We start from the raw sequence: 116,162 nt of genomic DNA on the forward strand, positions 1-116,162 counted from the left end.
AACAGGCTGCGCTCCCCCGGCGTCCCCCTCCCATCCAGCCCAATGTATGCCTCTGCCCATCACACCCCTTATATAGTCAAATGCAGTCAAATGGTCGGCTGCAGCGAATAGAAGGAGCCAGCCTTAAAAAAAAGTCAGCACTAGGAGAGAAAGGCAAGGCTCCCAAAAAAGTATTGGGTGTCCTAAGGAATTTCTCTGCCCCCCCCCCCTCACCCTTCCCTGGTACATATTTCTGAGACTGGGACAGCTGAGAGTTTGCACTCCAGCCCAGGGCTCAGACTAAGAAGGACTGAACCTCTCTCTGCATCCTCTGTTCCCTGGCCCGTTTCTCTGTCTGACTAACCCCCCACACAAACACCAGCCATGGACGCCATCAAGAAGAAGATGCAGATGCTCAAGCTCGACAAGGAAAATGCCTTGGACAGAGCAGAACAGGCTGAAGCTGACAAGAAGGGAGCAGAGGACAAGAGCAAACAGGTCTGCTTGGGAAATCCCTACTGCTCAAGAGCCATATGCCCTGTCTATAGCAATGCCAATGGAGGACATCTCATGCCACCTTGGTTCTGCCTTTAATACAAAAGCATCTATAATTCAGTGATAATCATGGGTACACGTTTACTATAGTCCTGGAGAGTACATCACTGTATAACCTGTTTTGGTTGTCACATAGTGGATTATACTCAAATGTGATACATTTGCACCATGATTAGATAGATAGATAGATAGATAGATAGATAGATAGATAGATAGATAGATAGATAGATAGATAGATAGATAGATAGATAGATAGATAGATAGATAGATAGTGATTATTTGAGACATGAAAGAAAGTGAAAAAGTTTTTCTCTGCGAGTTGCTGAAGCTGGCAATATCCCAGCATGTCTAGAAAGACCTAGTTAACTGTTTCACTCACACAGAGAAGCTCAGCACTGTATTACAGTGGATGAAAAGCTTTTTTTCAGTACAGCTTTGAGAAGAAAGTCTAGGAACACAATGACTGAAGTCACATAGTTATATGTATTGGGATAGATTTATAATGTTACTCTTTGTTTTGTACTGAATGTTTAATTGAAAGACTGGTTTACAGAGTTGAATTTGCATAAGGAGAATATCCTGTTCTACTAATGATTTTAATGTTTCTAATGCTGCATTTCATCTCCCAGTTTGGTTTCTTTTAGTTAATCTCTGTGAATGAGCCTTTAATAATTAATAGATTCAACCCACTTGCTTCTTCAATATATTGCACATGGTCATAAATGTCATATAAACTAGGTATATAGGCTTTTATACATACATATATATATATATATATATATATATATATATATGGATACATATATATCTTTTATTTTCATCTTAACTATTATGAAACCCATTAGTTAGAGGAAGAGATTGCCCAAATGGAAAAGCAGCTGCGGGTGACAGAGGATTTGAGAGATAAGATTTTGGATGACCTTCATCAGGCTGAGGAGAGCCTCCTAACTTCAGAGGAGAAGGCCACAAAGGTATATGGCTGTACCAATGATATCTGTCTAACTATCTTCTCTCTCTCTTTCTCTCTCTCTCCCTCCTCGTGGTTCCTGTCCTGTCCTGTCTCTCTGCACCTCTGTTGCCTGCTGCACCACCTTATTGCCCCCTCGTCACTACCCTCGCCCATCCACCCACTACCCCCTATGGCACCTGTACGACCCTGTCTCAGCTGGAGGATGAACTTGTAGCACTGCAGAAGAAACTAAAAGGTACTGAGGATGAGTTGGACAAATATTCAGAAGCTCTGAAAGATGCCCAAGAGAAGTTGGAACTTGCTGAGAAGAAAGCCACTGATGTAAGTTGAGGTTAATCAAAGTCCCTGACCATTGCACATTCCCTGATTAATTTTTTTGCTATATTTTTGCACTTGCTCCATTCAGATATTCTTCCTTATAGAGCACTGCATGTGTCACACTGGAGCATGGAACATTCAGCACAGTATTTGTTTGTAGATCAGTTCAATCTATGTAAATGTCATAGCTTCATACTTCATACTGAAACATAAAGATAGATTGGAGAAAGTAGTTCTTACCAATATAACAAACTAACACAACATGAGAAGAGATCATTTTAATTAATCTGTTTCCCCTTTACTAGCCCAGGTTGTAGAGTTATTGGAACAATATGGGTTAACTCACAAATACAGTACAGTAGAACACTATTGTGTGGTGTGGTGTGATTAATACGCAACTCATGTTACTAAGGCCCATATATACTTTATGCAGTCCACAGTGTCCGTGTTCTATGTGTGTATGCACAAACATACACAAATATTTTTAGACCCACTCCTATTAGGAACACTGACAATGCTATGTACAATGAGCCTATGTAAATTATCCCAGAATTCAGTGTAGATTTTCTGACAAGGTAATTGGAGTGATATAAGAAATATATTCTATATCCCAACTGAAGAAAGTATTGCTATAGGGAAGGAAATTAGTATTAAATGAACAGCTACTGTACTGGAAAAGACAAAGCTATTTGCTGTAATTGTAACACAATTAAAACCTTGTCATACATGACCTTATCTTATGGGTTCAAAGCAAGTTTCAAGGCTGTACAGAAAGGAACAACTTCTACACACCCTGCCCACCACAACCAGGATGGTATCCTATCCAGTATCAGTATAGATTCCATATTATTGTACTTTCTATTTAAGGAGATTTTTTTATTTTTTACATTTGATTTATATAATATTATTAAAACATGTCTGAATCAACATACAAATAAATATATTCATTTTATTAGCTTGTATGTTGGGTTTCTGACTATTTCTATTAGCCCTAGTGAGTCCCAATATCAGCAATCTATTGGCCATTAAACAGTCAAATTGTATTATACAATTGCAGATTAATCATGTAATTTCTAGGTATGGCTGATAAAAATATAGTGTAAACCTCAGTAATGCTTAATATTACCTGCAGTAGTACAATTGTGTGTCTACTGTAGAATGAAAATAACAAACCATTTAACTTTCCAATATATAGAAACATTATTTCACAAATGTCATGCAGAATAACCATTTTGGTTTTAAATGTGGTTAACTATTTTCTGTGTATTGAACAGTAGTTTCTATGGCTGTGGATGAGCCTTGTTTGGTAGAAGTGTTTTTTTATTTTACAAGTTGTGTTACAGCTAGGAGAAATATGGCAAAATAATGAGAGATTTGAATGGTTATATCTTGGTGATGTCCTTCTATTGTTAGCTGATGAGGTCACGGAGACTAGAGTCTTGGTAGATGACAGTAGCCATTTAAATTTTGCACTGACCTCTTTCTTCAGTGATGCCAAGGAGAAACCTAGCCCTTACAGTAAAGTAAGGAGGAAGATGATACTTGCTGGCCCTGCAGAGTGCAGAGATAGGAACACACTTGGTTTATATATAACTCCAAGCTTTATATGGTATACACTCAAGACTCACTGCCTCAGCTGTCTGCTCTCTGTCAAATGTTAAATAACTTTGTTCTGGGGTGGATCCTGCAATATATAATTCCTACACGATGAGACTCTCTGTACATTACCTGGCACTTTTCCATTCGCCAAACAGCTTAGACTTTCTCATTTTACACGTATACATAACAATATGCAATAGGAAAAATAATTACTTAAAATTAAGTTTACATCAAATTATTTTTCTTTCTTTTTTTTAACTAAAAAAAACAAACACTTTTCAGAATTGATATACTTATTTTAGGTTTAATTCCATAGACTGATAACAAGATGCTTTATAATATATCATTCCACAAAAAACAAACAAAAAAACCCTAATCTTTAGGAAAGAGTGTTAAAATAATATTGACTCTTTAAGGCCAGCTGAGTCCAGATGTAATGTGAGCAGTGCATAGGGATGGAGCTTGTAGGCTATGATACAATGGAACATTCTGTATTGTGGAGTGAATGAGGCTGCATATGGATTCCAGACAGATATTCCTTATAAGGAAAAGTATGTTGACTATTTAGAAATCGCTCTCCGTGAAGAATCCAGACAAGGAGAGCGGATTTCATTTGGAAATTTAGGCACAGTTATTGGTGTTTGTTTAATGTTAGAAGCAAGAAGAAACTTGTCCTAATGAATTGGTTAATTATAGGAATGCCGAAGGCAAGGCAATGTAACAAATGGAATAAAACATTTCATATATGTTATTTTCCGCCAGAATATTACCTGTAAGGGAAGTTTTGAATAATTAGTACTTAAGATTTGGCTCTGTTGCAGTACTAATGATCATTACAGCAGCACTGTGTATAATGGAAAACTTTTCAACATTCACTTATGAGTTAAAAAGCTATTTTGGGGTATTCCTTAGAGGCCTCAGTGGAATCCATTATGAGATATACCAGAATGAAAAGCAGTCTTTCTCTGTAATGATACACAATATTAAACACATCAGTGTATACACATCCACCCATACAAATGTATTTTAATTAAAGTCCACATGGTGTGTGTGTGTATGTATGTATGTATGTATGTATGTATGTATGTATGTATGTATGTGTGTGTGTGTGTGTGTGTATCTACAGTATATCTATCTATATAGAGATAGATAGATAGATAGATAGATAGATAGATAGATAGATAGATAGATAGATAGATAGATAGATAGATAGATAGATAGAGATATACTGGAATTAAGCGCTCCTTCTGAAAAAGGTTGTCTTTTTTGCATTTTTTTAAAAAAATCCACAAAAATCCATTAAGGCATAATTAAAATGACCCCATCCTGTCTCACACTGCTTCATGCACTCCCTTCCCCTATTAAATTGCACATACTTAGTGTGTGTGTGTGTGTGTGTGTGTGTGTGTGTGTGTGTGTGTGTGTGTATGTATGTATATAAAAAAACTATACATATGTGTGTGTGTGTGTGTGTGTGTGTGTGTGTGTGTGTGTGTATATATATATATATATATATATTTATTTTGAGGCAGTACGGATGGTGTAATGGTTAGCATTACTGCCAATCACAGCACTGAGGTCATGGGTTTGATTCCCACCATGGCCCTAACTGTGGGGAGTTTGTATATTCTCCCCATACTTGCGTGGGTTTCCTCCGGGTACTCCGGTTTTCTCCCACAATCCAAAAATATACTGGTAGGTTAATTGGCTCCCAACAAAATTAACCCTAGCATGAATGTGTGTGCATGTGATAGGGAATATAGGGGTGGTCTTCTGGTTACCGGCAGCCGGACTCCCGGCGACCACCATACCGGTGCCGGAATCCCGACTGCCGGCATACCGACATCTTTTCTCTCTCTTGGGGGTCCAGAATAGATAGCGTGTAAGCTCCACTGGGGCAGGTACTGATGTGAATGAGCAAATATTCTCTGTAAAGCGCTGCGGAATATGTGTGTGCTATATAAATAACTGGTACTACTAATAATAATAATAAATATATATATTTACACATAAATACATAAACACACATTAACATTGGCTTAGGATCCAGGACCCATGCAGTGAATATAAAGTGCTCATGCATACGTTGCACTAGTAATACAGTAATTTAGTTAAAACCACCACACCAAATTTGCTACAGTGAAACTGCAACTGCTATAAATATATACAACTGACCAGAAATTTGCGGGATTTAATGTTTTACTTTTCATATTATTAATTTTACTAGTTGAAACTATTATTTTCTACAGTACACCATGGGGTAGATGTATGAAAGTGCGTTATGGGGGAAAGTGGTACCAGCGCATGTTATGTGGGCTGATACCGCTTTCCTCCCATGTATTACTCTAGCGCTGTCATTATTAGTGCTGCTGTCTTTTAGATAGCACACCAATATACAGGGCCGACACCTGCGGCTATCAATTTCAACAGCTGCAGGTGTCGTTGCCCTATCTATACAGCAGGGACAGTGTTGTCCGTGGCTATGGCGGCTGCCAGCACCGAGCTGCATGTGAGATCTCGCAAGAGTAGCGAGATCTCGTACATGCGCACTGGAGCCGGCCATGCAAGACAGACACAGCGCATGAGCACTAAGCTGATGCGCTGTATGCTCTGACGGGGATCGATGGAGGGGGGAGTTTTCATCTGTCGATGTTCTTTCCTTCTTAGCCTCAGTAATGAAGAAAATCAGGAAGTGTTATACATGCCGCTATATCACATCTCATCCCATATCACATACTTTCAAAAATTGACTGAACTGAGATACAGTACTGGATCTCACAACCTGACCTAGCAATATAGTTTATTCAAAGAATAATAGGCTGTGAGCTGGAATATCTGTGTTGGATTGCTCTCACCATAGGCCAGAGCTTCCCAAACTCTGCTATTACAGTCCAGGTTTTAAGGATATTCATGATTAAGCATGGATATCCTTAAAATCTGGACTGTTCCCCCTCAGAACTGTTGCAGGCAGGACTAATTGGATGATATGAGTGTTAGCATTGCCAAACACAAGGACCATGGCATTAAAAGGTTTTCTGTTACAATTAGGGACGATAAAATATAAATGGTGTCAATATACCATTTATATTATACTTTATTATCCCTGAGTGACACCTGTTGCATCTATTGAACAGTTTTGCCAGGTTTTGGTAATTGCCTTACAAATTTATATTGTTCACATGTTTATACTGTTTATACCTGGCAACTGCTATCACATCAGTGTCAAATTGAAAATATCTGTGTGTGTATACGTATATATATATATATATATATACACACACACACACACACACACACACACACGGTAATTCAAAAGTCACAGTACAGGTACACCCTTTTGCTTCAAAAACTGTGCTGGAAACTGGAAAACTGACTTAGATTCAAGATGGCCGATTTCAAGATGGCGCCCATGTTCGGTACATACCCTAAAAGATAGCCTACCTCACCCATACCTTACTGGAGTATTCAGTTTTCCCATTTCCTGCAGTTTTTGAAACAAAAGTGTGTACCGCAACTTTTGAATCACCCTGTATACATATATATATATATATATATATACACACACACACATACACATGTGCATATTTTTTTATATATATATATATATATATATATATATATGTGCAAATAGCTGGTGCGGCACTCCAGGCGACGAAAGAACTCAGAGCCAGTACATCACGTTTAAAGACAACAAAGTTTCAATGCCTTTATTACGGCATTTCCACCTGATGAAAATGCCGTAATAAAGGCATTGAAACGTTGTTGTCTTTAAACGTGATGTACTGGCTCTGAGTTCTTTCGTCGCCTAGAGTGCCGCACCAGCTATTTGCACATATCTCTTACTCTGTGGAGGCACCCGGCGCAGTACCGCTAATACTGGGAGAGACGGACCTGCCGTTGGTTATATATATATATATATATATATATATATATATATATGTAAGTCTATAGACCGGCACTCACTCCATAAACAACATCGTGCCCTGGTGCCCTCCAATGGATTAATGCAGAGAAAACACAATAGCAGGCGGCACTCGAAGGGTCTGAACAACCTAAATGAAGACACTGCGGACACAGTGTATGGTCTAACGTTTCGGAATTTTTATTCCTTTTTCAAAGAACCTTTGAAAAAGGAATTAAAATTCCGAAACGTTAGACCATACACTGTGTCCGCAGTGTCTTCATTTAGGTTGTTCAGACCCTTCGAGTGCCGCCTGCTATTGTGTTTTCTCTCTCTCTCTCTCTCTCTCTCTCTATATATATATATATATAATACAACAGTAATATACAGTAGCTATTTATTGGTTAATTTAGTGTGTGAAATTAATTAGGCATTTATTTGCCACTGCGCTGAAAATAAGGGTTAGCTGAATGCCTGTTCAGAGTGTGGTTGAAGGGCAAGCAAAATATTAAGAGTTGTTTCTTAATTATTTCTTCCCAAAAGAGCTCTTGTCATGATATGCAGAATCCAGGGTGATATAAACTTTTAAGCATTCTCTTTTACTAAAACAGTAAATAGTGCCCTCTGTTGGAACTAAGCAATAATACTCTCTGTAGATATGTGCTTTGTATTCTGTTATAACCCCAGTGGAGGCAGTTTTGTGAAGTGGTAAAGAACATGATGTATCCAGTCAGATCAAAACTAGCATGGAAGCAAACCTCTTATACCCCTTTCAGACCGCCAGCTAAGAACACAGGTTATTGGCACATGAGCGCGCATATCCCGTGTTCATGTGTGACCTGAAAGGTGACAGGGGAAAAATATCAGTTCAAGCAACCCGGTATTTCAACCCTGGTCACGAGCAGGGTTGAACTCGTGTTCAACCCGGCTCGACGTGCAGTGTGAACTGGAGCCGGCTCGATGCGACCCGTTTCCCGCTCACTGTGTGTGTACGGGTGGCGTTTGGAGATCATGTGATCTCCAAGTGCCAACCCCGCCGCGTCACCGCTGACATCACTAACTCTGCAATATGCCGGGTTGCAGACCACCTGAAGCAGGTTGCACCCTGGAAGCTCCCGTGTCAGGCTCCTGGGTGCGGCCCGCCTCAGGCGGTGTGTAAGGGAATAAAAATAATGCTTTCTATTTAACCAGTTTTTCTAAATATGTGACAGTTGCTTGTAGGGCCATCTTAACAGCATTGTAAGGCCCTGGGTAAAACAATGCACTTGGGCCCCTACACACACATTCTTGGGAACCAGTTTTAAAAAAAATCTAATTATGACAGTTGATGGCTGTCAGCACTCTGACTGGTGGATAGCTCCAGCCATCCACCAATCAGCATGCTGGCAGCTAATCACTGTCTGGCTACAGGCTGGGAGATAGGTAGAGAATGCTGCCTTGCCGCTCTGATTGTGTGGCTACCAACAACCCCTGCTCGAAGGCCCCTTGAAATGTAGTGCCCTGGGCAACTGCCCAGTGTGCCTGTATGTTAAGATGGCCCTGATTGCTTGTGTTAGCATATTAAATGTAATTGGAACAGGAGTAAATGAACTAGCTTAAATTTTGTAATATTAACAATGTTATCTATATTACTATTTAAGGACAGCATTGATGTTTTAAAAGTTTGTTTTAAACTTAGCATTCAAATATCAGTTATAGGGATATAATATTTAAGGGAATATTCATTGAGGTGAACCGGTCCAGTACACCAATGTGACTGCCGTAAATTAATCAAGTTCCGAAAACTGATTGCGTTAGCTTGCTGAGCCCCATTTATTCCTATTAGAAAGAGATTTGGAGTGTGAAGTGGGATCCATTCGCACCGTTCCATCTCTTCCTGCCCTCGCTGTACGCATGCATAAACTTGTTATAATGCCCATCAGTATAAACTTTCAGCGCAGTTAGTGTCGAAAGTAGCAGTGATAGGCAGGGCCGGTGCAAGGTTTCTCGGCACCCTAGGCAAAACTTCTGCCTACTGCCCCTTCCCCCTACCCACCCTTCAGATGAAAGGCATTCTGCGGCTCTCCCCCACCCCCAGTTTGTTGCATGGCTGCTCTCTTCTCCCCATCTCCCCAGTCTGTGTGGGTGCCTGCTACTCTCAACCCTCCCCCCCCCCCACTCTGTTAAAAGTCTGCTGTCCTATCCCCCCCACCATCTGTATGCATGCTGCTGTTCATCCCCCCCAAACTGTGTGCATGCCTGCTGCTCATCTCCCCCCCCCCCCCCCTTAGTGGACTCAAATGCAGAGAGTACACTGTGCAGCCACTACCTGCAGGCTGCGATGCAGAGTTGGGACTGAGTAGTCTGTGAAAGAGCCTGGAATGAAGAGCAGTGCTGCATGTCACCCCCAGCCAGGACTCCAGGAGCTGTCACAGTTACTGCCTGTGCCTTGTGGAGGTGGAGCTGGAGGCTGCAATACAGGAGCTTAGCAGTCACGGCTACTGTAAGATACGAGTCCTGGGAGGATTGCAGCGGCTGTGAAAGATAGGACCACGCTACCTTTTTCAGGCAGCTGTAGCAGGCCGCCCCCTCAGGTCCCGGCGCCCCTAGGCAGCTGCCTAAAGCTGCCTAGTGGAAGCTCCGGCCCTGGTGATAGGGCTCATAGGACAGTTACTTTTTGGAGCAACTATCCTGGCACCGGAGCATTACTGAATACTGAGCTGGATACATAATCTACACAGGGCCAGCAGATGCTAATAATGAATAGGCCCCATACAGGTCATATATATCTAGATAGACAGACAAACAGGTCGCGCTATGCAGTCAACAATGTTTCAGTTTAATTATAAGCTTTCGTCAGTTTATCAAGTTTGATCAAGTCCTGTGAGTGCCGCCGAGTTAGTTGCTGTTTGTTGCTGCAGAGTCTTGTATATGGGGGGTAATTCCAAGTTGATCGCAGCAGGAAATTTTTTAGCAGTTGGGCAAAGCCATGTGCACTGCAGGGGGGGGGGCAGATATAACATGTGCAGAGAGAGACAGATTTGGGTGTGGTGAGTTCAATCTGCAATCTAAATTGCAGTGTAAAAATAAAGCAACCAGTATTTACCCTGCACAGAAACAATATAACCCACACAAATCTAACTCTATCTGCAAATGTTATATCTGCCCCCCCCTGCAGTGCACATGGTTTTGCCCAACTGCTAAAAAATTTCCTGCTGCGATCAACTTGGAATTACCCCCATGGTTCGTTATAAAGAGTCCAATTCATATTAGCTAAATTGCTGAGAAAGACAAAGAACCACCTTTGTATGAGAAATAAAATAAATGTATGTCAATATAGATTTCTTTCTTCACTGAGTGCATTATCCTTACTACACAACTGCATTTTGCCTGTGTGCACATCTACATATCACACAAATATATTTAGAGAGGAATCAAATGTTATATATAGGTAGGCTTACCATACTGTCCCTTTACACTGGGATTACACAGGTTCTGTGGCTGATTAAAACCAGGGAAAATGCAGACTTTCACCTAGCCACAGAACCTGTGTAATTCATTAGTGTCCCGATTTCAAGGGATAGTATGGTAAGTCAATACAAAGGGCCTGAGCTCTACACCAGTAGCATGTCTTATGTGATATTCCTCTGCGTATGCCTGGAAACCATATATGGCTAAATGTAATAGCATCTGAGTTCAGGGGTGCAGGAATTTTGTGTGAGTCTGCCCATTTTTTTTAAAGCAGCAATCATTTACAAGGCAAGGCAAAACCAACCTGGTTTTGCCTTACACCTCTGGAACTTGGAGGCTTTTAAATTTAGGTGCTTGGATTTGTAGACTTGTGTGAGTCTTGCTCTTATGACCAGTGGTGGGAAGGGGCATTCTAGCCTACACTTATGGTAAAGATGTGATCACATAATTGCTAGTACACGCAGAGCAGCATACAGTCACATATATCAGACCCTCCAACATGACCCGCCCCACTAGGTACAAAATGCTCTGTTTCTGGACTTCCCTCTTAATTTATGATTTCCATCACCTGCGTTGAACTAGTTAAATGATAAGAAAGCTGTTTCTTCACAGGTGATGGCAATAATAAATTAAGAGGGAATTCCAGAAACAGAGCATTTTGTACCTAGTGGGGCGGGTCATGTTGGAGGGTATGATATATGTCTGAGATTATTTGCAGGTGGCCTGGGGCAGGGGCAAATGCAATGTAAGGATGACAGAGGTTGCTAGGACTAAAGAACTGGGGCGGGATGTAATGGAGTCTGAGTTCGCTTGATGTGCAGGACTCCAGCCAAGTCGGACATTTTCATAGTTGCCTACCCTCCCGCATTCTGCAGGAGACTCTCTTGGAAATAGCAGCAATCTCCCTGACTCCCTGAATAGACGGGATGTAGTTATGTGAGCGGCGGTCAGGAGACCGCCAGTCACATTACCTCCCCCCTACATCCCGCACCCTCACAATCCCAGCGGTTGGCATGCGGACCAACACGGACTATTCCCACTCGTGGGTGTCCATGACACCCATAGATCTAATTCTCTCTGCAAATGTTATATCTGCCCGACCTGCAGTGCACATGGGGGGTAATTCAGAGTTGATCGCAGAAGCAAATGTGTTAGCAGTTGGGCAAAACCATGTGCACTGCAGGGGGGCAGATGTAACATGTGCAGAGAGAGTTAGATTTGGGTGGGGTGTGTTCAAACTGAAATCTAAATTGCAGTGTAAAAATAAAGCAGCCAGTATTTACCCTGCACAGAAACAATATAACCCACCCAAATCTAACTCTCTCTGCAAATGTTATACCTGCCACACCTGCAGTGCACATGGTTTTGCCAAATATTTGCTGCTGCGATCATCTCTGAATTACCCCCATGGTTTTGTCCATTAGCTAACAAATTTGCTGCTGCGATCAGGTCTGAATTAGGCCCTAAATGGGGGTTCACATGGAGAGATCCGTGCTTAAAATCTAAGCAATCTGACTAGATTGCTTAGATTTTAAGCATGGATCTGTCGTGTGTATGCCCCCCAGCGATAGCGATGCGCGGGGCTATCACCTGTGCTAGATTGAGCCTGCATGCAGGCTCAATCTAGCGGGTCGCTCACTTCAGCACTGTGTGAAGTGAGTGGCCCCCCATCCCCCCCTCGCTCAGCACACATCACGCTGTGCTGAGCGGGGGGAGAGATGTGTGCTGAGCGGTCTGTGTTAAGATCGCTCAGCACACATCTCTCCCGTCAGTACTGGCCTTTAGTGCATTGTGTCACTGTTTTGTACTTTTAATCATAGATTTTCATGGGAATTTATATATTAATAATCACAACATTGCCGCAATTTTTATTAGTAGCCCATATCGCCACAGTTTTTATTTTTTACTAAACTACCCCTGCTATGTACTAAAATGAACGCGCAGGGACAGTGGTTGTGAGAATCACTGTCCCTGCAAGTTAAATCTTGGGCACATTGGAGGAGTCTTTCACGTTTTTGAGCGACCCCTCCTAATATTCTGACATTGCGCATGTGCACAGTTTCAGTTACCAGAGTTGGTTGGGGGAATTGGAAGATTGCTCTCCTGCGAGAAAGCCTCCAAAGGTATAACGCAGATATTGCTAACTGAGGATGGCATCAAGTCAACCAACAGAACCAAACTCCTCTGAAAAGCTACGCTTTTTGTTTGGTACATAGGGGTAAGACCATAGATCCCAATGAGAATAATGGTGACTGTAGCCTGCAGCACTGTCCTGCATTTAGGTATCAGTACATAACGAGGATACATAAAATTATGCAGAAATTGTAATTACTGCATAATTTTATTAAAATTGGGCTTGATAAATATGCCCTTTAATAATTCCCTATTCCTATTTGTGTACCTATTACCTATTCCTATTGCGTTTCCCTAAATTCATTCTTTAGTTTTTCTTCCTGTAGCTAGTTTTTAGCTTGTTGCTTTATTTATTTTTTGCCAGGGCTATTCTAGAGGATTTTTTGCTGTTAAAGCAGCAACATAGTAACCCATGACTGAGGGTCATGGGTTATTTCATGTTTTCACAATGCACTTTGGGGCTCATTCTGAGTTGGAAGCAAAGCAAAAAATATCAAGTAACTGCACCTTCGGAAACATACAGCACTACAGGTTGGTGAGTTGTAACATGTGCAGAGATTTACATATGAGAGGGGTATGTCCAAACTCAACTCTAAATAGCAATGTAAAAATACAGCTGTCCAGCATTTCTGGGTTACCATCTGTTTCTCACAAAGCAGAAACTTAAGGGCCCTACACATTAGGCGATAACACTGAACGATATGAACGTTCTCAATCATTAATAAACGAGAACTCGTTCATATCGTACAGTGTGTAGGTACCAACGATGAACGATGTGCGACAATCTCATCCATATTAGCATGCAGTGCTATGGAGCCGGGTGATGGGGGAGTGAAGGAACTTCACACACACACACCCTCCCCCCGCTGCCGGGTCGCCTGTATCAGTGGCACAACGCCGAGTGTGTAGGGGGCATAATATGCACATAACTGTACAGCAGCCCAAGTTCCATACAGTGAACAGTAACAGGGAACATCTAATACTATGCCTGCCCTATACTGTGTAAATACAGTATGACAACTTGAATCACCCAGTGTCAGTTTGGTGCATGATAATCTCACGGATAAATCCAGTCACAAAACGGCATTTATGTAACGTAAAATACTGCAACCAGAATTACATTTGCTATTAAAGTTACCTCATAATTCTTTTGTATACTATAGATTATTGGATGTTTAGAGAATAATATACAGTGTGTTATAGAAGTATATGTAATCGTAATTATATGAGCAATAAAGAAAAAAAGGTTTGTACTCCAGTCAGCCATAAAACATATATGGAAGGGGGATTCAATTGTGCCCAAAACATGTTTAGGCAAAAAAAAAAAAAAGATTCTACTGCGACTTTTTTGCCCAATATTTTTTTCAGGCAATTCAATTGTTGCCTGTCTCTCCCCCTTCCTAAAAACACCAAGTTTTCAGACGAACACACATAGGATCCGGGAGAAGTTCCCTGATCCGTGTGTTTCATGCAGTGATCGAGAAAACAAGTCATTTTTCACCAGCCTCCGAGCAGGTGAAAAAAATCCCCCAATAGTGTTGGCTTTCGGGGCTAATTGGATAGTTCCCTGCCGAACAGGTAGCCGTGTAAATTACCAGGGCTAATTATATCCCCTCTATGGCCTCTCAATTTGGGTCAGTGCATGACAAGGTTCACAGTTACTTTTATATTCAATTACAGTGTTAGCTTTGTTTACATACTAGGGTCTATTTACTAAGCCTTGGCTGGAGGTAAATTGGATGGAGATAAAGTACCAGCGAATCAGCTCCTAACTGTCATTTTTAAATCACAGACTGTAAAATGAGAGAAGCTGATTGGGTAGTGCTTCATATCTCTCACCATGCTTTGATAAATACCCCTAAAGTTGATATTGATATTCTTATTGGTATCGCTGATGTTAGATTCTTGTGAATCCAAATAGATATAACATTTACAGACCCTCCAACATGACCCGCCCCACTAGGTACAAAATGCTCTGTTCCTGGACTTCCCTCTTAATTTATGATTTCCATCACCTGTGTTGAACTAGTTTAAATGATAAGAAAGCTGTTTCTTCACAGGTGATTGCAATAATAAATTGAGAGGGAAGTCCAGAAACAGAGCATTTTGTACCTAGTGGGGCGGTCATGTTGGAGGGTATGCATTTACCCGTGTTTTTTGCTAGTGGAAACGGCTCCCTCTGAAAAAACCCAGGTCAAGAGATCCGGGAATCCTACTCGGTTAGCTACCTGGGTAGGAAACGGGAATGACCCGGGTAAGGTGTAGTGTAAACGGGTTACCCGTATCAGCTGACACAGGACCTGTTTACAGCATGTGAAGATCCCATACCTCCCTGACCGCAGGGTCTCACGGGAGGTTGGGGGGGACAGCGCTGCTGTCTCTCCTGCTATGCAGACAGCAGCGCTGGCCGGGAAAGCGTTTGCCGGAGGCTGGTGGCATCCCAGCAGCTTCCAGAGTGCTGGGCTTGCCCCCAGCACTCTGGAAGGTGAGCAGCATGGAATTGGGGGCATGGCCTAACAGGACCGAGGCCATGCCCCGGGGATCCCGATCTGCCAGTTTTCCCCGGCGCTTGGAGATTACGTCTTCTCCAAGCGCCGTGCAGAAGACAATGCATCCGGGTGCAGTGTAAATGGCGCCTACATGGAATATCCCCGGGTCGGCGCCGTAGTGGAAAAGGGGTCTGTCTCGGGTCTGACCTGGCTTGGATCCGTGTTCCAAATCCCGGGTCAGTCCCAAGACTTCTAGTGGAAAAGGGGTATCAGCAATACAATGGGGGAGATTCAAATGTTTGAAAAGTCAGATGGGTGTCTGCGTTTTCCTATCTAATAGGAAAAAACAGACACCCAATCAACTTTTCAAACTTTTGAATTCCCCCCCAATGTGTTTCAGAAATTCCAGAATTGTTATACCCCCTGATAGAAACAAAATCAACGTTCGCTCCTCAGGATAACACTCCTCTCTGCCTGGACTGTATAATGTTATGCAGTAATGTGCCATTAGGTGGCAGCAGAGTCCCTCCTTTACCTGGGCAGACAAGGAGGAATCTTTAGTAATGTCGTGTGGTTCGGTGTGCCCATGTGTAAGCTGGGGTTTATTGCACTGATAGTAGCCCGAGCACCCCTCACCCAGCAGCCAGGCCAGGGCACACACTGACCCGTGGGCCGCCGGCAGCAGCAGCAACACGTCCCGGCTCTGGGCACGGCTGCCGGCCTCTGATGAGAGGGTTAATTGTAGGGGTTGGAGCCTATGTAAGGAGGAGACTTCCTGTACGTGGATTGAGCGAGTCAGAGTGAGAGGTATTTGGCCACAGAGGGGCGAATCCCGCTCCGGCACACAGGCAGGGTGTAGCTAGGAGGAGTGTGAGTAAAAGTAACCGGAAGTAAGAACTGTCTCCGCCGCCGCCGCTGTGCAGAGAGAGCAGACATGGCCGGCATGACTTCCCTGGAGGCCGTGAAGAGGAAAATCAAGTGCCTGCAAGACCAGGCGGACGAGGCAGAGGAGAGGGCGGAGAAGCTTCAGAGGGAGCTGGACTCGGAGAAGAAGCTGAGAGAGGCAGTAAGAATAACCCCTATCTACCCCCTGTGCACCTCTGCCTGCCCAAACTCCTTACTACTGTGCCACTAGCTGCCACTGCCTGTGCTGCCCACTCTCCTTACCACTGTGCCACTAGCTCCCACTGCCTGTGCTGCCCACACTCCTTACCACAGTGCCATTAGCTCCGATTGCCTGTGCTGCCCACACTCCTTACCACTGTGCCACTAGCTTCCACTGCCTATGCTGCCCACACCCTTTACCACTGTGCCACTATATCCCACTGCCTGTGCTGCCCACACCCTTTACCACTGAGCCTCTAGCTCCCACTGCCTGTGTTGCCCACACCTTTTACCACTGTGCCACAAGCACTGCCTGTGTTGCCCACACTCCTTACCACAGTGCCACTAGCTCCCACTGCCTGTGTTGCCCACACCCTTTACCACTGTGCCGCTAGCTCCCACACTCCTTACCACTGTGCCAACAACTCCCACTGCCTGTGCTCCCCACTGGTAGTATAGTGTGACAGTGGGAACTGGAACACAATACTCCTAGTAGTAATGAGTGTTGTGAGTACAGAGGTGAAAGTGGGAGCTGGTACACTATACACCTAGAAATGGTAGATGTGGTCAGTACAGACAGAGGTGACAGTGGGATCTTTACCTGCTCACCGTGCTCATTACCACTGTGCCAGCAGCTTCCACCCTTGCATGAACTGCTCACACTCATTACTATTGGGAGTATAGTGTGAAAGCTCCCACTGTCTGATTAGCCTGTACTCACAGCCACAGCACTCCTTACTACAGGGAGTACAGGGTGAGCTCGCTGTCGCCTCTGCTGGGCTATCCCAATCCTTTTACTGCACTTTGTGACTTTTGCTAGACCCAATCTCTGCTGTGCCCCCTTTCACTGTATCTGGTAACTTTGCACATTTCTGTCATGGACTTGTCCCCTTGATGTGTTTACCTGTTTGTTTTAACCCTCTTTGGCTCACCAGAAGCATTGACTATATGTTAATGTCCAAGGCAGAATACTGTTGTTGTTTTTTTATTAGGCTTAATGAGACAGAACTTTTTTTTTTTGTGACAAAAAATAAATACTTAAGCCCTTGCAGTGTTTAATTTTCTATTTCACCAAGAGCCATCCATAAACCTTGCGCATATGACCTACTGTTCATGTTTATACTTCTGATCATTTTCTGGTGAATGGGTTGTCTGTCCTAAGGAGCCTGTGTGGTATGTTTTGGATATCTCCCTTCCAGTACAGTCTGTTTCCAAGCACTGAGGGAGGGGATTTTGGGGCTTGCCTATGTAAAGGAGAATTTCAGGCATGCAACAGGGCTCATCTGGACAGCAGAGTTAGCAGCTTCTCTTCATTTACCTGGAGTGGGGTGCTTTGTGTGTGCATATGTTGTGCTAGTATTCATGTATGGGTTGTGGATAATGGTACTTGCAGCATTCAATATCATGCATGCTCTCTGTAGGAATTCCTACATCTGGTAAGGATGCCAGAGGCAAATTGTAACTGCCACAACATTGGGGTGTGTAGGTGTACTATTTTTAATTTTTGTCTTGAGGCTTTTCCTTCCTCTTTAATTTCTAATTCCAAGTGACCTGGTCTGCGGTGTATGTGCCCCCCATGTTTAATAATATAGCTTTAAGCGACCAGCATGCCAATTACAAATGGCCCAACATGACCCATTTTGCCTGTGTTCAGTTCATGTGTTTCCATGCTTAGTTTACAATGGCAATAACACGTGTGATTAACCGATCATAAAACTATATTTTAAGCTTGATTATGTCTTCAAGGTCAATGTGTAAAACAGGAGCTTCAGCCTACGATCTGCATTGCAGATAGATATATATATATATATATATATATATATATATATATATATATATATATATATATATATATATACTCACTCACTCACTCACTCACTCTGAGGTGTCTATTCACATCATAAAGCCCCAAGGTTTGCTAAAGCCAGGTACTTTATGTGAATGGACAGTAGATACTGTGTCGTGGATTGTAAGTGGGAGTTGCTTTATGACTTTCCTTGCCTTATAAGGCCACAAGACCAGCTTTGTCAGGTTTTAAGTATATAGAATTGTCCTTCCCTCTAGAGGCCACAAATTCTCTAGTGACACAACAGGAAGCACTTGCAGTACATTCTTGTAAGGCAGCTTTTACTGGGGCACAAATTCCTAATAACTTTGCGGCATTTTTCTTATCTGCTGTTAATGTGCCTTTAAGTTGCTATCTAACACTTGGAAGATTTTATTAAGAATAGGATTAATGCTTCCTACAAGTATCGTAGACTGTATTGCAAAAAGCGCATAGAAATCACATCAGATGCATAGCGCAAATGTCAGTTGTCACATGTAACACGGTTACTATTGTAGTTTCTGGGGATTTTTTTTGCTTTTTAAATAACTTGTGTTGAAATATTAGCACATAAATTGCACTCTAGCTGACAGACCCCCGCCTGCTGCAAGGCAGTTCTTATCAAGTATCTACATTCCTGTACTCAAATGGTTAACACTTGATGGGGACCATACAGTCCTCCCTTTTAAATAGCATGCAAATATTTAGCTGTATAGTGGCATTCTTTTTAACTCTTCAATGCACACTTACCCTGTAGTGTCAACTACTGTCTATATAGCATTCATGTGTGGTAATACCGTGTTTCCTGTTCTGCTACTACACAACTTAATAAGTTTTTTGTTTCATCTTAAGGAAACGCATGCATGGGTGGAAACTTTCTTTCGGTAGTACATTTTTCCGCTCTATATTTCGACTTGTCTTGCATATCCATCATTTTACAGTTTCTCGTGAACTACTTCTGTTTATCCCAGCACCCCTATAACCTCTTATATCACGATCACTGTTAAACAGGTAGAGCGTACTTTTTTTGGGATGGGCCACAGTAGTGTAAAGTGCAACTGCTGCAGCTTCCGGCACTGGAGAAACTATATAATGCCAGTGGTCTGGTCTGGGTCTGAAAGTAATCTATAGTGTACAGTAGGTGTATTTTTTTTTTCTTAGAATAAGTAGTCAATTCCTGCTCAGAGTTTTGTTTACACAGTTCTTAATATCACGTCAGGTAAAAACGTGTACTGTGCTGTGTTTACATATGTATCAAAAAATGTCCTATGAATACATAATAGCTTTAGGTAATGGCTTATGTCTAGTTCTGTAGGACAGCCGCTTCCCCCATGCACAGCCAACACTTGAGTTATGGTTAAACATGGATGTTTTACTGTATATGTCATACTATAAGACAGGCCATTGTAACTTTTTATGTCACACTTGTACTGTATGATGAAAACTAGCATGTTATTTATATGTGGCTAGACTTGATAAATGTATTACTCTCTCTACATTAATGTAATATCCTAAGGGAAGCCGGGAGTCAGGATTCCAGTGTCTGTCTCCTGACCGCTGGGATCCTAGCAGCCGGCAACTTGAATGAGTCCCATCCTGAGGCCTCGTGTATCTTTTTAGCAGTTAGGAACAGCAGATCTATCCATGTTCACTTTCAAGAAAGAGGAAGTAAATGTTTATTTCTGGAAACAGAGATGTGTAACCACATCCTACATTATGTTTGAGACTACTCGCATGGTCCGTGCACACAATAATTGTACTAAACAGGTTCAGACTAACAGATAACACTACTGTACCCCATCTAGTTTCTACTGAAGCAGTAGTTAACTGGCAATTAAATAGTATTATTTTTAAGATCCCCCCCCCCCCCCCCCTTCCAGTTTATTTACATCCCCTTATAAAACCTCATGACATGGTCTATAAAAGAATGCTGTTGCATGTTTCAGTGCGCATTATCTATTGGTTAGTTAGGTCTGGGATAATTCTTGTAGGTATGCTCTCATATTACATTCAGGAGTGGGACAAGCACTTCAGATGAAAAACAAAACATTGTGTTTGGCAGACATTGGGGCAGATTCAAATGTTGTTTTTTGCGGCCACCACTAGAGGGCGCCCAACAGCAGCAATTCAGTTTTTCTGCCGCTTGGGCAGCCGCGGAGGATACATTTTTTTTCTTGCAACCTCCTGAGGTGCAAGAAACAATGGGGTCAATTCTATTCAGTGACTGTTGAATAGCGCCGGGAATTAGCTCCCGACGCTATTCAATTCAGCTCCAGTTAAGTCGGCGATGGCCCGTTCTCGCCGACTAAACAGGTTGAATTGTCGGGAGAATGGGCATTCTCCGACTTAACTCCCCGGCGCGAGGCTGATTCCCGACAGAATCAGCTTTGCGTCGGCCGCGCGGCAGCACTTTTGTCGGGTTTCTTCTCTCATCCCCCGGGGATGAGATGAATTCCCGACAATTGAGGGTCACTCGTCGCTATATTGAATAGCGCCGGGAGCAAACTCCCGGCGTTATTCAACTTTCGCTGAATAGAATTGACCCCAATGTGTCCAAACTGGCACTTTGGGTGTCCAAAGAGCATTTGGACACCCAAAGCAGGAGTTTAGACTGGTTTAGCCATTTTACGTGTCTGTTTGGGCGCAATGTGCCATGCGCCAAAAACAACAAATGAATAGTGACAAATGTTTGGGCGTCTAAACAGTCCACCCAAAACAATTTAATTCCCCCCATTAAATATATTGGGGGGGAAGGGGTCTGGACTACTCACCCTGGCTATTTATAATGGGATGTGCTACCTAGCTGGGGCAGAGGCCCAGATTTATCAAGCCTGCATAATTGCACGGTGATAAAGTACCAGCCAATCAGCTCCTAACTGCTATGTTACAGGCTGTATTAGAAAAATTACAGATAGGAGCTGATTAGTTGGTACTTTATCACCATGCAATTTATCACTCTCCTAGGTTTCATAAATGTGGGCCTTAGTACTACAGCATACAAACAAGAAAGCAGGTGCTCCATACAACCACTGGAATTATAATATACTGAACCATACATCATATCCGAGGTTCTTGGCATAAAATTGGGCAATATTATGAGTCTGCCCACCAATCGTCAAGGTGACCTCATCAGACTGGTCCCTAACCTTATAGGCTAAAAAGCTCAAGGCACCACACAAAGGATAGCAGTGAAAAGTCAGTGTTCGGTATGTGAAAGTAGCTGCTGAGTGTTAGATAGTGGATAGCAGAAAAGTATCTGTGTTAAAAAGGTGAGGTTAGCGGTTCAAAAAGTGATTAGATGTGTGAAAATGTTACATAAAAATATATATATATATATATATATATATATATATATATATATATATATATATATATATATATATATATGTGTTAAAAATAAATGTGAGATGGTGATGCACCAAAGAGGCCCAGCCAGAGCAATCCAAGGAGCCCCACGCCCCAAAAGTTTTGCAGAATCCAGCTCGGTCTTGTATAATTTTGTCTGCAGCCCCATTTGCAGGGAGAGCTGGCCGCGACGGATGAGAGATGCAGTGCCGTTGCCGGCATTTCAGCACGCTGCAACGGCTACTCACATCCTTCAACTGCAATTGGATTCATACACACCGATTAGGAAAAACTTTCTATACATGCCTGACCAACAAGTAGAAGTCTTTAATCCACCTTCATAAGTTTTGTAACGTGGGTGACTTGTACATGGTTTCCGTGTGTGGTAATGTTCTAACTGGTAACTGTATGGTACAGTTGCCTTGTTCTGTAGTAGCTAAAAAGCATTATGTTTAGTGACCACTCACCTCATCATTCTGTTGGCAACAGTTGTGTGAACCTGACAGCATTTTCTTTCTCGTGACCACCTAGGCTGAAGCAGATGTAGCCTCATTGAACAGGCGCATCCAGCTGGTAGAGGAGGAGTTGGATCGTGCTCAGGAACGTTTGGCCACAGCGCTTCAGAAACTGGAGGAAGCTGAGAAGGCTGCAGATGAGAGCGAGAGGTGAGTCTGACCTCCGAAATAATTGTTGGTGGGGTTTTGGGTTTTTTTTTTTTTTTTAAAGGTAAGGGTTCTTCACCTCACTTGCCTGTAGTGTTTTAATTATGGGCTTTGTACTAAAGGCTCTTTAACAGTGCAATGCAGAGTTGATTTTAATGACCTAATTAGATACAGATTTGTCCTTCCTGGTCTAGCCTCGTACGTTATGAGTCGCAGCACACAGGGTGCATGAGAGCCGGTCAACTCGGACAGCGCCTGGCATCTTCCTCCCTGTTTTTGTCTGTTTTCCACTGACACTGTAACATAGCATTACGTATACAGATACAGCTGCAGTAGCACACAGAATATACACATGCCGCATATCATGTTAATCCGTGTAGTCTGTTTGTGCATCTTATTTGCATAACGGTGTGAGGAAGATGCATTTTCAGGGAGAAAGAAGTTTAATGCAAGAAAACTTGCTTGAGACTAGGCGCGACTAGAAGGCGTTTAACGTGACTTTAGCAACATCGACAGAGGACCCATCCGTTTAGTTCACAAGAATTCTCATGAATGCTGTTTAGAGTGCCTCTTGAACTTTCTGTAAAAGCGGTCCTATAGAATAGACTGTATAGAACTACTTTCAATATTGGAAACCACAAACACTGTTTCCATAGGGAGCCATACATTTCAAATGATGTCTTTCACAACCATTGCCACCTACTAATGTGGACAGCTTTATTGGTAGCTGCAGAACTGTACTAGAATATATTATTTAGAAACTAACAAAAATGTTATTAAATTAAGTACAGCTTTGTTCACTGATGTATAGAAGTATTATTTCTTATGTTGGCAATAAGAATCGCTATGTATTGTTCCCGCTAGATGTGGGCAGGACACCGAGGTGCAGAGACATGTTCCACAATGGGGCATGGCCGGGGAGGGGGGTGCGGCTCTGTTGTCACTGTTGGAGGTGTGCCCAGCACTTACAGACATACTGGCCTGCTCTCAAGCCTTCTCCTCACTGTGAATAGATGCCGTGCGCATGCGCACAGCATCTATTTCCCCGGCGATGATCAACAACAGGGAAGGCTGTTTTAGCAGAGCACCGCTAAAAGTGCATTGCACAATTTGACGCTTCTTAATCGGGCGCCCTGCTAAAATAGCCTAGCGTTAACACTACTATGTAACAAGTCACATGCAGGGACAAGAACTCCCATAGGAGCCCATCACTGCAATGTGTTGGCAGTAAAGTGATCACTTATACAGTTACTTTATATCCTGGTTCGGGGGACCTACTGCGCATGCTTAGTCATTGCTGGGGAGGAATTCTATGGATCTCATTCCTGGTAAACTTTGCACTCTGTAGCACATAGGCAACAATGACTAACGCTATCTGAAGTGGCCAAGCAGAGCTAAGTAAATTCAGGGTTTTGTCAGCCAGTGGGGGCTGTTTTTGCAAGTTAAAATGAGGAATTGCAGCAGCTATCTCTGAGTGGTACTTAATATTTTCAAGTACACCAATGAAAATAGGTGTTTTTGGGGGATATACCGCAAATATTTTTTTTATAACTGCATTTTGTACAAATATCCCACAATAAATTCAGACACGTAAAATCATTGTATTTGACTCCAGATTGTTGAATGTATAAATGTTGAGGTTAAAGGGCAGGAGACTATTATAGTCCATTATGTAATCAAAGGGGAAGGGCTGGTAAGTGGTAACCAGTGGAGTACCTCAGGAATTTGGTCTAGGTGCTACTTTGATTAGTGTATTTGTGTTTTTTCTTTTGGTCTATATGGGAAGGTCTAATTCTTGCATGGGATACAATAGTTTAAAATAAGGATGCAAACCAAGAATGGGTAAAATATAACTAGTGGGCCTTCCTACCTCTGTTTGTCTGTCATTACCCAGTTTGTCTTATCACTGTTTCCGATTGTAAAGCGCAACAGAATATGCCTCACTATATAAGAAACTGCAAACAAATAATATCAAATAGTGATTTATGGAAAATATAGGAATTAACTATGTGTGGATACTTAAATTGAATATCTGATAGTTTAACACATAATAAATGGTTAAAGGCACCTTGAAGTTTAGTTTCAGATGAAAGCAAGTAAGTAAATGGAGGAGCCAGTAGAATACATTGTTGTATGAGAAAAGGGGTTGTTCATATCTATGGCTCACTAGTAAAACCTCCATTTATGTACCATGTGCAATCCTGGAGGCTCTATCTCTATATACTTCATGGGGCAGGGTCTACATGGCAAAACTTATCAGGAAAGACTTCAAGAGCTGAACATGGAAAGATGGGTTATAGGTAATATGATAGACCAGATGTTCTCAAATGCGGTCATCAAGGCATCCCAATGGTCCAGGTTTGAAGTTTATTCATGCTTGGACACAGGTGACTAAATTAGCGCCTCAGTCAATTTGATTTAACCATCTGTTCTGAGCCATTGACATACCTAAAACTGGACCGTTGGTGTGCCTTGAGGACCATGTTTAAGAACCTCTGTGATAGACACATTCCAATATATATGAAAATATAGAGCGAAGAACACAAAAGATAAATTTAAAAAAAACACAAAACCAGACCTGTGCTTTCTTTTCTGCCATCCACTTCTGTGGTGGTGGCTACCGTTGCTGTGTAATGTTTGTCCACTGATGGCTTTTGTGTCATGTTAAATCTCAGAGGCATGAAGGTCATTGAAAACAGAGCCCTGAAGGATGAAGAGAAAATGGAGCTGCAAGAGATCCAGCTGAAGGAAGCCAAGCACATTGCTGAGGAGGCTGACCGCAAATATGAAGAGGTGAGGAGACTAAAATTCCTTGTGTATGGCTAGAGAAGCAATACCTATAGAGGTTCAAGACTCCCATCATTAAAGATCATATAAAGAAAATTCTTCAGAAATGACTTTTGAGGCAACTTTCACCATGTGTTATATCCCTGTTCGCAGGTCTGCATTTGTTACCTTGTGACTTGGAACTTGTGTTTTAAAGACTCCCTCTCCTCTGTGTAATAGGTTGCCCGTAAGTTGGTGATCATTGAGGGTGACCTGGAACGTGCAGAGGAGCGTGCTGAGCTGTCAGAGAGGTGAGTTGTCTGTTCCTGCACAGCGCATGTTGTCTCTGACACCCACATCCACTTGCACTGCACGCCTTAACATCATCAGTGGATATTTCCATAGTAGTTTTATGCATGTTACTACAGAAACCTCAAGACCCTTCAAAGTTGGTGTTATCTGTTGTGAAAAAAGTGGGTTGGTAAATGTATGTTTGTGTTTTTGTTTGTTTTTTTTTTGTTTGTTTTTTGCAGGTCATCTAACTTGCTATACAAACATTAAGGGTGGAATTCAATTGTTTGAAAAGTCAATTGGGTGTCTGATTTTTCCTGTCTAGTAGATAGGAAAACAGACTCCCAACTGACTTTTCAAAAAAATTGAATACCCCTCTGTGTCCATGTCAAGAAACTGTGCTCTGACCGCTTACATTTCACATGGTGAAAATATCTTTAGAATTAATTGAATTTTCCAGTTGAATTAATTTTTTTTGTATTTGAGAAATACATATTGTTTTAAAACAATAGAGAAGTACAGCTTGCTTTAACACACTAGAGCCTAATATATAACCATTTACCCTCTTAGCTGTGTCCTTTATACTGAACAGAGTAATAGTCAGTTGTTCCTGATACATTTTCGGCTTCTATTGCCTTTTTAGCAACTTTTTATGCTGTTACTTTTAAAGAGTTTGGAAGACTTTTTATCTCTCAAAATATGTCCTGTAACTGATGATGCTACAATCTTAGATTAAGCTATTCATGAATCACACTTCAGAACTGATAACCCAGTTTCTGCAATCCACACAAGTATAGCTAGCATTAACAGTTGTGTTTTGTGCTCTGTATAATCTACCACATTTAATGTTGTGTTTTGTTTTTTTTGCATGCCCCACACATTGTGAATGGCTTATTTGCTCCTTCCTTTCCTGCACTAATTAATAGTCGCTACCGGGAGCTGGATGATCAGCTGAGAATAATGGACCAAACATTGAAAACACTAGTAGCCTCAGAGGGGAAGGTACTGCTGCCAATCTGGGCCCTTTATTTTTTATCCTCGGCTGCTGGGCTTCAGATCTCCTCCTCCTGATTCAGTCCCGAGTAGTAGTCTTCTGTGCTTTCCTCTTGCTACAGTGTGTCCTCGTGGCCTATTATTTCACGTTTTGTTTTTGATAGTATGTATCTCTTAATCTGAGAAAAAAGCTGTACGGTCCACATGCAAAAGATGTCTTGGGTGTTTTTCAGTTTCTGTGTGTAATTAACAAAAGTGTTAATTACAAAGCTGGTTTAAATTAAAACTTTTTGTTGCATTGGCGTGAACACTACAATAGTATCAAATCGCGATCTTTGTCGGTTTAGACTAGCAGCCTTTTTTATTTTTTTCTAATTTCACTTGATTGTATCTGGATATTATTCCAGTTAATTACCCTGCATATCTTTTAGATTGTGGCCCAGCTTTTTTTATATTGGCTCTGTAATTTTCCTCATTCCGGTTTGGTTTTTCATTCTTCTCTCCTCTTTCAATCTGTTTTTTTCCTGTTTACTCCTGCCACCTCTGCCTCTTACCCCACCCCATCCAAATAGCAAATGTGCCGAGCTTGAGGAAGAGTTGAAAACTGTTACCAACAACCTGAAATCTCTGGAGGCCCAGGCAGAGAAGGTAGGATGGTGAAATCTGCACTGAACCATGTAGGAAGAACGATTTCTGCGTCGTAGAGAAACTAAATGGCATGTTTCATAGGTCTATACCAAGAGGGATCTCCACATCTCTGTGCAAGAGCAAACACTTTTGTTGTCTGTTGGGCACATGGGTCATTGCAGTGCATGAACCCTCTATCCTGGCCATGTCTCAGCCATAATCCCTTAGTGTAAGATCGTATAATATGCTATGCCTGGAAGTATCAGAAGATTGCTAATGAAGTGGTTAATAAGGACTGTTACATGTTAACTCCTCCTCTTTCCTAGTTCTTGCCAGTGAAAACAACATTGTTTGGGTATGCAAATGATTAAACAAAACTCTTGCTGACAGACAAATATGTAAAAAGTACATATTGTGGGGTTTATCTCCAGTATACCAGTTTAAAACTGAATCAATCAGATTACTTCCATTAAACTTGAAGTTTATATATTTCGGATTTGAACTCCCCTCTAGCTATAACTTTTTCATGATCTGCCCATGTGATGTACCAGAGGAAAATCGTATCAGAACGTAGTTAGGCCCTTCAAAGTCCAGAAAACACTGTGGATTTCTTATGGTGAAGGCTTATTTAACTCTATCCCCTCCCCCCTCTTGTTTATGTACGTCTTTATTTTAAGATTCCATGCAATCCCTCTGGCGTTTGCCTTAGTGATGTTTACCTCTGCATTACCTTTGGGACTCTCACTGCAGTTTTACCCTGTGTGCACCCGCAGTGTTACATGTATTGATAGGCTAAGAATTTGCGTAGGATAGTTACTCTGCTGTATTTCTAGATGACTTTTCATTAGTTAACATAGCTTGTATGTTTCTACATAAAAAAGATCAAAATATTTGTTCTTTTTTACTGTATGACAACACCTGGGATATTGCGCTGAGAATAAATATCACTAAGGGCAGACCTTGTAATAGTATATGGCTGTCCTGGCCACAGGCTTTTACACATTGGCTGCGACGTGTCTCTGTTAAAAGGTTGTCCAGTACACTGAGACTTGTTGTTTTTCTGTTCACAGTACTCCCAGAAGGAGGACAAATATGAGGAGGAAATCAAGGTTCTTACAGATAAACTGAAGGAGGCAAGTTCTTTAACAATGTGCTCTTCATCTAACTATTGGGGGAAATAATTTATCCACGGTAAATTACTGCGGGTGGAAATGTCTTTAATACCTGGGGCTATTTAGTTGGGCTCACAATTTCCTAGTAGCCTTGTTAATTCCTGTTAAAGTACAGTGTTAATGAGCATTAATGCACAGTATCCGTGAAAAGGTCGCTGATTAGTGCGTTTAACACGCTCATAGCATCTGTTAACTCCTGAGTTACCTGAGATTTTTTTTTTTGACCCACTGAGGCAGGTGGGGAATAAAAATCCCTGGTGACGGCTGGCTTTGGGGCTTATTGGGTAGCACCAGGGGATCAATTAGCCCACAGTAATCTACCATGGCTAATTGAATTACCCCCCTTAGAGTCATATGCACCTAGTAGGATGACTTGCTAAGTAGAGACTCATTCTGTCTATTGTCCTTCAGGCCGAGACACGTGCTGAGTTTGCAGAGAGGACAGTAGCCAAGTTGGAAAAGACCATTGATGATTTAGAAGGTATGAGTTTTTTATTTCTTTAAATGGCTACAAAGGTTTTGTTTTAATTGTGGTTTTTGAGACATTGCTATTTTACATTATAAACTAAATACATAAAATTTCCAAATTAGGGTAATAGTATTATGACTGTACAGTAAAGACAACACTCTGAAACGGTGTGTACTTTTGTAAGGTTCCATTGTGAATTACTTAGAACACCATTTTCTGGAATGTAGTGATATCAGGAACAATATATAATGAAAATGGGCCATTTTTAGGTCTGATTTGTTATTTGAAGAAATATCCTATTTTTCTTGGCATACAATAATTTCCCTGGCAGTTGATGATGTTTGCTTTTCTACTGCTAATCTGTCTCTCCCTTCTCTCTCTCTATTTTTTTTATTTTATTTATATACAATTTGTTTTCATGACGGGCTCTTCACTGCTTCACCACGCTGTCTGCTTCTTCATACTGTCCATGGATGATGGTTTCGAACACTGGACTCCTTTCCACCTTTTTCATTATCTGTGTGCCCCCTTGCCATATCCTATTTTTTTTATTTTCTCTCCCATTTCTTGTTTCCGTCATTGTCTGTCTACTTTTTGTCTATCCCTTCAATCTCTTTCCCACTTCACTCTGAGCAGATGAACTGTATGCCCAGAAACTGAAGTACAAAGCCATCAGTGAAGAACTGGATCACGCTCTCAATGACATGACTTCAATGTAAATTCCCCTTTCTATGTTTTCGCTTATGTTCGTACCCTCTCTGCTCGCTTAATAAAACTCACGTCCTACCCTCACACCTTCAATTTTATTTGCTCACTTCTGGCTTTCTATTTCTTACTGACATTTTACTTCTGTTTAGACAACTGGCATCTTCTGTTGAGGTTTCATTTGAATAATCTGAGTGAAATGCATCAGTCTTTATTGATTTGCTGCTAAATTAATGAAGCTCGAGATAGTCACATGGTATTGTGGGCCCTCCAGTGCAGTTAAATAAAGGTAGCGAAGGCTTGTCCCAATACTTACATGTGGACTGCTGAGACTCTCTATTGGATCCAAATTTGTTGTAAAGCCAGTATGTTAAACAGATGTAATACCTGCTTTTTACTGTTTTGTGCTTTTCTCTATATAAACACCTCATCCCTCTCATTGCGCACTAATGTACAACAAGGCACAGCTGTGGAAATGAATGCAATTCCAGGCATCAATGGCTCCTCCCAATGACTAATTCATTATGGTTATTTATAATGGCAGTCTGGTGTGTTTGTGTGTATAAATTGCATACATTAGATACAGATATTGTAGAGATATCTATCCTCATAGTCAGTGTAGTCTCTTCATAGGTTAGGCTGTATATACTGTACAGCCAAACAGTTAAATGGTCGTGTGTTGTTTGGCAACTAAAGACACTTACCGCTACTGACTTAGAAAGGAGATATCGCCACAGTTTCAGGCTCTTTAAGAGCATAATTGGGTCATATATTTGGCTGGTCCAAGATGTTTACAATATGTTTCAGGAGTATGTAAAAAAAACAAATAAATGTAAAACTATGCTTGTGCCACATCTTTGGTAATTGAGAACAAAAATGAGTCCTAGTAACACCCTTTTTTATAGCTGTTCTGAATAAAAACTACTTTAATGTACATAATCCTCATTATTCAGACCACATATCAATTTAGTTGTACTGTAGTTACTGCTCTCCATGGGGCAGTTTAACTAGCGGCCATGAGGGTCCTGTTATAACCGTTTTTCTGGTACCTCGCCATTGCAGATGTTCTTTCGCACCCTATAGTGGTACGCTGGAAAGTCTGTAATATTAGGGTAGCATAATGTGTGTAGATGCACATTACCAGTAATTGAATTGCTCTATCCTGCCCTGTATATGTCGGACACTTCACAGTAGCATTCTATTATTAAAGGTAGTTTTAATCAGAGCCCAAAAATGTTTCATGTAGAGAAGTAAAACTTCATTTTCAGTATGGACACAAGTTCTATTATGTTCAGTAATAAATGTAAATACAAGCTGAGTTTTCCTTTTAAAAACTGCCTTAATAGATTGGGTGGAGCCATTGCATGTGTGATCTATGCTTTTCTTCCAGGAAAACTAATTACTTACCTGTAATATATACACTTGCCTATTCACTTAAATGCCATTGAATCATACCTTAATATGCTATCAATAGTTGGCGGATTTTTTTCTTTTTTAATTTATGTTCATTCACTGGCAAAATAGCCATTCTTAAAGGCTCTCTAATTTTCATATTTGTATTTGTAACGTTTATATGTAGAGAGAGACTGCATCACATAGAACTTTATTTTGTATGACCATATTGCCAAGGGTTTGTACAATTTTAGGTCTTACTAAACAGTGATAAAAGTGGAGAAGTTAGCCAGTGGAGAAGTTGCCCATGGCAACCAATCGGCATTGACGTAACATTTATAATTTGCATACTATAAAAGTATACAGAGCAGCTGATTGGTTGCGATCGGCATCTTCTCCACTGTCTCACTTCTCCACATTTATCACGGCTTAGTACATTTTCCCCTTAGTCACCCGTTGTTTGGTGTCTGATGCTGAGGTCATCTCACCTCTGCTGTGTACTCCCCTTCTGGTGAATGCAGGCATCGTTCTATGGTTGGCTCTACAAATGCTTTGAATACTTACAATACATACAGTTGGTCAGCAATGGTGAGCAGTGAAAGCAGACTAATGGGTCTATTTACTAAGCTTTGGATAGAGATAAATCCGACGGAGATAAAGTTTCAGCCAATTGGCTCCTAAATGCCATGTTACAGGCTGGGTTTGAAAAATGAGTTAGGAGCCGATTGGCTGGGACTTTATCTCCGTCGGATTTATCTCCATCCAAGGCTTAGTAAATGGACCGCTAAGGGCTGGATTCAATTAGCTGTGGTAATTACCACATATGGATAAGTGCTAGTCTCCTTGAACTTTTACGCCTGGAGCTATCCAATAAGCCATTTTCTCACTCTGTAAACCCGCAGCGAATGCGTATTCACCCATAGATTCCAGGATAAGTGCCTGGTGCTATGGATTAACATGTTCATGGCAGCCGCAATAAGGGCATAAAGCCCTACTTATGCAAAGTGCTGTTCGAGCCCCTCTCTTAGGAGAATCAACCCTAATTTAGCCTTTTTCTTTGTCCTATAATTCTCAGTATTTTAGGGCAGGGGTGGCTAGACTTTTGGAGTTGGTCTACTTTGAAAGCTGAAAAGCTTTCGTGCTTTACCTGGGTGGGACATTTGCGCACTCCCAAAAAAGGGTGTTTGGTTAACAAAAAAGGGGGCGTGACCTAGCTGTACAGAGTGTAGGGACTGAAATAACACATTGGCCCCCACGGTAATAAACACATTGCCCCACACAGAAGTAAATGTATAACATACACACACAACCTACAAACAAATGTGTAACACCACACACTGTTCCCGCAAGGATCAGATGCAGGCAGGGCGCAGGGGCTGTGGGGTCACTCCGTGTGCAGACACGAAAAGGGGGGAGTAGCTAGCCGGAGAGGGGGCCTCGCCGACTGCACTATTGGGGGCTGTCCAGCCCCATGCCCGAGCCGTCTGTCACTAATGGGGACATGTGCAGCACCTACGGAGGTGCTGGAGTTCCCCCCAAGCACTCTCTTTCAAGTGACTGGATGTACGCACTTCATCTATTCATGAGGTGGCAGCACAGCAGGCTGTTTGAGCAGGGTACTGCTAAAGGGCAGGGCACATTTTGCCCTTTAAAAATTAGGCATGGTGCGGTGCCCGTGCTAAAGCTGCCTAGTGTGAACACTACACATAGACAAATTAGACAGTCTTACAAAGATGAGACAGCCTGCAGGCAACATCAGGGCTCCTGCTGTCTTGGGTCAAGTCTCCCACTGGCAGTTTCCCGCCGCCACTGACTGGATCCAGAAGGCGCGACATGCTCCTCACATCTCGGGTATGACGTCACCCGGGCACTGCACTACTGGGAAGGCCGTGGCCTCATCGTTATTACAGAGTGCTTGCTGAAGTCGGTCGGAATCTACCGGCGAGTGCTCAGTGAGCTACCGGTAGATCACAATCTAAGTTTTCGCTGAGTCTGGTGTAGGGGTATATCAAACAGTGAGCATTGAAACAATGGGAATGTACTGTTAGAGGCTTGGCCAGGGTGCTGAGGATCAAGCAGATGACAGAACCAGGAAAGAGGTGGTAGACAAAAGTCACCTAAGTTAACGCACTGTCCTTACTGAGAGAGAGAGTTTAAAACTATTATAGATAGTTCAACAAAGATTGTGAATACTATACTAGACACTATGATGCACCTTTTGAGAAAGGTTCTCTTCAAACTGTAGTGCCCCCTGACTTGAGATTAGTATCTTCCTTGCTTCAGAGAGACCCCATGAAGAAATGACTCCTCCACGGAGTGCAGAGCAGCTGTACCTATTGTTGTACCTGCCCCCACCTGGTGACATGATGGCCAGTCCTTAATGTGCTATGATGTTTAATTGTAACTACTGTACATTGTTGTAAGTCTTACCAGGTGGATGTTTCTTCAAAGGTGTAGCTGGCAAGAGGAATGCGGCTCTGCCAATTTATCCCCACTATATATAGGTATAAAGAATGGTACTGCAGTTTAGGTAGCTTGGAAAATAAACCTTTCCATTTTAATCGAAAGTTGTGTCACAGCTTAAACCAACCCAAGTGTGACTGCACCCTCCCCAGTCATGTAGATAAGCAGTATGAACACTGCCTGTATACTGAAGCATCAATTGGAAGGCTGCAGACATGACTAGAAGTTTTCCCCTTGATTTTGTTGGGTTTAAATTAGAGATGAGCGGGTTCGGTTTTACTCGGTTTTACTCGGTTCTCAAAACGGCATCTAATTGGCTCACGGATGTCACGTGTTTTGGATAGCCAATAAGATTCGGTTTTGAGAACCGAGTAAAACCGAGTAAAACCGAATCCGCTCATCTCTAGTTTAAATTCATTGCACATTGAGTATCTTCCCGGTTTCACAGGGATAGTGTGTACCTGACACAACCTCTGCCCAAACTCAGCTTGGTGACTTGAAATGACCTATTCTTCCCCACATTTTGTATTTCAAATTAAGTTAACACCTTGGAAACAGTTCTCTGTATGGTAGAACAATTTCTACATAGTGCTGCAGAGAGAGAGAGACTAGGATATGTCTACCAAATGTTGGAAATCAAGGTGACCATCTTTTATTCAAATAATATGACCAAGCGGACTTTAAAAATGACACTGAAGCGCAAAATATTGGCCAAGAAGGTATGAAGTAGGAAATGGTGAGACACATTACATGTAGTTGAGGCAGGATCACCCACCATGACTAATAGTGTGTGAAAGAAACACTTGCAAATCAATTTTCTCTAACGTCCTAGTGGATGCTGGGGACTCCGTAAGGACCATGGGGAATAGACTGGCTCCGCAGGAGACTGGGCACTCTAAGAAAGATTTAGTACTACTGGTGTGCACTGGCTCCTCCCTCTATGCCCCTCCTCCAGACCTCAGTTAGAATCTGTGCCCGGACAGAGCTGGGTGCATGTTAGTGAGCTCTCCTAAGCTTTCTAATAAGAAAGTATTTTAGTTAGGTTTTTTTATTTTCAGAGAGCTTCTGCTGGCAACAGACTCTCTGCTACGTGGGACTGAGGAGAGAGAAGCAAACCTACTAACTGCGACTAGGTTGCGCTTCTTAGGCTACTGGACACCATTAGCTCCAGAGGGTTCGAACACAGGATCTTAACCTTGGTCGTCCGTTCCCGGAGCCGCGCCGCCGTCCCCCTCGCAGAGCCAGAAGACAGAAGCCGGCGGGTGAAGCAAGAAGACCTCAAAATCGGCGGCAGAAGACTCCTGTCTTCATATGAGGTAGCGCACAGCACTGCAGCTGTGCGCCATTGCTCCCACACTACCCACACACTCCGGTCACTGTAGGGTGCAGGGCGCAGGGGGGGGCGCCCTGGGCAGCAATTATGATACCTCTTGGCAAAAGTAACATATATACAGCTGGGCACTGTATATATGTATGAGCCCCCGCCATTATTTTTACACAGAAAGCGGGACAGAAGCCCGCCGCTGAGGGGGCGGGGCTTCCTCAGCACTCACCAGCGCCATTTTTTCTCCACATCTCCGCTGAGAGGAAGCTCCCCAGGCTTTCCCCTGCAGTCTCAAGGTAGAAAGAGGGTAAAAAGAGAGGGGGGGCACATAAATTTAGGCGCATTAATCATATATACAGCAGCTACTGAGTAAACACTAAGTTACTGTGTAATTCCTGGGTTATATAGCGCTGGGGGGTGTGCTGGCATACTCTCTCTCTCTGTCTCTCCAAAAGGCCTGGTGGGGGTCCTGTCTTCATATAGAGCATCCTCTGTGTGTGTGGTGTGTCGGTACGCGTGTGTCGACATGTTTGACGAGGAGGGCTATGTGGAGGCAGAGCAGGTGCAGATGGATGTGGTGTCTCCGCCGACGGCGCCGACACCTGATTGGATGGATATGTGGAAGGTGTTAAATGATAATGTAAACTCCTTGCATAAAAGGTTGGATAAAGCTGAAGCCTTGGGACAGTCGGGGTCTCAGCCCATGCCTGATCCTACAGCGCAGAGGCAGTCAGGGTCTCAGAAGCGCCCACTATCCCAAATTGTTGACACAGATATCGACACTGATTCTGACTCCAGTGTCGATGCAAAATTGCAGCCTAAAATGGCCTAAGCCATCCGCTACATGATTATAGCAATGAAGGATTTATTGCACATATCAGAGGTAAACCCTGTCCCTGACACGAGGGTTTATATGTTTGGGGAGAAAAAGCAAGAGGTGACTTTTCCCCCTTCACATGAGTTAAATGAGTTATGTGAAAAAGCGTGGGATTCTCCTGATAAAGTGCTGATTTCCAAAAGGTTACTTATGGCGTACCCTTTCCCGCCAACGGACAGGATGCGCTGGGAATCCTCCCCTAGGGTAGACAAGGCTCTGACGCGCTTATCTAAGAAGGTGGCCCTACCGTCACAGGATACGGCCTCCCTAAAGGATCCTGCGGATAGGAAGCAGGAAGGTATTCTGAAGTCTGTTTATACACATTCCGGTACCATACTGAGGCCGGCAATTGCGTCGGCCTGGATGTGTAGTGCTGTAGCAGCATGGACAGATACTGTCTGAGGAACTGGATACCTTGGACAAGGATACTATTTTACTGACCCTGGGGCATATAAAAGACGCTGTCCTATATATGAGGGATGCCCAGAGGGACATTTGCCTACTGGGCTCAAGAATAAATGCAATGTTGATTTCTGCCAGAAGGGTCCTGTGGACTCTGCAGTGTACAGGTGATGCCGATTCAAAAAAGCACATGGAGGTTTTACCTTTATAAGGGTGAGGAATTGTTTGGGGACGGTCTCTCGGACCTAGTTTCCACAGCTACGGCTGGGAAGTCAAATTTTTTGCCATATATTCCCTCACAACCAAAGAAAGCACCGTATTACCAAATGCAGTCCTTTCGATCACAAAAAAGCAAGAAAGTGAGAGGTGCATCCTTTCTTGCCAGAGGCAGGGGTAGAGGAAAGAAGCTGCACCATACAGCTAGTTCCCAGGAACAGAAGTCCTCCCCGGCTTCCACTAAATCCACCGCATGACGCTGGGGCTCCACAAGTGGAGCCGGAAGCGGTGGGGGCGCGTCTCCGAAATTTCAGCCACCAGTGGGTTCGCTCACAGGTGGATCCCTGGGCCTTACAGATTGTGTCTCAGGGATACAAGCTGGAATTCGAAGTGTTGCCCCCTCACCGTTACCTAAAATCGGCCCTGCCAGCTTCCCCCATGGAAAGGGAGGTAGTGTTAGCGGCAATTCACAAGTTATATCTCCAGCAGGTGGTGGTAAAGGTTCCCCTCCAACAGGGAAGGGGTTACTATTCCACAATGTTTGTGGTACCGAAACCGGACGGTTCGGTCAGACCCATTTTGAATTTAAAATCCCTGAACATTTATCTGAAGACATTCAAGTTCAAAATGGAATCTCTCAGAGCGGTCATTGCAAGCCTGGAAGAGGGGGATTTTATGGTGTCTCTGGACATCAAGGACGCTTACTTGCATGTCCCCATTTATCCACCTCATCAGGAGTACCTCAGGTTTGTGGTACAGGACTGTCATTACCAATTCCAGACGTTGCCGTTTGGCCTATCCACGGCACCGAGAATATTTACCAAGGTAATGGTGGAAATGATGGTGCTCCTTCGAAAGCAAGGAGTCACAATTATCCCATACTTGGACGATCTCCTCATAAAGGCGAGGTCCAGAGAGCAGTTGCTGATCAGTGTAGCACACTCTCAGGTAGTGTTGCAACAGCATGATTCTGGACACAGATCAGAAAAGGGTGTTTCTCCCGGCGGAGAAGGCTCAGGAGCTGGTGACACTCGTCGGAAACCTCTTAAAACCAAAACAGGTGTCGGTGCATCACTGCACGCGAGTCCTGGGAAAGATGGTGGCGTCATACGAGGCCATTCCCTTCGGCAGGATCCATGCAAGAATCTTTCAGTGGGATCTGTTGGACAAGTGGTCCGGATCGCATCTTCAGATGCATCGGCTGATCACCCTATCCCCCAGGACCAGGGTGTCTCTTCTGTGGTGGCTGCAGAGTGCTCACCTTCTCGAGGGCCGCAGGTTCGGCATACAGGACTGGGTCCTGGTGACCACGGATGCAAGCCTCCGAGGATGGGGGGCAGTCACTCAGGGAAGAAACTTCCAAGGGTTGTGGTCAAGTCAGGAGGCTTGTCTGCACATAAATATCCTGGAACTAAGGGCCATATACAACGCCCTGAGTCAAGCGGAGCCTCTGCTTCGCAACCAACCGGTGCTGATTCAGTCAGACGTCACCGCAGTGGCTCATGTAAACCGCCAGGGTGGCACAAGAAGCAGGGTGGCGATGGCGGAGGCCACCAGGATTCTTCGTTGGGCGGAGAATCACGTGCAAGCACTGTCAGCAGTGTTCATTACGTGAGTGGACAACTGGGAAGCAGACTTCCTCAGCAGACACTACCTCCACCCGGGAGAATGGGGACTTCATCAAGAAGTCTTCACGCAGATTACAGATCGATGGGAACTGCCACAGGTGGACATGATGGCATCCCGCCTCAACAAAAAGGTATTGCTCCAGGTCAAGGGACCCTCAGGCGATAGCTGTGGATGCACTAGTGACACCGTGGGTGTTCCAGTCTGTCTATGTATTTCCTCCTCTTCCTCTCATACCCAAGGTACTGAGAATCGTAAGAAAAAGAGGAGTGAGAACAATACTCATTGTTCCGGATTGGCCATTGACCTGGAACTGCAAGAAATGCTCACAGAGGACCCATGGCCTCTGCCTCTCAGACAGGACCTGTTGCAACAGGGGCCCTATCTGTTCCAAGACTTACCGCGGCTGCGTTTGACGGCATGGCGGTTGAACGCCGGATCCTAGCGGAAAAAGGCATTCCGGATTAAGTTATTCCTACGCTGATAAAGGCTAGGAAGGACGTGACAGCAAAACATTATCACCGTATATGGCGAAAATATGTTGCTTGGTGTGAGGCCAGGAAGGCCCCAACAGAGGAATTCCAGCTGGGCCGGTTCCTGCACTTCCTACAGTCAGGAGTGACTATGGGCTTGAAATTGGGGTCCATAAAGGTCCAGATTTCAGCCCTATCCATTTTCTTTCGGAAAGAACTGGCTTCTCTTCCTGAGGTTCAGACATTTGTTAAGGGAGTGCTGCATATTCAGCCCCCTTTTGTGCCACCAGTGGCACCTTGGGATCTCAACGTGGTGTTGGGTTTCCTGAAATCCCACTGGTTTGAGCCACTTAAAACTGTGGAGCTAAAGTATCTCACGTGGAAAGTGGTAATGCTATTGGCCTTGGCTTCGGCTAGGTGTGTGTCAGAATTGGCGGCTTTGTCATGTAAAAGCCCATATCTGGTTTTTCATATGGACAGGCCAGAATTACGGACTCGTCCACAATTTCTGCCGAAGGTGGTGTCATCTTTTCATTTGAACCAACCTATTGTGGTGCCTGCGGCTACTCGTGACTTGGAGGATTCCAAGTTGCTTGATGTAGTCAGGGCTTTGAAGATTTATGTGACCAGAACGGCTGGAGTCAGGAAAACTGACTCGCTGTTTATCCTGTATGTATCCAACAAGCTGGATGCTCCTGCTTCAAAGCAAACCATTGCTGGCTGGATCTGTAACACGATTCAGCAGGCTCATTCTGCGGCGGGATTGCCGCATCCAAAATCGGTAAAAGCCCATTCCACAAGGAAAGTGGGCTCTTCTTGGGCGGCTGCCCGAGGGGTCTCGGCATTACAGCTTTGCCGAGCAGCTACTTGGTCAGGTTCAAACACCTTTGCAAAATTCTACAAGTTTGATACCCTGGCTGAGGAGAACCTTGTGTTTGCCCACTCGGTGCTGCAGAGTCATCCGCACTCTCCCGCCCGTTTGGGAGCTTTGGTATAATCCCCATGGTCCTTACGGAGTCCCCAGCATCCACTAGGTCGTTAGAGAAAATAAGATTTTACTCACCGGTAAATCTATTTCTCGTAGTCCGTAGTGGAAGCTGGGCGCCCGTCCCAAGTGCGGACTTTCTGCAATACGTGTATATAGTTATTGCTTAATAAAGGGTTATGTTTTGTGGCATCCGTTGAGTGATGCTCGATTGTTGTTCATACTGTTAACTGGGTATGTTATCACAAGTTGTACGGTGTGATTGGTGTGGCTGGTATGAGTCTTACCCTGGATTCCAAAATCCTTTCCTTGTAATGTCAGCTCTTCCGGGCACAGTTTCCTTAACTGAGGTCTGGAGGAGGGGCATAGAGGGAGGAGCCAGTGCACACCAGTAGTACTAAATCTTTCTTATAGGCCCTACACACTGGCCGATTTTTGGAAAGATATGAACGATCTCGTTCATAAATGAACGAGAACTCGTTCATATCTTTCAGTGTGGAGGCTCCAGCGATGAACGATGCGCGTCCCCGCGCTCGTTCATCGCTGGTCTCCCGTCGGCTGTGCATGCAGGCCAATATGGACGATCTCGTCCATATTTGCCTGCACTTCAATGCAGCCGCGTGACGGGGGGAGTGAAGAAACTTCACTCCCCCCGTCACTGCCCCCCCCCCCGCCGCCGGGTCGCTCGTCGGCCGTATCCGCCGTCGGGCAGCTCGGCGGCGGATCGGCTAGTGTATAGGGCCCCTTAGAGTGCCCAGTCTCCTGCGGAGCCCGTCTATTCCCCATGGTCCTTACGGAGTCCCCAGGAATCCACTACGGACTACGAGAAATAGATTTACCGGTGAGTAAAATCTTATTATTATTTTTTTAGCCATATATTTTGTTTGTTTTTGGATGGATTCTATATTTTCTAAAGTCCCCACTGAAGCCATTGCATGCTAATAAGTCACTTATATTATATGTTGAAAATATATTTTTCTAATGCGAAGAGTGTAGTAAGACGAGAGAATCTAATGTTTTGTGGTTATAAGTACCCCATCCTCTGCTCAATAAAATTACAGCTCCAGGTGCTAAAAGTAAAGAGATTGGCAATGGGGCTCATTCCGAGATGATCGTAGCTGTGCTAAATTTAGCACCGCTACGATCATTCACACTGACATGCGGGGGGACGCCCTGGACAGGGCTATCCCACCCCGCATGTCAGTGCCGCAACCCCCCCCCCCCATCCCGCAGAAGTGTAAAGGCATTGCACAGCGGCGATGCCTTTGCACTTCAAGAGTAGCTCCCGACCAGCGCAGCCTTAGCGTGCTGGCCGGGAGCTACTCATCGCTCCCCGGCCCGCAGCGGCTGCGTGTGATGTCACGCAGCCGCTGCGGCCCACCCCCCCGTTTGGTCCGACCACGCCTGTGTTGGTCGGACCGCGCCCACGAAACGGCGGCCAAACGCCGCTGTTCCTTCCTTGTCAAGCGACCGCTGCTGCCTGTCAATCAGGCAGAAGCAATCGTAGCATACAGACGGTCTTCGGCCGTCTGGCATACGCCGGCGCATGCGCAGTTCTGACCCGATCGCACCGCTGCGATAAATTGCTGCGTGCAATCGGGTCAGAATAACCCCCAATATACTATATGGGTAATTCAGAGTTGACCGCAGCAGCACATTTGTTAGCAGTTGGGCAAAACCATGTGCACTGCAGGGGGAAGGGGTGGGGGGCGGCGGCGGCAGATATAACATGAGAAGAGAGATAGATATGGGTGGGTTATTTTGTTTCTGTGCAGGGTAAATACTGGCTGCTTTATTTTTACACTGCAATTAAGATTTCAGATTGAACACACCACACCCAAATCTAACTCTCTCTGCACATGTTATATCTTCGCCCCCCCCCCCTCCCTCCTGCAGTGCACATGGTTTTGCCCAACTGCTAACAAATTTGCTGCTGCGATCAACTCTGAATTACCCCCAATGTTAAGCTGGGTACACACTTAAACTGTTGTCGGTGAACGGGCTGACCACTGTAAAGGTGTGTATGCAGGTTCGTTGTAGGACTAATAGCCAGTAAACTGCATAAAACGCTCCTGCAATGATTGGGTTGCATGTCATGGGCAGTTTTATATCTATTTTATTGCGCGACCTCCCAATTCCATAGAAGCACATACATACTGAGCTAATTCTAGCATGCTGGGTTTACGGAGCTCACAGGGCGTCAAGCTGGGTACAGAGTTTACCCGATCATCTAAGTGACCGCAAAGGTGTGTGCTCGGCATTAGAAGTTATGCATAGCATGGCAAATCAAGTGAGTAATCTACGATATTCAGCACTCCATCTGGCCACTTAGAACACCAGCATTCTTAGAAAATGTAACCAATCTTTCCATTTGTGTCGCCAAAATAAACATTTGAAATACCTGTAAATATGATCAGCAGATGACTGCAATCAGTATATTGCCATTTTATTACTACAATAACAGGAAGCTTGGCCCAGTTATCCAATAATTATCTGTATGATCTGGCCACCTAAAACTCAAATACTTAAAGAATAACAAATTGTCAATAACTATAATCTTTCCATAGAGGGGAGGTATTGATGGAAGAGCTCTTTAAAAAAAAAAAAAAAAAAGAGTTCTCCCCACAAAGGTTCAGTTTCAGTGTCTTGTACACTTTTAGACTTCTCCACCTCTTACCTCCATGTAGCTCATTAGTGCCTCCACTATTGTCTGGGTCACCAGATGTTTTAAATAGGAAGCTGACCATGTCCCACCCTAGGGCTTGGTCTGCTAGCATGATAGGGTGTGTGGACGCAGCACCTGATTAGAATACTTGTGATACTGTCAAATTGGGACCTGCATTTAGAAAACCTCTCCGGGCAGTGCTAATTGAATCTTTTGCACTTGTCTCTACCTCTGAAGGTACCTGTGCAGACTGTGCGGCTTAGTGCTGGCTTTTGGACCTAAATTGCTAACTCTGTGTACTTAAACCAAGGATCCAAGTCTACGTCCTAGAGGAAGCCAATACATGTGAGACAGGATGGCTGGTAGATGTGGTTGGAAAATAACTACTTCTAACACTAAACAGTCATCGTACAACTGTGCTAATGAAGATCCATATTGTATGTATGGCAAGATCTAACGATCTGGGTCCCCAGCCAATGTAAGGCAGCCAATGCAAGAACTCTCCTTCTGCAATCTGTATACAATGGACTTAACTGTGCACTAAATTACAAGGCAAAACACAAGTTATTTGGAGAGATTCATCTCTCAGCTGTCCAGTTTGGCTCTTTTCAAATAATGGAGTCTCAGGGTTAGAGGTGGGCACTACAAATCTTTTTAAGGATAATGTAAGGTGAGCTTTCTACGACTGCTTTTTGTATAGTTTTCTATGCCATAATGTAAAACCAAGATTGCTTACTAGCTATTGGTTCACATAGTTTTGAGCAGTGGATAATGTTGTTGGAGTTGTACTGGCTGAAGACCACCAGATACTGAGGGATAAATATATGAATCATCCGTTTTTCTAGTATTTTAAAAGCAGTCCCATAGCCAACTAAAGTACCAAACCACTTTCTCTACTATGCAGCAATTTTGATGGATTTTTGTAAACCTCCGTCTATGTCCATCTGTTCTACGTCTGTATTGTGAGTTTTTATAATGGTATTTTGACAAAACGCTGTAAAACAAATCAGTCTGGCCAATAGGAAGCATAGGAATCACACTACAATGAAGGCAATTATGTATCGAATTATGGGGATTCAGTTAGGATCCCTGCGATCAGAATACTGATGGGCGGGGTAGGTTAGGTTTAGGCTGCAGGGGGGGGATAGGTTAAGGGTTAAGGTTAGGCTTCGAGGAGGGGGGTTAAGGCACCACTGCCAAGGGTGAGGGTTAGGGGGGGGGGAGGTAAGTATACTTACCTTCCCCTGCCGAGATTCCAAACATGAAGATGCTGCAGTCGGTATTCCAAGAGCAATAATTATTATAGAAAAGGAGCAATGTTAAGTAATTAGCGTTTAAAAATGTTTGCAATGACTAGGGTAGCATTTCTTATTTTATGATATGCCTATAAACTGTTGCCCATATCATTAAAAACATTTTTAAACACCAATTAACAATACATAATTGTCATCATTAGAATTTTTTTTTGATTCCTCGGATTCTGATGGAACAGATTGCTTTAAAAAACACTATGTGTGAGTTATGCCGCTTATCGCAGCCACCTCATTCATTTGGACATCTTTTCGTCCATTTCTAAAGCAGATACTCAGTAAATATGGGTTTCTATACTTTTAATTGAGCAATGTTAATGAAGGATGGAATGATCACTGTTCCGTCCTTTATTAGCATACATGTCGCTAGTGATATTGTCAGGTTTGATGTGCAGCACATAGAACCTGATGTCTCTAGTGACTGCGGGCACCATCGTATAGGCCATACACACTGCCCAATATGCTCCGATGTGAGCAATTCGCCAGATCGAACAACATATCGCTCAGTGTGTAACTCTTGATCCTCTTCTAGAACAATAGAAGGTGAAAGCACTTTACAAACGTCTGTATAAACTATGAGCATTGAATGTCACTGATCAGCTTCTAATCAAGAACAAACCATGTAACTAATATTTTAAAACAATTAGTGAAATCATTGTATAGTAACGTGGTGTTCTGGTAGAAAAGAAAACTCTTCATCAGCTAGTGATGAGGCTTGTAGGCCTGGTCACCGCCTCATGGTGCATTATTTCTGTACCACTATGGCGATAGTACTGCATTTATCAAATAATCAGTGTTCGACTCTAAGGTGTTTTAACAATGTTTGAGTGAAAATTCTATACTTTGAGAGCTCACAAGTGTAGACAGGAAAAAAAATATTCCAATGAGCAATACCAGCGAGCCATTTTGCAGTAAGAATGAAGGCTTAGTAGGCAATGCATATAGGTTGAACGGAGCTCAATGAAGTTTAAGACATGCGTAATAGTGGAAACTCTAGCAATTCCATTGTTAGAGATTAGGTTTAGAGCAGGTATTCCCAACATTGGTCCTCGAGGCACACGAACAGTCCAGGTTTTAGTAATATCCATGCTTGCGCACAGGTGACTTAATTTGTACCTCCATTATTTTGATTTAACCATCTGTGCCAAAGCCTGGATATTACCAAAATCTGCACTATGTCCCGTACACACTGGCCCATATGTCGGCCGTTCTATTGAACGGCCGATATATCGCGGGTCCGTCGGCCAGTGTGTACGGGCAATGTGTCTGTGAACTCCGTCGTTTACAGGCATATCGCGGAGGCACTGCAGCATAGCTGACGGCCAATATACCTACCCATGTATTGTGGCATCGCTGTGTGTGTATGGGTGATCAGTCGACCGCCTGAACACATGCTGCGGCAGCTGACAGTGATTGACAGTTGAACTGGGTGGGCGTGTGTACACGCCTGCCCAGTTCATGACCTCAGTCCCCGACTGATCGGGCAGTGTGTATGCACAGCACACTGCCCGGTCCAGCTTTAGATATATCTGCAGATATCTATCATTGTGTACCCACCTTATGTTTGCCTTGAGGATGCCTGGTTTAGAAGGACTTGAACTCTCCTATAGTTACTTTATTGCATGTTGTAAGAACAGGCCAAGTTGTTTGCATGTCGCTTGCTTATACCCCACCCCATACCCTTCTACCTAAGCCACCTTCACTGTCTGATCACTTTTTTAGTTTTTTGTTCTCCATGTATTTGTTTTGTTTTCTCCTTGCAGATAAGATTCTTTGCTTGATATGGTCCTCTTTATCATACCTGGGCTGGATACGCGACTTTCTGCTGTCCTACTTTCCCACTCTCTTCTTGGAACTATTACATATGTCATTCTGTATTAAGCTTCAAGTCACTTTTCTGCTGTACAGACACACTGTAAAATAAAAGACCCACTGTGTATTTTCTCTCTACTTTTCTGCATTATTTATTAAAAGCCTTAAGTGAACCTTTAATAAAACTTCAAATATGTACTTTTGACACTTGTAGGAGATCTCTCTGTATGTGAAATCTGTATTTTATATAACATTTATCATTAGCATCCTTTGATTTAATGGGGTTTAAAAGGGACACCTTTTTTGCTGGAGGCATTTTGTAATAGCATTGTCTGGGTCTATCAGCTGAAGGAGGACGTGCTCGGTAAACTGCCTCTATTGTCTCAGGTCTGGTGACGTGGAAGGTTTCGGATACATCAAGCGAGCCAGCATTATTCTAAAGTGGTAATTTATGCTAAACCAGATGGTTATCTCTGAAAGCAGGCTAAATCGGAGTTTCTGCATAAGAATAATGGCTCAAGATAACTTATGGGATAGTATTTGTTGCTTCTGCTTATTTATTAACCGTTTCTAATATAGTGCAGCATATTCCGTTACGCTTTACAATTGGAACAACAGTAATAGAACAAAACTGGGTAATAACAGACAGAGGTAGGAATGCCCTGCTCGCAAGCTTACAATCGATAGGGAAAAAGGCATTGATATACAAGGATATATGCTACCTATTGCATAATGGTTCACCAGATTGCAAAGGTTCTTAATGGGCTGTATGATATGGTCACCCAGCAATGTTACGCCTAACCCCCCCCCCCCCCCCCCCCCCTCCCCTTTCCAGTCTGCAGGGTATCTGATCAGTATGAGGACAGGCAACCTTACCACCCAGTTTACACTGGTATGGCTATATTGGGATGGATGTGGCTACCTGATTTTTATGTACATATCATACCCGCCAACATTTTACACACAAAAATCGGTACAAATTAGAAAAGGGGCCTTTTCCTATACTTTCAGTGGAAGCTTGGAGAGCCAAAAATCGGTACAGACCATAAAAAAAGGTACTGTACCTGCCAAAAAGGTACAGTTGGAGGGTATGACATATTACATTGGCAGACCTCTGCTATGTGTGCATGTGGAATTTGGAGCCATTCCAGATAGATGGTAAATTAATGTGTATGCTGTCAGCTGATTGTAAATAAAAATAATGAACACTCCACCCTAATGGAAAACTACACAAATTGGCCCTCTTATCTTCAGTAACAGCATTGTTTGTGTAGAGAACAAATTAAATTATATGGAAAATACAAACACAAAATATTTTTTTTCCCCTCAGCACAATAAAAAGTACCGGCAATAAGACTTGGACACTGCATGATAATAGAGACTTCAGAGAGCTTGGTTGCATATATTTGCAAAGATGTGGTTAAGCCATCAGGCCGCATCAAGGCTTCTCTGTTGCACAAAGCTGCCAAAATGCCACACACTGCAAACGCACTGTTCACCGATAATAGAATGAATACATTGAAGAGTTTAACTAAAACAAAACAGCATTGGGTTCTGATAAACATACTTAAATGTGGGCATCTGTAATTTATTTATTATTTATTAACTGTTATTTATATAGTGCACACATTCTGCAGCGCTTTACAGAGATAATAATTATAATATGAGATAATTTTTGGATCACGACTAGTGCATGCAGGGAAAATATCTGTTCTATTGATGCCATTACTAGGTAACAGACTAGCTTACAAATTGCAATCTTTCAAGACTACTTGTCAGGATTAGGAATTAGGTTCAATACTACATTTATTACGTGTCATTTATAGGTGTAATGGGAATAATGGATGTTGGAGAAGAGGGGGGAGTTATCAGTGGCTGAATGTTAGTCTAACAGTGAGTCAGTTCTGTACAGGAACCAGATGTTACCTCTCATCAGGCTTCTTATCTATAGTCGCAGCTCCACCCAGCGCTCTGTAACCCCTTCCTGGTATGCTGCATAAAATTGTATAAATTGTTTGTTTTTTTAATACACTGGTTCATGGTGCATTCACAATTTGGTGTTAACAGTACCAAAACAAAATTTTGTAATTTTAAATTACACTTGCAATATGATGTAATCAAAATATGTATAATAAATTGTGTTTAAATACTTGAAAACACTACTTTACCAAAAACAAAGCAGTAACTGTTGTGTTATACTTGCTGATCAAAGGCAAGCAATAACATCAAAGTAATGACGAGCACCTTGTGTGAGCACTTTGCTTTATGACAATAACTGAATAATTTATTGCCTGTCATGATAATACCTGCCTTCAATCACCCCGCATCCACCTCTTGCTGAGAAGTTCCCACCTATGCCTAGTTGTTCATAGTTGCACTAAAACTTATTCATCAATGGTGGTATACAGATTTGGTAAGGATAGTAACTACTGATAGAACTCTGTTTGACAACCCATGGAAAATAATGGTGTCAGACTTAATTATGCCCCACTACCAAGGTGTAGATATATTTTGGAAAAATTACCATATGCATCTGACAATATATGCAAACCATATGAACGGTGACCGAATTATAACCATTTTGGTGAGCTCTGAAGTCTACTATGGTTTGTGTGGTAAGTGGAAGAAAGGCTTGTCCCAGCTGTGAATATCTTCCAGTGCGGTTCTCGCTTTGAAAAGGTATTGTACGCTGTCCTATTGTATTTTAACAGATACATGTGTTCTAACGTGTTCTCTTGTAATTAACTGTAACAATTGGATGGTGTGGAAAATAACTTGTACAGCATGCTTTGCGTTTTAGAAATTGTGTCTAAAATAGATTAGGTCATTAAATGTATATAAATATGTCTATTTGTGTTTTTCAGTATCTATTTTAGTTTTAATTATTTGAATAATTATCCTGAGATGTCTATTATTAATCTAAACTTACCTGTGTTTACTAACTTGATCCCATATTACATGGTTGCAGTTTTGTTGCTCTCAATTGTCTGGTTTGAACTATATCCCATTTTCTTGCACGGAAATAAGATTTTATTTTATATAGCAAAGAGTAAGTGCAATTGAACTGTAATTTATGCCTTTTTTTTTTTTTTGGGGGGGGGGGGGGGTGTAATATAACTATGGGACACTTCAGAGTATTTGTACATAGGGGCCTGTGCAGCACCATGCACATTTGACAGTATATTTTGAGGTTATGTCCACCACCAACAGCTCCTACACACTTCTGGAGTATTTTTTTCCCTTGAGATGTGGTTTGCTTAGCAACAGCAGCAAATCTGTCTATTTTACACCAGGCATACATCTGACGTGTTCCCACTTTGGAAAGCATTTTTTTTTTTAAACAACTTTATTTCAGTTTGCAAAAATCACACACACAACTAGGATAAGGAAGGTAAATACAGTACACATTGGAATCGACAATCAGAGCGAAGAAAACATCAATGCAGTAAAAAAGTGTAACTGATATAGGAAGTCACATTGAATATAGAACAACCTATATCAAAGAAATAATCGAACCTTCACACATAAACAAAGAAGAAAATCAATACAAATATATATACGAGGGGGACAAGGGAAAGAAAAGGGGAGGATGGGGAGTGGGCGGGGGATCTGTAGCTATTATTCAAGGCTGGTTCACACATAATGACAATAAATTATATTAGTATCACAGAACATTGAGAGGAGGGCACCATCCCTTTACCATATCAGTTATCATCCCAACTAGAACAAATATTACGAAGTGTTACCTTCCGAACTCTGTTGTCTATATATATATACCACTGAGTTGTTTCAAAAATGCTATACACCTGGTCTCGCTGACTGGGTTCTAGGGATTCAATAAATGGATTCCATTTCCTATGGAATTTGGACACACCTTGTTTGATATCCGGGAGTGTGGAACGTCTGTCAAAGTATACAAGCTGGTATAAAGTTTGTTTGACTGCGGATAGGAATGGGGGTGTTTTAACCGTCCAATTCTGCATAATTTTTTTTGCCACAGTGACAACTGTAGTCAATAAAGGAATAATGGACCTCCTGGCTGCACCAAGGTTCCAATAATCGAAATTCGCACACAGTAAAGCTAATGAGTCAGGTTGTTGGCGCAAAGAAAAGATATTGTTGATAAAGGCCAGCACTTTATTCCAAAATTTGCAAATTTTTCCACACTCCCAGATATTATGGAACAACGTCCCTGAAATATGGCCACATTTAAGACATTTCCCCGTCTTGTCAGCGACCACGTGTTTACGTTGTGCTTGTGATATATAAGTTTTATATATCATTTTGACATGAGTCTCCTGTAGAGAGGCCGAGGGCAGATATTTCAAGGTGTTCTCATAATATTTGAACAGGAAAGCATTTTTATAAGCAACAAATATGTTCGCTATTAGTCATTTAAATTATAAAAATTGTAAAAACCTGTAATATAGCAGAAACAAAGCAGTCTTGACTAAAGGAAAACAAAAATTTACTTGAATCAGGCTCACAAAAGTACAGGGAGTCCAAAAAGGCCCTGTGCTATGAAAGTCTCCATGCAGAGAATGTGTTCTAAGTAAAATGTCAACATAATTGTTTTTGAACACTTTATTTTACATGCAATAAAACAGGAATTGTTATGTACTTATCTACATTAAGTGTTGTCCCTCTCAGTCCTCCCACAGCTGTAGAGGAGCTCACTGCAGAGGGGCTTTCTGAACTCCCCTGTATAAAATCTATGCCCGAGTGTCAAAGAAAGCACTAATCTTGGTCAGCGGTGCGTTTGCAAATAACCATATTCTGCTATTTGCTCCTGACCCTTCCGCTTTCCAGAGTATAAATGCGTCTTTCCCAATCTGCATGTGTTCCCAATAGCATGAACATTCTACTGCTGTACCTGGCCTACTTTAAAATACCCTCATTCTGCCATCTAGATATATAAATGGTAGAATCACAGAAATTTGCATGGGAGCATATATGTGCACAAATTGTTCTAGGCATGCGCAGTGCTGGTTAATGCAAGATTCCCTATCCTAACTGGTGTAATACTTGCATAGCATCAGACCCCTTTCATTTAAGTGATACACAGTGAATGGATTACTCTGTGAATGCTATACGTGAGAGGTTTCAACAAGCTGTAATTCCCTGAAACTGTTAAAATAGGGGGAATATGGAAAAAGGGCCACAAATATTACTGCAGTGACTGCACAACTGGATCATATGGTGGCCTAATAGTGAGGTCTGTAGATGACTTGGTATATAGGCCTACAGTGCATCCACAAGGTATTCACAGCGCTTCACTTTTTCCACATTTTGTTACAGCCTTATTCCAAAATGGAATAAATTAATTTTTTCCCTCCAAAATTCTACACCCAATACCCTATGACGACAACGTGAAAACAGGTGGTTGGTTTTTTTTTTTTTAGATTTTTGTTAACTTATTTTAAAAAAAAAAATGAAATCACATGTACAGAAGTATTCACAGCCTTTGTTGATGCAGCAATGACAGCCTCAAGTCTTTTTGAATAGGATGCAACACGCTTGGCATACCTATCTTTAGGCAGTTTTGCCCATTTCTCTTTGCAGCACCTCTCAAGCTCCATCAGGTTGGATGGGAAGCATCGGTGCACAGCCATTTTCAGATATCTCCAGAGATGTTCAATCGGATTCAAGTCTGGGCTCTGGCTGGACCACTCAAGGACATTCAGAGTTGTCCTGAAGCCACTCCTTTGATATCTTGGCTGTGTGCTTAGGGTCGTTGTCCTGCTGAAAGATGAACAGTCGCCCCAGTCTGAGGCAAAGAGCGCTCTGGAGCAGGTTTTCATCCAGGATGTCTCTGTACATTGCTGCATTAATCATTACCTCTATCCTGACTAGTCTCCCAGTTCCTGCTGCTGAAAAACATCCCCACAGCATGATGCTGCCACCACCATGCTTCACTGTATGGATGGTATTGGCCTGGTGATGAGCGGTGTCTGGTTTCCTCCAAACATGACGCCTGGCATTCACTCCAAAGAGTTCAATCTTTGTCTCATCAGTCCAGAGAATTTTGTTTCTCATGGTCCGAGAGTCCTTCAGGTGCATTTTGGCAAACTCCAGGCAGGCTTCAATGTGCGTTTTTACTCAGGAGTGGCTCCCATCTGTCCGCTCTACCATACAGACCTAATTGGTGGATTGCTGCAGAGATGGTTGTCCTTCTGAAAGGTTCTCCTCTCTCCACAGAGGAATGCTGTAGCTCTGACAGAGTGACAATCGGGTTCTTGGTCACCTCGTTGACTAGTGCCCTTCTCCCCCGATCACTCAGTTTAGACAGCCGGCCAGCTCTAGGAAGAGTCCTGGTGGTTCTGAACTTCTTCCATTTACAGATGATGGAGGCTACTGTGCTCATTGTGACCTTTAAATGCAGCAGATATTTTTCTGTACCCTTCCCCAAATGTGTGCCGCCTTGGAGGTCTACAGACAATTCCTTTGGACTTCATGCTTGGTTTGTGCTCAGACATACACTGTCAAGTGTGGGACCTTATATAGACAAGTGTGTGCCTTTGCAAATCATGTCCAATCAACTGAGTTTACCACAGGTGGACTCCAATTAAGCTGTAGGAACATTTCGGGGATGATCCGTGAAAACAGGATGCACCTGAGCTCCATTTTTAGCTTCATGGCAAAGGCTGTGAATACTTATTTACATGTGATTTCTTAGTTTTTTATTTTTAATAAATTTGCGAAAATCTCAAACTGTTTCACGTTGTCATAATGGGGTATTGTATGTAGAATTTTGAGGACAAAAATGAATTTATTCCATTCTGGAATATGGCTGAAACATAACATACTTTTCGGATGCACTGTATATCCTATGTATGTGCTGTGGTAAATTGCAGCTGGCGATCGCTCTCAATTGCTAATGGAATTAATGGAGGGATCGCCAGCTGCGAATAGTCAGTCCTGCACGCCATGCAACATGTTGTGTTACAGCATGCTACATGGTTACATCTGTATATTACACAAACGCACCCAACGAGTATATATGCAAATATATATTTTTACTTTAAGCTCTCTGTAAACAGTTAAGAATTTGTTACAGAGAGGCAAAATTTAGCAGCCGAAGACCCATACACTTAATTTTTCATGTGGGAAAAAAACACATGGAGCAAGAGGGCAGAGGACATTAAAATACCGTAACCATTATGGAGTGCTTTTGCTACATGCATAATCAGTGGAGATCAGTAGGGACAAATTTAAAGTTTAAAGGGAAAATAAACTATTTCTCAATATCTGAAAGACTATGTATAACGGAGATGATTATTAACTGGAATATTAATACTAAATCCATCCATATTAATACTTTACTTTAGTTATACTTAAATATGTAAAATATTCCTGTTTAACAAAATCTCTTATTTTTAATTAGTGGCATAACTATCACAAGCTACAACAGAATGATCCACACTTACTCTAGTGAAAACCTAATATCCATGCAAAAGAATTGGACTGTTTACTTATCCATTATAAGCATGTGTGTGTGTGTGTGTGTGTACATAATGGAAACTGTATTTCTCCCCATCCCAATCAGATAGTGTGATGCAAGTAATTTCATGCACACATTGTATGGATCTATTTTCCTTGAACAATTTACATTCATAACTCTACCTTATTTTTTTGTCTTAGAAAAAGTGACACATGCAAAGGAGGAAAACTTAAATATGCATCAGATGTTGGACCAAACGCTTTTGGAATTAAACAACATGTAAAACGATCTGCTGGCTTTTATCTGTGACATCTGGTTTTCCGAAGACACTGCTTGTCGAGAAATCCCTTTGGGAAAAACACAGGGCTGGGATGGGGATGGAAATTTTCTGTTTGTTTTTCCCCCAAATATTTTCTCTCCAAATGACTACAGGTTAAATGGGGTGTCTTTATGTCAACTGATATAAACTGGGACGGAATGGTTTAGAATGCAGTTAGCTATTGTGCCAAGTATGGATGACCTGTTAATGGCCAAAATGTTTCACGCATCTGTTTATGTATTTTTTTTCCAGTTTTAACGGTTTCTTTGGGTAGCTTCTTGCGTGCTAATTTTATAAAATCAATAGTGCCTTTTGTGTATTCCACTTGTAAAATCCTCACCAATAACAGTATTTGGTCTATTTTTGTTACCTTTTATTAAATTTATGATCCTGTTTTGGAGGATTTTATGGAGTGGAACAATATACAAAAGTGAATACCTTTAAAATCCAACACCGCGTTGGGCAGCTAAATGATGGGGAAACATGAACAGCTCTGAAATATTGTGTCTAGTTAATTGTCCCACAAACAGCAGTTTCTTTACAAATGTGTTTTTTTTTTTTTTTTTTTACTTTTGTGGTCTTTGTAAGGTTATGAGGATAAAGCCAAAGTTAGAACATCTTGTCCATACATGAGCAATAAACCATTTTTAGATCTCATAAGGCAATATGGAGTATACCCAATACTTACAATATGAAAGGTTGTTGGAATTTACATGGTTTTTGTAATATTGTATAACGGTTTATAGAATTTAGATTATTTAAATTGTATCTAATTTAAAAATGTGAAACTTCAGAAGTTGCCAATTATGGACTTATTATGTATGATCTTGCATTTTAATACCATAAGGGTTAAGAGAAATACAACTTGCACTTCTGTTCTAGTTTATATTGTCTAACTGCATTCCTCCTCTCCTTTTATACATACATGGTTTTTGTTTTAATTCAATGCAAAGGTTCTAATTATTCCAGAATAATTTAAATTTGGGAGAGCTTAAATACATATACATCCATGTGGACATAAATCTTGCAATGCCTCACTTCTATGTTTTTTTTGTTTTGTTTTTTGTTTTGTTTTTTTACACTAGTTTTAGATTTGAACCAAAAAATGTAAAACCTTGTAATATGGAATAAAAAGCACACTTGAAATTTTCTATATTTTTGTGTCTTCATATGTTGTGCTATTTTCTTGTACTTAATGTTGACTTCACACATCTCAGGTAAGCTAATGTACTAGGGCTGTAGCTGACTGTAAAAGATTATCAATCATTAAAATTGGATTCAAAATGATTTAGAAGTCCGTTCAATTACTACCGATGTACTGCTGGACATCACAACACTGTACAAGCTACTATTTGCTAATTTTTCTTCTTGCCTCTGTGGGGTGTGCGGAAAAATATGTAAGTGTTTGTAGTAGAGTTCTTTTGCCCAATCATTCCCAGAGGCACTCTGTATCACATCGCCTAGTAATTGAAGCACCTCCTCCTTGCATTTTAGTAAAAATACATTTACAGTGAAAAATATGACAATTTCTTTTACAATACAGAAGTGATTTTTAAATTTTTTTATTTGGGTTTTATTGTATGGCCAAAATGCATATACAAATATAGATAAAAACATTTCCAGAAAGCACCAAAATAAGATGAGCAAGGGGATCAAAGTCCCACACATAAAAGTACATACATAAACGAATAAATTGGAGATTTGACATGTTTTCAAATAGGAACCTTAAAACTGTAGGAGATAATAAAGACCAAAGAGAAATAAAAAGATTTAAAAAAGAAAGAATGACTGAAAAGGAGAGACCATACCCCAGGACAGGAGCACTGAAATTAAATCATTAGGAGAAAGTTGTGGCGGCCTTCAATATATAAGCAAGCAGGCAATGAGGTAAAAAACCTGCAACATTAGTTTGAACACAGACCATAGTGTAATAAGCTAATTGAGATAGACAGCATATACCCATAAATGATAGAGAGAGTACCATATCGAGAATATGACAAAAGTAACTTCAGCCCCAACAGTACAAACACCTCTGAAAATACACCTCAAGGATTAGGAGTAGCAGTGTGTAAACTAAGGATCCCAAACATGGTTAAACTCCACTATGAAGAGCGGAGCTAATCTTTTCCATGTTAGCAATGAACCAAATCTTAGATAAAACCATATGCGTGGGTGGAGGAGATGGCTGCTTCCAGCATTCAGCCAGCGGCATGAAGCACATGGAGGACAAGTTTATTAGAGGAGGCGTTAAAACTGGAAACCAGTATCCCCAAGAAGGTTGTCCAGTAAGGGAATGGAGTCTGAAAAATATTCCCCAGAAGAGACTGAATACCAGACAAATAAAGGGGAATTTTTAGGACACTTCCACCTTAAAATCCCCTACATCAACATAATGGGGAGGAGGATAAAGGGAAGATCTTATGTAATCTGGAAGGAACCAGATACCATCTACTGTAGATTTTTTTTATTTATTTTATTTTATGTGTTTTCCTTAATGAAGGATGAAAGAGGGCCAAGATCATTCTCCCAGCCACTTTCGAGATTGAGAGCTACATCCGAGGAGCTAAGCATGTTAGAAATGATAGCCTCTCTCATGGGAGAGCAATAACATAGGCCCTCAAAAGGCATGAAAGGCTTAACTATCTGTGACCTGGTCAAAGAGTTAAGATAAGAGTGAAGTTGCAGATATTCAAAAAGGAGGGGCTGGGAAATATATTTATGAGCTAGAGTCTAGAGAACACCAAGAGAAACCATCAATGAGGTCAAAGACAATACTAGGATGGTCAGGCTACTGAAACCAGGAGTGGGAGCAAAGAGTAGAGGATTCTGGAGGAAAGTCTGTGTTTTTCCTACAGGGGAGTGAGTGGGGATGGTTGAGAGGTGAGGTCAAAATGTCTAGTGCAGAGGAGCCAAATTGATCAGGTAAGCCTGGTAGCTAGGCTGAGATCATGAACCCAGCAGCCAACATTTACTGGAGGGAGAAGGGAGGTTAGGATAATTTAGAGTCCGCCGTTAGGGTAACTATGGGAGAGAAACAGATGAGTGCCTGGCTCAGGTGAGTAGCATAATAATATTTCTGTAGTTCAGGCAAGCCCTTTCTTCAAATGGACTTCTGGTTAAAGTGGAAACTTAGCTTTATTTGGTTGGGTAAGCCCCCCAAGACTAATGATCACTCTTTGCACCCAATGCAAATCCTCAGTAGGAATGGACAACACTTTAATTTTCACTGCAACCATGTGCCCAAACCATGAATTAGTCTGCGTCCTCCAATCTTGAAGATCAGACCTAATTACAGCAAAAAGGGATGGGAAATTATTTATATTGCGACCCATAGGAGCCAGTGATGTAAATACCTAGTACTTTTTTTTTTTTTTTTTTTTAATAGCGCCAGATAAGGTTAAGTGTGTGCCTAAAAGAGAGATGCAATGGTAAGGCTTCCAATTTGGAATAATTTATTTGATAACCAGAGACAGTGGAACAAGAAGGAAAAAGGGGTCTATTCATGAAGCAGGGAAAAGTGGAGAAGTCGCCCATGGCAACCAATGAGCATTGAAGTAACATTTATAATTTGCATACTATAAAATTATACAGAGCAGCTAATTGGTTGCCATGGGCAACTTCTCCACTCTTTCCACTGCTTCATGAATAGACCCCAACGTTTGAAAGACTGGGGATTGAAGTGTGAGGAGAAGAAAGAGTAAGTAAAACATTGTAGCAAATAATGACTGTTTATAGTCATTATCCCCGGCCACATTCCCATGGATATCGGTGTGTTGGAGTGGATTAAACGTGCAAGGGGCTCTATAAGGCAAAAATTAATGGCGAAAGAGCATCCTTGACTAGTACCATTACTAATTTAAAAAATATTAGAATCCTTACCATTCACCTGTACCCGGGCTGAAGAGAGGCCTCTTATGCTTTTTGATAACATGCATGAGATTAATTGTTATTCTGGTATTATCTCTTGCTTGTCGGCCAGGGACAAAGTCTGTCTGATCCGCATGAATGAGCTGGAGGAGAAAACCGTTTAGTCTTGTGGCATTACTGAGCAAATTGGGCCTATAATTTTAACAAGCATTCGGGTCATTCCCAGGTTCATGAATCCGAATAATACAGAAAATGAGACAAAGGTTTGCCTTAAATAAAGCTATTAAAAAGTCTACAATGGCGGGGTACTAAAATGGATTGAAACTTCTTATAATAGGCTAGAGATAAACCATCCGGTTTAGGGGCCCTGCCAGATTTTTTAAGTTTCAAAACTCTCTCATTTCTCTATAAAAATCTCAAAACAGCTGAAATACTTTGGCGCAACTAAATTTAGGAAGGCTGCATTTAGCAAGGAACAAGTTATCCTTATCCAAGGAAGAAGGGGCAAAATAGTTTTTTTTGGTGTTGTAAAGTGAGTAACAAAACTCTTCAAATACCTCCAACAATTCTGATGGCATCATGAGTTAATTCCCCGTTTCTAGCTTTAATAAATAAAATAATTTTAGAGGACAGTTTGGCTCTCAATTTCCTTGCCAAAATGTTATCATCCTTGTTGCCTTTTTATAATACAACTGGTTAAGGAGCCTAAGGCATAATTCAGTCTTATGAGAGCGTAAAATAGTGAGCTCGCCTCAGACCTTTATAAGCTGCTCCAAACATGCGGCGCTAAGAGATGACTTGTGGTCAGACTCAAGTCGGTTCAGTTTATCAGTCAGATCCAAAATAGCCTGAGTGCGGCTTTTCATAAGCCGTGAGACAATTTGGATAAGATGCCCCTGCAATACCGTCTTGTTAGCATACAGCATCATCTCTCCAACATCAGGTGTCTGGTTACAGGAGAAATACTCTGGCAGCAGGGCCGGTTCCAGCCCTTGTGGCGCCCCGGGCAAAAATAGGGGTGTGGCTTCTTACGGGGCATGGTCAGTTACGCCCCCATTTGTGCCCCCTGTAGAGTAGCGCCGCTGAAAGAAAAAATAAATGAATACTATCCCCGCTCCTGATTCCTGACCGCTGCAGACCTCCGCCGGCGCCGCTCCTCTCCTCGGATCTATGGGAGAGACGTCATGAGGTCTCTCCCATAGCACAGCATAGACACTAGAGGTCAATTATGACCCCTGGCGTCTGTGCCAGTCCCACGCGCACCACACAGCAAAGGTCCTCTCCACGAAGGGAAACTAGACGGCTAGCGTCTAGTTCCCGTCACAGCAGGGGACACACTAGCGGATCTTGCCATGGTGCGGCGACCTCCGGATGGCGGCGCCCCGGGCAAAAGTCCTGCTTGCCCATGGCAAGATCCGCTACTGTCTGGCAGGTTCTGAGAAATTTGCTCTAAAACATCCTTATGTTGTAAAAGGGATTCATTAAGGGTTGATTCTATATTGAAGTGGGAGAAGGGACCTTCTGACGTACCTAGGGGAGGAGACACGTCACCAGGGGGAGGAGCTACGGCCGAACAGGGTACCCGAAAAGTACCCTCGCGGGCTCGGTGGCTCGCTCCACTTCGCTCGCCCCCTGATTACTAAAGGTAATAGTTGGTGGCGTGGATAGTAGAGCAACTGTCCCGCTGGCCTAGCTCCTCCCCCTTGTGTCGCGGCTCCTCCTCCTGAAGGAAAAGGTCCCTTAGGCCACTTGGATCTAGCATCAACCATTCATTAAGGCACCAGGATGGTGGGGAAGAGAGAGGGTCTATACCTTATAGCAGAGGTTCTCAAACTCTGTCCTCGGGGGCACACACAGTGCATGTTTTGCAGGTCTCCTCACAGAATCGCAAGTGAAATAATTAGCTCCACCTGTGGACCTTTTAAAATGTCAGTGAGTAATTAATACACCTGTGCACCTGCTGGGTTACCTACAAAACATGCACTGTGTGTGCCCCCGAGGACCGAGTTTGAGAACCTCTGCCCTATAGTAACAGACACAGCAGCATGGTCGGACCAGGTAATGGGCAATATCTTTAATTCCAGCAGTCAAGTCATGGCCAATTCTAGTGTAAACTCCATGAACATGGGAAAAAAAATGTATATTTTGCAAGTAGTCATGGAGTCTCTAGTTATCAAATAGTAAATTGTTCTAGAAAAGAGAGAAGAGCTTTAGAGTTACACTCCCTTGAAGAGGTTAAGGAGTGAGGCAGGGAATAGAACCAGTCCTATTTATTAATGGTGGACTGTATTAAAGTCCCCAGCTAAAATAGTTACACCTTTTATGATACTGGGATAGCTTGGAGTCAAGCAGAGTAAAAAAGGAAGATTGATTAACATTGGGGGCATAAATATTCACTAGAGTGACCAGAACATTATTTAACAGAGGCTCTACTTACCAGTCCAGGAGGTCTCAGGTGTGCAGGGAGCTGTAAGGACAATGGGGGTAATTCAGAGTTGATTGCAGCAGCAAATTTGTTAGCAGTTGGGCAAAACCATGTGCACTGCAGGTGTGGCAGATATAACATTTACAGAGAGAGTTAGATTTGAATGGGTTATTTTGTTTCTGTGCAGGGTAAATACTGGCTGCTTTATTTTTACACTGCAATTTAGATTTCAGTTTGAACACATCCCACCCAAATCTAACTTTCTCTGCACATGTAATATGTGCCCCCTCCCCTGCAATGGTTTTGCCCAACTGCTAACAATTTTGCTGCTGCAATCAACTCTGAATTAGGCCCAATGGCAGGAGCTTTTATCAGAAGCCCTGACAGTCCTTCTCTTACCAATTCAGGTCGCTTGGGAACCTCGGCCCCACGTTTCTAAGAAGTGGCGAAGGGTCTCAATGAGGCTTTAATAAATAGAAGTCTCTAAAAACTAAAAATCTAAAGCTGGCTGGAGCACAGCATAGTGAGACCGGCTCCCATGACACATTTCTAAAAACTGGGGCTGATGGGAGATGAGTCTGCACACTCTTAGAATTCTTGAAGTGCCAGCTCCCGAAAACCACTGGTCTACACCCCAGTGTACCCTAGTGGATGAAGGAGTAAACAGAGTCACTATGGTATTTAACTCCTGAATTATTGTTAGAAATAGTTATAAATATTTACTTTCACAATTAAATGCGATAACCAGTGAAAGTTCTAAACATTATAACAAAAATAAATTAAAACAAATAAGAGCTACATACAGAACTTAGGGGCAGATGTATAAAACCACCCCCACAGCGCATCAGCCTAGTGCTAATGTGCTTTCTCACTCCCCCGTACGAATCACTGGTCATGCGCAAGATCTCGCTACTCATGAAATCTCCCGTGCCTATACCAGAGCCGGCACCCCACCACAGACATAATGTGAGCTGATACCTCTTCCCCCCCATATTGTAATTTCATACATTTACACCTTTTTTTATTTCCCTACTCCGTGACATTAGATTTATTTTTATTTGTTTGTAGATGTCAAAATAAGTAGAATTATGGTAGACTTTTTGTTAACTATCTTTCTTTGAAGTCCGATGGGTCCACAGGGGAGACAATGGGGTGTAGGTGGTGGATAGGACTGTGCACCAAACAGTTAAAGCTTTACATATCCCAGGATGCTCTGGTCCTTCCCTCTTATATCCCACCCACAGCCCAAGGCTATTCAATTTTGTCAACAAGCCAAAGTCAGCAGTAGCATAGGAGAGAAGGAAGACTGGTACACAGAAGAATCACACTCTTCACCCAACAGGGAAAGGAACCAGTGACCCAGAAGAAAAACTAATAGCCAGGAGTGTCAGGGTGGGTACCCTGTGGGCCATATGGACTTTGAAGAAAGAGAGTTCTCAAAGGTAAGCCTACCATAACTCTTCATTTCTCATACGTCCTAGAAGATGCTGGGGTATAGATGGTTCCGCAGGAGCCATGGGAACTTTTTCAGAGTGTGAACTGGCTCCTCCCTCTATGCCCCTCCTCCAGACCTCAGTTTAGAAACTGTGCCCAGACAGACTGGTCGCACTCTAGTGGAGCTCTACAGAGTTCTACTAAAAGACTTTGTTTAGGTTTTTTATTTTACAGGGAGACTGCTGGCAACAGCCTCCCTGCTTCGTGGGACTTAGGGGGAAGAAGTAGGAACCAACTTCCTATGTAGTTTCATGGCTCTGCTTCTGCTGACAGGACACCATTAGCTCCTGAAGGGTACTGAACACTAGCTGCAGCTATGCGCTCACTCCCACAGCTCGCCGTCACCCCCATAACAGCCAGAAGTCAGAAGACTGGTGAGTAGTGTTACCGGAGATCTGCAGAGAGGGACCTCCGGTCATCGTGACGGCTTAAGGTACCATGCAGTGACCAAGTATCAGGGTGCAAAAAAAAAAAGGGGGGGGAGGAGTGTATTATTTAGGTGTTATAACCTATAATGGCATTATATAAGTGCTCTACAAGTCTCTGTGTTTCACAGGAATTTGTTATTTTGGCGCGGAGTTGTGGACTGGCAATTCCCTTCTGTGTCCCTCTGACAGATTTTGCTGTGGGTCTGTCTCCAGTAGCCACGGAGTGTCTGTGGTGTGATTTTGCCCGTGTGTGACATGTTTGAGGCAGGGAGCTCTTCCCCTGAGGAAGCCATTTTAGGGACACAAGAATGTAATGTGGTGGCACTGCCGTCGCACCACGAGCCTGAATGGGTGAAAGAATTACGTGATAGTGTGAATCATATCAGTAAGAGATTGGATAAGTCTGAGTCTCAAGCAGAAAACTGGAGAAAATCAGTGGAAGACGTGATTTTTCATAGTTCTGCCTTTTCATCCACAGGGGACCCCTCTGGTTCACAAAAAAGGTCATTTGCACAAGTGGTACAAACTGCTACCGACACGGACTCTGATTCCTGTGTCGACACTAGTGATTCCAGGGGAATAGATCCAAACTTAGCAAAAAAACATTCAATACATGATTGTTGCTATAAGGGAGGTGTTAGAAGTTACGGTGCCCCCTCCTTTACCACAGGAGAAGGCTCACTTTAATAAAGAGAAGAAACCTAATGTAACTTTCCCTCCATCTCATGGAATGAACGGACTCTTTGAGGGAGTCTGGACAAACCCTGAAAAGAAATTTCAGATTACCAAAAGAATTCAGGCAGGTTACCCTTTTCCTGCAGAGGACAGGAAACGGTGGGAGTCACCCCCCATTTTAGACAGTGCCCTGTCACGGTTAACAAAAAAGATGATTCTCCCTGCGCCTGGGACGGCTTCACTAAAGGAGACTACGTTGAAATCTACACTGCTCAAAAAAAATAAAGGGAACACTAAAATAACACATCCTAGATCTGAATGAATGAAATATTCTTATTAAATACTTTGTTCTTTACATAGTTAAATGTGCTGACAACAAAATCACACAAAAATTATCAATGGAAATCAAATTTATTAACCCATGGAGGTCTGGATTTGGAGTCACACTCAAAATGAAAGTGGAAAAACACACTACAGGCTGATCCAACGTTGACGTAATGTCCTTAAAACAAGTCAAAATGAGGCTCAGTAGTGTGTGTGGCCTCCACGTGATGAGGTGGTGGATGGTCTCCTGAGGGATCTCCTCCCAGACCTGGACTAAAGCATCCGCCAACTCCTGGACAGTCTGTGGTGCAACGTGGCGTTGGGGGACGGAGCGGGACATGATGTCCCAGATGTGCTCAATTGGATTCAGGTCTGGGGAACAGGCGGGCCAGTCCATAGCATCAATGCCTTCGTCTTGCAGGAACTGCTGACACACTCCAGCCACATAAGGTCTAGCATTGTCTTGCATTAGGAGGAACCCAGGGCCAACCGCACCAGCATATGGTCTCACAAGGGGTCTGAGGATCTCATCTCGGTACCTAATGGCAGTCAGGCTACCTCTGGCGAGCACATGGAGGGCTGTGCGGCACCCCAAAGAAATGCCACCCCACAACATTACTGACCCACTGCCAAACCGGTCATGCTGGAGGATGTTGCAGGCAGCAGAACGTTCTCCTTGGCGTCTCCTGACTCTGTCACATGTGCTCAGTGAGAACCTGCTTTCATCTGTGAAGAGCACAGGGCGCCAGTGGCGAATTTGCCAATCTTAGTGTTCTCTGGCAAATGCCAAACGTTCTGCACGGTGTTGGGCTGTAAGCACAACCCCCACCTGTGGACGTCGGGCCCTCATACCACCCTCATGGAGTCTGTTCCTGATTGTTTGAGTAGACACATGCACATTTGTGGCATGCTGGAGGTCATTTTTACAGGGCTCTGGCAGTGTAAGCGGTCCTGCTGCTGGGTTGTTGCCCTCCTACGGCCTCCTCCACATCTCCTGATGTACTGGCCTGTCTCCTGGTAGCGCCTCCATGCTCTGGACACTACGCTGACAGACACAGCAAACCTTCTTGCCACAGCACGCGTTGATGTGCCATCCTGGATGAGCTGCACTACCTGAGCCACTTGTGTCATGCTACCACTAGAGTGAAAGCACCGCCAGCTTTCAAAAGTGACCAAAACATTAGCCAGAAAGCATAGGAGCTGAGAAGTTGTCTGTGGTCACCACCTGCAGAACAACTCCTTTATTGGGGGTGTCTTGCTAATTGCCTATAATTTCCACCTGTTGTCTATTCCATTTGCACAACAGCATGTGAAATTGATTTTAAATCAGTGTTGCTTCCTAAGTGGACAGTTTGATTTCACAGAAGTGTGATTGACTTGGAGTTACATTGTGTTGTTTAAGTGTTCCCTTTATTTTTTTGAGCAGTGTATTTATGTAACCAATGGGACACTACTCAAGCCTACCATTGCCTGTGCGTGGGGAGTAGTGCTATTGAAAAGTGGTCAGAAAACTTGTCATCTGACATTGACACGATAGATAGATAGATAGATAGATAGATAGATAGATAGATAGATAGAGACGAGATACTCCTAACGTTAGGTCATATCAAGGACGCTGCTGCGTACGTGCTGGAAGCCATGAAAGATATTGGTCTCTTGGGATCAAGAGCCGCTACCATGGCGATTTCAGCACGTAGGGCGTTGTGGATTCGCCAATGGAATGCAGTCGCAGATTCCAAAAGGAATATGGAGGCTCTCCCGTATAAGGGTGAATCCTTGTTTGGAGATGGGCTGGATGCCTTAGTTTCTGCGGCTACCGCAGGTAAATCGACATTTTTGCCTAATGCTCCTGCGCTGTCGAAAAAGACGCATCACTCTCAGATGCAGTCTTTTCGGACCAATAAATATAAAAAGGGAAAAGGTTCCCCTTTTTTTGCAGGTAAAGGAAGGGGAAAAGGTAAAAAGTCCACAGCGTCTCCAGGATCGCAGGAGCAGAAATCAACCTGTGCTTCTGCCAAATCTTCAGCATGACGCTGGGGCTCCCTTGCGGGAGTCCGCTCAGGTGGGGGCACGTCTGAAACTCTTCAGTCAGATTTGGGTTCAATCTGGCCTGGACCCATGGGTCTTACAAATAGTGTCCCACGGGTACAAGCTGGAGTTTCAAGGCATTCCCCCATGCCGATTTTTCAAATCAGCCTTTCTAGCTTCTGCTCCAGACAGGGAAGTGGTATCAGCAGCAATACAAACATTGTGTCAGGATCAAGTGATTGTCCTGGTTCCCTTGTCGCAACAAGGAGAAGGATTTTATTCAAGCCTTTTCGTAGTCCAGATGCCGGACAGCTCGGTCAGACCGATTCTAAACCTGAAAACACTGAATCTCTACCTGCAAAGGATCAAATTCAAGATGGAATCTCTGAGGGCAGTGATTTCCAGTCTGGAGGAGAAGGACTTCATGGTGTCCGTGGACATAAAAGATGCCTACTTACATGTTCCCATCTATCCTCCACATCAAGCTTATCTGAGATTCGCAGTGCAGGATTGTCATTACCAATTTCAAACGTTACCATTCGGGCTCTCCACGGCACCGAGGGTGTTTACCAAGGTGATGGCTGAAATGATGGTCCTCCTTCGACGGCAAGGAGTCAACATAATTCCTTACCTGGACGATCTCCTGATAAAGGTGAGGTCCAGGGAAAGGTTGGTGCAGAGCATTGCACTCTCCCTGACAGTACTTCAACAACACGGTTGGATCATAAATTTTCCAAAGTCACAGTTGGAACCGACGACAAGATTATCGTTTCTGGGGATGATACTGGACACAGAAGTACAGAGGGTATTTCTCCCATTAGAAAAGGCTCTGGAAATCCATAGAATGGTCAAACAAATTATAAAACCAACAAAAGTGTTGATTCATCAATGCATACGTTTGTAGGGGAAGATGGTAGCGGCCTACGAGGCCCTACAGTTCGGCCGATTCTATGCCAGAGTATTCCTGTGGGACCTATTGGACAAGTGGTCCGGATCCCATCTACACATGCATCAGAGGATAATCCTGTCATCCAAAACCAGAATTTCGCTCCTGTGGTGGCTACACAGTTCTCACCTCCTAGAGGGACGCAGGTTCGGGATTCAGGACTGGGTCCTACTAACCACGGATGCAAGTCTCCGAGGCTGGGGAGCAGTCACACAGGGGGAAAGCTTCCAGGGAAGATGGTCAAGTCAAGAAACCTGTCTTCACATAAACGTTCTGGAGTTGAGAGCCATTTACAACGGCCTTCTACAAGCGGTGCATCTTCTTTAAGATCAACCCATACTGATCCAGTCAGACAATGTAACAGCAGTGTACATAAACCGTCAGGGCGGAACGAAAAGCAGAGCGGCAATGGCAGAGGTGACAAAGATCCGCCTCTGGCAGAAAGACATGCAAGAGCTCTGTCTGCAATTTTCATTCCGGGAGTGGACAACTGGGAAGCGGACTTCCTCAGCAGACATGATCTCCACCCAGGAGAATGGGGCCTCCACCAAGAAGTCTTCGCAGAGGTGACAGGTCTTTGGGGAGTTCCTCAAGTAGACATGATGGCATCTTGTCTCAACAAGAAGCTTCAGAGATATTGTTCCAGGTCGAGAGACCCTCAAGCAATAGCAGCGGATGCATTAGTGACCCAGTGGGTGTTTCGGTCGGTGTGTGTCTTCCCTCCACTTCCACTAATACCAAAAGTTCTCAGGATCATAAGAAGAACAAGGGTTCGAGTGATCCTCATTGTCCCAGACTGGCCAAGGAGGGCTTGGTATCCAGATCTTCAGGAGTTACTCATCGAAGATCTTTGGCCTCTTCCTCTTCTCGAGGACCTGCTGCGGCAGGGGCCGTGCGTGTATCAAGACTTACCGCAGCTACGTTTGACTGGCTGTTGAACGCCGGATCCTAGCCTGAAAGGGTATTCCCAAAGAAGTCATTCCCACTCTTATTCAGGCCAGGAAAAGAGTAACGTCTAGACATTACCACCGTATTTGGAGAAAATATGTGTCTTGGTGTGAAACCAAGAAGGCTCCAACGGAAGAATTTCAGGACGTTTTCCCCATTTTCTTCAAGCGGTTGTGGATGCTAGCTTAAGATTGGGTTCAATCAAGGTCCAAATTTCGGCCTTAACCGTTTTCTTTCAGAAACAATTAGCCTCCCTTCCGGAAGTTCAGACCTTCGTGAAAGGGGTTCTGCACATCCAACCTCCATTTGGGATCTTAAAGTGGTGTTGCAGTTCCTTCAATCAGATTGGTTTGAACCTCTCCAGGAGGTGGAGTTAAAGTTTCTCACTTGGAAAGTGGTCATGCTGTTGGCCTTGGCATCCGCAAGGAGAGTGTCTGAGTTGGGGGCCTTGTCTCACAAGAGCCCTTATTTGATCTTCCATGAAGATAGGGCTGAACTAAGACCTCGTCAGCAATTTCTTCCAAAGGTGGTTTCTTCTTTCCATGTGAACCAACCTATTGTGGTGCCAATGACTACTGACACCTTAACTGCTTCAAAGTCTCTGGATGTGGTCAGAGCGTTAAAAATGTATGTCACGAGAACTGCTCGGATAAGGAAAACAGAGGCACTGTTTGTCCTGTATGATCCCAACAAGATTGGGTGCCCTGCTTCTAAGCAGACGATTGCGCGCTGGATCAGAGGTACGATTCAGCACACTCATTCCACGGCAGGATTGCCGATACCGAATTCGGTGAATGGAAGGTGGGCTCGTCCTGGGCGGCTGCCCGGGGGGGGTCTCAGCATTACAGCTTTGCCGAGCAGCTACTTGGTCGGGGACAAACACGTTTGCTAAGTTTTACAAGTTTGACACCTTGGCCGCTGATGACCTAAAGTTTGGTCAATCGGTTCTGCAGGGTCATCCGCACTCTCCCGCCCATACTGGAGCTTTGGTATAACCCCATGGTACTTAAGTGGGCCCCAGCATCCTCTAGGATGTATGAGAAAACAGGATTTTAATACCTACCGGTAAATCCTTTTCTCCTAGTCCGTTGAGGATGCTGGGCACCCAGCCCAGTGCGCATTTTACCTGCAGTAGTTATTTTGTTATGGTTTTACACAGGTGTTGTGTTAAAATTGTTTTCAGCACGCTGCTGCAATGGTCATGCTCGTTGGCATGTGTTATGTTGAATGCCATGTTGTGCGGCATGGTTAAAGTGTGAGCTGGTATGAATCTTACCATTAACTTAAAAGTAAATCCTTTTCTCAAATTGTCCGTCTCCCTGGGCACAGTTCCTATATTGAGGTCTGGAGGAGGGGCATAGAGGGAGGAGCCAGTTCACACTCTGAAAAAGTCTTAAAGTGCCCATGGCTCCTGCGGAACCGTCTATACCCCATGGTACTGAAGTGGACCCCAGCATCCTCTACAGACTAGGAGAAAAGGATTTACCGGTAGGTATTAAAATCCTATTTTCTTCTTCAGGGTCGGTAGGGCTCCACAGGGGAGACAATGGTTTTGCCCCAAAGCAGTTGTTCAAGGGCAGGGATGCTCCTGAGCTGAGAGGAGAATCCAGCATCCAAATGAAGCATCCTGGAGGCAAATTTATCAAAGGCATAGAACCTGAGAAAGGTTGCCGCCTTGCAGGGTTGTTCGGCAGACGCACCACGGTAGTCCCATGAAGGACCCACAGAGCAAGTAGAATGAGCATAGACTATCTGGCACAGGGAGGCCAGCCTGTGAGATATCTCTTTGTTAAGGTGGAAATGTGAGACCACCTCTGGAAGGTTGCGAGGAGAAGTTCAAAGAACAGCCCTGTATTGACGAAAGATCAGAAAGGGAGAGCGACAGGAGAGCACCCCTAAATCTGAAATCCTTTGGGCAGATGCAATAGCCAAAAGGAAGGGAGTCTTTGCTGTAAACCATTTTACGGCCCACTGAGTTTAGAGGTTCAAACAGAGGCTCTTGAAGTGCCTGGAGAACCACTGACAAATCCAACAAAGCCACTAGAGAGACAAAAGGAGGCTGAATATGGAGGACACCCTGAAGAAAGGTGCAAACATCCTGCAGTGGAGCAATTCTGCGCTGGAACCATTTGACAGAGAAGAGACATGCACTTTCAGAGTGGCCAAGCTTGAAGAAAAGCAAGGAATCAAGAAATTCTAAAACCCAGAGGGTCATAGCATTGTGGAACTGGAAGCATGTATGCCACACACTGGAAGCATGTATGCGACACACGGTAATAGATACAGGCGGTGGCCGGCTTTCGCGCTCTGAACATGTTCTAAACCACAAAGCAAGAGATACCTTTGAACCTTTATAAAGGGCAGTACGGATGGTGTAATGGTTACCATTACTGCTTCACAGCAATGAGGTCATGTGCGGAGTTTGTATATTCTCCCCATACTTGCATGGGTTTCCTCCGGGCACTCCGGTTTCTTCCCACAATCCAAAAATATACTGGTAGGTTAATTGGCTCCCAACTAATTTAACCCTAGTGTGAATGTGTCTGTGTGTACATGCAATAGGGAATACAGTGGAGCACTGGGGCAGGGACTGATGTGAATGGGCAAAATATTCTCTGTAAAGGGCTACGGAATATGTGCGCGCTATATAAATAACTGGTAATAATGACTCAAGAGCCATGCTGTCAAAGACAGACAGGTTAGGTCTGGGTGTGGACAGGGACCCTGAGACAGCAGGTCTGGTTGTAGTGGAAATGAAAAGGGAGCATCCATGGTGAGACTTTGAAGAGCAGAGAACTAGGGCCAGGCTGGAGCTACCAACAGGACGGTGCCTCCATCTTGCTTGAATTTTCGAAGGAACCATGAAAGGAGGAAAGAGGTAGGAAAGACAGAAAGTCCACTTCACTGTCAGGTCATCCACAAAGGCTGCTTCAGAATCTTTTGTTCTGGACCCGTACACTGGTACCTTGTGATTGTGTCGGAAGGCAATGAGGTCTACATGCGGCAGCCCCACCAGAAGCTGGAAGACCTGGGTGTAGAGCCCATTCATTGGTGTACACATCGTGATGGCTGAGGAAGTCCATTTCCCAGTTGAGAATCATGGGGATGAACACTGCGGAGATGGCCAAGAGATGGCGTTCGGCCCTACAGAGAATGTGTGCCACTTCCAGCATTGCCAACCAACTACGAGTGCCTCCTGATGTTTGAGGCAGGCCACTGCAGTGGCGTTGTCGGACTGGATCTGATTGCTCTGTAGACAGCTTGTAGTTCCAGGACGTTAACTGGTAAGCAACTTTCGGTTGGAGCCCAGTGGCCCTAAAAGGATTGTTGACCAGACACTGCAACCCATCCATGGAGGCTGGCACACATCATCAGAAGTATCCATTCTGGGATCCAGAAGGGTCATCCTTTGTCCAAGTGGGACGTGTGGAACCACCAAGTTAGAGACAAACGAGCTTCCGGAGAAAGGACCATGATCTGGGACCTGATCAGATATGGTTGTCCATTCCATCCGGACAGGAGTAGGTGTTACAGGGGTCTGGAGTGAAACTGGGCGTACTCCACCATGTCAAAGGCAGTGACCATGGACCCCAAGACCTGCATACCTGAGTGGATTGACACTTGTCGACCATGAAGCAGCTTGCACACTCGTTGCTGTAGTGTGGACATTTTTTCAGCTGGCAGAAAAATTCTTTCTACCTGGGAATCCAGGAAAGTGCCCAGCTGTAAAATCCTTTGAGATGGGATTACTTTTTCTAGTTGATTAGCCAGCTGTGTTGTTGCAGGAAGGCAATAGTCAGCTGAAGATGGCGGTGAAGGACCTCAAGAGAGTGAGCAAGGATCAGCAGGTCATCCAGGTATAGGAGTATTCTGATGCTCTGACAATGCAGCTGTGCTGACATAACAGCCATAATTTTGGTAAAGACCCTAGAAGCAGTAGAAAGACCAAAGGGCAGTGTCCGAAACCAGAAATGTTGCTGAAGGACGGCAAACTGTAGGAACCGCTGACGAGAGGGTGCTATAGGTATATGCACATATATGACATCCTGAATGTCCAAGGACACCATAAAATCCCTAGGCTCCATAGCTAGGACAATAGAGAACAGGGTTTTCATACGAAACCTGGGTACCTTGATAAGCCTGTTGAGGGATTTGAGATTGAGGATAGGTCAATGAGACCAACTGGGTTTCTGATCCAGGAAAAGCCTGTCCCTCGCTGAGACAAAGGGACTGGAATCACTACCCCTGATTGCAGTAGGGACTAAATGACCTTCTGGAGGGTAAAGGCCTTGCTTGGGTCCAATGGGGGGCCTACAAAATAATTCCTGAGGGGGACATCTTCGGAATAAGACAGCGTACCCATGAGAGACCACTTCTTGCACCCAGGCATCTGTGGCGGTCTGACGCCAGGACTGTGTGAGTTATCAGCCTCCCATCCTGTGATTTCCCAGAAGGAGGCCTGCACCTTCAGACTGAGAGCTTGTCTTCAGACTAGTAGTTAGACGTCTGATAGCCCATGCCTGCTTGGTCAATGACTTGGAGATTTTTGTAGAAGCCAACTACCAAGGGAAGGACAGTCCTTCTGTCCTTTAGCTTTGCCTTGGGGGCGAAAGGACTGGAAGGTAGTTGTCCGAGACCTCGGAGTAGAGGCTGAGGGCAGGAAAGCAGTTTTTGCCAGGCCACCAGAGTAGCCGCAATTTGGTCCAATTCTGCACCAAATAGGATATCCCCCATGTAGGGCAGAAATTCCAGGGCCCTCTTGGAATCTGTGTCAGATTTCCATGAGTGTAACCAGAGGATACGGTGACTAACACCGAGGTAGCAGATTCCCTGGAAGCCCGGAAGCTAGTATTCAGAACCGCTTCACCTAGGTAGGAGACAGAATCCTTGATATGCATGATGTGGGACATAAGTTCCTGGGAAACTTCAGTGGGAAGGCCTTCCTCAGAGCCTCTGCCCAGCTCTCAGTGGCTTTGGGCACCAAGGCAGCGGCCATAGCAGGCCGTGTAATAACTCCTGTAAGAGCATAGACTGATTTGAGACAGGCTTCAATCCTCCTATCCGTAGTCTCCTTTAATCACTTAACTGATGAATATTTTTTCCAAAAACCGCTCAGAAATTGTCATTTTTTTATGATTGAATTGGATTAAGATCATTTAAATAAAGATTGTCCAAAGTGATTTTTTGAATAAATGAAAACCAAACATCGCGACTTCCGTTTCCCGGCTTCAGATCCTCTCAACAATCCCAGGAGTCCCTCGGAAAGGTGAGGAGCGTTTTTTTTTTACATTTCCCCAGCGGCTGATAGTGTCTGCTACTGGCTGGGGTGGTGCTGCTGAGCTTACTGATCAGTAGTGATTGGCAGCACGACAGGCACTGGGGAGAGGGAACCAGGACTGGTGGTCCCTCTGACAGCAGCAACTGCTGGAAGCACAGTGAGCTTTTTGACTGGTCGCATCAAAGCCACCATGTCAGAGAAAGTCCAGCCTGGTGTGGTCGCATCTGATGTGACCATGCCAGGCAAGTGTTTAAGGAGGATGTTGTAGGGATAGGTAAAGTAGAGCTTTTAAATAGACATGCCACATGGGAATCCACAGCTAGGGGAACCTCCCACTTAGCACATTCAACAGCTGGTAACAGAAATACTTTTTCTCACACTGGCGCATATCACTTAAGTATTTTAAAAAAGAGTCCTTACTCCAATAGACTTTAAGAATGGGAAAGGTCCAAAATCCCTTTTGTCATGAAGTGGAATAATTCTTATCCATATATGGTATAATGTCCATGAATATAATTCCACAGCAGGTTCTCAATCTCACCCTGTGATCCAGGCTCTCTCTTAGGGCAGTGCAGCAGGGGTGCGAGCACACCTCGGGAGGAGATGAGAAGGCAGCAGCAGCACCCTCCACATATGGTACTCTCTGCGATGTAACGGTTGGCCGGCCCTTACAAACTACAGCAGAGTGCACTGCAGACTCACTGACTGGGCCGGCCCTGGATCTGCAGCAAGTCAGCAACTCCTCCTCCTCTGTCCTCTAGAGATGGCTACTGACTCACTGTCTCAACACAGTGACTCAAGCTTCACACAGGAGTTCAGTAAATTGAGCAGACTGAGGAAAGTCAGCCTTAAAAAGCTTCTGGCAGGATATTTTTTTGGTGGAGGAACAGGCTCCTCTTCTTCTATTTGAAGAATAGATTTGACTCCCTCACTAGCGCAGATACATCTAAGGTAGGCTGAAGCGCCTACTCTCCAGAGGGGGACTCAGTGAGAGAGATGTATGCCTCCTCTGCCTCTCCAAGATGACGCCTCAGAATCTGAAAGCTGCGTAGACTGTGAGGATTGCACAGCATACATTGTGGCTTTAGTGGGCAAGGGTCTGTCACCCTGTAACATCTGGTGAAAAGCAGTAAAGGTAGTAGCTAGACTGTGTACTGAGGTAGAAAGCACATCCACCCAGGGAGGGGGCATAGCTGTGACTGGTATAGCAGGGTGGGGGAATCCAACAAGGGGGATCATCGCGGGGGATTCTAGGCGGTCAGCTGTTTGTGCTAGTATCTATGAAATAGAAGCCCGGGGGAGGGGGGGGGGGAGAAAATCCTGCACAGAAGTTAAAGGGGTTGGCTGGTTTTGTTGGATATTGCAAGCTGCACACAAACTATCTTGTACCAAGTCTTGAGGGGATAATCCCACTGAACAGGACTTGCTTGAGACCAGCATAGGAGCAGCAGCCTCATTGTCACCATTGCCTTTGCTAGACATACATAAAGTCCTTTCCAAATCATGTCCAATCAACTGAATTTACTACAGGTGGACTCCAATTAAGCTGTAGGAACATCTCAAGGATGATCAGTGAAAACAGGATGCACATGGCAAAGGCTGTGAACACGTGATTTATTTTTAATTTTTAATAAATTAGCAAAAATCTCAAAAAAACTTTTTTTACGTTGTCATTATGGGGTATTATGTGTAGAATTTTGAAGGAAAAAATGAATTTATTCCATTTTGGAATAAGGCTGTAACATAACAAAATGTGGAAAAAGTGAAGCACTGTGAATACTTTCCAGAAGCACTGTAGCTGCAAGAATTAGAGATGAGCGGGAACCGGACGCACCTGAAAATTGCGATCCAAGTCCGGCTCGGGTTTTCGCACCTTACTCAGATCCCAAAACAAGGCAAAACTTCATCGTCCCGCTGTCGGATTCTTGCCGATTTTGGATTCTGTATAAGGCCCCCAGTGATCACGCCATTTTACTCTGGCTGTGGAGGTTGTTGTGAATGGACGCATCCATGCGGTGTCCATCCAGGGGCTCTCCAGGCATTCTCTGTTTTTGTCCATCAAGGGTCTGGGGCTGCTAAAGGAGTACCTATATCCTCCAAGGGTGCTGTGTTCAATCAAGGGACTGCTGTGTTCAGGGGTACTCTCTCCATCCTGATAAAGCTAAATATTTATCCTTTAACACAAGCTATTTACTAATACCGTGAAGCCGTAATGGCCGCTAAACCTCGTGCATGTGCTACGCACTTTGTACGCTATTTGCGTACAAAGACCTCACACGTGGTATGCAAGTTACGTACACACGCTGCGCTGGGTGTACGGAATACACAGAGCGAGCGTACACACAGACAGTAACCTTTATAAACTTTAAACACAGAATATGCTTACACTGTAAACCTTAATACCGTGGTACTATAATGGTGTAACACTGAAGCTTTGTGCGTATGCAAGCTGTTTGAGCAATTGAGATGCTCTGAAACCCTTAGCACTTATATGGTGAATCACACAAACACTTGTTAAGGTTGCAACACCTTACATGATGATTTTTATTAAGTAAAAGGGAAAAGAATACAGATTACAGCTTATACACTACAGACCTAACATTAATACCTAAACAGAATAACTAAACAGTAAGATACACAATAGCGAACGAACGCAAACACAAATACATAGAATAAGAATGAATGGCTTACATTAAACGGGTAACAAAGTGGCCACAGAGAAACATACCATACGGGGGAACACTCGCTAGCGCAACCGGATCCAGTCCTCCAATTATCCGACAGATAAATGTTGATGAGAGAGAGTACTGGCCGGTCAGGGGACAGTGGCCTTTATATACACAACATACAGTACACTACAAAGGGCCCTACAATCGCATTGTTCATTGGACACAGGAATGTCTCTCTGCATTATAACAACAGGTCATAGGTGGATTTGAACAGGTGGGCTGTGACTATTTCAAACTGCTCAGGTGGTAGGTATCCACAGGATTCCTGCCGCATGGATAATGAACTGCAAATACAGTAAATGTCCATAAACTTCTTATAGACATAACTATACGCAGGAGCGATTAATCTCTTCCTAACCAACACCGGAATGTTTCTAATAAAACACTCTTCAGTTAGGTACTAGACACCACTGTTCAACCTTTGTCAGACCCTTCGTATCATGCAAAGAGGAATTCCCATGTCCATGAACCATTTACATTAAACATACTTGCAGACATTATTAAAGGGAATATTATCTACAAAACGTACTATTTTAGTTAACTATGTTATAAACGAGTCGCCCGCTACAAGCTCATAAACTCTACCGTAAATACGCATATACCGCGCGTAATCACCGGAGCGAATGTACGCAATTTGCGGACATGTGCACGTACGGCAGACTGAATGCACGAGCAGCGGACATGTGCATGGGGTTAGTATATGGCAATGTGAAGCACAATATTTTTCGACTTTGACAGTCCACCCTTTGGCAGTCAACAATAACTGCCACTTTCTAAACAATTCAAACAGAAAAATATATGTCATCATGAAATACCTTTTTTATGATTGGGTAGAGGGAGGAGAGGAGAAGGTGGGAAAGATATAACCTAGTGAGATAGTAAAAGCATGTGTGTATGGGATCCATGTCTGAGGGGTCATGTATCATCGTGCCGTACGTGTTCTAAATCAAGCTTAGAGGTATTGCGAAGTATACATTTGAATCCTTCTTATCCCGTATTAAGGGTCTGTGGATGGGCTGTCAAACTCTACCGAGCTCTTTTCGGCTTTTGGTTACAACAAATGGGGTGCACATTAGTTGATGATACATGAAGGGGGAGAGTATGTGGATGCTAATATGTGAAAATCACCTGTCGACTATGTGGGGTACTACCTGGAGGTTGTAGAGATGAAGATAAGAAACAAGCGTTATAAATGCAGTCATATAACTATGTGAGGTTTAGTATACAGTCGCCGATTGGGGTCTTGTTGATGTCTTGTCTGGTGTCTTGTTGGGATCGTTGGGTCTTTACTGTAGCTTTGAGGTTTATTGGCAAACAAAAAGCTTCTTCAAGTGTCCATAAGTAGAATTACAGTCTCTAAAAAGCACATCAGGTGTCAAAAAGAAATTTCAGTCTCTAAAAGCTCATCAGGTGTCTTGTGACACAGTTCATCATTGGTCTTGTATAAATGGTCATCAAATTCTTCTTCCAGGCGGATCTCTTGGTACCTCGGAGAAAATCAAAGGAGAAACGGGTGAAAGAAACGGACCGTGGAATCACATTTTATCACAGCATTGTCTCGATTGACGGGTCATATATCAGATTAGTTGTTGTTACAATGCCCTCACTCCTCAGACTCATCACCTTGGTACTACGCTTGCAACTCACCAGACTCCGAACACATCCGAATACCAGACCAATCAGCATGACAACTCCCAGGACACACAAGAGGAATTTCCCTACGTCCATGATGACGCTCTGAGCCCATTCTCCTAAACCTGAAAACCAATTTCGTGGGTTCAACCATGACACCCAGCCAGTCAATTCATTACCCACAGCAGCGAGTGTAAGATTGTGCCTCCTTCGAAACTCCCACTTTAATTGCAATATATCATCCATTTTTCGATCTATAACCTCGGTTGGGTCCTCAGTGCTGTTAGTGATATATGTACAACATTTCACGCCATACTGAGTCGCTAGGGTGACACAATACCCGCCTGTTACCGCTGTGAGGTAATTGAGAACCATTCTATGCTGGACCAGCTCTGTTTTGTAGGCTTGCAGCTCTCTCCCAGTATACCTGAAGGTGTCATCATACATCTTGGTGATATTGTCTAACAGGTTCGCTAGCGCAGATATATACCTATAATTTATAACTCCTCTGGCGGTACGGGTGATATCTAACGCGAGTAGGAATTGAATCCCGGTGGATTTGTGAATCAAATCAGAGGCCGCATGCTCTGTCCTATCTACAAGGTGTCTTTTAACGATGTGTTCGTAATGAGTGTGAGTGTAAGGAGCTTGGGCACTGCGGTGAATGTCTTTCATTTTGTTATGGGCAATGGTCATTACTTCAGGCAGTACTTTTCCAACGTAACACAATCCCTCTGAGTTTGGGGCAAGCCACTTATACGCCTTCCTCCCACATATGAAATATGCATCATCGGGGAGAACATATGGGATGGAAAATGACATAACCATATTACAAACCTTCCATGAAAACAGTCCTATCCCTAACTCTTTCATTTGTCTAGTACACGTATCAGGCTGTATGACATGTGCACAGTATCCTGGTGATACTTCTCCAACTCGCATGATCCTACTTCCTAGAGTGTACCTATACCGGAAATATTTTCCACTGTCGGCTATTTGGCGTATAAGTTCTGAGTCTAGGGGCATTTTGTCGGCTCTGTGTGAGAATGTCATGGTTTGGTTGTTCCATGACACTTCCCAATTTCCCGGCTTTCGGGGATTGGAAATGTTAAAACATATTAGGGACCTATCTACATGGTATTGGTGGAGCTTTAAACTAGGAGGACTAGAAATATTAAATCTCTTGTCCACCGGTCTCCCGCCCTTTAACTCAAGTACCTCATCTACCGTTAAAGGATATGGCACTAGTCCTGACTTTCTATGGCCTTGAGGTACTTGTGAGCATACCCAACAGTCTGTCTGATTTAACACTTTACCCACCAATGAGTGATAGTCACTCAATGGATGCCGGTCCATGTTGATATTAAAACTGGACTGACATTCCTTGATGCAATCGTCCTCAACTATATTTTCACAATTTCTACAGATGCAGTTCTCTTCAGCTAACAATCCTTCACAATGTCTACTGATGTCATGGCTACCAGATCGTTTTCTGATACTCGCCTTTGCTCGGTGATTGTGTTGCTCTGGAAATTCTACGCCTCCATCCTGATCATCAGATCCCATTCCAGATCCCTCTTTGGCCTCTCTGGTACTCTCACCGAAACAGACTGCTCTGGTCAACAACAGGGTCAACAGGAAAATCCGGAATACAGTCTCTTGGGGCAAGTCCATCTTAGAGGAGGGAAAGGAGAAAAATAAGAAGGGGGGAGGAGAATAGGAGGGAGATGGGAACTGGAAAAAATAACAAAAGGGAAAAAGAAATCTTGCTCGACAACTGCCTCCGATCCTATTGTTTTCAGTGCTCAGGTGCCGTCTCAACCTTCCTGAAACAGACACTCTAACGATACAATTTCCTCTACCGTCTGTTCTTTGTCACGGGACCTCTCTGGGTCAGCGACCTTCTTACAGTGAGACGAATGGACCCAAGTCTCTCTCTCGGCAACCTTTTACGCTGTCGTGCTGGTCAATAAGACTTGATATGGTCCTTCCCATCTGTCAATAAGGCAACCTGAGCGTAGAAAATTGCGAATCATTACATAATCCCCAGGTTCAATGTCATGACAATTACTGTCTGGCAGATCAGGAATCACTAGCTTTAGGTTGTCATTTTGATTCTTTAACTGCTTACTCATCTTAACCAGATACTTTACAGTTACTTCATTGTTACATTTCAAATCATCCTGGGGGTCAATCATTACATGAGGTTGTCGACCAAACAGAATCTCAAAGGGAGACAGATTAAGAGGGGACCTGGGAGTGGTTCTGATGCTGTACAATACAATTGGCAAAGCTTCCGGCCACAACAATCCTGTTTCAGCCATCACTTTGCTCAACTTGTTCTTAATAGTGCTGTTTACTCTTTCCACTTTCGCACTCGCCTGGGGGCGATAGAGTATGCAGCTTACTATTAATTCCCATTAACTTACACATTACCTGAAAGACTTCACCTGTAAAATGAGTACCCCTATCGCTTTCAATTATCCTAGGGATACCATACCTGCACACAAATTCCTGCACAATTTTCTTTGCGGTAAATGTAGCGGTATTTGTGGCAGCGGGGAATGCTTCTACCCAATTTGAAAACACATCAATACAAACCAATACATACTTTAAATTTCTACAAGGTGGTAATTGTATGAAATCAATTTGTATTACCTGGAAAGGACCATCTGTAGGAGGGATATGGGATGGCTCTGTTGGTATTGCCTTTCCGATATTCTTCCTCAAGCAGGTGAGACATGTCATCGCTCTTTTACCCACATGGGAAGAAAATCCTGGCGCGCACCAATAAGCTCTTACCAACTTAAACATTCCTTCTTTGCCTAGATGAGTCAGCCCATGTGCCGCTTCCGCTAGACTTGGGAGGTATGCTCTGGGTGCCACTGGTTTACCCTGTCCATCTGTCCAGAGTCCTGAGGACTCCTGGCCATATCCTTTTGACCTCCAAACTGCCTTTTCTTGTGGTGAACACAAATTTTGCATTTCACACAATTTCTGTGTGCTAACAGTATTAAATACCATCAGTTGAGTGGTGTCTGTCTGCATGGGGGTACTGGCTGCTGATTTAGCAGCTTCGTCTGCTCGGCTGTTACCAAGTGACACTGGGTCTTGGCTGTACGTGTGGGCTTTACACTTGATAACAGCCACTCTGTCAGGTTCTTGTATTGCTGCTAAAAGTCTTTTGATGTGTGTTGCATGTGCCACGGGTGTGCCAGCTGCCGTCATGAAATTTCTAAACCGCCATAGGGCCCCGAAATCATGAACTACTCCAAAGGCGTACCTAGAATCTGTGTAGATATTGGCTGATTTACCTTTAGCCAATTCACACGTTCTGGTTAGGGCGACCAGCTCAGCAACTTGTGCTGAGTGAGGTGGGCCCAGGGGTTCCGCTTCTATGGTACCTTTGTCATCTACGACTGCGTATCCAGTACACAAGTCTCCCGAGTCCATCTGTCTGTGACAACTACCGTCAGTGTAGAAAGTAAAATCTACACCTTCCAGTGGATTGTCACTGATGTCAGGCCTTGCCGTGAAATTTTGGGTCAAATATTCCATACAATCATGTGAGTCAGTGTCTGTACTAAATCCTCCTTCACCATCACTCTCATCCCCCACCCTTTGTGCCTGTCCAGGCACACCTGGGAGATACGTTGCTGGATTTAGTGCACTGCATCTCTTTATGGTGATGTTTACAGGGGCCATTAGTGCTAATTCCCACCTTGTAAACCGTGCGGATGAGACGTGTCTGGTTTGGGTAGAATTTAATAAGGCTGACACTGCATGAGGTGTATGGATTGTGAGGTTGTGTCCTAGCACTACATCTTCACTTTTACTCACTAGCAATGCTATTGCTGCAACACTTCGCAAGCATGTGGGGAGGGATCGCGCTACCGGGTCTAGCTGAGCGCTGTAGTAGGCTACCGGCCTGTTGGCATCACCGTGCTTCTGGGTTAAGACACCTGCCGCACATCCAGCATTTTCCGTACCGTACAGTTCAAAGGGTTTCCCATAATCTGGCATACCTAATGCTGGTGCTTGCGTTAGGCACTGCTTGAGTCTCTCAAACGCCAGCTCAGACTCATCTGTGTGCGAGATCCGATCTGGTTTGTTTGATGAGACCATCTCCTGCAAAGGTAGGGTCAGTATGGAAAATCCTGGGATCCAGCTACGACAGTACCCACACATTCCTATGAACGTGCGAATCTGTTGCTGAGTCTGTGGCAGAGTCATGTCGTGAATTGCCTGTACTCTATCAGTAGTGAGGTGTCTCAGTCCTTGTGTCAAACAATGCCCCAAATATTTTACCTTTGTCTGGCATAATTGCAACTTGTCCTTTGAAACCTTGTGTCCTGTATCAGAAAGATGAAACAGAAGCTGTTTCGTATCTCTCAAGGACGATTTGAGTGAATCAGAACACAGCAGTAAGTCGTCTACATACTGTATTAATATTGATCCACTCTCAGGTTGAAAGGATTGTAAACAATCATGCAAAGCCTGCGAGAAAATACTTGGGCTGTCGATGAAACCTTGTGGTAAACGAGTCCAGGTGTACAGTACTCCTCTATATGTAAATGCAAACAAATATTGTCTGTCAGGGTGCAGAGGTACCGAGAAGAAGGTGGAGCAGAGGTCAATTACAGTGAAAAATTTGGCAGTGGGAGGGATCTGCATAAGGATGACAGCTGGATTTGGCACTACGGGGAATTGGCTCTCAACTATTTTGTTGATCCCCCTTAGATCCTGCACTAGCCTGTAACCCCTCCCCCCACTCTTTTTAACAGGGAAGATGGGACTATTGGCAGTGCTGGACGTTCTGACCAGGATGCCCTGTTGTAGCAAGCGCTCTATTACTGGGTAAACTCCTAACTCCACCTCTGGCTTCAGAGGATATTGTGGGATTTTTGGAGCTATCCTACCATCTTTTACTTGCACAACTACAGGAGCTACATTTGCCATTAATCCAGTGTCTTGTCCGTCCTTGGTCCAAAGTGACTCCGGTATCTGGGAAGTCATTTCCTCTACCTTGGACGGACACCTATCTACAACAACAGTGTGTGACATTAATTTTGATGGGGAATCTAGCATATCCTGCACTTCCTGAGCGTGGTTCTCGGGTATGTCCAAGAACACACCTTCAGGAGTACAATATATGACACATCCCATCTTACACAGTAAATCTCTACCAAGTAGATTAGTCGGAGCCGATGCAGCCAGCAGAAAAGAATGCTTAGTCTGCAAAGGCCCTATCGTAATCTCTGCTGGTTTGCTTAACGGGTAGTATTGTACTACTCCTGTTACTCCCATGGCTGGAATTGTCTTAGCAGTGGTCTTCATACCCACTGTTGAACTTAACACTGACTTGGCCGCCCCCGTATCTACAAGGAAAGGTTGAGATCTACCAGCTACATCAATTGTGACCTCGGGTTCACTTCCAAGGCTCGCAATTAATTTCACTGGCTGCAAACTACAGGTGTGGCCCCACCCCTATTGTAAATTGTGACCTTCCCGCAGCGCATTGGTTGCTACAATATGTGAGGGAGGTAACTGGGAATTTTCAGAGATCTGCCAGTCACTTTTTGGTGGGTACCTCCTAGTTTCCCCTGCGTGTGGCTCATCACTCCTCCTCTGCGGTCCCTGCTCCCATCTACGTGCGCCATACTGTGTGTCATGCTCTGGTCTAGGGGGTCGATATACATTATGTGAGTTTCTATTGGTGAAGTTACGTGCAAAATGTCCTTCCCTATTACAATTGTAACATTTTACCATATACGGCTTACCACCAGGGGTCTGAGATTTAAACTGATGCGGCCTTGTTGTAAGGGCTTGGATACTTATGGCCATCAGCTTATCACCCTGTGACTCCCTGCATCTCGTGATGTTCCTGTCGTGCCCGACAGCAGTCTCTCTTAAGGCGGCCACCGACATACCTCTCCAGTTAGGTTGAGTGGTTTGCACCCTATTTCTTAATACTTCCTTTAAACCGTCCATCAGTACGGACACCGCTACCTCTCTATGATGTACATTTGCCTCAATGTCCATGATCCCAGTATATCTAGCCATTTCCTCCAGTGCCCGGTGGAAATAATCAGAAGCAGTTTCTCCTTCCATTTGCTTTATGGAGAAAATTTTGTTCCATTTTACAACGGCTGGGAAATATACTCCTAACTGCAGATTGATCTGTTTAACATTTTCCTGATTGTACTCGTCAGTGAGGGGTACCTCAGCATCTAATTTACAATCTGTAATGAATTTAACAGGGTCAATACTAGAGGGCAGACATGCCCGCAGTAGTGTCCGCCAATCTTTGTTATTAGGTTCAGCAGAGTTACCTAGGTCCTTAATGAACCTTTGACATGCAGCTCGATCTTTTCTGGGATCAGGAAATTCAGACAAAATTGTTCTTAATTCTGCCCTCCAGTGCCCGGTGGAAATAATCAGAAGCAGTTTCTCCTTCCATTTGCTTTATGGAGAAAATTTTGTTCCATTTTACAACGGCTGGGAAATATACTCCTAACTGCAGATTGATCTGTTTTACATTTTCCTGATTGTACTCGTCAGTGAGGGGTACCTCAGCATCTAATTTACAATCTGTAATGAATTTAACAGGGTCAATACTAGAGGGCAGACATGCCCGCAGTAGTGTCCGCCAATCTTTGTTATTGGGTTCAGCAGAGTTACCTAGGTCCTTAATGAACCTTTGACATGCAGCTAGATCTTTTCTGGGATCAGGAAATTCAGACAAAATTGTTCTTTTTTTTTTGTGTAAACTGTTTTTATTAGTCAAAGCAGTATACAAGAACATTACAGAAACATCTTCAAAAACAAAAGGAGGGCATACAAAATATCGCGTAGCATATATCTATCAGTACACCACACATTAGTCAATGAATATCTGTCTGTATTTCTGTCATCATTAAAGTTTATAAGTGAAGAGCATAATATCAAAACAGCATCAATGAATGGGAAAGAGATAAAAGAAAAAAGAAGAAGAGAGAAGAGGAAAAGAGGATAAGCCGGGAAAGGTTAGGGTGGGCAGGGTCAGGTGTGTCGGTCTGCGTGATGCGGGCAGACTATTTGGGGAGCGTATGGGTGATCTCCACCACTTCTGAGTCTGGGCCATAGTACAGAAACAGCGTTGTTGGAATATGGGTGTGGGTATGAATAATGATACAGATATGAATATGAATATGGGCCTGTTTACCAACATGAGGGGGGGTTATGTCGCAATATAGGACCGATACTGCGGTGTGTCTTTAAAGTCGTACCAGGGAAACCAAATAGCTATGAAGTTAACTGTTTTCCCGGATGAGAAGGAAACCAGGTCTTCCATGTCCAAGAAGTGGTCAATCTTTGTGAACCACATTTTAATTGAGGGTGGAGTGGTAGATCTCCAAAGAATTGGGATCACCGCTTTAGCAGCGTTGCAAAGGTGTCTTAACAGGGAATGTTTGTAGGAGTGTGATCCTGCGGGGGTGTGATTAAGTAGCCAGAAATCTGGGTCTCTCGGGATTTCGTCACCTACTATCTGTTTGGTGCACTCAAATACTTCTGTCCAGAATGGAATTATAAGAGGGCAATCCCACCAAATATGTATAAAACTCCCCGGGGCATTTTTGCATCTCCAACACATATTCGAAAGAGAGGGAAACATTCTATTAAGAACACGGGGGGTCCTATACCACCTATATATAAGTTTGTAAAGGGTCTCTAGTGTCGAAATGCATAAAGAACTCGCCTGAGCGTTCTTAAACACGGATTCCCAGTTAATTTGAGTAGGTAGCCCCGACAATTCCCTTTCCCAGGAAGCCAAGAAGGTAGGAGGTTGCGGGAAGAAATTTTCCATAATCAACGTATAAATTTGTGAAATAGTATGTGTAGGTGAACTGGGGGAGATACATAGTCTCTCAAATCCAGTGAGGTCTCTAGTTACGTCAGAGAAGCTCTTGTGAGATGATATGAAATGGTGGACCTGCAGGAACCTCCAAAACTCAGCACTGTGAGTGTGTAGGTTCCAAGAGGACTGAACATCTGAGAAGGAGCGCATCCTACCCGAGCTCACCAGCTGACCGACTCTAAAGATCCCAGCTTCCGCCCATGGGGTGAAAGCAGTCCCTTGAAGGCCTGGGGCAAATTCGGAGTTATAAAGAAAAGAGGTTAGAGGGGACCTTTTGGAGGATATATAACTCTGGGATCTCAGCTTGGCCCATAATCTGAGCGTGGGAGAAACCGTGGGATGTGACACCTTCGGGAGGGTAGGGAGCCAAGGTGCAATTTCTATATAATATGGTAGACAACCCTCCTCTAGGAGGACCCATTGTTTGCGATCCTTGGCACGTGTCCATTCCAGTATCCTGTTCAGGTGTACTGCGTGGTAATAGTTAGGGATATGTGGGAGTTGTTGCCCCCCTTGATGTTTTCTCCTGAACAGAGTATCATGTTTAAATCTAGGTGTATTACCCCCCCACACAAATGTACGGATAAGCCTCTGGACATCTCGAAGCCATAGCAGGGGGATGTGTATCGGGAGGGTCTGGAGAAAGAATAAAATCCTGGGGAGGGCATTCATTTTTACTACGTTGATCCTTCCGAACCAGGACAGTCTCAGCTTTTTCCACAACAGGAAGTCTAAACGAAGCCTGGATAATAAGGGTTTAAAATTTAGGGAGAACACTTTGGATAAGTCATTGGTCAGCAACACCCCCAGATATTTTAATTTATGATCATGCCAGGTGAAGGGGAAGGCTTGTTTCAGGCTGTCTACTATATCAGGAGGAGTGGTTAAATTCATAGCAATAGACTTGGAATAATTTATTTTGAAGTTAGAGAGGGCTCCAAACTTCTCAAACTCCACCATTAAGTTTGGCAGAGATGTGACCGGATTCGTGATTATTGCTAGTAGATCATCGGCATATAATGCCAGTTTGTATTCGGTCCCCCTTACTAACAGGCCCGAAATGTTTGGGTTAGCCCTAACGCTTCGGGCTAGTGCTTCCATGCAGAGGACAAAGAGCAATGGGGATAGCGGGCATCCCTGTCGTGTACCGTTGAAGATTGGGAAGGAGTCAGAAAGGGTGCCATTAATCCTAATTTTGGCGGATGGGGAGGTATAGAGGGATAGGATTCTGTGGAGACAGATGCCACCAAGTCCCAGATGCCTCAATATTCCGGTCATAAAGTCCCAGTCCACTCTATCAAAAGCTTTTTCTGCATCTGTTGACAGTAGGATAGATGGGGATGAGAGCCGACCAGCATAGTGGATCATGCTGAGCACTTTGGTGGTATTGTCCCTGGCTTCTCGCCCTAAAACAAACCCAGCTTGATCTCCATGTATCAGACCAGGCAACAGTAGTTTAAGGCGATTTGCGATCAATTTAGCGAAAAGCTTTATATCAATATTTAATAGGGAGATTGGGCGGTAACTGGAGCATAGACTGGGGTCTTTACCCTCTTTGGGTAGAACTGCAATATGGGCTTCGAGAGATTGTGGGGAGAAGGGCGATTGATCAGATATAGTGTTAAAGGCTCTTGTGAGTATGGGGATTAATTTGTCTTTAAAAGCTTTGTAATAGGCAATAGTATATCCATCGGGGCCGGGACTCTTGCCATTAGGAGAGGATTCAATAACTCTCTGAACCTCTTCAGTGGAAAAAGGGGCGTCTAGATCTTCCACTTCTTTTGCGGTCAGTGTGGGGAAATGTAAGGTCCTTAAATAGTCAGCTATGGCTTTTTGATGGGACGACCTGTCAATTCTGCCGGTTGGGCCGGAGAGGTTATACAGGGTAGAGTAATATGTCTTGAAGGCCCTGGCTATGTGAGATGTCTGGTGTTGGGGTTGGCCATGATGGTCTTTAATTGTATGAATGAAAGAAAGAGCACGTTGTTCTCTAAGTGCTTTGGCCAGTAATTTTCCAGGCTTATTGCCCCATTGATAATATCTGCTACGGCACTTCCGATAGGAAAACTTGACTCTATCTGAAAGTAACTTATTCAGAGCTGCCCTAGCAGTTTCGAGGTCGGTGTAGTGTTGTGGGGTTTGGGATTTTTTATGTAGAAGCTCTCAGTGGCGTAAGTTCGTCCTAGACGCCCGGAGGCAATATAAATACAGGTGCCCCCCTATATAGAGGCAAAAAAATAAAATTATATATATATATACATACACACCACACCAATATTGATCCTGCAGGCTATATATATATTTATATATATATATCCTGCCATTCTTTGCAAGCATAATGGCGTATGCATGAAGAAATTTCCAAAGGACAGCTCTTGCGGTGAGAGCTATTCTTTGCCATGATACAGTAGAACTTCCCGGTGTATGATCCGGAGTCCTATCTGTGCATGCGTGGGCTGATGCGCCCCACTAGGGGGTGCTGGGAGGGGTCCAATGGGAAATGTGATAGAAGCCCATCTAAAGATGGTGTTGCCCACCGCATCCAAGCCCTGGGGTCTAGGCTTGGTGGATAAGTAGTAAGCCGCCAAACCTCTGAAAACTGCATTTTTGGAGGTTTGGCTGCATTTTTAACCTTGTGCTAATGATACATCCCTGCAGACCAGTGCCAGTTTGGGGTCCACATGGGCCTGGAGCTGAAAGTGAGTCTATTATGTGACCGATACTGCGGGAGGGGAGGCAATCATTTTGCTGGCTGTCGGGATTCCTAGCGGTCAGGATACAGACACCAGAATACCGTCTCACAGGTCTTATTCCCATTCGTGGGTGTCCACAACACCAATAGAGTGGGATGGGAACCACCGAGACCACTGCGTTGCGAGCGCAACAAGCAAGGGCCTTCATTGCGCACGCCCCCTGCCAGAATTCTGACGGACGGGATGCTGCTGTCAGGATGCTGACAGACGGCATCCCGTCTGTCGGTAAAACATATGTATTCCCTGCGGGAGGACAATTAATTATGGGAGGAAGATGGGGAGGGATGGTCGCGGGCGGGCAGAAGGACTTGGCAAATGGGGGGGGGGGGTGTGCCGATGGAGTAACAGAGGTCTGGAGGACGGGATGAGGCAGAATGGGGGTCATTGTATATATGACAAAAATGCAGATTCATTAAACGGGCATTGAAACGTTGCACTACTTCAATTGGTGTCAGTGTGCAAATCATTGGAGTGCCGCACCACCTCTATTTTGCTAAACTACTTTGCTGTGAGGGCACCCAATGTATTAGTCTATTATGTGGCTGTGCCAGACCCCTACCTCTATCTATATATACAAACATACATACAGTATACTGGCAGTGCACTTATACAGGGAGAAAGGGAGCATAGATGGATACCTTGTGTAGTGAAAGAAGGCTCTTCTCTCCTCCCCAATTACCAGAGGCAGAGCGCAATAAGAAGTGTAATCCAAGGCAAGCGTGGTACCAGCTCTTAAACTCCGCCTCGCACGTGTGTCCATCCATCCCGTCCCCCCCTTCCCAACAGCAGCGGGGCAACGGTAGCAGCAGCTCCTCTCCTACCTCCCACAGCAGGCGCGCACCAGCGTACTCTCCTGGGGTTTGCGCTGTAGTGGCGGCTTACAGGAATGAGTCAGTTCAGTGACGTAACTAGAAATTTTTCTCCCCCAAGCCAAAAAATTATTCGCCCCCCCCCCCCTCCATAATTGGCAGTATAGAGTGTGTGGCTTCGTTGGGATGGGCATGGCTTACCATAAAGGGGTGTAACATTGCAGGAAAAGACTGCGTTATACCCCAGTTTTCCAACCTGCACGCCCAGGCGGGAAAGAAAATTAATCCTGATTCATGCCCCTTACATTATTTGTAATTTTTCCTCCTTATAGTAATGCCCAGTATACATTATGCCACATACTGCAGTGGCCCTTAGACATTATGCCACACACAAGAATGCACATGACACAATATGCACACACCATAATGCCCCCGACACATTATGCCACACACCGTAATGCACCCGACACATTATGACAGGAACCGCAATGCCCGTTATACATTATGCTACACACTGCAATGCCCCTGATACATTATACCACACACCGTAATGCCTGTGACACATTATGACAGGAATCGCAATGCCCGTTATACATTATGCTACACACTGCAATGCCCCTGATACATTATACCACACACCGTAATGCCTGTGACACATTATGACAGGAATCACAATGCTCGTTATACATTATGCTACACACTGCAATGCCCTTGATACATTATAGCACATACAATGTCTTTGACACAGTATAACACACACCACAATGAGCCTGAGACATTATACCACATATCACAATGCCCGCGATATAGTATACCATACACCGTAATGCCCGACACATTATGACACACACGCAATGTCCGTGATACATTATGCCACACACCGTAATGCCCATTATACATTAAGTTCTACAGTAAGGCTTCTAATTACTTTTAAATTACCTGCTCGTTGCCAGGGGTTTCATGCTCTTGGTTCCATGCACGGTGCCAGGGGTTTTCATGCTCAGGTTGTCATGCTAGTTGCCAGGGGTTTCATGCACTGGGTGTCATGTTCGTTGCCAGCGGTTTCATGCTCTTGGTTCCATGCACGGTGCCAGGGGTTTTCATGCTCAGGGTGTCATGCTCGTTGCCAGGGGTTTCATGCACTGGGTGTCATGCTCGTTGCCAGCGGTTCCATGCACGGTGCCAGGGGTTTTCATGCTCAGGGTGTCATGCTCGTTGCCAGGGGGTTCATGCACTGGGTGTCATGCTCATTGCTAGGGGGTAGTGCGTGTTGCTAGGGCCGTGCTCCCAGTGCCACATATGCCCCCAGTGCCAGATATTCCCCCACAGTGTCAGGTATATGCCTCCAGTGCCAGGTACATGCCCCCAGTGCCAAATATACCCCCCCCAGTGCCACATATGCCCCCTCAGTGCCTGCTCCCCCCCGTGCCAAATATTCCACCACAGTGCCACCTATGCCCCCTCAGTGCCAGCTATATGCCCCCAGTGCCAGATATTCCTCCACAGTGCCAGGCATATGCCCCAATGCCAGATATTCCCCCACAGGGCCAGGTATATGCCCCCAGTGCCAGATATTCCCCCACAGTGCCAGGTGTATGCCCCCAGTGCCAGATATTCCCCCACAGGGCCAGGTATATGCCCCCAGTGCCATATCTTCCCCCCACAGTGCCAGGTATATGCCCCCAGTGCCAGATATTCCCCCACAGGGCCAGGTATATGCACCCAGTGCCAGGTATATGCCCCCAGTGCCAGATATTCCCCCACAGGGCCAGGTATATGCCCCCAGTGCCAGATATTCCCCCACAGGGCCAGGTATATGCGCCCAGTGCCAGGTATATGCCCCCAGTGCCAGATATTCCCCCATATGCCCCCAGTGCCAGATCTTCCCCCACAGTGCCAGGTATATGCCCTCAGTGCCAAATATACCCCCCTCCCCAGTGCCACATATGCCCCCCGCCCCAGTGCCAGGTCTTCCCCCACAGTGCCAGGTATATGCCCCCCAGTGCCAGGTATATGCCCCCCAGTGCCAGGTCTTCCCCCACAGTGCCAGGTATATGCCCCCAGTGACATATATATCCCCCTCCCCAGTGCCACATATGCCCCCCGCCCCAGTGCCAGGTCTTCCCCCACAGTGCCAGGTATATGCCCCCAGTGCCAGGTATATGCCCCACAGTGCCAGGTATATGCCCCCCAGTGCCAGGTCTTCCCCCCCAGTGCCAGGTATATGCCCCCCAGTGCCAGGTCTTCCCCCACAGTGCCATGTATATGCTCCCCAGTGCCAGGTCTCCCCCCCCCAGTGCCAGGTATATGCCCCCCAGTGCCAGGTATATGCCCCCCAGTGCCAGGTATATGCCCCCCAGTGCCAGGTCTTCCCCCCCCCAGTGCCAGGTCTCCCCCCCCCAGTGCCAGGTATATGCCCCACAGTGCCAGGTATATACCCCCCAGTGCCAGGTATATGCCCCCCAGTGCCAGGTCTTCCCCCCCAGTGCCAGGTATATGCCCCCCAGTGCCATGTATATGCCCCCCAGTGCCAGGTCTCCTCCCCCCCCCCCAGTGCCAGGTATATGCCCCCCAGTGCCAGGTATATGCCCCCAGTGCCTGCTCCCCCCTTGTGTTGGAGGGACATGGAGCGCATCGCGCGTCTCCTGTGTCCCTCCCTTGCTCTCTCCCCCGGCCGGTCTAATACAGGAAGTGCCGGTTCGTGAGCCAATCAGAGCTCACGAACGGCACTTCCTTAGACCGGCCGGGAGAGAGCCAGGGAGGGACACAGGAGACGCGCGATGCGCTCCGTGTCCCTCCAACACAGCAGGGAGGGAGACCTCAGATTGACATGCGGGCGCTCGTCCGCATGTCAATCTGTGTAATGTCAGAGGCGCCGCTGCGAGGCGCCCTCTGCGGGTCAGGAGCCCGGCGGCAGCCGACTCCGCTGCCTCCCGGACTTCCGCCCCTGGAAGCTCTAGAGATTGTATTTTAGACAGTAAATCCTCTCTGAGTTTCTCCCTCTGCTTTTTGCGAAAGGATCCTATTTGAACACAAACCCCCCTGATGACACATTTGTGTGCTTCCCATACTGAGACTTTGGAGATATCGTCTAAGTCATTGGTACAAATATAAGAGTCCAAGGCGTTATCAATTCGAGACTTACAGTCTGCATCTTGTAAGAAAGTGTCATTGAAACGCCAGGACCATTGGCGATGTGTGTTGGGAGGGAGGCGTATGGTGAGGTTGACTGGGGCATGATCGGACCATACAATCTGTCCTATAGAGGCATCAGACAGAAGGTGCAAGTGTCGGTGACTCAAAAATAAGTAATCAATCCTGGAATATGTCTGGTGTGGGTGTGAGAAATGGGTGTAATCTATATCAGTAGGGTGTGTCAATCTCCAAGTGTCGATCAGCTGGTGGTCGAGCAGAGTACGTCTCACTCCCCTATGCTCCTTTTCTGGCTTGCAGGAGATCTTTTTAGAATTGTCCTGGCGAGGATCCAGGGTCCAATTCAGATCACCTCCCATCACTACCACCCCCTCCAATAGAGATTCCGCGTCTTCTAGAACTGAGGATAAAAAGGAGGGTTGTTTAGCGTTAGGGGCATATATGTTTAAAAAAGAGAAGCGTTGGCCATGTATGTCGCATTTCACCAGCAACCCCCTACCTTCAGCTATTCTGTGGGAGGCTACATTGAGGACAGGCAGATGGCGGGCAAGTAGGATGGCTACACCCAGTGTCTTACCAGCCGAATTATTGGACAGGAAAACATGCGGGTAATAGTGACATTTTAGGGACGGCGCGTGTCCCATCTTGAAGTGTGTTTCCTGAATAAAAGCAACGTCTATTTTCTCGTCTCTAAGCCATTTAAGAAGTTTAGACCTTTTTTCAGGGACATTTAGCCCTTTGACATTAAGGGTAGTTACGTGTAAATCACTCACCCCCATAATCAGTCAGGTCCAATCGTTTCACGATAGTCTTTTCTTCGGCAGACCCTGGGAAAGGTGAGGGAAAAATAACAGGGGGGGGAGATAGGAAAAAAGGAAGAGCAAAGAAATAGAAAGAAAAAGCTGTGGCGGGGGAATCCCCGCCAAAAAGCACTGTAACATTAAACATAAGCGGTATTACTACCAAAACTGCTGCAAGAAGGACAGGAGCGGAATCCTGCCGGCTCCCGGTCCAAAGAAACAGGGGATGCAGCATATCGGGGTCCTGCGGGGGGTTCAGGACAACGACCATTCCCAAAATAGAAACTCGTTAAATATACGTTATTACCGAGGTGTGCACTAGGCATATGTGAAACATGAAAAATAAAGCATACATATATATGAGTATATATAATGGCATAAGAGCGCACAGACAAGCCTCAAGTTATCAAGTCGGGTTTCAAATAGGCTTTAGTGTCCGTGCACTGTTATCCATCTACACAAACAAAAACAACAAGAGATAAAAGGGGAAAAAAGAAAATACAAACAAAAACAAAAAACAAGAACCGATCACAATGGTGAACAACACATTGCACTATAAAGAAAGAGAAACCTCAATGTATAACATATTCAGCAGACAAATTTACATCCATTCGGGATGAGGCTTCTCAATCAAGGAGGCTTCGAATGTCGTGGGCCAGGAGTGGATCCCCGCAGCCGCGGGGTGTGAACTTGCTGCCATGCGTCATCTGGAGGGAGTACCACGGGCAAGTCCGGCAGGTGGTGAAAGGCGTCCCAGTCAGGAGTTGGGACCGGGGGGATACCCAGAATCGTAAAGAATGCCTGTAAGTCTGACGGTCTAGAAAGACTCGCAGTTTTGCCGCCATGAGAGACCTGGAGGGAAAATGGAAAGCCCCATCTGTATTTCAGCTCGAGCTTCCTGAGGGAGTCCGTAAGAGGTTTCAAGGCGCGACGTTGTTGTAAAGTAGACCAGGCAAGGTCAGGGAATATCTGAATCTTGTCTCCTTGAAATTCAATGCTGTCTAGTTGACGGGCCGACCTCATTATATCCTCTTTTTGGGTGTAATAGTGGAGCCTACAAATTACGTCCGTGGTCTGTCGGAGGGCAAGCCTCGAGGACGAAGGGCTCTGTGGGCTCTATCGAATATAATGTCTTTGTTCGGGGCCAGGTCAATAAGTTCCCCGAATATCTTAGATAAGGCGTTTACCAGGTCTGTTTGCTGGACGCTCTCCGGCAGGCCTCTGACTCTAATATTATTTCGCCGGCCGCGATTATCCATGTCCTCTATGCGCGACTTTAAAAAGGAGATATCGTCCCGCTGGTGAGATAGCACTTCCCGAAATTTAGTCAAAGAGTCCACAGTAGACGATTCATGGCGTTCCAGGACGTCAACTCGAGTCTCGATCTGAGACATATCTTGTCGGAGCGCTGTCACTTCTTGAGTGATGGTGGATAATAGACGGGTCTCCAGGGCTGAGAAGTCTTGTTTCGTAGGAAGCGACCGTACATGCGACAATATTTCACTTATCTCCGCAGATAGGGAGAGGGCCTGTGAGGGCTCTGGAGTCCCAGGGGAGGCCATGTCGTCCACCGAGTCGTGTACACTTGGGAAGGTCGGGGCGTTAGAAGGAGCAGAGGGGGTCGAGGTTGGAGAAGTTAGGAACTTACGTAGATCTGATGAACGTCGGTTCGCGGGGGGTGGGATCTCGTCCGGCTTAGTCTTGGCCTTCTTTTTTTTCCGTATCCCTTTCACCATGAGATCGGTCTTTAAATAAAGCAACTTAGAATTACACTTTCACATTACCTCGGTATTATGTAGCATGAGGGCCGTCGTCGTGCAAAAACCCCCCTCGTGGTCTTAGGACAGCATCAGGCAGGCATGCTCGAGGTTAAGGGCCCATTTTTTCACTAGTAATCGTGGTGTTTCTGATATAGCCCGATCGGGGTGTATTCACCGTGCCCCAGGTCACTTTCACTGAGCTGAAGATGGCCGCCGGGCGTCTTCCTCCGTCGTCCCGTCTAACGAGCCGCCGGGTCGTCGCAGCGGTGAAAGCCGAGAGCAGGTAGGAGACAGCCAGCCCTGGCAAGCGGCCGGCAGCAGGAGAGTTTGTAAAGCTCCGTTTGGTGCTCACTGCCCGAGCAGCGGGTCCCGGACCCGTCCCCGGCTTATTGTTCAAATCGAGGCCCCGGCTTCGTCCAGCCCCACAGGCCGCAATCCGCAGGAGCAGTTAGAACTGCTCCCCGATTCCGCGGTACCTCAGGGGTCTCAGTCGGGGGGCACCAGGAGGGCAGCGGCTGGGATGTAAGTGGAGCTGAGGATCGGGGGCCGCGTGGCGTCCCTCTTGCTGTGCGGGTCCTGGGGGGTGAAGCACTCAGTCACTGTGAGCTTCAAGATGTAGCACTACCTCTCAGTGCAACGTCCAGGCCACGCCCCAATAATAATTTTATGTTTTATTTTTATTACTATTATTTTTATTATTATTTTTTATTTTTTTTATTTTTTGTTGTTTTTTGCAGAGGGTAGCTGGTGTGGCCCCAGAGAGTGTCCGGGGGACAAATGCACTAATAAAGTTTCCCCAGGCAGCGGTAGAAGCAGTGGGGTCCAGGTGTGGGCAGAATGACAAAATTGTTCTTAATTCTGCCCGGGACCAGGGACAATGCATTGCAATATTCCTGATGGGTGTGACTCCATTTGCGTCGGTCTTCCCATTGGGGACCGCTATCACTCTAACAGGATTAAGATCCATTACCTCACTCTGGGTTGATTCTATAGTGTGTGGTGTAACAGTTTCAGCATATTGTACAGTGCCGTACTTACCTGTAGACACAACCTCACCTGTCCCTGCACTATGGGCCTTCGATACCGCTCTTACTGGTTGGGCCGTGCCCACTGGAGTATCGTTTATGGTGGCCGCTAGAGAGAGAGCTGAAATCGTAGTGGGCTCATCTTCCTGGTCGCATTCCTGAGGGAAGTTTAAAATGGGATACAACTTGCACGGGTTAGCATTAGCATCAACATTTGCATTAACATTTATTTTACTCTTATCACTACTATATTTGTTAAGTGCACTCTTTTCGTACACCCGTATGCCATTCTCTGCAGCCACTTTTTCCCCTACTATATACGGTGGTGGTGCCGTTGCTATCAGACTTCTACCAGGATTTGAATTTGCTTTTTGAGCTAATTCCTGTTGTATTTCACTCTCCTGTTGCCATAACTGTAAACAATCATAATGTCTAATCCTCTGTTTTGCAGATTTTATTAGACCTATCCTCTTTCTTAAGTTTTGCAATACCTCAGGATTCAAACTGCCCACCCTGGAAAACTGTTCCCCATCATCCTCAGTCATTCGTTCCCATTCTTTGCATAATACCTGAGTGTGTGATCCGTATTTCTCACACATTATATACCGTGCTGACCCTTTGGGCCAACAAACACCAACGTGAGCCCTTGTTGGTCGTCCCTTACTTGAGCAACTGGCCCCCATCGTTTGCAGATATTGCTGTCTCAGCGAATTCTTACAAAACAAACCAAGTTCCCAGAGATAAGGCGACGGTGAAAGTTCAACGAGTGCCTTCACTCACTCACGCCCCTATTGGCCAATACGAATTCCAGCAATGTGCCCACCACTGGTCGTACCCAATCTCGGGATCTTTTTGTAACCTCTATTTACTGGGGCGTGTGGGAGTATGCTACCCTTCCCAGTAAATATTAGTTGTTGGAGATTTCCTGAGTGAACAGCGAAACTCCCTTAAAATAACAAAAACCTACACAAATCACGTTAAAATGTACAAATAGCGTCTATGATCCCACAGCAAATTTTAGTGGGTATCAAGGTGACCTAACTAATGTACACAGTAGCGTGCGGTCCAGTCGCACTTCGTATAAATAACTATTATTTATTCGCCGTGCGACCAATGGAATCGGTTGATTAGGCTGCGAAACCTTCAGCCGGAGCGTTTTCTCAACTTGATGCGGCCTTGTTGTAAGGGCTTGGATACTTATGGCCATCAGCTTATCACCCTGTGACTCCCTGCATCTCGTGATGTTCCTGTCGTGCCCGACAGCAGTCTCTCTTAAGGCGGCCACCGACATACCTCTCCAGTTAGGTTGAGTGGTTTGCACCCTATTTCTTAATACTTCCTTTAAACCGTCCATCAGTACGGACACCGCTACCTCTCTATGATGTACATTTGCCTCAATGTCCATGATCCCAGTATATCTAGCCATTTCCTCCAGTGCCCGGTGGAAATAATCAGAAGCAGTTTCTCCTTCCATTTGCTTTATGGAGAAAATTTTGTTCCATTTTACAACGGCTGGGAAATATACTCCTAACTGCAGATTGATCTGTTTAACATTTTCCTGATTGTACTCGTCAGTGAGGGGTACCTCAGCATCTAATTTACAATCTGTAATGAATTTAACAGGGTCAATACTAGAGGGCAGACATGCCCGCAGTAGTGTCCGCCAATCTTTGTTATTGGGTTCAGCAGAGTTACCTAGGTCCTTAATGAACCTTTGACATGCAGCTCGATCTTTTCTGGGATCAGGAAATTCAGACAAAATTGTTCTTAATTCTGCCCTCCAGTGCCCGGTGGAAATAATCAGAAGCAGTTTCTCCTTCCATTTGCTTTATGGAGAAAATGTTGTTCCATTTTACAACGGCTGGGAAATATACTCCTAACTGCAGATTGATCTGTTTTACATTTTCCTGATTGTACTCGTCAGTGAGGGGTACCTCAGCATCTAATTTACAATCTGTAATGAATTTAACAGGGTCAATACTAGAGGGCAGACATGCCCGCAGTAGTGTCCGCCAATCTTTGTTATTGGGTTCAGCAGAGTTTCCTAGGTCCTTAATGAACCTTTGACATGCAGCTAGATCTTTTCTGGGATCAGGAAATTCAGACAAAATTGTTCTTAATTCTGCCCGGGACCAGGGACAATGCATTGCAATATTCCTGATGGGTGTGACTCCATTTGCGTCGGTCTTCCCATTGGGGACCGCTATCACTCTAACAGGATTAAGATCCATTACCTCACTCTGGGTTGATTCTATAGTGTGTGGTGTAACAGTTTCAGCATATTGTACAGTGCCGTACTTACCTGTAGACACAACCTCACCTGTCCCTGCACTATGGGCCTTCGATACCGCTCTTACTGGTTGGGCCGTGCCCACTGGAGTATCGTTTATGGTGGCCGCTAGAGAGAGAGCTGAAATCGTAGTGGGCTCATCTTCCTGGTCGCATTCCTGAGGGAAGTTTAAAATGGGATACAACTTGCACGGGTTAGCATTAGCATCAACATTTGCATTAACATTTATTTTACTCTTATCACTACTATATTTGTTAAGTGCACTCTTTTCGTACACCCGTATGCCATTCTCTGCAGCCACTTTTTCCCATACTATATACGGTGGTGGTGCCGTTGCTATCAGACTTCTACCAGGATTTGAATTTGCTTTTTGAGCTAATTCCTGTTGTATTTCACTCTCCTGTTGCCATAACTGTAAACAATCATAATGTCTAATCCTCTGTTTTGCAGATTTTATTAGACCTATCCTCTTTCTTAAGTTTTGCAATACCTCAGGATTCAAACTGCCCACCCTGGAAAACTGTTCCCCATCATCCTCAGTCATTCGTTCCCATTCTTTGCATAATACCTGAGTGTGTGATCCGTATTTCTCACACATTATATACCGTGCTGACCCTTTGGGCCAACAAACACCAACGAGAGCCCTTGTTGGTCGTCCCTTACTTGAGCAACTGGCCCCCATCGTTTGCAGATATTGCTGTCTCAGCGAATTCTTACAAAACAAACCAAGTTCCCAGAGATAAGGCGACGGTGAAAGTTCAACGAGTGCCTTCACTCACTCACGCCCCTATTGGCCAATACGAATTCCAGCAATGTGCCCACCACTGGTCGTACCCAATCTCGGGATCTTTTTGTAACCTCTATTTACTGGGGCGTGTGGGAGTATGCTACCCTTCCCAGTAAATATTAGTTGTTGGAGATTTCCTGAGTGAACAGCGAAACTCCCTTAAAATAACAAAAACCTACACAAATCACGTTAAAATGTACAAATAGCGTCTATGATCCCACAGCAAATTTTAGTGGGTATCAAGGTGACCTAACTAATGTACACAGTAGCGTGCGGTCCAGTCGCACTTCGTATAAATAACTATTATTTATTCGCCGTGCGACCAATGGAATCGGTTGATTAGGCTGCGAAAACTTCAGCCGGAGCGTTTTCTCAACTTGTGCCTATATGGGTGCTACGCCAACCCCCTGGGCTGCGCTTTAACCTTCGCAGTTCTTTTTGTCTGCGAATACTACTTGCTCCTTTACCTTATACAATCTTAACGTGGGCAAGCCAGTCCCACGCCACCAAGTGACCACTCACCTGATGTGGTTTCCGACGGGATCCCGATTTCTGGGTTCACAAAAAGAATACCTTTATTTGCACACTCACTCCTATTCACTCATATGCACACTGATTTTTCTGTACAGAAATCGCTTTCATTCAGGCAGTAGTTCGATCCCCAGGTATTGCAATAGAAAAAGGTTCTCTTTAAACTAAAACTTTTGGAAACTGAACAAACTTGTGCTATTATCGCGTGGCTGCTATACCGCCCACACTAAAACAATGTTACTGTGTGATTTGAGTTTAGTGGGCGTATCCATACACAAGTTGCGTAATATACGCCACGTGTGTACGCCTTTGCGTTGCGTACGTAATCTCGCACGTTGCCCGAGACACGTATGCACAAAGTCCAGATACGCTCACAGTAACGCAAATAACACGCTTCTATAAATGTAAATGATGTTCAACTGTAATCGCTTACCGAACACCACACAGTATCTGTTTATGCTGTGTGCGTGCCCTTAACAATTATTCCCTTAAATATTACTTTTATAATCTCAACTAAATAGCACCAAATTTCCTCAGCACGTGTCTAACAATCAATTCTAATGGCAACAAGAGAGTGACTATGCGACAATACACAAAATAAAAATACAGGTGTGTGTGCGTGTATTGTGTGCGCAATTGGCGCCAAACAGAGAGAGGGAGAGAGAGAGAGAGAGAAAACAGATTTAAAACAATAGCTGTATGTTCTTACCTTCCTCGGATCTCACCAGCATCCCTACAAACCAAGCAAAGCAGACGCAGACGCTTATCCGATCAGCACTACTGTATCCCCAACCACAAACACGAATACAGGGGATACTACCTTTCCGCCCTTTGCTGATCGATAAAGTCTGCACGTTTTCGCCTGACTGCGGATATGAGGTGGACCGGACGAGTCCCCAATTGATAAAGCTAAATATTTATCCTTTAACACAAGCTATTTACTAATACCGTGAAGCCGTAATGGCCGCTAAACCTCGTGCACGTGCTACGCAATTTGTACGCTATTTGCATACAAAGACCTCACACGTGGTACGCAAGTTACGTACACACGCTGCGCTGGGTGTACGGAATACACACAGCGAGCGTACACACAGACAGTAACCTTTATAAACTTTAAACACAGAATATGATTACACTGTAAACCTTAATACCGTGGTACTATAATGGTGTAACACTGAACCTTTGTGAGTATGCAAGCTGTTTGAGCAATTGAGATGCTCTGAAACCCTTAGCACTTATATGGTGAATCACACAAACACTTGTTAAGGTTCCAACACCTTACCAGATGATTTTTAGTAAGTAAAAGGGAAAAGAATACAGATTACAGCTTATACACTACAGACCTAACATTAATACCTAAACAGAATAACTAAACAGTAAGATACACAATAGCGAACGAACGCAAACACAAATACATAGAATAAGAATGAATGGCTTACATTAAACGGGTAACAAAGTGGCCACAGAGAAACATACCATACGGGGGAACACTCGCTAGCGCAACCGAATCCAGTCCTCCAATTATCCGACAGATAAATGTTGATGAGAGAGAGTACTGGCCGGTCAGGGGACAGTGGCCTTTATATACACAACATACAGTACACTACAAAGGGCCCTACAATCTCATTGTTCATTGGACACAGGAATGTCTCTCTGCATTATAACAACAGGTCATAGGTGGATTTGAACAGGTGGGCTGTGACTATTTCAAACTGCTCAGGTGGGAGGTATCCACAGGATTCCCGCCGCATGGATAATGAACTGCAAATATAGTAAATGTCCATAAACTTCTTATAGACATAACTATACGCAGGAGCGATTAATCTCTTCCTAACCAACACCGGAATGTTTCTAATAAAATACTCTTCAGTTAGGTACTAGACACCACTGTTCAACCTTTGTCAGACCCTTCGTATCATGCAAAGAGGAATTCCCATGTCCACGAACCATTTACATTAAACATACTTGCAGACATTATTAAAGGGAATATTATCTACAAAACGCACTATTTTAGTTAACTATGTTATAAACGAGTCGCCCGCTACAAGCTCATAAACTCTACCGTAAATACGCATATACCGCGCGTAATCGCCGGAGCGAGTGTACGCAATTTGCGGACATGTGCACGTACGGCAGACTGAATGCACGAGCAGCAGGCATGTGCATGGGGTTAGTATATGGCAATGTGAAGCACGATATTTTTCGACTTTGACAATCCATACAGGGTCTGCTGTATAATCTGTGTACAGTGTACTTTAACATACACATAATCGTAATGTGAGTGATACTGTAGGTGGTCCATGCTTTGTTGTACATAAAGCGGTCCTCTGCACCAGTTATAGCTAAATAATATATCATTTAAAAATATATATATTTTATTTTTGGGTGCTAAACCCCAGTGTACTACAGTATTATTTTTCTGTGAGACTGGCAGTCAGACTGCAGTGTAGTCATACACGTATTATGACACTGTAAGTGGTCCGTGCTTTGTTTTACATAAAGGGGTCCTCTGCCAATCCAGGGTTTGACACTGTAGGTGAAAGTGAACCGCAGCATTATTTTTGACTCATGCATGTATTGTGTGACACTGTGGGTGAAGGTGGTAACACAGTAATATATTTAATTTCGTACTCATACACATATTGTGTGACACTGTAAGTGAAAGTGAGCTGCACCATTATTATTCTGACTCATACACATATTGAGTGACACTGTTGGTGAAGGTGGTACCATAGTAATATATTTTATTTCGTAGTCATACACATTTTGTGTGATACTGTGGGTTAAGGGGGTACCACAGTAATATATATTATTTTGTACTCATACATGTATTGTGTGACACTGTTGGTGAAGTTCAACCACAGTGTAATATATTTTAGTTCTCAGTCATACACGTATTGTGTGACACTGTGGGTGAAGGTAGTACAACAGTAATATATTTTATTTCATACTCATACACATATTGTGTGATACTGTGGGTAAAGGTGGTACCACAGTAATATTTTTTATTTTGTACTCCTACACAAATTGTATGATACTGTGGGTGAAGGTGGTGACACGGTAATATATTTAATTTCATACTCATACATGTGTTATGTGACACTGTTGGGGAAGATTAACCGCAGTGTAATATATTTTATTTTGTATTCATACAAGTATTGTGTGACACTGTGGGGGAAGGTGATACCACAGTAATAGATTTATTTCATAATTGTACACGTATTGTGTAACACTGTAGATGAAAGTAAACTGCAGTGTTAGATTATTATCTCTGACTCATACACGTATTGTGACACTGTAGGTGGGACATTTTTTGTACAAATTGTAGTATGCACTGTACCCTACTTTGTTTGTGTTTGTTGATAGATATGGAGGACAGACAATTGAGAGGAGAGCAGGAAGCACATACTAGTGCTGCAGGTGCTGCCACCCGTCATGACGATACAAGTCCATCAACGTCATCTACTAAGGCTGATTCCCAAGGGCATAGGTGGTTTAAATCAGGGTATGTAAAATCAAAAAGCAGAATAATTTTACAATGGCAAAGAAAAAACGTCAAAAATAAAGTTAACTACAGAGAAACATAAAATTGGCAATATGCCATTCACCACACAACGTGGCAAGCAAGGACTTAGTGGTGGTTCTGCCTCTTATGATGATGTAAGCCCTTCTCTTTGTAGAAGTGACAATAAAATTAAACTCGTTAAGGCACAGGAACCAACTGTGCTCTCAGAAACATCACAAATCCCTGAGGAGGGCCTAAAAAGTGTCCGCAGGTGCCATGTGTGAGCCTGACCTTGCCAATACTGTGCTCAAAGAGGAGGCTCTTTCCACCATGTGTGCACCCTCTGAAAATGTGGGGATGAGCAGCAAGTGTCAATATGCTGACATAGAAATTGAGGATGCTTCTGTGGAAGTGCACCAGGATGAGGAGTATCTTAGTGTAGCTGGCACTAATTAGGATGTTGATGATGATGATGTTGATGCTAACGATGTTGTTTGTGTAAATCAGGCACCAGTGGAAACAGTTGGAATACATGATATGAAAAAGCTCATTGTCATGCCTGTGGAATTATTTCTACAGATGTCAAGCCATCTGTAGCCTTTGTAAAGCCATAATAAGTAGGGTAGGGACCTTAACCATCTAGGAACCTCCTCCCTGATACGTCACTTGCAGCACATTCATTAAAAGTTTTTTAAAAATTCTAAAACTTTGGCTAAAAACATAACAACCAATCCAGCGTCATCTAGCACCCTTCTCTCCGTTCGATCCAAGTGCCTGTAATCTCCACCACCAACACCTTCATCGTCAATATCCTCAATGATGATCAGAAGTAGTCCTTCATACAATTTCATAAGCATGACTGACTCCACTCCTATCCAGGCTTCTTCAGAATTTTAACAAAACAGTTGACTGTTAAACAATCCTTTGCAAGAGGGAGCAAGTATGAGAGCAGTCACCCAGTTGCACAGCGCATTACTGACACCATAACAGCTATGTTGGTATGAGATATGCGTCCAGTATCTGCTATTAATGCAGTGGGTTTTAGACAGTTAATTGAGGTCCTGTGTCCCTAATACCAAATCCCATCTCCACTTCACTAGAAAAGCAATTCCTAGTATGTACAAGGACGTTAAGAAAAACTTAATTAGTGTCCTCCAAAATGCTGTTGTACTCACTATCCACTTAACTACAGATGTGTGGACAAGTGAAACATGGCAAACTGAAGATTACATGACTGTGACAGCCCACTGGGTAGGTGTATTGTCTTCAGCAGCAGCAGCAGCAGCAGCATCTAACAAATACCAGCTCATTCAGAGACAGGCTACTCTGTGTTAACAGAGGTTTCACTTAGAGTAGGGGTGGGCAAAATACGGCCCGCGGGCCGGATGCGGCCCGCAAACCGATCCTGCCTGGCCCACTGCCTCCCACCAGCAAGCAATGACAAGCAGCCCAACCAGCTGAGCTGCTTGTCATTGCTCTGCACTGCAGTACCTCCAAGCTGCCAGCGGCGCCTCTCTCCCCTGCTGCTGCTGCTGCTGCTGCTGCTTTGTAGCAGCCTCCTCCTCCCGCCTCCAGACTCCCCAGTAACAACGGCTGTGTTCAGCCGAAAAGGGGGCGGGGCTACGTGTCGATGAAGGGGCGGGGCTACTCGGGACCTCAGGGGGCGGAGCTACACGGGACAAGAGCCAGACTGCTGCAGATCCATCCTTCCTGCCACTGCCAGCCAGATCAGTAAGTTAATGGGAAAAGTGAGTGAGAGAAAGTGTGTGTGTGTATATATATATATATATATATATATATATATATATGTGAGAGTGTGTGTGTGTGTGTATTTGTGTGTGCGGACAGTGGCGTCAGACTGTTTTTAGGTTGGGGGGAGAGATCTTTAGCTCTCGCTGTACCAAACCCTCCTGTGTTCTGTCACCGTGTCACCCCCCCGTGTTCTGTCACCGTGTCACCCCCCCCCCGTGTTCTGTCACCGTGTCACCCCCCCGTGTTCTGTCACTGTGTCACCCCCCCGTGTTCTGTCACCGTGTCACACCCCCTGTGTTCTGTCACCGTGTCACACCCCCCGTGTTCTGTCACTGTGTCACACCCCCCGTATTCTGTCACTGTGTCACCCCCACCGTGTTCTGTCACTGTGTCACCCCCACCGTGTTCTGTCACCCCCCCATGTTCTGTCACTGTCACCCCCCCCCGTGTTCTGTCACCGTGTCACCCCCCCCCCGAGTTCTGTCACTGTGTCACCCCCCCGTGTTCTGTCACTGTGTCACACCCCCGTGTTCTGTCACCGTGTCACACCCCCCCGTGTTCTGTCACCGTGTCACCCCCCCGTGTTCTGTCACTGTGTCATCCCCCCCCGTGTACTGTCACTGTGTCACCCCCATGGTGTTCTGTCACTGTCAACCCCACCATGTTCTGTCACCGTGTCGCCCAGAGGCGTCACCGTGTGTGGTGACACCCGGAGCGCACTCTGTACTATTACACCCCCCCCCCCCCCGCTCAAGCAGCGTGGTGCCCAAAAAGGGGGTGTGGCTTAATCTAAAAGGGGCATGGCCTGGTGGGTCTTTTCTCTTTCGCTCCGGGGGCATGTCCAGCTTCCCCGAAGATGCTGGCTGCCCCCGGAGACTGGACTGTGTGTGTGCCGACTCTTATCTGTGACCCCTCGTGTTCTGTCACTGTGTCACACTCCCCGTGTCCTATCACTGTGTCACACCTTTCCACAGGGGCCATAAGACACTGGATAATTTGCTTGCTGCGCAATAATTATCCTAAATAAAATGTTAATGTGTAAAAGGGGACTCTACCTTCCGTACTGTGTAAAAGGGAGCTCTACCTGCTGTAATGTGTGTAAGTGGCGCAATTTGAATAATGGAGACTATTGTGCAGCCTAATACGAATCTGTATTATTTTTTGTCCAGACTCCTTCCACATGAAGCCACGTCCCTATATTTCTGGCAAGTAAGGGGAGCTGCTATTTTGTGTGTGGCCCTCGGATACTGACAGGAAATGTCAAGTGGCCCCTCAGCTGAAATAATTGCCCACCCCTGACTTAGAGGCATACCACTAACACCCTCTTAAAAAAAACTCAGGGAAATCCTTGCAAAATGGCTTACCCCACTTGGACTCTCCTGGGGATATGTGATTTCGGATAATGCCACCAATACTGTGAGAGCATTGCAGCTGGGTGAATTCAAACACGTACCCTGTTTTGCTCACACAATTCATTTGGTGGTGCAAAATTTTAATAAAAATGACACGGGGCGTGCAGGAGATGCTATCTGTGGCCCGAAAAATTTGGGAACATTTCCAACATTCAGCAAGTGCATTTTGAAGATTGCAGCACCTGCAAGTTGAATTTGCCCTGCCATCAGTTGAAGCAAGAGGTAGTAACTAGGTGGAATTCTACACTTTATATGTTTCAGCAGATGGAGGAGCAGCAAAAGGCCATCCAAGGCTACACGATGATCTATGACATAGGGAAAGGAGGGATAATGTACCTCACTCAAGTGCAGTGGGGAATACTTTTTTCGTGTTGAGGAAGGTTCTCAAACCCTTCGAAGTAGCCACATATGAAGTTAGTTCAGACATTGCCAGCTTGAGCCAGGTAATTCCACTTATTAGACACTTGGAAAAGCAGTTGGAGAAACTGAAGGAGGTACACTAAGCATGTCGGACTTGTAGATCAAGCTCTTAGTTCACTGTGCCAAGATCCAAGGGTCGTCAATTTCTTGAAATCACATCACTATATTTTGGCAACTATACTTGATCCTAGGTTTAAGTCATACATTTCTTTCCATACCATATCTTTCTTTCCAGCTGACACAAATCTGAAGAGATGCAATTAGCTATTGGTGAACAAATTGTCAGTTCAAGCAGCTTGTGACACGGCAACATCTCCTCTTTCAGTTTCTCCAGCTACTGCTGTTGCCAGGAAAAACTAAATTTTCCTAAAAGAAAATTGAGTGGTGATGCAGATGAGTCAGTAAAATCTTATGACAACAGGTCGGGCCTAAAAGAACTGCTTACGTGTCTACCGTGACTCCATCAGATATAGTCACCATTCAAAGAATGGTTGATGATTATTTTAGTGATAGCATCTAAATATGCATGTTAAACAGTCCATTTCACTACTGGCTGGAAAAAAGGCAATTTGGAAGCCCTTACACAAACTGGCTTTGCTTTACTTAAGTTGCCCACCCTCCACTGCGTGCTCAGAAAGAGTTTACCGCGCAGTCAGGAACCTTGTCAGTGATCGGCCTGAGACCTTTAATGGCAATTACATCCAAAAAATATAGAGGCACCTGTAATGGTGGATTCCAGTGGGGACAAATTAATATTGTGTGATAAAAATGATGTACACACTGATGGGGATGAGGAATCGAATACTGGTGACGATGACATAATCTTGCCTATGTAGAGCCAGTTTATGTATTTAGAAGCCTTACCTATCTCCCCATGCTCCGGCCTCAGTTCGGGGTCTTCCCGCAGAGCCATGCTAGACAGGCCCCCAGGTGCCCCGCCATAGGTACCAGACCACAGGATGGAGTTGCGACACCGGGGGGTTGATGGAGCAGCAGCGCTGGCATCCAGGGGACTGCCTAGCACTGCTAGCTCTGTCTAGTAAAACAATAAATTAAATAAATCATAAAATAAAGCTTGAGCTGCTTAATAGCAACTCCACTGTTTAACGGTGAACCGACTCCTGCTGGCACTAAAACGAAACTGAATAGCCTTTGGTTGTGGGCAGGGTGTGGGTGCAAAGGACCAGAGCATCCCGGGATATGTAAAACTTTAACTGTTTTGTAAGAAACAAGAATTAGAACCTACAGTAGATGTCTAGAATGTAATAGAAAAGTATTAGAAATGCATTGGCCATTTTTGGGTGGTGAGAGTGCCTAATCAGATGCATGGAGATTGTCAGGAATCGACTCACCACGGTGACATCTGTCCGCCGCTGCGGACTCCGTCCTGGGTCCCTGCGTTCATCTGTCATCCGCGTCTCTGCCATCAGACGCCATCCTGGGCCTGGGAGCGCTCCTGTGATAGCGGGCGTGTAGCACGCCGCGTTCCCGCTAGGCCGCGGCATGGGCGCCGCCATGACAGCCTCCAGCAGTCAGCATACGGCGGCCAATCCGGTGCTTGGCCGCACCCACTTTTCCTCACTCCACCAATGACTGTGTAACAAGGGGTATATATGAAGCTGCAGGATCAGTCTGCAGGCATCCTAAACTTTGTGTCACTCCCGCGACTCATGTGTAAGGATCTGGTTCCTGTTTCCTCCGTGTACCTGGATACCTACCTGCTGTTCCGTGTTCCTGGCTATCTACTTAAGACTCTGTACTCCTGGTTACTTCTCACAGCTCCGTGGAACTACAAGCCCCAGCAATACCTGCTTCCATCTACAGGCTTCACACTCACCACCATCTCTGTGTGCTTCAGCCTAGCAGTAGAGACTGACTCCAGGTGTGTTCCATCTCTCCACCTGTGATGCAGCTTGCATGCTGCCAGTGCCTCATCACCTGCACTGTGGACATAGTCAGACTCCTGCCTCTGCTACCAGGTTTGCCATACAAAACCATCTCTGCTGGTTCCATGTTTTAATCTGCTCTGGTTCCCATACCAGAATATTCTCTGCCAAGTTATCACTCATCTGTTATCATCATTACCGGTTATCATTTCATCAGTCACCATTCATTCTGTTACCATAGACTTTCAGCTGCCACGCTGTACAATTGACATTTGCATTTCCTACTGTTATTTTCTGCTGCCGTTTTGTGAACCATCTGTCTAATAAATATCATTGCGCTCATGCGCAGAAACATAATCCAGCCTCCTCGTTTTCTCCCATCCACCTCCACTGACCCACTAGCGCCCCCTCCGGGGACACAGACAAAACCAAGTCTGACAGTAAGTTCAGGATCGATGGACTCGGACGGTGGACGGAGTGTGGGGTCAGAGGCCTTGCAAAATCTGGTCTCCCGTTTGGATGGTCAAGAGGCTGCGCAGCAGCAGATGTTCCAGTTCCTGCAAGGGATGTCCTCCCGGATAGATACACTACAGCAATCCCTGCCTAGTGTACACACTCCTACAGTTCCTGTTACTCCAGCACCTGCCAGTACTGTGAGTTCTTCTATGCCGGCTGCATCAGCTCCAGTGTCACGTCTGCACCTGCCCGTGCCAAGCAAGTATGATGGCAGCCCAAAGTTATGTCGCGGGTTTCTCAACCAATGTGAAATCCAGTTTGAATTGTTGTCACATAATTTCCCCACGTCAAGATCCAAGGTTGCCTACATCATCTCTCTACTTTCTGGATCTGCTTTGAGTTGGGTGTCTCCTCTGTGGGAACGTGCCGACCCTCTGATTAACAACTATGCAGAATTCGTGTCAACCTTCAGACGGATCTTTGACGAGCCTGGTCGTGCAACATCAGCTTCTGCCGACCTAATCCAACTTCGTCAAGGTACCCGTAGTATGGGACAATATGTCATCCAGTTCCAGACGTTGGCCGCAGAGATTCAGTGGAACAATCAAGCCCTGGTAGCAGCTTTCTGGCATGGACTCTCTGATCGGATCAAGGACGAACTGGCAACCCGCGATCTTCCTGTACAATTGTCCGATTTAATTTCCTTGTGCATCAAGTTGGACTCTCGCATCCGCGAACGCAACAATGAACGTGCTCGGAGTGAGCCACGCAGATCAAGGATGATACCTTCCGTACAGTTCCAGTCTCCACCTTCTGATGAGCCTATGCAAATAAATAGGTCCCGCCTAACTCCTGAGGAGCGGTCAAGAAGACTTCGTGAGAGACTATGTCTTTATTGTGCGGCTGCAGGTCACCAGATTAATTCCTGCACAGTGCGTTCGGGAAACGCCAGATCCTGACTTGTAAAGGAGGAGTCAAGTTGGGATCTTCTAGACAAGCTCCTTCTAATCAAGACCTTATCCTTCCTGTGACTTTAGAGACTTCAGTTGGGCTTCAGTCTGCATCAGCATTAGTGGACTGTGGAGCCGCAGGAAATTTCATCACCCAAGCTGCGGTAAATAAATTTTGCTTGCCTGTATGTGAACTTTCTTACCCAGTCTACATTACCGCCGTGGATGGTAGCCGAATCTCCAAGGGGAATATTTCTCACCAAACTGCACCAGTGGTTTTGGGAGTTGGGTTCCTACACTCAGAATTAATAAAGTTCTTAGTCATTCCTCAAGCCACCCAGGAGATCGTTTTGGGCATGCCCTGGCTCCAGCTACACAATCCACAGTTTGACTGGTCAACGTTACAACTTACTTCATGGGGTTCACATTGCCATCAGTCCTGTTTAGCCCAAGTTTGTCCAATTAAGTCTACTGAAGTAAAAACCCAGTCAAGTCTTCCTGCGGCTTATCAAGATTTCTCTGATGTCTTCAGTGAAAAAGCCGCGGATGTCCTGCCGCCCCATAGAGAATGGGATTGTCCCATCGATCTCCTTCCTGGCAAGAAGCCATCTAGGGGGCGTACCTACCCGTTATCTGTTCCCGAAACTGAAGCGATGAGCGACTACATCAGGGAGAATTTACAGAAGGGATTCATTCGTCCTTCATCATCACCCGCTGGTGCAGGCTTCTTCTTTGTTAAAAAGAAGGATGGAGGACTGCGTCCATGCATTGACTACCGGGGTCTCAATGACATTACCATTAAAAATAGTTATCCATTACCACTCATTACCGAATTATTTGACAGAGTTAAAGGAGCCCGCATCTTCACCAAGCTAGATCTCCGCGGTGCCTACAACCTCATCAGAATCCGGAGTGGTGACGAATGGAAGACAGCTTTTAACACTCGAGATGGTCATTACGAGTACCTGGTAATGCCATTCGGGTTGAGTAATGCCCCAGCAGTGTTCCAACACTTTGTGAACGAAATCTTCCATGACGTTCTGTATAAATACCTCGTTGTTTATCTGGATGATATCCTCATCTTCTCCCAAGATCTTCCCTCTCATCGTCTACAAGTCCGTGAAGTCCTCCGACGTCTTCGTGTGAACCGGCTCTACGGTAAACTATCCAAGTGTACCTTTGAAGTTTCCTCTATACCCTTCCTGGGATATATAATTTCCGGATCGGATCTCCAGATGGACCCGACAAAGTTGGAAGCCATTGCCAATTGGTCCATTCCAAATTCTCTCAAGTCTATTCAGCGGTTCCTGGGATTTGCCAACTACTATAGGAAATTTATTCGGGGATTCTCCACTCTCATCGCTCCTATTACCAACTTAACTCGGAAAGGGGCAGACCATTCCAACTGGTCAGAAGAGGCTTTAGCGGCCTTCCAGAAAATCAAGCTGGCCTTTATGTCTGCTCCAGTTCTGTCCCAGCCAGATGTAAACAGACCGTTCGAGTTGGAGGTGGATGCCTCTACAGTTGGAGTTGGAGCTGTTCTCTCCCAGAAGGGAACTGATGGGAAAATCCACCCCTGTGGATTTTATTCTCGTAAATTCCTCCCTGCAGAAGCTAACTATTCCGTTGGAGATCAAGAACTACTGGCGATTAAGCTGGCCCTCGAGGAATGGAGGTATCTCCTGGAAGGGGCCAAACATCCGTTCAACATCTACACGGATCATAAAAATCTGCTATATTTAAAGGCAGCCCAGTGCCTTAATCCTCGCCAGTCCAGGTGGGCTATGTTTTTCTCACGTTTTAACTTTAAGCTTCATTTCCGCCCAGGTTCGCAGAATGTTAAAGCTGACGCCTTATCCCGATCTATGGAATCCGTAGAGGAAACGTCTGACTCAGTTCCACATTCCATCCTGAGTCCAGTGGTATTTGCTGCATCTCAAGTCTCCCCAGCTCCTCCTCCTGGTAAGACTTTTGTTTCCCCAGAACTCCGTCCCAAGTTGCTGTCTTGGGCCCATCAATCCAAGTTCACTGGTCATCCCGGTGTTCTGAAAACCTTCAAGTTCCTCTCTGAGACATACTGGTGGCCAAAGATGAAAGCTGACATCAAGGATTTCGTGGCATCCTGTCCTAAGTGTGTGCAGCACAAGACTCCTCGTCAGTCTCCAGCAGGTCAGTTACAACCATTGTCTGTTCCTAGTCGCCCTTGGTCACACCTGTCCATGGACTTTATCTCCGACCTTCCTCCTTCTCAAGGATACAATACCATCTGGGTTGTAGTGGACAGATTTACCAAGATGGCCCATTTTGTTCCTCTCCAGGGTCTCCCTTCTGCCCCAAAACTCGCCCAAATCTTCCTACGGGAGATTTTCCGCTTACATGGTCTACCCTCAGAAATAATATCCGACCGAGGTGTACAGTTTGTAGCGAGGTTTTGGAGGGCTCTCTGTTCTGCCATGCAGGTTAAACTGAAGTTCTCGTCATCTTACCACCCTCAGACGAATGGGCAGACAGAGAGGGTAAATCAAGAACTAGAGACATTTTTAAGGTTGTATGTTTCATCTTCTCAGGATGACTGGTTTGATCTGCTCCCATGGGCCGAGTTTGCCCACAACTTCCGCTACCACACTGCTACTGAGACAACTCCTTTCTTCGCAGTGTATGGGCAACATCCTCGTGTTCCAGATTTCCAAGAACTCCCTCACATGGATGTTCCTGCTGCCACTACTGCCCTGAGTCAGTTTTCTTCAATCTGGAGGAAGATTCACACTTCTCTCAAAAAGGCCTCCAGCCGGTATAAATACTTTGCTGATCGCAAAAGACGTGCAGTTCCTAGCCTGAAACCTGGGGACAAGGTTTGGCTGTCTACCCGGAACCTCCGTCTTAGGGTCCCGTCTATGAAATTTGCACCACGTTTCATTGGTCCCTTTCCTGTCGAAAGAGTCATCAACCCTGTGGCCTACAAGCTGAAGTTACCACCTTCTCTGCGAATACCTAATGCTTTTCATGTTTCTCTCCTCAGACCTTTAGTCCTGAATCGTTTCCAAAGAGCTCTTCCAGTTGGTCCCAAAGTTCGAACTCAGCGGGGCGTGGAGTTCGAGATTGGCAAGATTCTGGATTCCCGTTGCCGGTATGGACGTCTTCAATACCTTGTCGATTGGTCCGGTTATGGCCCAGAGGAGAGAAGTTGGGTAAATTCGTTGGATGTCCATGCTCCAAGGTTGGTCCGTGTCTTCCATAACACTCATCCTTCCAAGCCACGTGGGTGTTCGGTGCCCACCCTTAAAGGGGGGGGTACTGTCAGGAATCGACTCACCACGGTGACATCTGTCCGCCGCTGCGGACTCCGTCCTGGGTCCCTGCGTTCATCTGTCATCCGCGTCTCTGCCATCAGACGCCATCCTGGGCCTGGGAGTGCTCCTGTGATAGCGGGCGTGTAGCACGCCGCGTTCCCGCTAGGCCGCGGCATGGGCGCCGCCATGACAGCCTCCAGCAGTCAGCATACGGCGGCCAATCCGGTGCTTGGCCGCACCCACTTTTCCTCACTCCACCAATGACTGTGTAACAAGGGGTATATATGAAGCTGCAGGATCAGTCTGCAGGCATCCTGAACTTTGTGTCACTCCCGCGACTCATGTGTAAGGATCTGGTTCCTGTTTCCTCCGTGTACCTGGATACCTACCTGCTGTTCCGTGTTCCTGGCTATCTACTTAAGACTCTGTACTCCTGGTTACTTCTCACAGCTCCGTGGAACTACAAGCCCCAGCAATACCTGCTTCCATCTACAGGCTTCACACTCACCACCATCTCTGTGTGCTTCAGCCTAGCAGTAGAGACTGACTCCAGGTGTGTTCCATCTCTCCACCTGTGATGCAGCTTGCATGCTGCCAGTGCCTCATCACCTGCACTGTGGACATAGTCAGACTCCTGCCTCTGCTACCAGGTTTGCCATACAACACCATCTCTGCTGGTTCCATGTTTTAATCTGCTCTGGTTCCCATACCAGAATATTCTCTGCCAAGTTATCACTCATCTGTTATCATCATTACCGGTTATCATTTCATCAGTCACCATTCATTCTGTTACCATAGACTTTCAGCTGCCACGCTGTACAATTGACATTTGCATTTCCTACTGTTATTTTCTGCTGCCGTTTTGTGAACCATCTGTCTAATAAATATCATTGCGCTCATGCGCAGAAACATAATCCAGCCTCCTCGTTTTCTCCCATCCACCTCCACTGACCCACTAGCGCCCCCTCCGGGGACACAGACAAAACCAAGTCTGACAGAGATGCTGTGTCTTATGGGAGCATTGCTGAGTGGTTGCATTCAGAAATGCTTTATCGCTCACAGTAGAGGCCATTTTCCGATGGAGAATCTGTGCCTAGCATGGAACTGGTGCAAGTTTCAATGGCGCGACTGATGGTGACATCTAAAGACACTCAATGTGGGAGGTGAGTACTAGCACATTTGGACGCATGGAGGAACACCAGGAAAGGGCATTTAGTAAAAAGCTGCAAATGCAAACACGGACGTAACTGCTGTAGACTTCGAATCAGCCCCAGTGTTCTTTGCTCTACTGTCGACTTTGGAACAATGGAGCATAGCAAGTACAATGTCCACTGAGGATATAAGCTGGCCACAACACCATTCACACCATGACTTGATAAAGAGCTGTGAGTTCGAAACACGTTGACTTGGATTCTGCCTAGCATATGCCCCCAATTGGGTGTAGGAAGGAGGTTTAGGAGCAGCCCCTACACAAATCCCCATTTAAGGCGAGTCATATTCTATTGCTTTCACTCTCACTCTTACCACTGTTGGACTATTGGTCCTAACGTAGAGAAACAGATATCAGGAACATTGCTATTCTATCTAGCCAACCTGCTAGTCAATTTCATTTTTACATTGTCATACCTCCCAACATGACACACTCCAGGAGGGACAGAATGCTCTGCTTCTGGACTTCCCTCTAAATTCATGATTGCCATCACCTGTGGTGACACAACTTTCTTATTCATTAACCTGTTCAACATAGGTGATGGCTATCATAAATTAAGAGAAAAATCCAGATGAAGAGCATTCTGTCCCTCCTGGAGAGGGCCATGTTGGGAGATATGCATTGTTTTCACCAAGGGAATTCTGGATTCTCCTTACAACACACAGTTGCAGCAAACACAGCATGGACTTTACCGTATATCAAGACTATAAAACATTGGCCATGCTCACCAGGATCTTGCTGATGCCTGTAAGTCGCAGGCTATTACATTCCCCCCCAGATCTTAATCCGATAGAGCACCTTTGGGATATACAGTAATCAAACAAAAGATTGAAATAAATGTGCAGCTGACAAATCTGCAGCAGCTGTGTGATACTATTATGGAACCTGGACCAGAGTGTAAGGAACATTTCCAGCACTTATTTAAATCCATGGCCCTCATTCCGAGTTGATCGCTCGCTAGCTGCTTTTAGCAGTAGTGCAAACGCTAAGCCGTCGCCCTCTGGGAGTGTATCTTAGCTTAGCAGAAGTGCGAACGAAAGGTTAGCAGAACAGTGCTGACTTTTTTTAAGCAGTTTCAGAGTGGCTTCAGACCTACTCCTTCCTTGCGATCACTTCAATCTGTTTAGTTCCTGCCTTGACATCACAAACACGCCCTGCGTTCGGTCAGCCACTCCCCCGTTTCCCAGGCACGCCTGCGTTTTCACCTGACACGCCTGCGTTTTTTTAGCACAATCCCGGAAAACGGCCAGTTACCACCCAGAAACACCTACTTCCTGTCAATCAATCACCAATCAACAGAGCGACGGAAAAGAGTCGCTCGACCTTGTGTAAAACTGCATAGTTTTGTGTGAAAGTACGTCGCGCGTGCGCACTGCGGCCCATACGCATGCGCAGTTTTGCTATTTTTTTAACTGATCGCTGCGCTGCGAAAATCAGCAGCGAGCGATCAACTCGGAATGAGGGCCAGTATCACAAAGAATTCAAGCTGTTCTCGGTATAAAGATTATTTTACCCATTATTATGTGTCCTATACATTTGCAATAGATTGTGGCAATTTACTGTTTTCCTAATTCTTGGGTCAGGGGAACAGTGAAATACATGTTGGAAATTCTAGTTTCCAACCAAAATAATTACTATCTAATAGGCCCTACACACTGGGTGATATGAGTGAAAGATATGAACGAGATACCGTTCATATCTTTCAGTGTGGAGGCACCAGTGATGAACGATGCGCGGCCCCGTGCTCGTTTATCGCTGGTGCCCCGTCGCTTGTGCATGCAGGCCAATATGGACGATCGTCCATATTTGCCTGAACTGCTATGGAGCCGGGGGACGGGGGACGGGGGGGGGGTGAAGAAATTTCACTCCCCCCGTCACCCCCCCCCTCTGCCGGGTCGCCCTTCGGCCGTATCCGCCGTCGGGCAGCTCGGCGGCGGATCGCGCAATGTGTAGGGCCCTTAAGTCAATTTGATTTAACATGATATCCTTCAAACCTGGACTGTAATGATGGAGTTTTGGAAACTGCCTAATAGTCAAAATGTCTGTATTTCAGAACTGAAAATATGATTGCAGATCTCTCATTAGTTCCATTACAGCACACATCTAAAGATCCACTACAGTTCCTCTTCAATGAGGAATAAGGTATATTCACAATCTGTTAGTTGATTGGATTCATTAGTCAACCAGATTTCCAGTTCCTGGACAGAATAGTACAATTGTGTAATAAAAAAAATTGAGTCACCTTAAGTCAATCACAATTGCACCTGGGGAAAAAATGTGGTTGTTCTAAAGATGTGAGGCGTGCACTTTTCATGTTTTGTGTTTTGGTTTTGGTTCTGGTTCCAGCCTCGTGTTTTGGATCTGGATTGGTTTTGCCAAGACCACCCTTTCGTGTTTTGGTTTTGGATCTTGGTGATTTTTGAAAAAAAACAACCCATAAAAACAGCTAAAATAACAGAATTTGGGGGTAATTTTGATCCTACGGTATTATTGACCTCAATAACATTAATTTCCACAAATTTCCAGTCTATTCTGAACACCTCACACTTCACAATATTGTTTTTAGGCCTAAAAGTTGCACCGAGGTAGCTGTATGACTAAGCTAAGCGACACAGGTGTGCGGCACAAACACCTGGCCTATCTTGGAGTGGCACTGCAGTGGCAGACAGGATGGCAGATTAAAAAAATAGGCCCCAAACAGCACACCATGCAATGAAGAAAAAGCGGTGCCATGAGGCAGCTGTATGACTAAGCTAAGCGACACAAGTGTGCGTCAGAAACACCTGGCCCATCTAGGTGTGGCATTGCAGTTGCAGACAGGATGGCACTTAAAAAAACTAGGCCCCAAACAGCACATCATGCAAAGAAGTAGAAGAGGTGCAATGAGGTAGCCGTATGACTAAGCTAAGCAACACAAGTGTGCGGCACAAACGCCTGGCCCATCTAGGAGTGGCACTGCAGTTGCAGACAGGATGGCACTTAAAAAGCTAGGCCCCAAGCAGCACATCATGCAAAGAAGTAAAAGAGGTGCAATGAGGTAGCTGTATGACTAAGCTAAGCAACACAAGTGTGCGGCACAAACACCTGGCCCATCTAGGAGTGGCACTGCAGTTGCAGACAGGATGGCACTTAAAAAAACTAGTCCCCAAACAGCACATCATGCAAAGAAGAAAAAGAGGTGCAATGAGGTAGCTGTATGACTAAGCTAAGCGACACAAGTGTGCTGCACAAATAACATGGAACATGCTGGAATTTGCCCAGATGTAATACACGCACAATATTGGTGGCACAGAAGAGCGTATCCCTAAACCACACACACACACGGCAAAGCCTGTAAAAAGAATTTGGGTAATAATAACCCTTTTATAAGGAGGTATTGTAATAATATGCAGCACATGTGAGCATACCCCTACACCACACAGGGCAAACCCTGTAAAATTATTTGGATAATAATATAAGTAATGTATATAATAAGCCTTTTATTTGGAGTAAATAATATACAGCACAGGACACCACCACTGGACTTATTGCCATAAGTCCAGTGGTGGTGTCCTGTGCTGTATATAAGACACCATCACTGGACTGATGCAGCACAAGACAGCACCACTGGACTGGACTTATACGGCAGTACCCCTGGACTTATACAACAGTACCCCTGGAGTTGTACAGCAGTGTCAGACAGTATGGCACTTTAAAAAACTAGTCCCTAAACAGCACATGATGCAAAGAATAAAAAGAGGTGCTAGGTGGAATTGTCCTTGGGCCCTCCCACCCACCCTTATGTTGTATAAACAGGACATGCACACTTTAACAAACCAATCATTTCAGCGACAGGGTCTGCCACACGACTGTGGCTGAAATGACTGGTTTGTTTGGGCCCCCACCAAAAAAAAGAAGCAATCAATCTCTCCTTGCACAAACTGGCTCTAGAGAGGCAAGATGTCAACCTCATCCTCATCCTACGATTCCTCACCCATTTCAGTGTGTACATCCTCCTCCTCACAGAGTATTAATTCGTCCCCACTGGAATCCACCATCACAGGT

General features: G+C 44.6%; 1 protein-coding gene across 9 annotated transcripts; it reads left to right on the forward strand.

Annotated features, from left to right (window-relative positions):
• Nucleotides 1-244: 244 nt before the first annotated feature.
• Nucleotides 245-53,811, forward strand: TPM1 (tropomyosin 1). Of its 9 annotated transcripts, none has more exons than XM_063926517.1 (10): nt 245-477; nt 1,700-1,825; nt 22,200-22,333; nt 25,006-25,123; nt 25,337-25,407; nt 26,314-26,389; nt 28,078-28,140; nt 28,591-28,660; nt 29,285-29,363; nt 44,850-45,036. In XM_063926517.1, the coding sequence occupies exons 1-10, from the start codon at nt 364-366 to the stop codon at nt 44,851-44,853; spliced, it is 855 nt and encodes a 284-aa protein (XP_063782587.1). In that variant the 5' UTR covers nt 245-363; the 3' UTR covers nt 44,854-45,036. The 9 variants fall into 9 exon arrangements, with proteins under 9 accessions (XP_063782587.1, XP_063782585.1, XP_063782588.1 ...); XM_063926515.1 differs by lacking the exon at nt 26,314-26,389 and adding an exon at nt 26,953-27,028; XM_063926518.1 differs by lacking the exons at nt 29,285-29,363; nt 44,850-45,036 and adding an exon at nt 52,540-53,811.
• The last annotated feature ends 62,351 nt before the right edge of the window (nt 53,812-116,162 follow it).

The sequence above is a fragment of the Pseudophryne corroboree genome, chromosome 6 (genome assembly GCF_028390025.1).
Source record: "Pseudophryne corroboree isolate aPseCor3 chromosome 6, aPseCor3.hap2, whole genome shotgun sequence".
NCBI classification, from domain to species: Eukaryota; Metazoa; Chordata; class Amphibia; order Anura; family Myobatrachidae; genus Pseudophryne; species Pseudophryne corroboree.

Excerpts from the sequence above, each read along its gene's own strand:
- TPM1 (XM_063926518.1), top strand. The coding sequence starts at position 364 with ATGGACGCCATCAAGAAGAAGATGCAGATGCTCAAGCTCGACAAGGAA. Across the intron at positions 25,124-25,336 it reads CTGACCGCAAATATGAAGAG|GTTGCCCGTAAGTTGGTGAT; the intron begins GTGAGGAGACTA and ends TCTGTGTAATAG. Across the intron at positions 26,390-28,077 it reads TAGTAGCCTCAGAGGGGAAG|TACTCCCAGAAGGAGGACAA; the intron begins GTACTGCTGCCA and ends TTCTGTTCACAG.